The sequence below is a fragment of the Rhinopithecus roxellana genome, chromosome 19 (genome assembly GCF_007565055.1).
Source record: "Rhinopithecus roxellana isolate Shanxi Qingling chromosome 19, ASM756505v1, whole genome shotgun sequence".
In the NCBI taxonomy this organism is placed as follows: Eukaryota; Metazoa; Chordata; class Mammalia; order Primates; family Cercopithecidae; genus Rhinopithecus; species Rhinopithecus roxellana.
The window spans coordinates 70,343,933-70,462,506 of record NC_044567.1 but is presented as its reverse complement, the minus strand read 5'-3'; the positions used below and the strand labels follow the sequence as shown (position 1 = coordinate 70,462,506).

The following is a 118,574-nucleotide window of genomic DNA, read 5'->3' as shown; positions in this document are numbered from 1 at the left end:
GCAGGAGACTTGACTGGAAATCATCAATGTACAGTAAGCTCTTTTGTGGCACCGGGATAACAGAAGGAATCTCAGCCCCCAGACCCTCCTGACATGTCAGGAAGAGACGAGGCACGCCCTTGGGCAGGACGCTCCCTTTCTGCCTCCTGACTTCCTGCGTGGTGTCTCAACTCCGCCACTACAGCCTGATTTCGATTTGATTGACACCCATCAATCTATAGTTGTGGATGACAGGGTTCGGGAGAGCCCAGGAACTGTCAAAACTTGGTTCTCTGCAGCCCTGGAGGCACTCTGTCTCTTTCGGTCACTCCATCTGACGATCGGTGCCTGAAATACACCTACAGTTTCTGGTCGGCGTTTCTCGGTGGTTGGAAGAACAGAACCCTTAGGAACTCTGCTGTCAGCAAGCCGAGTGTAAAGTCCCAGATCAAGGATTCGGAGAGGAACCGTTACAGGTCACTCCTCGTTAGTATAGTGGTGAGTATCCCCGCCTGTCACGCGGGAGACCGGGGTTCGATTCCCCGACGGGGAGAGTCCTAATTATTTTTTTTTTTTGCTTTCATTAAATCCGTCCTGGACCTTGGGATGGAGCTAGAAAAAAGGGGAAAAGGAGGAGGGGAGGAAAGTTTGGCCTACCTCTCCAGCTCGCATTCTAAGTTTCCATTTTACTTCAAGCAACTTGGAGTTCAAACGTGTACCTAAAGTGGCCACTATCTCCTCCGCTCAATATGTTCATTAGTGCTCAGACTTGATCTAGCTTGCTCCCTTCTTGACGGCAGTGCGCGTTTCCAGTCTCTGCTTGAACCTGGCCAAGCAGCTTTGGCCCCTGGCCGTCCAGGGTGCAGAGCCCGGGCTTTTGTTTCCTTTCGCCTCCCTGCGTTTTGTGGATTCGTACTGCGATCCGGACACAGTAGGCAACCCCGGGCCGAGATTCCGGCAGGCTGCTCTCTCTCACCTGGAGGGGCTTGCAAGGCATATCTGCCAGGAGCGCGGTGCTCCGGCAGTGGTCGCAGGTGTAGCGGAAAGCGGGTTCTTTCGGAGAGGAAGGTTCCTCAGGAAAACCTCACGAAAACCCTCAACGATGGTGGGGCCCAGAAAACACGAGAAGGAAAAGAGGGGGGAAAAAAACAATAATTACTTGCGTTGGCCGGGAATCGAACCCGGGTCAACTGCTTGGAAGGCAGCTATGCTCACCACTATACCACCAACGCTCAGGTACTAGCTGTTGCCTTTCATATGTCATGTTGATTGGGGTGAGTCGGGTTGAACTCGTGCGGAGCCAGGGAAACAGCATCAGCGAGATCCAGGTAAAAGTAATGGCTGCTGTCGTCTGCCCGGCGCGCAATTGTGAGTGACCTTCACCGCTAGTGCGCGCCACCCCACATGAACCTGTAGGGTTATGCCCAGTCTACAGACGAGGAAAGCGAGGTCCAAAGAAGTTGAGTTACCGGCAGAGCTGGGATTACGTCTAAGATCTCTCCAGGGGGCGAGAGCTGCAGCGGCACCATGATGATTTATCATCTCCAGAAAAAAAAAAAAAAAAAGAGTCCTAGACGCATAAAAATCGCTTCTCTGTAGAGTGGGCTCAATGAGCTCAATGTGATTCAAGTTAAGGAACTGGGCCCTAAGCCAAATGCGCCTAAACACAATTTGCTTCTTTATTATTTATCCAGAGGATGAATTTAATTCCCACTTACGTGCGCCCACATCTCGTCAGCTGGTGCCTCGCAGAAATGCGCTGACAAATCTTAAAGATGCAGCTTCATGACAAAAGTCCGCCCCTTATTTCTGTTCAAGAGACCCCTCAAGTAACAGCTTCAGGTAGGCCTCGTGGCGCAACGGTAGCGCGTCTGACTCCAGATCAGAAGGTTGCGTGTTCAAATCACGTCGGGGTCAAACGAAACATTGTTTTCCCTAATCAAATAGATTTCCGGTGACATTTTTAGGGACAGGACAAAAAAACCTCCTCAGTAGACAGATAGGAGGGGAATGAGACAAATGTGAACGTTATTCAGAAGCTGGCTACAATTTCAGTTGGTTACAGACTTTCAGCACTATGTGATATATCCCTGAGACAAAACTGCACATGTACCCCTAAAGTCTATAAAAGTAAAAATAAATTTAAAAATAAAAAAAATTCCTGTTGTATGGAAATTTTTTAAGAATTTTTTTCAATTATTATTGTTTGTTTGTATCTTTTTTCCCTTGAGACGGAGTTTCTCTCTTGTTGCCTAGGCTGGAATGCAATGGCACTAGTTCAGCTCACCGCAACCTCCAACCATGGGTTCAAAAGAATTCTCCTGCCTCAGCGTCCTGCGTAGCTGGGATTACAGGCATGCACCACCATGCCTGGCTAATTTTGTATTTTTAGTAGAGACAGGGTGTCTCCATCTTGGTCAGGCTGGTCTCGAACTCCCAACCTCTGGTAATCCGCCCGCCTGGGCCTCCCAAAGTGCTGGGATTACAGGTGTGAGCCACCGTGCCCGCCCTTTTTAAATGTTTTTAATAATCTCTGCTGTTCTATGTATGTTTACTTAACACTGAACACAAGGATATTAGATACAAATAATACCTTTCTCCAGACTTCCCAGCAGTCACTAGAAGCCCAGGACCACGTGCCTTTTGGCTGCTTCCAGTAAATTGAAAAACAAAACCAGTGGGGCGGGGTGACTCTTGCCTATAATCCCAGCATTTTGGGAGACCGAGGCAGATGGATCACGAGGTCAAGGTATCTTGGACATGGTGATACAGAAGCAGACAGTTGACCAGTCCTTGCAGAAACGGTGCTTGAAGAACTGCTGATGACCTAAGCAAGGTAACAGCATAGAAACTCTGGCGACCTAAGGCGGAGCTGGCTGTGAGGCTGGCTACCCAGCAGTCCCACCACCATTCTCACTGCCAGGGCAGCCAGAAAACCTTGCCTGCTTTAGTTATTTCATAAGGAGATGCAAAATGATAATTTCCTAATTCTATCATTTTGTGTACATTTATTAGCTGAAACACACACACAAATATATTCGTAACAAAATAAACAGGAAATACAGCCAGGTGTGGTGGCTCATGCCTATAATCCCAGCACTTTGGGATGCCAAGGAGGGCAGATCACCTGAGGTCAGGAGTTTGAGACCAGCCTGGCCAACATGGTGAAACCCCGTCTCTACCAAAAATACAAAACAATTAGCCAGGCATGGTGGCACATGCCTGTAATCCCAGCTACTCAGGAGGCTGAGGCAGGAGAATCGCTTGAGCTTGGGAGACGGAGGTTGCAGTGAGCTGAGATCGTGCCATTACTCTCCAACCTGGGCGACAGAGTGAGGCTTCGTCTCAAAAAAAAAAAAAAAGGAAATACACTTACAGTCCTTGTAGTGGTCATGTAGTGGTAGCTGATAACTAGCTTCTTTTTTTTTTTTTTTTTTTTTTTTTTTTGAGATGGAGTCTCACTCTGTCACTCCGGTTGGAGTGCAGTAGAGTGCAGGTGATCCACCTATCTCGGCCTCCCAAAGTGCTGGGATTACAGGCATGAGCCACCATGCACAGCCATTTTTTAAATATTTTTAGTAGAGACGGGGTTTCATCATGTTGGCCAGGCTGGTCTCGAACTCCTGACATCAGGTGATCCTCCCACCTCAGCTTCCTAAAGTGTTGGGAATACAGGTATGAGCCACTGCACCTGGCCTAAGTAGCTTCCTCTACTACCCATTTTGTCTTTCCATTGTCTTCAGCAAGTCCCTCAACTGGTCCTGGTTCTTTCCCTGGTAAGGAGACCCAAACCTTGTTCCTGATGGGTCTAAGTCACTAGTAATCCTACCTGAATTGAGTGCTTGTAGTTTTCCACTGACCTTAAAATCTGTATTGGTCTGCTCAGACTACCATAACGAAATGCCACAGACTGGGTAGCTTAAACAACAGACATCTATTTTCTCACTCTTCTGGAGGCTCAAAGTCCAAGATCAAGATGTTTACAGGGTTTGTGTCTGCTGAGGCCTCTCTTCCCGGCTTTTATATGCTGCCGTCTTGCAGTGTCCTCACACGGCCTTTCCTCTGTGCCGCCAGGGAAAGAGAGAGCTCTGGAGTCTCTCCCTCTTCTCCTAAGGATGCCAGCCTTGTAGGATTAGGACTTCACTCAAAAGACCTCATTTAACCTTAACTACTTCCCTAAAGGCTCTGTCTGGAAATACATTTACCTTGGGTGTTAAGGCTTTGTCATATGGATTTTGGAGGGACACAATTTCATCCATAACAACTACAGAAGAAAATGGTAGTGAAACAATATACATAGACCCAATTCTTGAATTTTTTTTTTTTTTTTTTTTTTTTTTTTTTTTTTTTTTTTGAGACGGACTCTTGCTCTGTCACCCAGGCTGGAGTTCAGTGATGCGATCTCTGCTTACTGAAAGCTCTGCCTCCCAGGTTCACGCCATTCTCCTGCCTCAGCCTCCTGAGTAGCTGGGACTACAGGCGCCCGCCACCACACCCGGCTAATTTTTTGTGTGTTTTTAGTAGAGACAGGGTTTCACCATCTTAGCCAGGATGGTCTTGATCTCCTGACCTCGTGATCCACCCACCTCGGTCTCCCAAAGTGCTGGGATTACAGGCATGAGCCACAGCGCCTGGCCTAATTCTTGAAATTTTACACTGGAACTCCACCTGTATGCCTTTTACTTCATTTTCTAAAAACGTCAGAAACAAATAAAGCAAAATGTGTTAAGATTTGACTAATTTAACAGTACTCACATAAGTGCCTTTCAAGTGTATGCCTGGACGGGTGTGGCGGTTCATGCCTGTAATCCCAGCACTTTGGGAGGCCAAGGTGGGTGGATCACCTGAGGTAAGGAGTTCGAGACCAGCCTGGTCAAAATGACGAAACCCCGTCTGTATTAAAAATACAAAAATTAGCCAGGCATGGTGGCGCACGCCTGTAATCCCGGGAGGCAGAGGTTGCAGTGAACCGAGATCACCCCATTGCACTCCAGCCTGGGCAACAAGAGCGACACTCTGTCTCAAAAAAAAAAAAAAAAAAAAAAAAAAAAGTTTAGCCGGAATGGTGGCAGGCGCCTGTAATCCCAGCTACTCGGGAAGCTGAGGCGGGAGAATTGCTTGAACCTGGGAGGCAGAGGTTGCAGTGAACAGAGACTGCGCTACTGCACTCCAGACTGGGCAACAAGAGAGAAACTCCATTTGAAAATAATAATAATAATAAATAAAAAAGAGCTGGGCGTGGTGGCTCACGCCTGTAATCCCAGTACTTTGGGAGGCTACAGCAGGCAGATCTCAAGGTCAGGAGTTCGAGAACAGCCTGACCGACATGGCGAAACCTTATCTCTACTAAAAACATAAAAATTAGCTGGGCATGGTGGCACATACCTGTAGTCCCAGCTACTTGGGAAGCTGAGGCAGGAGAATCACTTGAACCTGGGAGGCAGAGGTTGTGGTGAGCTGAAATCATGCCACTGCACTCCAGTCTGGGCAACACAGCAAGACTGCATCTCAAAAAAAAAAAAAAAAGATATTTTATAATTTTTTTGTGGTTTATACTTAACATAAATTTTACCATTTTAACCATTTTAAAGTAATTAAGGGTTTCTGGTATATTCTCACAGTGGTGCATCAATCATCACTATTTAATTCCAGAACATTTTAATCATGCCCCCAAAGGAACCCTCTATCCATTGGCACTCTGGATTCCCCCTTCTCCCTCCCTCTAGTCTCTGGAAACCACTAATCTGTTTCTGTCCCAATGGATTTGCTTATGCTGGATATTATGCTGGATATCGCTTGTAAATGCAATCATATAATATGTGAACTTTCTATCTAGCTTTCTTTTCTTTTCTTTTCTTTTTTTTTTTTTTAGACAGAGTCTTGCTCTGTTGCCCAGGTTGGAGAGCAATGGCACGATCTCAGCTCACTGCAACCTGTGCCTCTTGGGTTTAACGGTTTTCCTGCCTCAGCCTCCTGAGTAGCTGGGACTACAGGCGCCCACCACCACACCCAGCTAATTTTTGTATTTTCAGTAGAGTCCGGGTTTTGCCATGTTGGCCAAGCTGGTCTCGAACTCCTGACCTCAAGTGATCCTCCTGCCTCAGCATCCCAAAGTGCTGAGATGGCAGGCATAAGCCAGCACACACGGACTTTTTTCTTTTTCTTTCTTTTCTTTTCTTTTTTTTTTTTCTTTTTTTAAGAGCGAGGGTCTTGCTCTGTTGCCAAGGCTGGAGTGCAGTAGCATGATCACTGCTTACTACAGCCTTGACCTCCTGGACTTAAGCAATCCTCCTGCCTCAGCCTCCTGAGCAGCTGAGACTACAAGTGTGCACCACCACATCCAGCTAATTTTTGTATTTTTTGTAGAGACCGGATTTCGTCATGTTGCCCAGGCAAGTCTGCAACTTCTGGGCTCAAGGGGTCTGCCCACTTTAGCCTTCCAAAGTGCTGGGACTACAGCCATGAGCCACAGTGCTCAGCTTAGCCTCTTTTGCTCATAGAGTTTTCATGGTCACCCAGGCTCTGTCACCCAGGCTGGAATGCAGTGGCGTGATCTTGGTTCACACTGCAACCTCCGCCTTCCAGGTTAAAGCGATTCTCCTCCCTCAGCCTCTCGAGTAGCTGGGACTACAGGCGGCTGCCACCACGCCTGGCTAATTTTTGTATTTTTAGTAGAGACGGGATTTCACTATGTTGGCCAGACTGGTCTTGATCTCCTGACCTTGTGAGCCGCCCGCCTCGGCCTCCCAAAGTGCTGGGATTACAGGTGTGAGCCACTGTGCCTGGCCCAATTCTTTTATATAGATACTTAGGAGTAGAATTGCTGGGCTTTCTGATTCCTTGCCCCATAGAGTTCTTCCTCTTGGGCCCCAAAGTCCTAGTTTAGGGGAGGAAGATTTACTTTCTGAATCTCATCATAAGCTTCAAAGGGATCAAAAACTACCTGCTAGCACAAGCCTGCGCCCTCTGCTACCACACCTTCTTTTTAGAGATTATTTGTCATTAATATTTAATCCTGCAAACAGTTCCATGACTCCATACACCTTCTAAAACATTAGAACATTAAAGGCAAAGCTTAAGTCCCCGTCGATGAACACCCATCTCTGCCTCCTCCTTCCTCTCCACAGAAGAGACAATGGCAATGCAAATACAGGAGACATATTTCACTATGTTGATGTGCGGGCAGTGAGATAGAAAGCCCCTAAGGGCCGGGCGCAGTGGCTCAAGCCTGTAATCCCAGCACTTTGGGAGGCCGAGACGGGCGGATCACGAGGTCAGGAGATCGAGACCATCCTGGCTAATACGGTGAAACCCCGTCTCTACTAAAAAAATACAAAAAATTAGCCGGGCGAGGTGGCAGGCGCCTGTAGTCCCAGATACTCGGGAGGCTGAGGCAGGAGAATGGCGTGAACCCAGGAGGCGGAGCTTGCAGTGAGCTGAGATCCGGCCACTGCACTCCAGCCTGGGCGACAGAGCGAGACTCCGTCTCAAAAAAAAAAAAAAGAAAAAAAAAAGAAAGCCTCTAAGGAAAAATTCTAAACATACATGCATGTGACCACCCCCCGGGCTTACACAAACAACTTATCTGGAAAAACCCCAGCCATTTTAGTTGCGAAAAAGGCGGGAACCAGCCAGAAACTGCCGAATGTTCAACTTTAAATGTTAACCAATAATAAGCTTGTAACTACTGTTTCTCTGTGACTTGTTTGTACCTCGCTATAAAAGAAACCCTAAAACAGCAGCCGGGTCCTCTCTCTTTACCTGCCATTGTATAAAGCGGAGAGGTCCGGGTTCGAACTCGTAATAAAGCGACCCCGGCTATTTGGCTTTGACTCTGGACTCTGGTGGTCACTTACTGGGGTCTCGCGACTTCGGGCACAACAGGCAGTTAAAGGTAAATTGATAGATTAAAGAAGCGAATTGGTGTAACCAAGTCCAAACTTGTTCTGAGGCTGCAATGAGCTATGATTGTGCAGTAAGGACAAAAGAGACCTTGCCTTGAAAAAAAAAAAAAAACGGGCCAGGCACAGTGACTCACGCTTGTAATCCCAGCACTTTGGGGGACCGAAGCGGATGGATCACAAGGACAGGAGTTCAAGACAAGCCTGGACAACGTGGTGAAACCTCATGTCTACTAAAAACACAAAAATTAGCCAGGCGTGGTGGGAGGCTCCTGTAGTCACAGCTACTGGCGAGGCTGAGGCAGGAAAATCACTTGAATCCGGGAGGCGGAGCTTGCAGTGAGTCGAGATTGCGCCATTGCATTCCAGCCTGGGTGGCAGAGAGACTCCATCTCAAAAAAAAAAAAAAAAAAAAAAAATCCTTTATAATAAACCAGTGAACATTTTTCCCTGAGTTCTGTGAGCCACTCTAGCAAATTCATTGAACATAAAGAGGGAATTGTAGAAACCCCAACTTATACCCAGTTAGTCATGAGCACAGGTAAAACAACCTGAGGCTTGCGGTTGGCATCCAAAATGAGGGGCAGTCTTGTGGGACTGAGCCCTCAACCTGTGGGATCTGATGCTCTCTCCAGGTAGATAGTGTCAGAATCGAACTGGAAGACTCCCAGCTGATGGCTGCTGCAGAACGATTGCTTGCTTGGTGGTGGAGTAAAATCCCCACACATGTGGTCGCAGAAGTCTCCTGTGTTGATTGCTGCAGTGTGAGAGCAGAGGAAAAATTGGGTCTTTTTTTGTTTTTTTTTTTTTAGACAGATTCTTGCTGTGTTGCCCAGGCTGGAGTGCAGTGGCGTGATCTCAGCTCCCTGCAACACTCCCAGGTTTAAGCAATTCTTGTGCCTCACTCAGCCTCCTGAGTAGCTGGGACTACAGGTATCTGCCACCACAACTGGCTATTTTTTTTTTTTTTTTTCCGAGATGGAGTCTAGCTCTGTCACCCAGGCTGGAGTGCAGTGGTGCGATCTCGACTCCCTGTAACTTCCACCTCCCGGGTTCAAGCGATTCTCCTGCCTCAGTCTCCCAAGTAGCTGGGATTACAGGCTCTTGCCACCACACCCAGCTAATTTTTGTATTTTTAGTAGAGATGGGTTTCACTGTGTTGGCAAGGCTGGTCTTGAACTCCTGACCTCATAATCCACCTGCTTCAGCCTTCCAAAGTGCTGGGATCACAAGCATGAGCCACCATGCCTGGCCAGAACTGGCTAATTTTTTGTATTTTAGTAGTGATGGGTTTCACCATGTTGCCCAGGGTGGTCTTGAACTCCTGAGCTCAGGCAATCCACCCTCCTGGGGCTCCTGAAGTGCTAGGATTACAGGCGTGAACCACTGTACCCGGCCTGTTTTTTGTTTTTATTGAGACAGGGTGTCACTCTAATGTCAGAGCTAGAATGCAGTGGCGCAATCATGGCTCACCACAGCCTTGACCTCCGGGCTCTGCTGATCCTCTTGCCTCAGTCTACCAAGTAGCTTGGACTAGAGGCACACAGTACCATACCCGGCTAATTTTTTTTGTATTTTTTGTAGAGACGGGCTTTCACCATGTTGCCCAGGCTGATCTTAAACTCCTGGGATCAAGTGATACAGCCGCCTTGGCCTCCCAAAGTGCTGGGATTACAGGCGTGAGACGCCAAGCCCAGCCATGGTTTGTTTTTTCTACACAGTATGCTTTAAACAGCAAATAGCATTTAGAATGCATTCAGGAAGAATATCTATTGTTCATGTAAGAAAAGTGCTAATGGAGGCATGCAGAGGCTCAACAATGTCATCAAGTCCTGGAGTGCTTTCCAGGCCTCTCTTCTGCCTTCTGCAGTGTTAGGCTTCAATGTCAAGCTGCTTCCTTCAGTAGCACTAGAAGCAGCAACGAGGGCTGCATGCTTCCCTGCTCACTTCCAGAAATCCCTTCCTCCATACCTTGCCCTATACATCTTTTCATCTATATCCTTTGAAATACACTTTATGATAAACCAGTAAACGTTAAGTGCTTCCTTGAGCTGCCCAGCATTCTGAGCAAGAAAACTGATTCCCATGGCCAGGCGCGGTGGCTCAAGCCTGTAATCCCAGCACTTTGGGAGGCCGAGACGGGCGGATCACGAGGTCAGGAGATCGAGACCATCCTGGCTAACACGGTGAAACCCCGTCTCTACTAAAAATACAAAAAAAAAAAAAAAAAAAAAAAGATAGCCGGGCAAGGTGGCGGGCGCCTGTAGTCCCAGCTACTCGGGAGGCTGAGGCAGGAGAATGGCGTGAACCCAGGAGGCGGAGCTTGCAGTGAGCTGAGATCTGGCCACTGTACTCCAGCCTGGGCGACAGAGTGAGACTCTGTCTCAGAAAAAAAAAAAAAAAAAAAAGAAAACTGATTCCCACTAGTTGGCCCACTTAAGTCACATGCTTATATCCCTGATCCAATAACCATAATCTGGAATAAAACCTGATTAGTATAAGTCAATTGGGACTCATTTCTGGACCCGGAATGGAGTCAGTTTCCTTCTCAAACCCTCAAAACTCTAAGTGCTTTCAGAACTGGGAATAAGGCCGGGCGCAGTGGCTCACGCCTGTAATCCAAGCACTTTGGGAGGCTAAGGTGGGCGGATCACCTGAGGTCAGGAGTTTGAGACCAGCCTGACCAATGTGATGAAACCCCGTCTCTACTAAAAATACAAAAAACAGCTGGCGTGGTCACATGCGCCTGTCATCCCAGCTACTCCCAAGGCTGAGACAGGAGAATCGCTTGAACCCGGGAGGAAGAGGTTGCAGTGAGCCGAGATGGCGCCATTGCCCTCCAGCCTGGGCAACAGAGCGAAATTTCGTCTCAAAAAAAAAAAAAAAAAAAAAAAAAAAGTGGTATTTAATTAGGTCTTCATCAACCTAGGGATTTGGGGCTGTCAGCAAACAGAAACTACTACAGAAACCGACTGCATAGACTGGAGAGACAGGTGGTCCCCTAAAGGAAAAATAAGAGTGTTAGAAGAAAGGAGAAGAGTGCTGGACAGTACATACTTAACAAGTATCCACTGGTTATTTCATAGAAGGCCCAGAAATGTATTTATTTAACTTAGTAATGAAATCTGAGGGTTAGGAAGAGCAGAAAAGAAGGGAGTGTGGCAGGAAGGAGGAAAAATCAAAGTGGGCCCAAACAATATGGCGGCTAACAGAGATGTTGCAAGGAAAGGTCTACTTGTGGAAAACTCCTCCCAGGAATGTCAGAACTTTTAGTAACAACATAGTAATGACACAAGAATAAACACACAGGCAAATGAGCAAACAACAGAATACAAAGTCTAGAAATAGACACAAGTAAATATGCTAACATTATATATCAAGGGCAGCATTTAAATTCTGTTGGGGCAGTTTAACAAATGGTGTTGACATAACTGGCTCTCCATCGCGCAGAAGTTAGACCCCAGCTCATACATGTATAAGGATAAACTCCAGTTATATTAAAGATTTAATTTTTTTAAAAAAAGAAGAAGGCCGGGCGCGGTGGCTAACGCCTGTAATACCAGCATTTTGGGAAGCCGAGGTGGGTAGATCACCTGAGGACAGGAGTTCGAGACCAGATTGGCCAACACAGAGAAAACCCGTCTCTACTAAAAATACAAAAATTCCAGGCGCCTATAATCCCAGCCACTCGGATGGCTGAGGCACGAGAACTGCTTGAAACGGGGAGGCAGAGGTTGCAGCAAGCCGAGATAGCACCACTATACTCCAGCCTGGGCGACAGAGAGAGACTCTGTCTCAAAAAAGGGGAGGGGAGGGGAGGAGAGGGGAAGAGAGGAGAGGAAAAGAAAAGAAAAAAAGAAAAGAGAAGAGAAGAAAAGAAAGGAAAAGAAAAGAAAAGAAAAAGAAAAAGAAAAAGAAAAAAAAAAAAGAAAAAGCAAGATAATTCACTGGGGGAATGTGTGGAAACCTTCCTAAGCTGGAAGCCAAGCGTGCGCCCTTCTCATTCCGCCTCTTCCGTTGGGTTCCCATTACTTACGTCACAGGACATCGAGCCAATGGGAACTAGGCCTGGGCGACGAGCTCACCCAATGGGGCCGGGGCGGGAGATTTGAAAGGTCCTCGGCCAGGGCGTGGCGTGGCTGATTCAGTTGTTTGCGGGCGGCCGAGAGAGTAGCAGTACCTTGGACCTCAGGTGAGCTGGCCTCCTGTCGCAGGCCTTGCGCCAGGAGTGGGCAGATGATCAGGCAGATCAGAGGGTCCGCTGGGCTGGCCTGCGCGCACACCGCAGGGCTGGAAGGAGGTAGGGATGATAGCAGGGTGGGGGCGGTGAGACCAGCGCCCGGATTGGAGCTAGTGTGCTGACCTGCTCCCTTTTACCAGCTCGGGCTAGCGCTTCCGGCTCGATCGGTCCAACCCCTCCCTCTCTCTCTCTCTCTCTCTTTTTCTCTGCTTCTCACGGCTGTTTCCCTTCTCCGACCAGCTCTCCTCCCCCTTTCCCTCTAAGGATGGCCCAGAAGGAGAACGCCTACCCCTGGCCCTACGGCCGGCAGACGGTAAGGCCCTTCCCTCCGTCCCCGCGCCCCCATGACCCTGCATGGCGAGTTCCTGCTGGGAAACTTGAGATCGTGCAAAGAGCAGTCCCTTATGCACTTTCTCTCCCATTATGCTCCAAAGTACGCGCCCCAAGTTTGATGACAGAACCTGGCCTGGTCATTTGTAGCCACATCCTGTCAGGTGCTACCAACTTGAATCTGACCAGCCAGTGACTACCAGCCGGTGAGGACCTCTGCAGGGTTCCTCACACACAAGTGATATCTGGGACTGAGCAGACAGGGCCTGGCCTTCAGGCCATGATTCCCAACCCATGTCCTGAAAAAAATTAACTAGACAGCAAATATAAATAGACTCTAAAAGGATATAAAGTTACTGTTTAAAAGGTCCAGGGCAAGTCTAAATTATAATTTGGAATTAATGAGTAAGTTGAGGTAAGGATCTCAATGAATCTAAATGGACTTATTTCCCAATTGTCCAGACAGATTTCATTGAGGGGCCTCCTCTCTGATTTGAAATGCCACCTTTATTATATATATAAATTCCCACATATATGTGGGTCTATTTCTGGACTGTATTTTGTTCAACTTGCTTATTTGTAGATCTGTACCAATATCACTATTTGGGAAGAGGTTTTTAGGGGCATAGGGGCTTTCTTCTCTTGGCTGAAGAAGAAGGAAGGGGCCCTGCACAGGCTTTGCTCCCTGTTTGTGGAGCTCTGGCTTCCTGGAGAATCTGCCTATTCGCTTGTTCATCAGCTCCCTCCCTCATGGAGCACTGCGGGAGGCTGTCAGGAATGGAGTCTGAATGAGAAACCACTGTCACTTTTATCTTGGTCACTCCTAAAAGAAAGTGTATCTATTATTTTGAGAAGCTGAAAGTGAGGCCAGGTGCCGTGGCTCATGCCTGTAATCATGGGAAGCTGAGGCAGGTGGATCACCTGAGGTCAGGAGTTCGAGACCAGCCTGGCCAACATGGTGAAACCCTGTCTCTACTAAAAATACAAAAATTAGCCAGGCGTGGTGGCGGGCGCCTGTAATCCCACCTACTCAGGAGGCTAAGGCAGAAGAATCGCTTGAACCTGGAAGGTGGAAGTTGCAGTGAGCTGAGATGGCACCATTGCACTCCAGCCTGGATAATAGAGCAAGACTCCATCTCAAAAAAAAAAAAAGGTGAAAGTGAGAAGTGGTCCAGGGCCATCAGAGTAGCTCTTAGTGTCCTTAAAGCCTGTTCTTGCAAAGGTGTAACCCCTGGTTATTGCTATAACATTCAAGGCCTCAAGCTTCTTATCTAAGCCTTAATAAACTAAGCTTTGTGGCTCAAGCCTGTAATCCCAGCACTTTGGGAGGCCGAGACGGGCGGATCACGAGGTCAGGAGATCAAGACCATCCTGGCTAACACGGTGAAACCCCGTCTCTACTAAAAATACAAAAAACTAGCCGGGCGACCTGGCGGGCGCCTGTAGTCCCAGCTACTCGGGAGGCTGAGGCAGGAGAATGGCGTGAACCCGGGAGGCGGAGCTTGCAGTGAGCTGAGATCCGGCCACTGCACTCCAGCCTGGGCGACAGAGCGAGACTCCGTCTCAAAAAAAAAAAAAAAAAAAAAAAAAAAAAAAAAAAAAATAAACTAAGCTTTTTAGGAGACTTTGAGAATACCTCTGTCTAAACCCCTTGAATTGTGGGTGTTCACAGTAGAGACCCAGCTCTCTACTGTGGTCTAGGTGAGAGGCTGGATGAATGGCTGTGGTGTTATGGACAGGACTTATACAAGTTGAACAGCTACATGCCTGAAAAGTGTGGGCCAGAGCCAAAGAGGTGAAATGTTAGGTGTTGGTGTGAGTCTTTTGCCCCTTATCTTAGGCCTACTTAGGTTATTTATTTTTTTATTTTTATTTTTTTGAGACGGAGTCTCACTCTGTCGCCGAGGCTGGAGTGCAGTGGCGCAATCTCAACTCACTGCAACCTCTACTGCCCGGGCTCAAGCAATTCTCCTGCCTCAGCCTCCCAAGTAGCTGGGATTACAGGACCCGCACCCGGCTAATTTTTTTTTTTTTGAGACGAAGTCTAGCTCTGTCGCCCAGGCTAGAGTGCAATGGCACAATCTCGGCTCACTGCAACCTGCCTCCTAGGTTCAAGCGATTCTCCTGCCTCAGCCTCCTGAGTAGCTGGGATTACAGGCATTCGCCACCATGCCCAGCTAATTTTTGTATTTTTAGTAGAGTGGGGTTTCACTGTGTTGGCCATGTTGGTCTCGAACTCCTGACCTCGTGATCCGCCTGCCTCAGCCTTCCAAAGTGCTGGGATTACAAGCTGACCCACCACACCCAGTCGCACTGGGCTAATTTTTTATATTTTTAGTAGTGATGGGGTTTCACCATGTTGGCCAGGCCGGTCTTGAACTCCTGACTGCGTGAGCCACTGTGCGCGGCCCTAGGTTGTCTATTAATAACCCATTTTAATATGGGACTGTGAGCAGAGGCTGGGAGGCAAAACTGTCACATCAGTGTTTCTCTTTGAATTGGGGGTGGGCGGCTGGGTGGCTCTGTAGCAAGGGGCTGAAATACTGCTTGCAGCACATTCCACCCGGGTCATCAGACAAAGGCACCCTCAGAGCTACCCCCTGCTCCTTCTCAGGCTCCGTCTGGCCTGAGCACCCTGCCCCAGCGAGTCCTCCGGAAAGAGCCTGTTACCCCATCTGCACTTGTCCTCATGAGCCGCTCCAATGTCCAGCCCACAGGTACCTGGGGCAAGGGGGAGAGGAACTGACCCGGGGACATGAGCATCTATGGGAGGGTTTAGGGATGAGAAGGTCATCCCTGTTCTCATTCAACTTACCTGTTGTCTCCTTAGCTGCCCCTGGCCAGAAGGTGGTCGAGAATAGCAGTGGGACACCCAACATCTTAATGTAAGTGCCCCAAACCTTGGGGTGGAGGGGGCTGAGGGGACAGTGAACGGGCAGGAAGTCGGGAAGATAAAACCTAAGGGCAGGAGTAGAGATGAAGAGAAGTGGGGCGGGGGACAGGATAAGATGAGGAAGCGGAGAGAAAGCAAACCTCTTATAACCAAAACCAGTTCTGAGTTGCCTCCCCCCACTTTCTAAGCAGGCGGCACTTCACAATTGATGACTTTGAGATTGGGCGTCCTCTGGGCAAAGGCAAGTTTGGAAACGTGTACTTGGCTCGGGAGAAGAAAAGCCATTTCATCGTGGCGCTCAAGGTCCTCTTCAAGTCCCAGATAGAGAAGGAGGGCGTGGAGCATCAGCTGCGCAGAGAGATCGAAATCCAGGCCCACCTGCAGTATGGGTTGATGCCCCCTGAGCCGAAGCCCCTCTGCTCCCTCACCCCAGCTCCTCACTCAGCCCTACCTCATCCAGATTGCTTTCTCTGTAGCTACGGCTAGTGAGCCCCATTTAGCCCTTAGTCCTGGCCAGAGCCTTGAATCCAGAAATCTGCCTCCAGTTTCCTCTTCCCACTCCCATTCCTGGTGTCCCCGGCCTGGACCACGTCTGACCCCAGTTTGCTCCTATTATCTTTCCCAGCTCTATGCCTTTGGCCTGAGGCCTCCTCTGTCTCTTCCCCCAGCCATCCCAACATCCTGCGTCTTTACAACTATTTTTATGACCGGAGGAGGATCTACTTGATTCTAGAGTATGCGCCCCGCGGGGAGCTCTACAAGGAGCTGCAGAAGAGCCGCACATTTGACGAGCAGCGAACAGCCACGGTCCGGGCGGGTGGGCACCTGGGCCGCCAGTAGGGGGCTGGAGGCTGAGGGTGTGCTGCTTGTAGCTGGAGGTCCATCCTTGTCTGATTGCCTCTCGTTGCCCCTCCCAGATCATGGAGGAGCTGGCAGATGCTCTAATGTACTGCCACGGGAAGAAGGTGATTCACAGAGACATAAAGCCAGAGAATCTGCTCTTAGGGCTCAAGGGAGAGCTGAAGATTGCTGACTTTGGCTGGTCTGTGCATGCGCCCTCCCTGAGGTATGGTGGCCTGGGAGGCCAGCCCTGGGTGTGAGGCTGGGCCATTAAAACCTCTCCAGGGGCGGGGCGCGCTGGCTCACGCCTGTAATCCCCGCACTTTGAAAGGCTGAGGCGGGCGGATCACCTGAGGTCAAGAGTTCGAGACTAGCTTTGCCAACATGCTGAAACCTTGTCTCTATTAAACATACAAAAATTAGCCGGGCGTGGTGGCGGACGGCAGAAATCCCAGCTACTCGGGAGGCTGAGGCGGGAGAATTGTTTGAACCTGGGAGGCGGAGGTTGCAGTGAGCCGAGATTGCGCCATTGCACTCCAGCCTGGGGGGCAGAGTGAGACTCCTCTTAAACAAACAAACAAACAAAATGGTTAGAGTGTGGTGCTAATAATCCTAAGGTCACGGGTTTGATCCCCGTATGGGCCAATGGTAAAACTAGCCAGGTGCGGTGGCTCACGCCTGCCAATCCCAGCACTTTGGGAGGCCAAGGCAGGTGGATCACTTGAGGCCAGGAGTTCAAGGCCAGTGGACCAGCCTGGCCAACATGGCGAAACCCCATCTTTACTAAAAATTTGAACTCCCAGCTGTGCGGGAGGCTGAGACGTGAGAATCACTTGAATCCGCGAGGCAGAGGTTGCAGTGAGCCAAGATCGCCCCACTGCACTCCAGCCTGGACTCTGTCTCAAAAGAGCCCGGAGCAGTGGCCTTTTTCCCTCCCACATCATTTTTTAACGGTTTCATAGTATCACATAGTAGCTGATTTATTTAAGCAGAACATGCCTGATGGGCATTAGAGATGTCCCCAATGAACTCCAAAATGAACTCCAAATGAACACTGCCCTCATATCGCAGTTATCTTATTAAGACATATCCTTCAGTGTGGAGTTGCTGGGGCTGTGTGCAGGCTTACCTCTGGGGCTTTCAGATGTATCATCACCCCAACCTCACCGCCACTCCAGTAGCCCTGCCTGGCTGGACCTCTCCCCTGGTACCTCCCGTGGTCTTTTGGCTCCCTGCCATCAGGTAGCAGGGAAAGGAGAGTTCCTATGTCACTGGGACCCCTGCCCACGCCCCTTATCCCTCCCAGGAGGAAGACAATGTGTGGCACCCTGGACTACCTGCCCCCAGAGATGATTGAGGGGCGCACGCACAACGAGAAGGTGGATCTGTGGTGCATTGGAGTGCTTTGCTATGAGTTGCTGGTGGGAAACCCACCCTTTGAGAGCGCATCACACAACGAGACCTATCGGCGCATCGTCAAGGTGGAAGGGCGGCCTGGGCTTTGTGCCAGCTGCAGAGGCCAGGGGCTGGGGGACTGGGGGTGGGCAGAGTGTATTTGCGTGGCCCTAAGTAACTCCAGACAGAATGGGTAGTCAAGGAAGATGTAGCCAGGGTGAAAGTAATGCAGCCCTTCCATCTCTTCACACCTGCAGGTGGACCTAAAGTTCCCCGCTTCTGTGCCCACGGGAGCCCAGGACCTCATCTCTAAACTGCTCAGGCATAACCCCTCGGAACGGCTGCCCCTGGCCCAGGTCTCAGCCCACCCTTGGGTCCGGGCCAACTCTCGGAGGGTGCTGCCTCCCTCTGCCCTTCAATCTGTTGCCTGATGGTCCCTGTCACTCACTGGGGTGTGCCTGTGTTTTGTATGTTTGTGTATGTATAGGGGAAAGAAGGGATCCTGAACTGTTCCCTTATCTGTCTTCTACCTCCTCCTTTGTTTAATAAAGGCTGAAGCTTTTTGTACTGATCAGTATAGATGTTTCTAGGTGGAGGCTTTGCTGTGGAGGAAGCTGTTCCCTAGAAGGAGAGGTGGCTCACCCTGAGGAGCTGGGATGAGCATTCCTTTGCTATCCCTGGTAACACCCTACCCTCTCAGCTCTGACACCCACCTGGTCAGCTCCCAGCCACCCCCACCCCTACCCCCACTTTCACCAATACCCTGTCTATTCTTTCCATTGCTTTGACTCCCAGAGCCCAGGGGCACTGGGGGCCCTGACTCCCCATTGCTACATTGGAACACCAGCCATCTCTGGCCACCTTCTTTCACCTCTCTCGGTTGTCCAACTTCTAGTTTTTCCTTTTCTGTTTCATTCTCTGCCCCTTTGCCAGCGTAGGAGCAACTGAGCAATTCTGTACCCTAGAAACTGTCTTTGATTCTTTTTCTTTTTTTTTTTTTTTTTTCTTGCTCTGTTGCCCAGGCTGGAGTGCAGTGGCCGGATCTCAGCTCACTGCAAGCTCCGCCTCCTGGGTTCCCGCCATTCTCCCGCCTCAGCCTCCCGAGTAGCTGGGACTACAGATGCCCGCCACCTCGCCCGGCTAGTTTTTTGTAGTTTTTATTAGAGACGGGGTTTCACCGTGTTAGCCAGGATGTTCTCGATCTCCTGACCTCGTGATCCGCCCGTCTCGGCCTCCCAAAGTGCTGGGATTACAGGGTTGAGCCACCGCGCCCGGCCTATCTTTGATTCTTTTACTGCTCTGGTCAGGATCTAGTACAGGAGCCAACAGAAGCAGTAGTGATTCTGTCTTGTTCCTGACACGAGGTTTCACTGTCATGTATGATGCTTGCTATAGGTTTTTGATAGATACCTTTTATCAGGTTAAACAGGGCCTATTTACTCCTAGTGTACTCAGTCTTTAAAAGTTAAGTCCAGGCACAGTGGCTCACGCCTGCAATCCCAGCACTTTCAGAGGCCGAGGTGGACGGATCACGAGGTCAAGAGATCGAGACCATCCTGGCCAACATGGTGAAACCCCATCTCTACTAAAAATACAAAAATTAGCTGAGCGTGGTGGTGCGTGCCTATAATTCCAGCTACTCAGGAAGCTGAGGCAGGAGAATCGCTTGAACCCGGGAGGTGGAGGTTTTAGTGAGCCCAAATCGCACCAATGCACTCCAGCCTGGCGACAGAGCAGGACGGAGCCTTACCCTGTGGTGCAGGTTGGAGTGTAGTGGTCTGATCTCGGCTCACTGCAACCTCCAACCTCCTCTCAGATTCAAGCTATTCTCCTGCCTCAGCCTGCCGAGTAGCTGGAATTACAGGCGCATGCCACCAAGCCCGGCTAATTTTTTTGCAGTTTTAGTAGAGATGGAGTTTCACCATGTTGGCCAGGCTGCTCTCGAACTCCTCACATCAAGTGATCTACCCTCCTTGGCCTCCCAAAGTGCTGGGATTACAGGCGTGAGCCACCACGCCTGGCCAAGTTTTTGTGTTTTTTGTTGTTGTTTTTTGAGACAGAGTTTCGCTCTGTCGCCCAGGCGGGAGTGCAGTGGTGTGATCTCAGCTCACTGCAGCCTCTGCCTCCCAGGCTCAAGTGATTCTCCTGCCTCAGCATCCTGACTGGTTGGGATTATAGACATGTGCCACCACTCCCGGCTAATTTTTGTATTTTTAGTGGAGACTGGGTCAGGGTTTCACCATGTTGGCCAGGCTGGTCTCGAACTCCCGACCTCAAGCTATCTGCCCACCTCCGCCTCCCAAAGTGCTGGGATTATAGGCGTGAGCCACTGCGCCCGGCCGGATTTATTTTTTTACTTTTTTTTTTTTTTTTAATTCATTGCTTTACACCAAGCCTCTAGAACAGTATCTGGAATGTAGAGGATACTCAGTAACTACTGTCAAATGAATAAATCTAACCAAAATTATGGTGGCAGTAGGGTGGAAGAGTGAATTCCTTGAATTTTATAGCAGAAAAAAAACAGGTCATGCCTAAAACTGAAAACTGAAAACTTAGGAAGCAGCAACAGAAGTATGTGATTTAAAAATGTATGGTAGGCCGGGCGCGGTGGCTCAAGCCTTTAATCCCAGCACTTTGGGAGGCCGACACAGGTGGATCACTAGGTCAGGAGATCGAGACCATCCTGGCTAACACGGTGAAACCCCGTCTCTATTAAAAAATACCAAAAACTAGCCGGGCGAGGTGGCGGGCACCTGTACCTGTAGTCCCAGCTACTGGGGAGGCTGAGGCAGGAGAATGGCGGGAACCCGGGAGGCGGAGCTTGCAGTGAGCTGAGATCCAGCCACTGCACTCCAGCCTGGGCGACAGAGTGAGACTCCGTCTCAAAAAAAAAGAAAAGAAAAAAAAGGAAAAAAAAAAAATGTATGGTAGACCAGGCATGGTAGGCCACGCCTGCAATCCCAGCACTTTAGGAGGCTAAGGTAGGCGGATCACGAGGTCAAGAGATCGAGACCATCCTGGCCAACATGGTCACATCCTGTCTCTACTAAAAATACAAAGATTAGCTGGGCGTGGTGGTGGGTGCCTGTAGTCCTAGCTACTAGGGAGGCTGAGGCAGGAGAATCTCTTGAACCTGGGAGGCAGAGGTTGTAGTGAGCTGAGATCACACCACTGCACTCCAGCCTGGCAACAGAGTGAGACTCCGCCTCAAGAAAAAAAAAAAGTAAATACCCAAAGCAAACCAAAATAAAACAGTGAAAAGACTTGGAACTGGCTATCTCTAGGGAGAAAGAAATGGGCAGAGTGCTTATTTATTTTTTATTTTTTGAGACGGAGTTTTGCTCTGTCACGGTGGAGTGCAGTGGCCCAATCTCAGCTCATTGCAACTTCCACCTCCCGAGTTCAAGCGATTCTCGTGCCTCAGCCTCCCAAGTAGCTGGGATTATAGGCATGTGCCACCATGCCCAGCTAATTTTGTATTTTTAGTAGAGATGGGTTTCACCATGTTAGCCAGGATGGTCTTGATCTCCTGACCTCGTGATTCGCCTGTCTCCATTTCCCAAAGTGCTGGGATTACAGGCGTGAGCCACTGTGCCCAGCCTATAATTTTTAATATGGATATCCCTAGGTTTTTTTTTTAAAGCCCTTCTACTGGATGGACATGCAGATTATTTCCAATGGTTTGCACTGTGGCCAGTGTCTTCTGAGTGCCTCCTGTGCACCTTTGTGATGGTCTCTTGTCGTCCTCTAGGGGACATCTAAAGAAAGACATGGCAATGGTGAGTACAAGTATCTAGAGAAAGACATGGTAATGCTGGGTACACGCAGGTAAACGGTCTATAGATATCACCAAAAATGCCCTTCTAAGTGGTGGACAGTTTACACTCCCGCAGGCCATAATGAAGGACACCCATTTTTCCACAACCATAACGCTGACTCCTACTCCTACTGTTACCTGTGAGTAAGTCTGCAGCTATCCGGGAAACTCCGGAGTGGCAACTCTGCAGCAACCTCACTCCTCTGTCTTCTCGATGGCAATAATTCAAACGAGATAAAAGCAAGGATTTTGTTTTTTCTCAAGACGGAGTCTTGCTCCGTTGCCCAGGCTGGAGTGCAATAGCGCGATCTCGGCTCACTGCAACCTCCGCCTCCTGAGTTCAAGCGATCCTCCTGCTTCAGCCTCCCGAGTAGCTGGGATTACAGGCACGCGCCACCACGCCCGGCTGATTTTTGTATCTTTAGTAGAGACGGGGTTTCACCATGTTGGTCACGCTGGTCTCGAAATCCTGACCTCGTGATCCGCCCCTCCTCGGCCTCCCAAAGTGTTGGGATTACAGCCGTGAGCCACCACATCCGGCCAAAGGCAAGGTTTAAGGAAGAAGTGAGAACTGATTTTGAGCAAAGTGATAGTTTATTACAAAAGACAGTACACTTAGAAGAGGACCAGACTGGCGACTTGAAAAAATCAAGTGCCCCTTCCTTTTCTTTAGAGTTTTTATACCCTCTACCTTTCCCGGCACGCTCTGTCTCCTTTTGTTCTTCCTCTGAGCAGGCTGTGGCTTAATTGTCGCAGGCGCAGTGGCCTGCCGGCATTTGGGAGGGAACGCATGCGCAGTGTGTTTACCGAAGTCCAGCGCATACTCTTTACGGTCAATTCTCCCTTTCTGGTCCAGCGCCCCCTACAGGAAGGTTAGATGCTGATCAAATCCAACCATTTTGCCTTTTCACTGCACATGCTTAAAACCTTACTGCACATGCTTAAAACATAGGGGTGATGGCTTGCTAACTCCAGGTGTTTTCTCTATTGCAAGACTCCTCTCATTCCTGGCGCCAGCGATGGCCATTTATTATCTCAGACGGATAGTTAGTTGTATGCCCGCCTGTCCTTCACTCGATGAGAACCAAACAGCTCTGGGGTTCTTCTCTTGTCCTGCTCGTTATGTAAGAGGGACAGATTTCTAATCGCTCGACCATGACTTGACAAATGCCCAACATACCTGGAGGCCCTCTTTCCTGCCCTCATGTCTAACTACCTACTCTAACACTACAAAGCATCCCCAATAGATTGGCTTTTCTACTCCCCAAAACACCAAAGCTCCCCACAGCTCCTACACTCATGATCCCCCCTCTTCTCTGAGAAACAGCAGAACCAAACGGGGGTCTTGCACAGTCCAATCACCAATTCCCCCAAGTTACCTCTGTTCACCTATTATCAGTCTTTCCCCTTCCTCCTCAAGTGGTCCTGTCAGGGATATACTCTGAACCCAGGCCTCTTGCTATTCAACTTCATTCCAGTAATGGTCCCCTTTCGCTTTTCTACCATATATATATATATATATATATATACACACACACACACATACACATACACACACACACACATATATATATACACACACACATATATCCATATATATATATAATCCTTTTTTTTTTTTTTTTTTTTTGCTGGATAATTCTCATCACCATACAAACATATAGCATAAAAAAAAAAAAAATAGGCCAGGCAGTTTGGCTCAGGCCAACTTTATATCTGTAAGCTCTGCCTCAATATCTGTGTGGAGAAGAGTGAAGACAGACTGACACGGGCAGCCAAGGCGTTGGAGCAACTCACAAGCCAGACCCCTGTGTTTTCCTAAACTAGATGCACTGTCAGGTCTTTTGTCTTCAGGAGAAATGAAGAGATTGCTGTTGACTGCACAGTTCCAGGGGCCAAAGCAGAAGAAATCCTGGGGAAAGGTCAAAATATATGGGAGTATTAATTATTTTTTCTTAACTTCTCAGATACTGGAAACTTTGCTTTTGGTATCCAGGAACACATGAATCTGGGTATCAAATATTAAATCTTTGGCCTGAACTTTTTTTTTTTTTTTTTGAGACAGGGTCTCACTCTGTCACCCAGGCTGGAGTACAGTGGTGTGATCACAGCTCACTGCAGCCTTGAATTTCTGGGCTCCAGCAATCCTTCTGCCTCAGCCTCTGCAGCAGCTGGAATCACAGGTGCACACCACCACACTCACGTAATTTTTTTTTTCTCTTATAGAGATGGGATCTTGTTATGTTGCCAAGGCTGGTCTTGAACTCCTGGGCTCAAATGATCCTTCCACTTTGGCCTCCCAAAGTGCTGTGATTATAGGCCTGAGCCACTGTACCAAACCCATGGTTTTATTTTTATTTTATTTTATTTTATTTTATTTTTTATTTTTGAGACAGAGTCTTGCTCTGTCACCCAAGCTGGAGTGCACTGGCACAATCTCAGCTCACTGCAACCTCCGCCTCCTGGGTTCAAGCAATTCTCCTGCCTCAGCCTCCCAAGTAGCTGGGATTACAGGAGCGTGCCACTGTACCCAGCTAATTTTCATATTTTCAGTAGAGACAGGGTTTCACCATGTTGGCCAGGGTGATCTTGAACTCCTAATCTCAGGTGATCCACCTGCCTCAGCCTCTCAAAGTGCTGGAATTACAGGCATGAACCACTGTGCCCGGCCCAGCCCATGGTTTTAAATATGATGCCCACATTTATATTTCTCACCTTGACGTCCCTATCAGGCTTGAGACTGACACATTCTTGGCAATCTAATAGGCTTCTCAAAGTGAACATGCCTAAAATAGAATTTTTTTTTTTTTTTTTTTTTTTTAGACAGAGTTCTGCTCGGTTGCCCAGGCTAGAGTGCTGTGGCACGATCTTGGCTCACTGCAACCTCTGCCTCCCGGGTTAAAATGATTCTCTTCCCTCAACACACGCCACCATGCCCAGGTGATCCACCCACCTTGGCCTCCCAAAGTACAGGGATTACAGGCGGAAGCCACCACGCCTGGCCTAAAATAGTATTCTTAACTCACTGCCCACCCAATCAAAAAAGTTGTAACTTCCCCATCTCAGTCAATAGCCCTATCATTTAGCACCCAGTTACTTGGGTCAAAAACCTAGAGATCATTTCTGGTTTCTCTCTTTTTACTTCCTTACCTCCCCAGGTCTTCCAGCTCTTCCTATTGCCAACCAAATCCCTGGAGAGGCCCACTTTTATTACACACAAACCCAATCACTCTCATGCTGGTTCAGGCACCATCCTTTCTTTTTTTTTTTTTTTTTTTTTGAGACGGAGTCTCGCTCTGTCACCCGGACTGGAGTGCAGTGGCCGGATCTCAGCTCACTGCAAGCTCCGCCTCCCGGGTTTACGCCATTCTCCTGCCTCAGCCTCCCGAGTAGCTGGGACTACAGGCGCCAGCCACCTCGCCCGGCTAGTTTTTTTTTTTGTATTTTTTAGTAGAGACGGGGTTTCACCGTGTTAACCAGGATGGTCTCGAACTCCTGACCTCGTGATCCGCCAGTCTCGGCCTCCCAAAGTGCTGGGATTACAGGCTTGAGCCACCGCGCCCGGCCAAGTTATTTAATTTTCGTATTTTTGTGAGTCTTTTTTTTTTTGAGACAGAGTCTCACTCTGTCACCCAGGCTGGGGCGCGGTGGTGCTGTCTTGGCTCTCTACAACCTCCGCCTCCTGGGTTGAAGCGATTCTAGTAGAGACGGGGTTTCACCATGTTAGCCAGACCGGCCTCGAACTCCTGACCTCAAGTGATCCACCTGCTTCGACCTCCCACAGTGCTGGGATTACTGGCATGAGCCACCATACCTGGCCAGCCACCGCTCCTGGCCTTTTGTGAGTCTTTAAGATGGAAATAATAGTCATTTCTTACCTATAACATGGGCTGTTCCCAATTGCATTAATATACATAGATATTTGTTTTATTTAGTTTTGTTTGTTTGCTTTGAGATGGAGTCTCACTCTTGTCGCCCAAGCTGGAGTGCAATGGCATTATCACTGTTCACTGCAACCTCCGCCTCCCGGGTTCAAGCGATTCTCCTGCCTTAGCCTCCCAAATAGCTAGGTTTACAGACATGCGCCACCACACCCAGCTAATTTTTACATTTTTTGTAGAGGCGGGGTTTCACCATGTTGGCCAGAATGGTCTCTAACTCCTGACCTTAGGTGATCCGCGGCCTTGGCCTCCCAAAGTGTTGGGATTACAGGTGTGAGCCACCATGCCTGACCCGTACATATAAATTTTTACTTTCTAAAAACTCTATTTTAAAATGCTGTTGGGGGCCGGGTGCAGTGGCTCAGGCCTGTAATCCCAGAACTTTGGGAGGCTGAGGCGGGCCAGGCGGGGCGAGGCGGATCACGAGGAGATCGAGACCATCCTGGCTAACACGGTGAAACCCTGTCTCTACTAAAAATACAAATAATTAGCCCGGCGCAGTGGCGTGTGCCTGTAGTCCCAGCTACTGGGGAGGCTGAGGCAGGAGAAGGGTGTGAACCCCGGAGGCAGAGGTTTCAGTGAGCCCAGATGGTGCCACTTTACTCCAGCCTGGGTAATAGAGTGAGACTCTATCTCAAAAAATAATAATAATAATAAATAATAAAATAAAATGCTGTTGGAGGCCAGGCACTGTGGCTGACGCCTGTAATGCTAGCACTTTGGGAGGCTGAAGCGGGCAGATCACCTGAAGTCAGGAGTTTGAGAGCAGCCTGGCCAACCAGGTGAAATCCCTTCTGTACTAAAGATACAAAAATTAGCCGGGTGTGGTGGCACATGCCTGTAGTCCCAGCTACTTGGGAGGCTAAGGCAGAGAATTGCTTGAACTCGGGAGGCGGAGGTTGCAGTGAGCTGAGATGGCGCCACCGCACTCCAGCCAGGGCGACAGAGCAAGACTGCATCTCAAAAACAACAGCAACCAAAAAAACCACACACAAAAAAAGACAATACATAAGTGAACGAACATGACTGTGTTCCAATAAAAATGTATAGACCTTGACATTTTTTTTTTCTTTTTTGAGACAGCGTCTCATTCTGTCACCCAGGCTGGAGTGTAGTGGTGCGATCTCAGCTCACTTCAACCTCTGCCTCCTGGGTTCAAGAAAGTCTCATGCTTCAGCTTCCTGAGTAGCTGGGATTACGGGCACACATCACCACGCCCGCCTGATTTTTTTTTTTTTTTTTGAGATGAAGTCTCACTCTATCGCCCAGGCTGGAGTACAATGGAGCGACCTTGGCTCACTGCAACCGCGGCTCACTGCAACCTCCGCCTCCCTGGTTCAAGCGATTCTCCTGCCTCAGCCTCCCAAGTAGCTGGGATTACAGGCGCCCGCCAATATGCCCGTCTAATTTTTGTATTTTTAGTAGAGACAGGGTTTCACCACGTTGGTCAGGCTGGTCTGGCACTCTTAACCTCAGGTGATCCGCCCGCCTCGTCCTCCCAAAGTGCTGGGATTCCAAAGTGTGAGCCACCACGCCCGGATTCCTGGCTAATTTTTGTACTTTTTGTAGAGTCAGGGTTTTTGCCATGTTGACCAGGCTGATCTCAAACTATTGGCCTCAAGTGATCCGACCGCCTAGGTTTCCCAAAGTGCTGGGATTATAGGCGTGAGCCACCGTGCACAGCCAACTTTCATATTCTTTAGATTACTTTCAACCATTTAAAAATACAAAAACAGCCGGGCAGGGTAGCTCATACCTGTAATCCCAGCACTTTGGGAGTCTGAGGCGGACGGATCACCTGATATCAGGAGTTCAAGATCAGCCTGACCAATATGGTGAAACTCCCATCTCTACTAAAAATACAAAATTAGTCAGGCATAGTGGCACATGCCTGTAATTCCAGCTACTTGGGAGGCTGAGGCAGGAGCATTGTTTGAACCCAGGAGGCAGAGGTTGTAGTAAGCTGAGATTGTGCCACTGCATTCCAGCCTGGGCAACAAGAGCGAAACTTGAAACTCGGTCTCAAACAACCAAATAAAAACATAAAAACTTTCTTAGCTCACGGCCATATAACAACAGGTGTTGAGCTGGATTTGGCCCTTGGGCCATACTTCACTGAACCCTACTGTAGTGGACACTGTGGTAGCCTCCTGACAGCCCCTCCTGCCTTCCCCATTATGTTGCAACTGTTTGAATTTGGAAGGAACTGACCCATCCCTAGCTCCAGGAGGAGCATAACTCTTTTAACCTAATCAGTTAATTCCTTTTTTGAAATAGGGTCTCACCCTGTTGCCCAGATTGGAGTGCAATAGTCCAATGATAGCTCACTACATATTCAACCTTCTGGGTTCAAGCAATCCTCCCACCTCAGCCTCCATAGCAGCTGGGACTCCAGGTGTGCAACACCATGTCTGGCTAATTTTTTTCTTTTTTGAGATGGAGTCTCCTTCTGTTGCCAGGTTGGAGTGCAGTGGCACAATCTTGGCTCACTGCAGCCTCTGCCTCCCAGGTTCAAGTGATTCTCCTGCCTCGGCCTTCAGAGTAGTTGGGATTACAGGCGCCCGCCACCACACCCGGCTAATGTTTTTGTATTTTTAGTAGAGACGGGGTTTCACCATATTGGCCAGGATGGTCTCGATCTCCCGACCTCGTGATCCACCCACCTCGGCCTCCCAAAGTGTCGGGATTACAGGCGTGAGCCACCGCGCCTGGCCACTAATTTACTTTTTTTTTTTTTTTTGAGACGGAGTCTGGCTCTGTTTCTCAGGCTGGAGTGCAGTGGCGCGATCTCCGCTCACTGCAAGCTCCGCCGCCTCCCGGGTTAACGCCATTCTCCTGCCTCAGCCTCCCGAGAAGCTGGGACTACAGGCGTCCGCCACCACGCCCGGTAATTTTTTTTGTATTTTTAGTAGAGACGGGGTTTCACCGTGGTCGCCAGGATGGCCTCAATCTCCTGACCTCGTGATCTGCCCGCCTCGGCCTCCCAATGTACTGGGATTACAGGCCTGAGCCACCGCGCCTGGCCGCTAATTTACATTTTTAAAGGATCATTCTGGTTCTCTATTGAGAATAGACTGTAGAGAGGTGAGGGTAGAAGAAGTGAGGCCATTTGGGAAGCAACTTCATTTATCCAGGCCAAAAATGATGGTGGTTTGGACCAGGGCAGAAACAATGGTAAGGATGAGAAGTGGTCAGATTCTGGATATATTTTCGAGCAGAACCAACAAGATTTCCTAAAGGATTGGCCATAGATTATGACAAAAAGAGGAGTCAAGTACAACTCCAGGGTTTTTGGTCTTAGTCACTGGGAAGATGGAGTTGTCATTTACTGAGACAGAAGTCACCGTAGGAAGAAACAAGGTTTTGCCGGGGAGGTGGTGCGATAGGGGTGGGGCAAGGAACCAAATCACAGGAAGGATAAAGGTGGGGCTATCTTCAGGCTGGTACAGGATTTCAAACGCTCTCAGAATTCATACCTCTTCATCTTTCGTCTCTGGTTCTCTTCCTTATCAGCCTCATTCTTTCCTTCTACAGACAGTTATCTCCTGGACATGAAAGATGGAAAAGCTGATACTCAGCTTGAGTTCTCAAGAGAACAGAAAGGCGTCTCACACTGTCCACAAAGCTAGAAACAAACAAACAACACTGTGGAGGATTTTTACTGGTCATACCTTGGGTCATGTGCTCTTCCCTGAGCCAATCTGCAGTCAGAAGGATGAAGTACTCTAATTGGCCATGTTTGGGTCACGTGCCTGTCCCTGGCTGTCATTGCACCAACAAGTCAGGGAATGGAGAGTTGGAGAGTGAGGAGCTTCCCCTACACAGACAGAGGGTGGGTAGCCCATTTGTCCTCTAAAAACTGCAAGATACAGGCTCACACCTGTAATCCTAGCACTTTGGGAGGCCAAGGCAGGCGGATCATGAGGTCAGGAGTTCGAGAACAGCCTGGCCAACATGGTGAAACCGGGTCTCTACTAAAAATACAAAATTAGCTGGGCATGGTGGCACGCGCCTGTAATCCCAGCTACTCAGGAGGCTGAGGCAGGAGAATGCTTGAACCTGGGAGGCGGAGGTTGCAGTGAGCCAAGATTGTGCCACTGCACTCCAGCCTGGACAAGAGAGCAAGACTCCGTCTCAAAAATAAAAAACAAAAAACAAAAAACAACTTCAAGATACATCTAGAATGCATCCATCCACATCCTGCTAGACTGAGCTACTATCACCTGGTACTTGGAACCACCTCCTCACTGGTCTACCGTCTCCCTTGCAAACATTTTCTACAACAGCCTATAATCCCTAAACATGAATCCCATCACATCACTCTCTTCCTGTGCTCAGCTTCCCATTCTCAAGGGAAGGCCTCCCATCTTCTAAAGAATATCTACCTACCCAGCCCAATGTATGAGCTTTTCAGGTTTTTTTTTTTTTTTTAGAGCAAAGGAATGACGGGTTTTGTCAAGCTGCAGGTGACTATAAGATACAGACAGCTGACAATTGTGGACTCCTCAGGCGTAGTGAAACTTTGAGCTACTATCATTAGGGTTGACTGGCTAGGACCCTGGCAGGCACCTGGGGATAGTAGTGCTGGGAAGTTCTGGGGAGTTGCACTTCTGAATGTTGGCATGACACTGCCTCAAGACATCTCTCTATCCAAATGGAAAAAACAACCACATCCTTTGTCAGCTAAGGAGAGTTAGCAAACTGTTTTTATTAAATACGGATGTCTGGTCGGGTACGGTGGCTTACGCCTGTCATCCTAGCGCTTTGGGAGGCCGAGGCGGGTGGATCACTTGAGGTCAGGAGTTTAAGACCAGCCTGGCCAACATGGTGAAACTCCGTCTCTACTAAAAATACAAAAATTAGTTGGGCATGGTGGCGGGCGCTTGCAATCCCAGCTACCTGGTAGGCTGAGGTAGGAGAATCGCTTGAACCCAGGAGGCGGAGGTTGCAGTGAGCCGAGATCGCGCCACTGCACTGCAGCCTGGGTGACAGAGTGAGACTCCGTCTCTAAACAAACAAATAAATAAATAAATAAGTAAAAATACTGATGTCTCTGGGCTTTGGCTATGTGTTGCAATTTACAACCTTTCCAATGTCTGCTGCACCATTGCATTTAGAGGAAATCTCCATTCCCCAACAGGAACTACAAGGCCCCCTGCATGACGTGGCCCCTGCTGCCTGTTCAGCTCCTCAGCTCAAAATCCTTCCCCTTACCTTGCGGATTTTGTTTTAGTCCCAATGTCTCCTGCCCTCTCACCTCACTTTCTTGAATACGTCAAGACTTCTTTGTCTCTGAGCGGTAGCTCAAGTTTTCTTCCCTCTGCCTGGAGGGTGGCTGGGTCTTTTTGGTTCTTTTTAGTTAAAAGTCCCACCGAAGAGGTCTTTTCCTGACCCCTTATCTAAACTAGTGCCTACTCAGTTATATTTTCAATCTCAACACTTTATTTCCTGTATAGCACATATCAAAATTTGTGATCATTTCATTTGTTGAATATTTTACCTCGTGGCAAAATCACACGCCATCCTCTAAGGGGCGGGACCCTTCAATGTGAAAGGGGCAAGAGACACAGAACAAGAGTGGCAAAAGCATAGGAAAGCCCAGAGGCCGCTGCCTTGACCACAATGGGTCGCTCTGAGCAGTTCAATGGTTAGGTCTGTTAACCAAGAAAGATAGAGCAAACCATTCATGCTCATGCTGGACTTCTGGTTTCCTCCTTCCTTAGTCAAGTAGGTTCAACCCCAATGGTCCAAGCAGGATATGTCATTTCCATCCTAAGAACCTCTCTAGGAACCCCAAGTGGGCTCCCCACTTGGTGTTTTTGCTAAGCAATCACTGTGGGGGTGTTCAATTGCAGGCAGAAAAAATCTAAGCCCCACCCTGCGGGACTCAGAAATTTGAGGACCTTGGTCTTTAAGATCTGCCCCATCAGCTTTCAGAAAGGGCGGGGCGACGGGAGCAGCTGTCACCTCCTTCTCTCCACCCAGCCGGCGTTCACGTGTGTTCCGCTGTGCAGTAACAGCTCTTCTTCCGGGACTTCCTGGTCACCGCGACCAATCAAAATGCTTTTCCTGTCCTTACCATTGTCAACCGCTGCCAATCGGCGCGCCTCTACCAACGCCCCTTAAAGGCGCAGCCACCGCCTCCGGAGCCGGGGCGAACCAATTCCTCGGTTGCGGCCCCCACCTGCAGTATGGAGTCGTCTCGGGGGCGGCCCGGGCCCGAGACGGACCTTCTGGCTGTAGCGGAACAGCAGGCCGCAATCTTCGGCGGCGGACCGGGCCGAACGTCCTCTGAGCCGCCCTCAGGCCTCCGGGTGTCCGGGGAGGAAGAGGCCGAGAACGCTGGGGGCGCGAACCGCCACCCCAGGACGTCCCCGAAGACGTCAGGCTGCGGCGTCGTCCACCGACCGGAACGGGAGGCTCTCGAGAAAGAGCCCGGCCCTCAAGGGACGCCGTCTGGGGCCGGGAGCCTCAGTGGGGCGCCGGGTGCAGAGCACGAACCGTCCCTGTCCTTCCGGCACAAGGACCCGGCGCCGCCCGAGGGCAAGCCCGCCTCCGGGAGGGACTGCCGTCGAGGGGGACCAGGCGGCGGGATGGATGTTGAGCAGCAGGAGGAGGAAGACAACGACGAGGAGGCGGCCGCGGGCGGCAGAGCCGGCCGCTCGTTCTCCAGCCGCCTTCAGGACAGCCGCAGCTTGGACGGGCTGAGCGAGGCGTGCGGTGGCGCCGGGTCCTCAGGCAGTGCCGAGTCCGGCGCGGGCGGTGGACGCCGCGCCACCATCTCCAGTCCCCTGGAGCTCGAGGGCACAGTGAGCCGCCACGGCGACCTCACCCACTTTGTCGCCAACAACCTGCAACTCAAGATCCGTCTGAGCGGCGCCCCTCCACCCCCTCCTTCTGCCCCTGCGCGGCCCTGCCCAGCGCCTGCACCCACACCCACACCAGCCATTCCCCCCATCGACCCTGAGGTGCTGCGGGATCTGGAGCGGTTGAGTCGGGAGCTGGGAGGCCGGGTGGACCGTCTGCTTCGCGGTCTAGGTGGCGCGGTGCAGGAGCTGACGGCGCTGAGCGTGGGCTGCATCCAGACCTACCGCGACGCTGTGGACTCCTTAGGTGAAGCCGTGGACATGAGCATCAAGGGCATGTACACCCTGCTGGCGCGCTGCGAGGAGCTGGAGCGGGCTCTGCAGCCGGTTCAGGGGCTGGCTCGCCAAGTCCGGGATATCCGACGTACTCTGGAGGTGTTGGAGGCCCTGTGCAAGTGACCAGGAGGACAGGAGAGGCCGGGCCTGGCCAGGGCAGGGCCCAGCAGGACCCTAAGGACTCTTCAGGGAGTCCTCGTGGGAAGTGCCCACTGAGGGGAGGCCTGTGGGTTGGAGGCTCTTCCAGATACGTTCAGCTGGCCCGCGCCCACTCGCTGGGCCTTAGGCTGGTGTATATGGGGAAGTTGTAACGGCTTTCCTGGTGGGAAGGGATGTTACTCTGCTTTTATACAGTTGGCCATCTGTAGCTACCCTGTTCTTCCCAACTCTCCTCCCTAGCTAGAGCACCAGCCCTGGGAACACAGGGCTTTAGGTCTGCTTCAAGGTGAGGACGTGACTCCCACATGTAATCAGGAGAAAGGGACAGAGGAAGCCCCAGCCCCCACTGTGGCTATCCTGACTTCAGTGGCCACATCTCAGGTGCCAGGGGCTGTGGGAGCTTGAGCCGTCCTTGGCCAAACACACCGCAGGCAAGGATGCACCCCTGCGGATGGATAGCCTTCTGCTTCTGCCCTCTGGCCCTCTACCATATCACTTCCCCAGCCAGAACCGGGGTGCAGCTAGGAGGAATGGGTTGCACGGCGGAGGTGGGTGAGGTGGGAGACGTCTCACTGCTCTCAGGGTTCAGGTAGAATGTTGCTGGTTTTGAAGCCCACCTGTTGTGGAGTGTTCTCATCAGTTTTGGCTTTCTGAGATTTTGTGGAATTAAAGTGCTGCTGCTGCTGCTGCGAAGGCTGAGGCTGAGTCTGTGTGGGGTTACAGTGATTAATAAGCCAAAGCAATGGGAATGAGGGTCGGTGTTGTTCACGCAGCTCCCTTGGGGCTGGTGCTGGAAGTGGGGTGGGGGTGGGGGTGTCTCAGGCTCTATGGGGAAGGATATGGTTCCTGCCCTCAAGCATCTGGTCTGAAGGGAAATGTGAGGACATAGATCATCACTCACAGGGGCCCAGAGATCCAGTAACCACAGAAACGTAAAATAAAAAAAGGTGCTCTAGAAGAGAAGGGGAAGAAATTGTCTTCTCAGGTCCTGATGAATAGGCAGGGGCTGGGTGGATTGGACGGACATCTTACCTCTGAAGGAAGACTGGGAACACTTGTCAGCTCCATTCCTGACCATTTCCCACACTCTGCAGATCTGTGTCACATGGTTTGAGACAAATTAGTCCCAAAGCCTTTTGTTTACAATTCACACAGTAAGTTCAGGAGCCATATATTATGGCCATTAAGATGTAGAAGCAAAGATCGTGGAACAACCCTGGTTTCTCTCAATCCTTTCCTCTCAAGACACGCCCAGTTTAGAATGCGCTCCAAAACGCTTCCTCTTCTGGGATTGGAAATGTTTCGCTGGTTTTCCAGCGGTGATGTTGTTTGGCTCTAAAACAGCGCAATCCTGCTTTTGAAAAGTTTCACGCTGTGGCCCGTACGGGGATCGAACCCGTGACCTTGGCGTTATTAGCACCACGCTCTAACCAACTGAGCTAACCGGCCAGCTACTAACAGGGGCTTGAAATAAAGTTATTTAGTTACAATATTGTTCAGTCCTCTCGTAATAAACCTATATTTGTAGGACTTCTTTATCAGAAATGAAAACAGAATACAAAAACTGACTAAGCACCTAGACGAGGAACAGACAAGTCACAGTACTGGCAAGTACAGATGATGCGACTGGGGTAGTTGCAAGTCGAGGCTCAAGTGCAATGTGCACGAAGAGCAAAAATCCCAACAGCGTGTCGCAGATGTACCGAGAGAAGACAGATGGTCATGTGAGTAAGCCATATAGGCTGGAAGTTATGAGGCTCTGCAACTCTCCTCGCAATGTTTAATGTTCGCAAAAGCGTGGGGAAACACTGAGGCACCGCTGGGATTCGAACCCAGGATCTCCTGTTTACTAGACAGGCGCTTTAACCAACTAAGCCACGGCGCCGCCGGAAGGGCGTTTGGGATCTTGTTTCCTTGGCCAGGTCAGCTCAATTGCAGAGCATGAATACAAAAATGTCACAAAAAGTCGGCCGCATTGGAAAATGCGGAAAGGATGGATGCAGCTGGGAAAGACACGAAAACTGAACGGAGTGACTCGGAGTAACAAGAGAAATCCTAGTTTTGATGTTACAAAACTTGAGCTCGGACCACAGGGATTCCGTAGCCGACGAGGATGGGATTCGAACCCACGCGTGCAGAGCACAATGGATTAGCAGTCCATCGCCTTAACCACTCGGCCACCTCGTCTTCGGCCTGATTTCGGTTTACGGACAGCCCTCCGCATCTCACATCTCTGGGACCTGAACTTCCCGCAAGTGGGGTTCGCCTCTGTCGTGAAGGCTGCACATTTTGAAGGAACCAGCTCAGCACTGGAAAGAGGACTCACAGACCAAAGACCGACTTCTCCCATGCGTGATCGTCCGAACCTCCTCCCTCTGCTGAGAAGTCTAGAACTGCTCCTGTCCTGAGGAGCCGCGTTATCCGCCCAGAATTACGGTATCCGGATCCATCGCAAAAACGCCCGCGAGAAGGTTGGGCTGCCCAAACGGGGCGGCCTCGGAACTTCGTGCCAGAAACCCCTTCCGTTCAGGACCCAAGAGGATATTGATTCTTCAATGGCCTGAACGCTGAAGCTCGACCGTAGTTTAAATTAAGGGGAGTTAATAAAAGTAGAAGAAAAGTATTCGCTGACCCCGACGTGATTTGAACACGCAACCTTCTGATCTGGAGTCAGACGCGCTACCGTTGCGCCACGAGGTCGGCCGGCCATTCGGCACCTCAGTTCTCCCCATGACCACTGTGCCCCCAGGAGGCCGGGGTCATGGATCGAGGCATGGATGGGCACCTAGGGCATTCCTGTCCCTCAGAACAGTTGCGGGATCGTATCTGCGCTCGCCGAGCGGCCCTGTAGGGCAAGCCGGGGGGGTGGCACCCCAGGGCAGTGACTATGGAATCCAGGCTCAGCGGTCTGTCCCTCCTGGCCCCCGGCGTCCTGCCAACGCCCAGATAGAGAGTCCCGAGCTACTTACAGCCCAGCCCGGACCGACCTGCCTAGAAACGGATGGAAGGATTTGAACCGGAAGGAAAGTGATGGAGCAGTGCCAGAGCCTAGGGCACCTGAAGGGGTGAGAGAGTTGCTCCCCCAGCAGCGCGTCTCCTCCCCGGCTGCACTTTTACAATCGCCTGCGGAGCCTTTGAATGTACCCACGCACAACCCCCGGTTTCGGAGGTTCTGATTTAAATGGTCCAGGGAAGAGCTCTGGCATCGATATGTAAAACTTTTGAAAAATATCGGTATTTCAGCTGTTTGAGGGCACATAAATATTGTCTATAATTTTATGAGTTTTGACAAATACATACACATGCACAAATCACAACTCTTTAAAAACATATAGGACATTTCCTTCGCTCAAGGTTCTTACATGTCCCTTCTCTACGGATCCCCACTCCTCCCTTCCCAGAGGGAATCTCTATTCTAATTTTGACCACCACAAACATCAGTATTTCTTTTCTTTTCTTTTTTGAGAGGGAATTTAGCTCTTGTTTCCCAGGCTGGAGTACAATGGCGCAATCTCGGCTCACCGCAACCTCCCCCTCCCGGGTTCAAGGGATTCTCCTGCCTCAGTCTCGCGAGTAGCTGGGATTACAGGCATGCATCACCACGCCCGGCTAATTTTTAGTAGAGATGGGGGTTTCTCCATGTTGGTCAGGCTGAGTCTCGAACTCCCGATGTCAGGTGATCCCCCAGCTCGACCTCCCATAGTGCTGGGATTACAGGCGTGAGCCACCGCGCCTGGCCAACAACTTCTTTAATCTGTGAACACTTATATTTGATGAACCCCTCACTAAGGGAGCTCACCTCTGAAGGTCTAGGTCAAAAATGCATGTAAGTTACAGACAGGGAAGAAAAGCATGAAGAGTTCTTCAGTCTTTTTTTTCTTTTGAGACAGGTCTCACTTCTGTTGCTCAGGCTGTAGTGCAGTGGTGTGATCACGGCTCACTGCAGCCTCCACTTCATGGGTTCAGGTGATCCTCCCACCTCAGCCTCCCAAGCAGCTGAAACTACAGCTGTGCACCACTATGGTTGGCTAATTTTTTGTACTTTTTTGTAGAGATGGGGTTTCACCATGTTGCCTAGGCTGAAACTTCAGTCTTTTTATCCTGTCTCCTAAGAACGTTTGAATGCTTGCTATGCTGTAATTTCTGCATTGGAGAATACAGAAAGCTCATCTCTCATTGTAAATTAGGTGTCATTACTATTACTCATTTTAGGAATCAAATGCAATGGGGGTCATTTCAAAGGAGAAAACTTGATAGGTTTCCTTGTCCATCCTGAGAGCAGGAAGGTTTGAAACTATCTTCAGAACTTTGACCGAGTCCAACAGTTAAGAAAAGAACCGGCCGGGCATGGTGGCTCACGCCTGTAATCCCAGCACTTTGGGAGGCCATGGAGGTTGGATCACCTGAAGTCAGAAGTCAGAAGTTTGAGAACAGCCTGGCCAATATGATGAAACCCCGTCTCTACTAAAAATACAAAAATTAGCTGGGCATGGTTGTGGGCACCTGTAATCCCAGCTACTAGGGAGGCTGAGGCAGAAGCATCACCCAACCCGCAAGGCGGAAACTGCAGTGAGCCGAGATCATGCCATTGCATTCCAGCCTGGGCGACAAAGGTAAAAACTCCGTTTCAAAAAAAAAAAAAAAAAAAAGGCCGGGCACGGTGGCTCACGCCTGTAATCCCAGCACTTTGGGTGCTGGGAGACTGAGGCGGGCAGATCATGAGGCCAAGAGATGGAGACCATCCTGGCCAACATGGTGAAACCCAGTCTCTACTAAAAATACAAAACTTAGGTGGGCATGGAGGCACGCGTCTGTAGTCCCAGCTACTCCGGAGGCTGAGACAGGAGGATCACCTGAGCCCGGGAGGTCGAGGATCACTGTAGTCATGATCATACCACTGCACTCCAGCCTGAATGACAGAGTGAGACCCTGTCTAAAAAAATAGAGACAGAGAGACACTTTGTTGAACCTCTTTTCAAAAAAAAAAAACACAATAATAATAACTCCTCAGTAAAGTCTAGAAAAATCACAATCTTTTATTTCATGGGGATAAAAGCAAGTTTTGGTGATTACATTGTCTCCAATATGAAGAAAAGGCTGTGCTGTCTTTTAAAGAGATGGTTTATATGAAAATGTCATCACATAGTTTCAATATATAAGAGTTCAACACTTTAGGGACTCTCAATCCTATAAATCATTCCTTTTTTTCCTCAATTTCATGTCTTAATGATAATACTATATAAGACTCAGAAAATATTAATGTTTATTGTTTAAAACTCCTTTTTTAAAAGACAGAATCTCACTCTGTCACCCAGGGTGGAGTACAGTGGTGCGATCTCAGCTCACTGCAACCTCCACCTTGTGGGTTCAAGAGATTCTCTTGCCTCAGCCTCCCAAGTAGCTGGGACTACAGGTGCGTGCCACCACGCCCGGCTAAGTTTTGTATTTTTAGTAGAGACGGGGTTTCTCCATGTTGGCCAGGTTGGTCTTGAACTCCTGACCTCAGGTGATCCACCCGCCTCGGCTTCGCAAAGTGCTGGGATTACAGGCGTGAGTCACTGCTCCCGGCCTAAAACTTCGTTAAAAAGGTATATCTGAATGTATGTGTGTGTGTATTTAAATATATAAATATATAATATATATTATATATAATTAAATATATATTATATATAAATACATATATATATATTTTTTTTTGAGATGTAGTCTTGCTCTGTCGTCCAGGTTGGAGTGCAGTGGCAAGATCTCGGCTCATTGCAACATCCGCCTCCTGGGTTCAGATGATTCTCCTGCCTCAGCCTCCCGAGTAGCTGGGAATACAGACACATGCCACCACGCCTGGTTAATTTTTTTTTGTATTTTTAATAGAGACGGGGTTTCACCATGTTGGTCACGCTGGTCTCAAACTCCTGACCTCAGGTGATCTGCCCGCCTCTGCCTCCCAAAGTGCTGGGATTACAGGCGTGAGCCACCACTCCAGGCCTTTATTATTGTTTTATTAGAGAGAGGTGTCTCACTATGTTGCTCAGACTGGCTTCAAACTCTTGGGTTCAAGGAATACTTCTGCCTTGGCCTCCCAAAGTGCTGGAATTACAGGCATGAGCTTTCGCTTCTGGTCCCAGAGTGCATTTTCTTTTTCTTCCTTTTTTTTTTTTTTTTTGAGACGAAGTCTTGCTCTGTTTCCCAGGCGAGAGTGCAGTGGCACGATCTTGGCTCAATGCAACCTCTGCCTCCCGGGTTCAAGCAATTCTCCTCCCTCAGCCTCCTGAATAGCTGGGATTACAGGCGGGCGCCACCACAACTGGCTTTTTTTTTTTTTTTTTTTTTTTTTTCCAGTAGAGATGGGGTTTCACCATGTTGGCCAGGGTGGTCTGAAACTCCTGACCTCAGGTGATCTCCCTGCCTCAGTCTCCCAAAGTGCGGGGATTACATGTGCGAATCACCGCTCCCGGTCAATTTTTGGCCAAAGTTTCTAAAATAAAGTTTAAGAATAAATGCCCTATTTTTATAGAATTATAAATGTCCTATTTTTATAGAATTATAATTCTAGCGTTTCCTTTTTCTTTTTTTTTTTTGAGACAGTTGCACTCTTGTTGCAGAGGCTGGAGTGCCATGACACGATCTCGGCTCACTGCAACCTCCACCTCCCGGGTTCAAGCGATTCCACTGCCTTAGCCTCTCGAGTAGCTGGGATTACAGGCACGCGCCACCACATCCGGCTAATTTTGTATTTTTAGTGGAGATGGAGTTTCAGCATGTTGGTCAGGCTTGTCTCGAACTCCTGACCTCAGATGATCCGCCTTCCTGGGCCTCCCAAAGCGCTGGGATTACAGGCGTGAGCCACTGTGCCCGGCCCGCGTATCCCTGTTTGTAGCACCTATTATCTTACGGATTTATTTGTTTGTATGTCTGTTGTTGATCTCCCTGACTAGAATACCCTTACTAGGTAATAAATAAATATATAAAAATATTTGTTGAAGGAATGAGAAATGCCTCTTGGGCTTGTACTTTAGTCTGGCTAAAGGCACTGAGATGGGGAGTGGGAAGGAGGAAGAGATTGTTCTCCTGGGAAATGGGCCGGGAGTTTCCTTGTGGATGGGACTTGACTGAGTAATTAGAGAAGAACTTTCAGATCTGCAGGGACCTGCGCTGAGGCCCAAAAGTCATGACGTCGCCGGTGATAAGAGCTTCTTGGACTGTAGCTGGGCAATATCGGAGGCCCAGCACCTCCAAGAGATAAAGAAATCTAAGTTGAGTTTCCCTTCCCGTAGGCTCCAAGCCTTCCAGAGACGCAGGGACCGTATCATTCCCTTCGTCCACTCCCACCTTTCCAACCACCTTGCTTTGCTCTTATTCCCACGCTAGTTTAAGGACGCTGACCACTTTTCGCACTCTGCAAATCCCTCACCAAACTGAGCAAAGTAGTCTGAGAGAAATCAGTCTTCCTCAAGGAAGGTTCAGGCCTAGGGTCCTCAGACAACCAGGGGCTCTGTGACAATCTGTAACTGCAGAGCAGTCCAGGAACACCGGCCTCTCCACGTTCGGGTCCCTTGTTTCTCAGGCCCCGCTTGGTGGGAAGTTAAAGGCATGAGGAGAAGGGGAAGGGGAGCGGGTGTGAGTCTTCGGCATGGCGGGGACCTCAGCCCGGCGTGGCGGTGGGAGTGATCTCAAGTGATCCACAACTGGGCAGCGTAGCTGGGGCTGCGGGCCGCTCCCGGCGTGGGCAACCGCGGAAGCAGAGGTGTCCCCAGGCTAGGCCAGGGTGGGTTTCCGTTCGTCGGCCCTGCGTGGGCAGATCGGGCGCTGCGGGGCTGTGCCACCCCGCACCCTCTGAGAAACAAAGGGCCTGGCTGCGCACGGGTACCCAGCCGTTGGGTTAGAAGCTCCTTCGGGTACCCCTGACCTGAGTCAGCCCTGAAAGACCCACAGCAGATGGAGAATGTACTGCCCTCGCGAGGTTTTCCGAGAACGCGGCGCCACGCCCACGTACGCGGTTACCAAGGCAACTGGGCGGTGCCTGAGCTGGCGGAAAGGAGGATTTCGTCTAGATTTGTCCGCTTGCTGATGGACTTCAGGAGTCGCAGTCTCTGAACTCCTAGCCTCAGAGACCGCCGCTCTTGTTCCCAAGGGCCATGGGCCGGATCTCAGGGCTTGTGCCCTCTCGCTTCCTGACGCTCCTGGCGCATCTGGTGGTCGTCATCACCTTATTCTGGTCCCGGGTAAGACCCACGGCTGCCCTCGGTCCGCCCCTATTCCCATCTCGGAGTCGTCCCCGCCTCACCCTGCCCCTCTCCCAGTGTCTTACCCACTTGTGTTTTCTCGTGTCCCGCCGCCCCCAGGCCTGCCCAGCAGCCTGCCCCTTTTTCACGTCTCTTCCTCTCTGCCCTGCTCCCAGGACAGCAACATTCAGGCCTGCCTGCCTCTCAGGTTCACCCCCGAGGAGTATGACAAGCAGGACATTCAGTGAGCTCTTGGGACGGGGTGGCCAGAACGAAGAGGTGGTGGGAGTGGAGGGGTCTTAGAAGAAGTCCAAAGGCCTGGGGCAGTCCATTTCCTCTCTGCAGGCTGGTGGCCGCGCTTTCTGTCACCCTGGGCCTCTTTGCAGTGGAGCTGGCCGGTTTCCTCTCAGGAGTCTCCATGTTCAACAGCACCCAGAGCCTCATCTGTATCCTTTCTGCCTGCCCACCTTTCCCACACGACCCGTTTCTATCAGGACTCCCTTCAGCCACCTGACACAATAGTGTCTGCTGTACCCAGTCTCTCCAGTTCAAAGATCTTCAACCATGTGCTAAATCCTGCTGTTTACTAGGCACTTAAAATTCCGAAATGAGAGTAAAATACAGTTTTTGACCAGGCACGTTGGCTGACGTCTGTAATCCCAGCACTGTGGGAGGCCCGCGCAGGAGGCAACATAGTTAGACCCCATGTCTACAAAAATAATAGTAATAATAAAAACCCCACTTTTTTTTTTAACCATGAGGAGGAGGTAGATACACATCTGTAATTCAGTGTGATAAGCACTGTGCTATGGGAGTGTGTAAAGATAGAAAGCACAGGCAGGGTGCGATGGCTCACGCCTGTAATGCCAGCACTTTGGGAGACCGAGGCAGGTGGATCACCTGAGGTCAAGAGTTCGAGACCAGCCTGACCAACATAGGGAAACCCCGTCTCTACTAAAAATACAAAAATTAGTCGGGTGTGGCAGCGCACTCCTGTAATCGCAGCTACTCAGGAGGCTGAGGAAGGAGAATTGCTTGAACCCGGGAGGCAGAGGTTGCAGTGAGCTGAGATCGTGCCACTGCACTCCAGCCTGGGCGACAGAGCAAGACTCCGGCAAAAAACGAAAGATATAAAGCACATTGGGAACTCAGAAGAGACAACGGAAGCGAGCACTGGGAACTCAGAAGAGGCAAAGAAAGCGAGGCACATGGGTCAGAGAATTGTGGACCAGGAGGACCAGGACACTGGAGACTGATTCCAGCGCATATCAAGTCACTCTCAGCACTCCTGTGTGGCATAGCAGGAGAGCCTACTCTGACCTCTTATCTGAAGGATCCAGGCTGGCCCCTAGATATGGGGTAGGGTAGCCTGAGATCCCTTCTGCTGCAGTCACTTCTGGTCTCTCCTCACATGACTGTCCTAAAATTCAGAAGTCAGGGATGCTGACTCTAGCCCTGGCAATATGGTGAGGGAGCAAGAAATGAACCTGAATGCAGATGCCAACCCCACCACTGGCCTTTTCTGACCCCTCACTATCTGTCGATCCAAAGACTTTCCTTAACTCTGGTGCCTTCCCAAGCCATTGGGGCTCACTGCAGTGCATCCGTGGCCCTGTCCTTCTTCGTATTCGAGCGTTGGGAGTGCACTACGTATTGGTACATTTTTGTCTTCTGCAGGTGTGGTAGCATCCAATATTCGGGAATGAGGGAGGGAGGCTGACCCTAAACCTGAAGGTTTTTCCCCACCCAGCCCTTTCCTCCATGTGTGAGATACCAGATCCACTTAAAGCTTGTAGTCTTTTGAAGTTTCATCCCCCACCCCATGCCACCTGCCCTACACTTTCAGGGGTGGGGTCTCTGGTTTGGAGATTTGGGTATTTATATTGAAAGGGTTTCTGAATCTACCACTTGCCTCGGTAGTGCCCTTCCAGCTGTCACTGAAATGACTTTATTCGTCACCGTCTTTGGGCTGAAAAAGAAACCTTTCTGAGCACCTTCATGACGGGAACCTAAGGACGAAGGCTACAGGGGCAAGGGCCGCTTCGTATTCCTGGAAGAAGGAAGGCATAGGCCTCGGTCCTCCCCTCGGAAACTGCTTCTGCTGGAGGATATGTGTTGGAATAATTACGTCTTGAGTCTGGGATTATCCGCATTGTATTTAGTGCTTGGTAATAAAATATGTTTTGTAGTAAGATTAAGACATATACAGTTTTCAGGGCACAATTGAGATGGCGAAACTACTGAAGAAAAAAAAGAAGCAACATTGTTTTCTAGTCCTGCAGACCGTAAGATACTTGGTATCGCTTCTATTTTGGTTATTACGGTAGGACTCTGGCGGAAGGGAGTGGGCGGAGATATGTAAATAGAAAGTGCGTACAGTTAGAACGTCCAGCACGTAAATGATCGGAGCATTCTGGGAAAAAATAATTTATTCCTTTTCGGCAGCCGAATAAAAAAAAGTTATTTTAAAAATGTGCAAGCAAATATGGCAATACAACTGGAAGGACGCTAAGTAGTGGGGTTACTGATACCAACACGTCATGAACTCACCCTAGCTGTGACCGGAATCTTTTTGACTGAGTGCGGAATGTCGGTTATTTAGGAGTATCGTCAGGTGGGATAATCCTTACCTGTTCCTCCCTTGGAGGACAGATTTCAGAACATGATGATTGGAGAATGCATGAAACGTGATTAACGTCTCTGCGTAATCGGGACCTGCAACACCCTGATTACTCCTATCTGATTCGTCCTGACGATCGCTTTCGTTTGTGTTGTGTTTATTGTTAGAATTTTGGGTGATGTAATTATGCGGTGAATGCATTATTTTCCGCATTTCGCTATTTTGTGATCTCGCGAAATATATCTGGCCTTGAAAACTGTGAGTTAGTATTTGTTGTTTTCTGGAATTTAGGAGGTAGGATTGTGCAAATTCACTCCCATTATTCTTTGTCGGTTGATACTTTGACGCTTACCTCTTGTTAGGAGACACTGCACATCAGTAAAAATCTGTGTGTAATCTTGTGTACAGAATGGTTCCCGTTAGGATGATACTCTTTCAATAGGAACAGGTTTTTTTGCTTTTTGTTTTTGTTTTTGAGGCAGGGTCTTGGTCTGTCGCCAGGGCTGGAGTGTACTGCGCTGATCTCGGCTCACTGTAACCTCCGTCTCCCAAGTTCAAGAGATTCTCCTGCCTCAGCCTCCCAAGTAGCTGGGATTATAGGCAGGTGCCACGATGCCTGGCTGCTATTTTTTGTATTTTTAGTAGAGACTGGATTTCACCATGTGGGCCAGCCCGGTCTTGAACTCCTGACCTCAGGTGATCCGCCCCTCTCGGCCTCCCAAAGTGCTGGAATTACAGGCGTGAGCCACCGCGTCTGGCCTTTTTATTTGTAAATTTTGTACTATCTGTACTTTATACCAGTACAATTTGTCATACACTTATGTATATACATGGATACATTTGTTTTTGGAGTTGGTTGTTAAAAAACTACTAGTACACCCCCAAGAAACTGATTATCACCAATGACTTCTCCTTCCCAAATCCAGAGTCACTTTTCAGACTTGAGTTTGAGTTTGACCTCTCTTCAGCATATGGTATGTTGACCACCCCCTCTTTTTGACCACCCCCTCTTTTTTTTTTTTTTTTTTTTTTTTGAGACAGTCTCACTCTGCTGCCCGGGCTAGAGTGTAGTGTGCAGTGGTGGTGGGATCATGGCTCACTGCAGCGTCGAACTCCCAGGCTCAGATGATCCTCCTGCCTCAGCCTCCCAAGTAGCTGGGACTATAGGTGAGCCCCACCACACCTGGTTAAGTTTTAACATTTTCTATAGAGACAGGGTCTCACTCTGTTGCCCAGGCTGGTTCCAAACTCCTGGGCTCAAGCCTTCCTCCCCACTAGGCCTCTCAAAGTGCTAGGATTACAGGCACGAGCCACCGAATTTGGCCCACTCCCCTCTTTTGCACTTTTTTCTCCCTTAGTTTTGAAACAGTGGTTCCCCTGGTTTGCCTACTACTGTACTGTTCTGGTTGTTCCTTGTTACATTGGTTCCCCTGGTTTGCCTACTACTGTACTGTTCTGGTTGTTCCTTGTTACATTGGTTCCCCTGGTTTGCCTACTACTGTACTGTTCTGGTTGTTCCTTGTTACATTCATTCAATGAATACTTAGAGTACCTGCAGTGTGTCAGTTACTGGTGACATAATACCGGGTTGTCTCCTCTGCTTGCCCCAAAAGTGCCGGTGATCACTACTCCTTGGGTCACTTCATCCATCTTTTCAAACATCAACTAGATGCTGCTGGTTTCCAGATCTCAGTTCGCTTATGTGAGCCCTAGCCCAGGGCCAGGACTATAGGAATAACCTCTGCAGCCAGACTGCCTGCCGCGGTCCCAGTGCTTTTTTTTCTCTTATCAGGAGGTCACTTGCCCTCTCTCTGCCTCAGTTCCCTCATCCACACTCACAATTTGTTTGTTTGTTTGTTTGTTTGAGATGGAGTCTTGTTCTGTCGCCCAGGCTGGGGTGCAGTGGTGTGATCTGCAACCTCCGCCTTCCTGGTTCAAGCGATTCTCCTGCCTCAGCCTCCCGAGTAGCTGGGATTACAGGTGCCGGCCCCTGCACCCTCCTAAATTTTGTATTTTTAGTAGAGATGGGGTTTCACCATGTTGGTCAGGCTGGTCTCGAACTCCTGACCTCATGATCCACCTGCCTCGGCCTTCCAAAGTGCTGGGATTACACCGCACCGGGCCACACTCATACTTTTTATGTGAGTGGCAAGTTTGTGTCTGGGGGATTGCTGCATCTGCCTCAGGTGACCTTTCCCTTTAGGGTTCAGGGACTTCATTAAGGCTGCATGAACCGTTTTGAACCTGCTTGCTAATTTTCTGTAGTAGATATTTGTATGTGCAGCAGAATTATCCTGCATCTCCAACTTCTACCAGGCGGTGGGGAAATGCTATTGATACCCACCAAAGGGACAGATTGGCTCAGATCAGTTCACAACAATATCTCATGGGATCGCTGAGAGAATTAACTGAGACGATCCAGCTATCTGTCAGGGGAGAAGGGTAGCAGAGTGTCAGGCCTGTGGTAACTGCTCAGTGCCTTTTCCCTGAGTTGATTTGGATCTTGAGATTCTCCCATCATAGTGGACATCTGCTGTTTTTGCCAGTTCAGTATCCATCCTTTATTTCTGGTAATAGCACCACCATTTTTTCTTTCTTTTTTCTTTTCTTTTCTTTCTTTTCTTTCTTTCTCTTTTTTGACAGAGTCTCGCTCTGTCACCCAGTCTGGAGTGCGATGGTGCAATCTCGGCTCACTGCAACCTCGGCCTCCCTGGTTCAAGCGATTCTCCTGCCTCAGCCTTCTGAGTAGCCGCGATTACAGGCGCCTGCCACCAAGCCCGGCTATTTTTTGAATTTTTAGTAGAGACGAGGTTTCACCATGTTGGTCAGGCTGGTCTCGATCTCCTGACCTCGTGATCCGCCAGCCTCGGCCTTCTGAAGTGCTGGGTCTACAGGCATGAGCCACCGCACCCAGCAGCACTACCATTTTCTTTCGGGAGACCCTCCCTTATTCTTAGTCCGCGTGGTTAGGAAGAGGCTGACAGTCACTCCTTCCCTACCATTCCTCTCTAGACTCATTCTGTTTTCCTGGGCGCGGTGATTGGTTCAAGCATAAACCTTGACAACATAGGACTATTGCTGGAACTTTTGGGAAAACAGAAGCCTGGACTCTTCCTGGAAATAAAAGCATGCTATAAAATAAAATAATTAGGCTGGGTGCAGTGGCTCACGCCTTTAATCTCAGCACTGTAAAAATTAGTCGACCGTGGTGGCATGTGCCTATAATCCCAGCTACTCTAGAGGCTGAGGCAGGAGAATCGCTTGAACCCGGGAGACGGAGGTTGCAGTGAGCCAAGATCGCCCACTGCACTTCAGCCTGGGTGACAGAGGGAGACTCTGTCTAAAAAACAAAAACAAAAACAAAACCATAAAAGTACTCAAATAAATCTTGGAACTTTTAACCTTTATATTTTGAATAACTTAACTTTTTTTTTCTTTTTTCTTTTTGAGATGGAGTCTCACTCTTTCGCCAGCTGGAGTGCAGTGGTGCAATCTCGACTCACTGCAGCCTCCGCCTCCCGTGTTCAAGTGATTCGCCTGCCTTAGCCTGCCAAGTAGCTGGGACTACAGACACATGCTGCCACGTCCGGCTGATTTTTGTATTTTTCTTCTTAACTTTCCCTCCCCTGCCCTCCCCTCCCCTCCCCTTCCCTTCTCTCCCCTCCCTTCTTTCCTTCTTTTCTTTTTCTTTTTCTCTTTTTTTTGAGACGGAGTCTCCCTCTGTTGCCCAGGCTGTAGTGCAATGGCGCAGTCTCGGCTCACTGCAGCCTCAACTGCCCCAGGCTCAAGCGATTCTCCCACCTCAGCCTCCCTAGTAGCTGGGATTACAGGCACCCACTGCCACTACTGGCTAATTTTGATGGCTTTTTTATTTTGTTTTGAGGCAGAGTCTTACTCTGTCACCCAGGTTGGAGTGCAGTGTTGCCATCACAGCTCACTGCAGCCTTGACCTTCTGGGCTCAAGCAATCCTCCCACCTCTGCCTCCGGAGTAGCTGGGACCACAGGCAGGTAAAAACACACCCAGCTAATTTTTTAACTTTTTTGTAGTGATAGGGTCTCGCTTTGTTGCCCAGGCTGGTCTCGAAGTCTCAAAGTATGGTAATAAAACACTGAAGGCATAAATGAAAACACTCACACACTTAAATATATATTAGAATGTTGGCCAGGTGCGGTGGCTCACGCCTGTAATCCCAGCACTTTGGGAGGCCAGGGCGGGCGGATCACGAGGTCAGGAGATCGAGACCATCCTGGCTAAAATGGTGAAAACCCCGTCTTTACTAAAAATACAAAAAATTAGCCAGGCGTGGTGGTGGGCGCCTGTAGTCCCAGCTACTCGAGAGGCTGAGGCAGGAGAATGGCATGAACCCAGGAGGCGGAGCTAGAAGTGAGCCGAGATCACGCCACTGCACTCCAGCCTGGGCAACAGAGCGAGACTCCGTCTCAAAAAAAAAAAAAAAAAAAAAAAAAAAAAAAAATATATATATATATATATATATATATATAGGCCGGGAGCGGTGGCTCCAGTCTGTAATCCCAGCACTTTGGGAGGCCGAGATGGGCGGATCACCAGGTGAGGAGATCGAGACCATCCTGGCTAACACGGTGAAACCCCGTCTCTACTAAAAAATACAAAAAAACTAGCCGAGCGAGGTGGCGGGTGCCTGTAGTCCCAGCTACTTGGGAGGCTGAGGCGGGAGAATGGCGTAAACCTGGGAGGCGGAGCCTGCAGTGAGCTGAGATCCGGCCACTGCACTCCAGCCCGGGCGACAGAGCGAGACGCCATCTCAAAAAAAACAAAAAAGAAAAAAAAAATATATATATATATATTAGAATGTTAAACATTCTAACACTAGAATGTTAAAACTATGCATAGTAAAAAAAATAAGCAAAAGTTAAAGAATAGATGATAATCCAGGGGAAATATTTTTAATTCATATTGCAGAGAAAGGACTAATTTTGACATATATAAATTGACAAATTTACAAGAAAAATACCAACAACCCAATAAAACTGTACAAAATGTTTCTACAGAAATTTCACTGGTAAGGAAATACAAAAAACTCTCAACTATATGAAAAGATGCCTAACTTCATTCATCAATGAGAAATGCAGACCATGTTTCAACTTAGCATATTTGTAATCACCAAAAAGTTTCATAGAGTGTTGGAGGGGGTATGGGCAAACAGGCCTTGCCTATTCATTGGTGGGAGTAAAAGCTGGTAACATGTTTATGGAGAGCAATTTAGCAATTCCTATGAAAATCAAAATCACAAACACCTATTCCTTTAACCTAGGATTTATTTTTGTTATTTTATTGTTTTTGAGACAGGGTCTCACTCTGTTGCCCAGGTTGGAGTGCAGTGATATATGATCATGGCTCACTGAAGCCTTGGAAATCCTAGGTTAAAGTGACCATACCACTGCAGCCTCCCAAGTAGCTGGGAATACAGGTGTGAGCCACAACACCTGACCAGTATTTTCATGTCTAAGAATTAGCCCTACATATTTGCACACAGGTGAAAGGGGAACGTGTAGGTTATTTTTTGCAGCTTTGCTTATATTGGCAAAAGGCTAGAAACAACCTAAATGTCTGCCAGTAGGGGATTGGTTACATTCTGATACATCCATACTGTGGAATACTATGCCACCAGAAGAAAGTACATTCTATGCAGTATAATGGAACAATGTATAAGATACATTAAGTGACAAAAGCAAGGTGCAGAAAAGTGCATGTAGTTTTTTACACGTTGGTGTAAAAAAGGGGAAAACTACAAGCATGATTGCTTACATATGCATGGATCATCTCTGAAAGGAGGCGCAGGCAACCGGGAGTATTGGCTGTTGTGAGAAAGCAGATTGAGTGGCAGGGATACAGGGTGGGGAAGAAACTTTCTCCATGTGCTCTTATGAACTTTTGATATTTTGAACATAAATTTTTTTTGTGTGTGTATGTGTGTGCGTGCGCGCACATGTGTGTGTTTAATATACAAGGTTGGGTGCAGTGGCTCACACTTGTAATCCCAGAACTTTGGGAGCCCAGGAGTGTGAGACCAGCCAAGGCAACATTATGAGACAAACATAATCTCTACAAAAAATTTTAAAAATTAGCTGGGGGAGGGGGGAGGGATTGCATTGGGAGTTATACCTGATATAAATGATGAATTGATGGGTGCTGATGAGTTGATGGGTGCAGCACACCAACATGGCACAAGTATACGTATGTAACAAACCTGCACGTTATGCACATGTACCCTAGAACTTAAAGTATAATAAAAATAAATAAATAAAAATAAAATAAAAAAATAAAAATAAAAATTAGCTGGATGTGGATGTGGGGGTCTTTGCCTGTGGTCCCAGCTACTTGGGAGGCTAAGGTGGGAAGATCACTTGAGCCCAGGAGTTCGAGGCTGCAGTGAGCTTTGATTGTGCCACTCCACTCCCTCTTAGGTGACAGAGTGAGACCATGTCTCTGAAAAAACAAATAAAAATTTAAAAACTATAACATTTTTGGGGCAGGGCATGGTAGCTCACACCTGTAATCCCAGCACTTTGGGAGGCCAAGGCTGGAAGATTACTTGAGGCCAGGAGTTTGAGACCAGCCCGGAAAACACGGTGAGACCCCCATCTCTATAAAATAGATATAAATATATATATAACTGTAACATTTTAAACAAATGTGAGCCTGCAGCTGCTTATGTTGCCTGTGTGGAAATGAAGCTATGCCAGAGGCAAGCATAGCTGAAGAACAGAGAAGCAGATTCCTGATGGCATCTTTTGAGGACCTGGATCCTGCTGTTTCTAGCTGTGTTATAGTTACAAGATTCTTCTTTTTGGTTTAATCTGTTTGAGGAGGGTTGGCAAGTGTCTTGGTCATTAAGTTCATCACAGCAAAGATCATGCTGTTTTAACAGTCTCTTTTTGTGTTTATTATTGTAACTTCTGATACCAGCACAATGCCTGCCATTGTAGAATGAAAGAGCCCTCACTTAACAAATGAGAAAAATGAGGCCCCAGGAGAAAGGCATTTGCTCCAGGACACCATGCAGAGTGGGAGAGCTGGGAGTAGAACCCAAGTCTCCTGTCTGTTAGGCCAAATCAGTTGACTCGATTCAACAAATGTTTATTGAACACCGCTACCTGCCAGACTCTAGGCTTGGCATATAATATGGAAGGTAATAAAATGTCAGCCAGGAGCAGCGGCTCATGCCTGTAATCCCAGCACTTTGGGAGTCTGAGGCAGGCGGATCACCTGAGGTCAGGAGTTCAAGACCAGCCTGCCCAACATGGTGAAACCCCATCTCCACTAAAAATACAAAAATCAGCCAGGCTTAATGGCAGGCGCCTGTAATCCCAGCTACTCAGGAGGTTGAGGCAGGAGAGTTGTTTGAACCCAGGAGGCGGAAGATGGCACCACAGCACTCTGGCCTGGGGGACAGAATAAGACTCTGTCTCAAAATAAATAAATAAATAAATAAAAAGGAAGATGTGGGTTCTTGACAACCTCTTTATCTGGAGGGGAATTCCTCCCCCTTTCAGAACAAGAGGGGCTTGTTAAACCCGGTGAATCTCTAATGAATGGAGGGTTGGAGAGTGAGGGACTGGAACCAGGAGTCCTTTCAGGCACCCAATCCAGGAGACTCTGATCTGCCTATGTCTTCTCCCACCCATATAGGGCTCTGGCATATGGCACCCCCACCACCCACACTGCCCTGCTTCCCAGTGGCCAGGGGCCTGGGCCTGCTCTGCTGCAATGACAGGAGCTGGTTCCCTGGTCAAACCAGTAACAAGTGATCAGTGCTTCGCCAGCCCAACTAGGACCGTCCTTACAGGATACTGGGCACGTAGGTCCCGCCCAAACCCAGCCTTCCCATTAGCGGTCTATCTGCCTGCTATGCGCTCACCATCGTTTATTATTCATTTGCCTGCCTCGTTCCTGGCACTGCTTCATACTTGTTCAGAGAGAACTTTGCATATTAAAAAGATACCAATTTATGTGTTTACATTATCCTTTAATACAAAAAGAGACACATTCTTTTTTTTTTTTTTTTTTGAGAAGGAGTCTCGCTCTGTCACCCAGGCTGGAGTGCAGTGGCCGGATCTCAGCTCACTGCAAGCTCCGCCTCCTGGGTTTACGCCCTTCTTCTGCCTCAGCCTCCCGAGTAGCTGGGACTACAGGCGCCTGCCACCTCGCCAGGCTAGTTTTTTGTATTTTTTAGTAGAGACGGGGTTTCACCGTGTTAGCCAGGATGGTCTCGATCTTCTGACCTCGTGATCCGCCCGTCTCGGCCTCCCAAAGTGCTGGGATTACAGGCTTGAGCCACCGCGCCCGGCCAAGACACATTCTTGACCAGGTGCATTGGCTCACGCCTGTAATCCCAGCACTTCGGGAGGCCAAGGTGGGCAGATCACCTGAAGTCAGGAGTTTGAGACCAGCCTGGCCAACATGGTGCAACCCTGTCTCTACTAAAAATAGAAACATCAGCAGAGATTGCAGTGAGCCAAGCTTGTGCCACTGCACTGCAACTTGGGTGACAGAGGGAGACTGTCTCAAAAAAAGTAATTTAAAAGACTGGGCGTGGTGGCTCACACCTGTAATCCCAGCACTTTGGGAGGCCAAGGTGGGTGGATCACCTGAAGTCAGGAGTTTGAGACCATCCTGGCCAACATGGCACAATCCTGTCTCTACTAAAAATAGAAAAATTAGCCAGGCATGGTGGTGGACGCCTGTAATCCCAGGGACTCAGGAGACTGAAGCAGGAGAATCTCTCGAACCCAGGAGGCAGAGGTTGCAGTGAGCCGAGATTGCGCCACTGCACTCCAGTCTGGTAAAAGAGTGAGACTTTGTCTCAAAAATAAATAAAAATAAAAAATTGAGCACACATGGCAATCCATGCCAACTGTCTGGTACACAGTGGGTCCCTGGAGTGTCCCCTCCTTCCAGGAGCCCAGAGCTGGACACGCAGCTCTGAGAACCTTCTGGCTTGGAGGGTTCACCAGATGTCACAGCTGATTGCAATGGTGGGGTCTGGCCTTTCCATTACTCATTAGAAAGCCTTTACTTTACAAGCTGCTTTGAGGGACACACAGGCCTCTGAAATTAATTATAAGTTCAGTCAGTTTGACTCATGTGGATGGAGCAAGTTCATGAGTCAGTGTGGGAATGACCCAGCCTCCTTTCATCCCAACTTCTAAACCAGTAATTGTCTGAAGATAAAAAAAATTACAAAATAAGGCCGGGCGTGGTGGCTCATGCCTGTAATCCCAACATTTTGGGAGGCCAAGGTGGGTGGATCACCTGAGGTCAGGAGTTCGAGACCAGCCTGGCCAACATGGTGAAATCCCATCTCTACTAAAAGTACAAAACAATTAGAAAGGCGTGGTGGTGCACTCCTGTAATCCCAGCTACTTGGGAGTCTGAGGCAGGAGAATCACTTGAACCCAGGAGGTGGAGGTTGCAGTGAGCCAAGATCACGCCATTGCACTCCAGCCTGGGCAGCAAGGGCGAAACTTTGTCTCAAATATAAATAAATAAATAATAATAAATAAAAATTAAAACTAAAAGAAAGCCTTTATGAAAGTGTGGTCTCTGTTGCCTACATCACAATCACCTTGAGCCCCTACATCCTTTGAATGAGTCTTGGGGGTGTGCCCTAGAAATTCATTGGTCAGTTACCGCAGCAATTGAAGCCAATGAAGAAGCCAAATCTGGCTGGGCGCGGTGGCTCAAGCCTGTAATCCCAGCACTTTGGGAGGCTGAGGCGGGCGGATCACGAGGTCAGGAGATCGAGACCATCCTGGCTAACACGGTGAAACCCCGTCTCTACTAAAAAAATACAAAAAACTAGCCGGGCGAGGTGGCGGGCGCCTGTAGTCCCAGCTACTCGGGAGGCTGAGGCAGGAGAATGGCGTAAACCCTGGAGGCGGAGTTTGCAGTGAGCTGAGATCTGGCCACTGCACTCCAGCCTGGGTGACAGAGCGAGACTCCTTCTCAAAAAAAAAAAAAAAAAAAAAAAAAAAAAGAAGCCAAATCTGAGTTACGCAAATACATTATTTTTCTATCGTTTGACTTCCCTCTATTTGGGTCTCCATTCTACCTGCCTGCAGAAAACATTCTCTCAGTCACTTCCAGGTGAACACTGTCATCCCACTCCTTCCCCCACCTCCACCATTGATCTAAATTTGGGGAGTTCCTCTGAGCCACAGCCCAGGTAGGGTGGGGTGAGAAGGGGCTGCTGGGTGAGAGTTCCCTCTCTGAGATGAATCCTCCTGGGCCCCTCATCTCCGTGGGTCACACATGCCCTCATTTCTACTCTGCTGCTGCCGCCCCCACAATCCAATAGCAATAGCAGGACCCCCGGTCTTGACAGTGTATCTGGGGCTCTGTCCCTTCCACATCACCCCCAAACCAGCATCAAAATGTCTTGCCTGGCCCTGCACCAGGCTCCCCCCAGTTAGTGCAGGGTGTCCAACTGGGGGCGGAAGGGCTTCCTGTGCCTGCCTCTTCCAATCCTCCCTGTCTTATTTATACCCAGACAGACACTGAAGCTTTTGAACTTAAAAGGCTGGAATTTGGCATCTTTGTTCTCTGACTAGAAAGCAGAATCATCTCAAGACCAAAAAGCAGGAGCCAGCATCCCACAGCATGATCTGAGACCCCCATGGAAGCTGCTCTTTTCTTTCTCATCACATAGGCTGAGCCACCCGGGACTGTCAGTGCACAAGGATCAGGGACGCGGCTGCTCCTCTGAGTGGGAGGAAGCCAAGAGTATCTTCTCTTAGATTGGGCTGAGTTCCCACACCCAGCACACACATTCCCTGCTCACTCACCTCCCCCAGACAGCTGGGAAATGACACCTCTGGTGACAGAGCCAGTCCCCGGGCTTCTGTGGGGAGGGAGTGGGGCACTGCAGTGGGGGTGGATCTCACACCCGGAGGCCCTGGGAAGCCAGGGTGGGGGAGGGACGAAGCTGGTTCCTGTTTGTCTCAGAGATCAAGGCCATCAGCCTCCCTGCACCTTCCAGGGATGTAGTAAGCAACCCTACCCCAGGTTCAAAGGGCCTCGCCTAAAATGCCTCCTGTACCCTTGAGGCTTGCTTTGACCCCCTGCACTCCACCAGAGCGACAGCTCCCCTGGTCCCATCTTCTCTGACAAGCTGGGTGGGAGTGTACACAGCCTCTGAGTGTGCTTAGAGGGCCTAATGGAGACCAGCCGGGGACAATATTCCATGTTATCCACATCAAGCCATTTAACGAATATGGATTTAGTATCTACATATGCAATGTATTTGGGGTCCAGAGAGAGGAGGGCAACTGTCCAAGGTCACAACTGCGAGGCGAATACGCATGTAAAGCAGCACCTTGTAAACTGTACCCACTGTGACTACTACTAAAGAAAAAAAAAATGAGAGGAAAAAAAAGCCTTTTGGTCCCTGTGCCTGGGACCAAAGCCTGAGCCCTCTCCTGCAGTCGGGGTCGCTGACCCAAGCCTGGGGCAAAGCTAGGTCTTGGCCAGTCAGCAGCCACCACGTGAAGCAGCCCTGCCCCCATCACCGCCGGCTGCCTTGTGCCCTCCTCCTCGGGGTCTTCAGCTCACCTCACCTCAGTCGAGCCTGCTCCAGCTGTTAAGTACCCCTAGTCTGAACCTCAATCGTGAGGCGGGGCACACCCTCCTCACACCCTGTAGACACTCCCTCGTCCTCCACCCCCTGGACTTGTTTCGGCGGGAAGAGCCTGCCTCATCTTTTCTTCCTACCCTCCTACCCAGTGGCCAGGGATCGCAGGCTTCCTCTGAGACATCCACCAGCGGGGTGATGGGTTGGGACCAACCTCCTCCACTCCCCTCCACCCTAGCAGCAGGGTCCCCGCTGTCGATATTGCCCCAGCGCCTGTACTGGCCCTCTCTGATTTCCCAACCCCAGCCCATTCCAAGTGCTGAAGGCGGGTCGCTAGGTGCTGGGACCTGGGCGCGGGGCGAGACCTTGGGCTGTGTGGGGTGCAGGCTGGCTTACTGGGTTCACGATTCAGGGAGTGGTCTGGGGGTTAGGTGTGGGGCCAGGCTGCTGTGTGCCCTAAGGGGCAGGTGGCAAGAGGTTTGGGGGCGGCTGTGGAAGGCTGTGCTCAGACAGGGCGGGATGACGGTGGGTTTAGGGAAGCCGCAGCAACCCGCCTGGGGGTCCCGCGAGTGCCCAGAGAGCTGCCAGGGCACGGTGGCGCCAAACCCGCAGTCCCTCCCGGCACGACCCCAGTCCCGCAGCGCCCCGCCCCCGCGGCCCAGCTCCCCACGCGTCGCCCGCGGCGCCCCGCCCCCGCCCGCAGTGCCCGGATGCGGGTGACGCGCGGCCGCCATCTTGCCGTCCCGGGCAGCCAGCGCCAGTCGGAGCCAGCGCGAGCCGCCGCCATCACTGCTGCTGCCAAGTCCTCCGCCCGCTGCCCCCGCCATGTGAGTCGGCCGCCCGCCACCCTCACCGCGCTTCCCTGCACCGGCCGCCACCTTTGGCAGCCGGCCGTGGGGAGTGCCCGGGGTCTCTCCCGCGTTCCCCGCGCCCCGGGGCCAGGCCCAAGCCGGTGACTGCGCGCGGGCGGCCGAGAAGCCCAGCGTCCCGGGCTGGCCGGCTAGAGCGATGGCCGCGGGAAGGAGCGGACCCTGTGTCCTCCTGCCCCGCCCTGCCCCTGTCACCGCGGCCGCCTGTCTTTTCGGGTCGACCCCGATCACATCTGTGAGGTCGCCCTCATTTGACAGGCGGGGAAACTGAGGCCGGGGGGAGGGGGGCCTCGCTCAAGGTCACGCAGCTCATCGGCGGCGAGGCTGGACCTGGACCAGGGCTTCCATCGGGTGGCCTTCCTCCCGAAAAGGAGGACTGGAGGGACGAGGATGGACAGGTGGATGGGCGGAGCCCTGGCTGCGGGGCCAAGAGGCTGCAGGCCCTGGGTCTTAATCCGTCCCTGCTCCTCAGGTCTGCTACCGCTGCCACGGCCCCCCCTGCCGCCCCGGCTGGGGAGGGTGGCCCCCCTGCACCCCCTCCAAATCTCACCAGTAACAGGAGACTGCAGCAGACCCAGGCCCAGGTGGATGAGGTGAGAGTAGGGGGAGTCAAAAACAGTAGAAAGGACCCTGGGGGTTGGCGTTTAGGTGTAGTGGCCCGTGTTGGTTTGGGAGTGATGACACTTCACGCCTGTGGGTTTGCGGACAAAGATACCTTGCCCCATCCCTGTCTCCCTGTCAGCACGCACTTGGAAGGGTGCTGGGGGTGTTAATCAGCTTTGCTAGCCTGGGGTGTGCCAGCCTAGGCAGGTGTGCTCTGGTGATGGACAGAGCGCCTGAGGCGCCATAGAGGGAGGGTGTTGCTATGATATCTGAGATGTCACCAGCATGCCCCTGATGTGTGGTCCTTGCATGTCCCCAGGTGTGCTAGGCATGTACTGTGTGTGTCCTTGGCATGTTAACCTGGCAGCATCAGGGTGCATGTTCCATGTGTGGCACGGTGGGCACATGTTTGAGGATTGCCCTCACTGAGGTGGGCCTTGGCACACCTCCCTGCCTCGTGGGCCCTTCTCCCAGGTGGTGGACATCATGAGGGTGAACGTGGACAAGGTCCTGGAGCGGGACCAGAAGCTGTCGGAGCTGGACGACCGTGCAGATGCACTCCAGGCAGGGGCCTCCCAGTTTGAAACAAGTGCAGCCAAGCTCAAGCGCAAATACTGGTGGAAAAACCTCAAGGTAAGGATGGGGACAGGAAGGAGGACTGGCGGGTGAATGGGGTATCATAGTTAGTCTCGCTGATCCTCTCCTCTTACCCCCAGATGATGATCATCTTGGGAGTGATTTGCGCCATCATCCTCATCATCATCATAGGTGAGTAGGCTGGGAACGGCTGGGGCCCTTTCCCTGGAGAGGTTTCCCTAGTGGATTCTGGGTTTTGAAGGTCATTAATCTAGTTTTTACTCTTCAGCCAAAAACACATATAGCTGCTAATGGCAATTCTGATTCATCTAGAGCCAAAAACTTTGATGTTATTTAGCCTGCATTTTGCCTGGTTCTTGGCAGTTTTGTTAACATTTAGAAATAGGAAAGTTGGTGTATCCATTGAGGACCCTTTGGGCCTAAGAGCCCAGTCTGAGAGCCCTGGAATTGAGGAGTGGGAGGAAGGAAAGGCCCAGGGGCTTGAGACGTGACCAGGAAGCCAACCATCCCATTATTTGAGAGCTTGTGGTCTCAGAGCCTCAGGATTAGGGTATGTGGCCTCAAGGCCATACCATGGAACTGAAGGGACCTCAGAACCCACCTGTCTAACCCCTTGCTTTGTAGATAGAGAAACTGAGTCCAAGAGAGGGGTAGGGGTGCCAGCCAGCTGGGGAGTGGGGAGGATTGGAGCAGGGCCAGGCCTGACACACTGCTTTCTTTCTTTCTCTGTCTCTCCCTCCCCTCTCCCTCTTCCTCATCTTCTTCCCCTCTCTCCACAGTTTACTTCAGCACTTAAATCCCTGAGGAGTCTGCCCTGCCTAGAGAAGGGCCTTTCCCCCCACCCTCAGCCGTTCCTCCACCTCTCAGCCATATCTTTCAGCCCCCCCTTCCCTGGATCCGTGCGTGTGTGTATCCGTGTGTGTGTCCCCCTGTAAATAGCCAGCTGTTATTTATACATATATAATATTATATATATTTGGTCTGTTTGTAGTTTTATTACTAGAAGATTTTTCCGGTTGTCCTTAACACCCCTTCCTGAGGTTCCCTTCACCTCCTCTCTCTTGCCTTCCTTCCCTTTCCCTTTCTTCCTGCCTAGCCCCAAGTCCCTTCATTTGCATCTGCTATGCAATAGTCCCTCTCCTCTCCTTCTTCTTCCCTCAGATTTAGCTGATCCTTCTTCCCACCCTGGCCTTCCTTTCCTCTTCCCTCTCCTGGTCATGCTCCCTCTGCCCCGCCCTCAAAAAAGGCCACAAAAAACAAAAAGCACCTGTCCAGGCTTCCCTAGGTGCATCTTGTTTGCATCCATTGGGAGGCTCTGAGACTGGCCCCACTTGGTCCTAAGAATCCCAAGGTATTTGGGAGTGTCCAGCATGTTAATTAGCGTATCATTACATACTGCCATCCCTTTCCATTTCTTTTTGTTCCATCACTCTTCTCTCAACCGGTGTTTCTTTTTTTTACTGAGGAGTTAGTCCCCATTTGTCCTTGTATCACATTTTCATTTGCACGACATTACTTGCAGATGGTGGGGAGCCTGGGCTTTTGGGGGACCAGGCTGCTCTGTCCCCCAGCATTGCCTCCTCCTAGCTCTTCTAGTCCAGTTTGCCTCCCTTACCCTCATTTTCCAAACCTCTTGTACCCTCTCCCTCCCCCAGCTGGTATGTAAGTGTCTTGGAGTTCAGTATGTTATGATGGACCAATAATTCTGCCACTTGGGGATTCTCCCCACATTCCTGCTCCCCAGTTTTCATGTGGGGCACTCAACTGACATTCCCATGGAGTTTCCCTCCCATCTGCCTGATCCACCTCCTCCTCCCACCAGGAGAGTTGGGGGTTGGCCACAATTGATCTCTTTTGGGAGGGATGGCTACCAGTGTGTGGGGGGTCATCACTGCCTTGGGGAGGAGTGGGGCAGGGCAGAGAATCCCCCCAATTCTTGCCTGAAATCTCTGGCCTCACCCCTGCTGGGGACAGGACTGAAAACCCTCCTTCCCAATTTGGGGGGTGTTGCCCCCATCACTTCCCAGCTCCTCTGACTTCCCCCACCCCCAAATTTAGGGTGGGGTACTAGTCACTGCCAATGTGTGCATGGGACTTACTGGAGTATGGGGATGCTTGCCCCCCCTCTCCAGGGCTGTTGAGCCCAGAGAGAGCTGTCCTTTCATTGGGTGAAGTGATTGAGGAAGGGTCTGTTGTCTTTTTAAATGGCACAATTTTAAGGGTCTGAGGGTACAGTCCCTTAACCTGCCACGGGAGGGGGCCCCCAAACTTTCTTCCTCCCACACTCGAGGTTTTCTGTGTGGAGGGGGAGCAGGGATATCTAAGCTGTGGTGTGAAAGGGTAGGAGAGATGCTGGGGGTGGGGGTGCTGTGTTCTAGACCCCCCATAATATCCCAGTGTCCCCTGCCCCCCTCTTCCCCCACCCCATGCCCCCAATTCTGTGGCGCATCCAGATTGTGAAAATGTACAATAAATGTGTAATGAGTAACCAGGTGTTGTCTGTTCTAAGATCTTTTTTATTTTTATTTTTTTTATTTTTATTTTTTTGGTGCGAGGAGAATAAGATCTTTTCTTAACCAATGGGAAGAATATTGGATCGGAAGGTTTACCAGGAAGGTTGAGAAGATACATTGGTCAAGGACTGGATTTGGCAAGAGGCCCTGACCTTGGGCAGGGCAAAATGTGATTCTCAAAGTGGCCACACGGGGGCAGTAGGAGTTGGTAATGGGAAGTGTCATAGCCAGCCCGCGTGTCTCTAAGCCCCTTGAGCCCTACGGTCTAGAGTTCCCAGGTTTCGTTTCCCTTTCCTGGGGCATGTTCCTGCTGTTGGACTCCTTTCTACTCGATTTAACTTCTAGATGCTCTGCAGTGGCTCCCGTGCAGCAGTAGATTAAGTCATTGGCCACTTCTGTGAAGCATCTCTTCCCCTCTGTGCCTAACCCAGTGCCAGCGCTCAGATGGGGTTAGTAAATACTGGTTTAAATAGGCTCAGAGAGAGACAGCTGAGTATGTCGTGGAGCTGCCGGTAGACGGCCTACTACCTCTGTATTCTGTTGTATGACTCGTGACTTTAGACCCCACACTGAACTGCCACAGCCTGTAGGTCCAGGAGGCCTCAGATGTGGCATCTTAGTATCCCTTTCCCCAGGTGCTTCAACAATGAGTTGCTGGCCACAGTGGCTCACGCCAGTAATCCCAGCCATTTGGGAGGCTGAGGTCAGGAGTTCAAGACCAGGCTAGCCAACATAGTGAAACCGTGTCTCTACTAAAAATACACACAAAAAATTAGTCGGGTGTGGTGGCGGGCACCTGTAATCCCAGCTACTGGGGAGGCTGAGGCAGAGAACTGCTTGAACCTGGGAGGTGGAGGTTGCAGTGAGCCGAGATCACCCCACTGCACTCCAGCCTGGGTGACAGAAGGAGACTCTGTCTCAAAACACAAACAAAAAAATCCACTTAACACGATGCTGAACAAATGGGAGTATATTTTAGGTAGGGCGCGGTGGCTCACGCCTGTAATCCTAGCACTTTGGGAGGCTGAGGCAGGCAGATCACTTGAGGTCAGGAGTTCGAGACCAGCCTTGCCAACATGGTGAAATCTCATCTCTACTAAAAATACAAAAAATTAGGCGTGGTGGCACGTGCCTGTAATCCCAGCTACTTGGGAGGCCGAGGCAGGAGAATCGCCACCGCGTCCAGCCTTTTTTCATTTGTTTGTTTTGAGACAGTCTCGCTCTGTCACCCAGGCTGGAGTGCAGTGGTGCAATCTCGGCTCACTGCAACCTCTGCCTTCTGGGTTTAAGCAATTCTCTTGCCTCAGCCTCCTGAGTAGCTGGGATTAGAGCTACCTACCACCATGCCTGGCTAATTTTTGTGGGTTTTTTTTCTTTTTTTTTTTAGTAGAGACAGAGTTTTACCATATTGGCCAGGCTGGTCTCGAACTCCTGACCTCAAGTGATCCACCCACCTCAGCCTGCCAAAGTGCTGGGGTTACAGGCGTGAGCCACTGTGATTCTTATATTAGGTACACAATCATTACCCGAATGTCCAACTTGAAGTCTTACTATATGCCAGGCAGTGCTCAGGATTTCGCACTTCAACTCAAATCCCTTCCAGGTTTAAGAGTTCCCATCGGCCCTGTAAGTTAAAACTTGAATTTGGGTTCAAGTTTTAGCCTTGTTACTGACTAGCGTGTTACAGGCAAACAGATTATGTAACCTCTCTGGATCTCAGTCTCATTTGTGAGGCGCGGGGAGTACGTGAGCTCGCCTCAGAGTTTGTGAGAAGCGCCTGGCCTGGCCCGCAGAAAACAATCAGGAAGAGGCGCTCTCATCTTCATCGTCACCAACACACCATGCTGAGATCTGAAGACCGCTTCACCCTAATGCTCTGACCTTCCAGCTTCGGGGAGCCTCGGGGACCCAGGGCCGGAACCCCAGCGCCGGATCCCCCCTTGTCATGCCCGGGTCTCTGTACAAAGTGCGCCTTATACTGTGCCACCGCTCACGTCTGCCCCTGCGTGCAGGTCACGCTCGCTGCGCCTGCGCAGATTTAGCAGCCGTGGTTAAGCGTGTCGTCAAGGAAAATCCCCAGCTTCTGGGTAAACAAGCTGCCGCGTGAGACCGCCGGCACGTGTACCCTACAGCTCCGAGACCTCTCAGCCTATGAGAAAGCTTGGAGAGCAGGCCTGGCACTGACGTCACCAATCTTGGCAGGTCGGGGGTTATTTCCTCAGCCAATAAAAGCCTCAGAAGTGTGGAGGGCGTGGCTTCCGGTCAGGCTTCCAATCGCCGCGTTGGGGCGGCCCCTCTCGCACGCGTATCTCTCCCGCCCCCGTTGGCCTGCTGACCAATGAGAAGACGATGGCGGCCGGAGGCGCCAATGGCGGCTGTGCGGGGGCCGACGGCTGCACGCGGCACGGGGCATGGGTCGGCGCCCCTAAGCCAATAAGCGTGGGGGGCGTGGCAGCCCGGCCCGTGGGCGGGTTTGGAGGAGCCAACGTAATGCTAAGTCCTAGAAGAAATTTGGAGTGTGCGTGCGCGCCGAGCGGTGAGTGCCCGGGGATGGGGGAGAGATGCTGGGCGGTCGATGTGGACTTTTGCGGGGTGGTGTGGTCGGTTGGGAAGGTGTTAAATAGAGTGTGTGTGTGGGATCATGCAAATACGTGATAGCTGCAGTGGGAGCTCTGATGGTTGTGGAGAGTAGGGACCACGAACTCAGGTCTAGAGGGACGGGGTGGGAGTTAGTGACATCAGATCCCTCGCCCCCTAGAGTCCCTGGACACTTGACTGCCCGGGGGGAAGGGCTCGGAAGCCTTCTGCGACCTGAGGGAGCTCCCTTTCAGATCGGGACTGAAGGAGCCCCTGCTCCCAGGGAGGTACCGGAACGGGACCCTTGAGAGCTGATGGAGAATGTTTCAGTGGCTGCTGTTTGGGTGGTCGTCTTAAACACTTGAAAGAGGCAGAGGTTCGGAGACTGGAGGGATGCCCTGGTAGGGCAAATCGGAGGGTACCAAAGGGTTGGCATGCTGATATGAGAAAGGATGGTGTGATAATTTGTGAGACCCAGAGCCAGTCACATTACGGCTCCGCGTGTCTTTCTCATGTTAAACGGAAGGGTTTAGGCCTCAGAGTCGTCCTTGAGAATAGACGTGGGTTAGCAACTATTGAGTTCTGAGAGGAGTGATAAGGTTGGGGTTTGTGCAGATTGGCTGTGCACGTCTTCCTGAGCCACTGGAGGTGGGGAGGCACCAACAGAGTGTTTTGATATCTGTCTGTACAAACAACCAGACCAGGCGTCTGGTAAAGTTGGCCTGACATAAGGTAGAAAAGTGAGGAAGTGGGCTTCGTAGGAAATCATTGGGGCTGGTGGCTGCTAGGGTGATCTCAAGCACTTTGGGAGCCTGGGAAAATGGGCTATGATGTTAAGTGTGTGGGGAGTGCAAACAGTGTCTTGGGACCAGGCCTAAGGCAGAGAAAGGGGTTGGATGGAGTCTGTGTTCCTGGCACCAAACTTAGAATTGGCTGGATATTTGAGAGGCCAGGTTTGCCAGTGCTGGAATGCAGCTTACAGGTTGGTTAACACCTCACAGGTTCCTGAAGGGTAAGAAACCAGAATGACAAGCCATTATTAGAGTTCAGATTTTTGAATCCTGGGCTCCATTTGTTAAGAGCTTGAGACCATGTTATGAGGCACTGGACAAGTTTAGTAACTTCTGTGCCTTAGTTATCGCCCCGGGAATAGGGGTCATGAAACCTATCTCACGGGGTTGTTCTGGGGATGAAATAATGTAAAGTGCTTAGCATAATGCCTGGGTCATGGTGAGAGATTTATGTGCCTGCTGTGGCTGGGAACTAGTCTCACATTCTCAAGTTTTTCTGCAAGTTTTGATGGTGTCCCATTTCTCTCTTCCTGGCTCTTCTGGTCTTCAGGCAGCAGTCCAAATTCCCTCATTCCTCCCTTCTAGCCCTCTCCCAGGATCCAGGCCCCAGACTGGGCCACTTGCTCTGTCCCAGTTTGATTTTCTCATCCTAGGCCCCTTCTCCTCCCTGTCCCCCCCGCATCCGCCGCCCGCCCCGCTGCCATAATAACAGATTCAGGCTCTGAAGGAGGGCTTCTGGAAGGGAGAAAAAGGTGCGTATTCTCTCCCAGAGTCTGGGCCTCCAGCTTCTCCGCCCTGGGTCTTTGGTACCAGGCCAGCAGATGTGTACAGTTTGGGAGAGAGGAAAAGCCAGAGCTGCAGGAACAAGCTGAGGAGCGGGCAGATGGGAGTCCTGAAAAGAGAGCCAGGCGTGGTGGCGGGGAGGTGTGGGGAGGGGGCCCCTTTCCTCCTAATCCTCTCTCCAGGAATCCCTGGCTTTGGGACAGGACGGCTGTCGTTTGGTTGGGGGAGGCGCCCAGGCCGGGTGCATGTCCTGGGCCACCAGCCAAGAGAACATGATGTTCCCAAGTGCGCTGGCCGCCGCCCTCTCGGGCTGGCCGCCTCCCAAACCGCTGCCTCTCCAGTCTCTCCAGCCTCCCTGCCCCACATTCCCCGGCAGCCTCGCCCCGCCCCCTTCTTCCGCTTTGACGTCACCGCTGTCTCCCGCCCCCTCGCCTCCATTGACGGCAGCAGGGCCTGGTTACTGTGGGGACGGTGAAGCAGGACAACAAGAGCCTTGGGAGCAAGCGGGGGCTGCTGGAGGGCTGGAGCCTTTTGTGTATGCAAAAGACAGATAGGGAGATGGAGGCGGGAGAGCAAGGACTGCCTAGGTCGGGGGGATCACACCTAAATCCCCGAGGGGGGAGAAAAACTGTGTTTTCAGGGAAGAGGTGTCTGCAAATGAGACAAGGCCAAGGCCACAGTATGAGTTGGGGTGGGGAGGATCATTTTCAGGGAGAGGAGACTGAGAATCCAGCCTCCTGAATCTTTTTTTTTTTTTTTTTTTTTAGTAGAGAGAGGGTTTCTCCATGTTGGTCAGGCTGGTCTCGAACTCCCGAACTCACGTGATCTGCCTGTCTCAGCCTCCCAAAGTGCTGGGATTACAGGCGTGAGCCACCACGCCCGGCCTCCAGGCTCGTGAATCTTTGTTTTCCTGTTTCGATTTTTCTGGGTTAATTTATAACACACTCTTGTCCCAGCTTTTCCACAGAGCCCTCCCCTTCACCCTCCCCTCATTGTTCAGGAAAGTTTAGGCCACGTGACAGTGAGGGGAGTGCCCCCACAATGATTATGTCAGCAGCTGCTTGGAGTCCTGTTCATCTACTACCCACGTTTCCAGGGAGCCCTGCGAGGAACTACTCATCACGGTCCTGGATGGAGGGGGCTGTGTAATTGCAGTTCTCCTGGGCCCAGACTAACATTTTATTGCTTGCAAATCGTTCCCCTGTTCTCTTTCTAGGACTGCTCCCCTCTTTAAAAGAATTAGAATTCCCAGCCCCCTTTCTCCTGTTTACACTCTTTCTCCACCTCCCCAACCTATCCTTGTTTAAAAAAAAAAAAAAAAAAATCATGTTATCGTGTTTATCGATCACTTGCCATGTGTCAGGTCCTGGCCTGGGCTCTGGGGAATACGGTGAATGAGACAGATGACGTTCCGGCTGGGCCCCTGGAGTTTGGCTTTCTCTTTTCCAAGCAGTGGAAATACGAAGCCCTTGCCACCCCACCTTTCTCTGTCTAGGGCCTCTTCTCTCTGCCATCCCCTTGGTCCCTCTGTAGTTCTGGCTTCCTGGCCCCCACTTTTGGGGCAGCCCTAACTGTGGGTGGCTGCGTTCTCTGGAGGAAAGTACTAGACACCACGTAGGCTGCCCGGAGACCTTTTCTCTGAGTGGCCATAGAAGCACCTGCCATTGTTTCTCTTCACAGCCACTATTGGCTCTGGTCGCTCCTTCCATTGTCCGCATCTTTCCTCCACCCACTCACCCACCAATCACACGTGGGTCCTTAACTGTCCTCTCCCACGATTTGAAGTGTCAGAGGAAGTGCTTCGGTTAAAGGGCTTCATTATGTAGAACGAAGGTTGGGAAGGAACAAGGTTGGGACAGGAACCCAGGAGAGGCCCAGCCAGGTTTCTGTCTGTCCCCTCCTCTCAAGGACCACCCATCTCATCCAGCTTGGCCTAACTCCCAGCGCCATTCCTTTTCCCCACCACTGGAAGGGCGAAGATGCCAAGATGTTGTGTTCTGCAAGGCTAGTGCGTTCAGAAAGTAGGCAAGTCTTGAGCACCTACTCTGGCCCGGGTTTTTTCCCTAAAGAGGCGCAGCGTACCTCCCTCTCTCCTCCCTTCCATTATTCACTGTGCAAGCGTCCTGCGCCCATTGGCTGGGCGGTGTCTGAGGCTCTTCAGCCCAGCACCAGCACCCAGGTCCACGTGCGCCCGTGTGTGTGACACAGCCCTGACCTTAGTGGAGGCCACTAGCCAATCAGGCGCCGGGAAGAGATCCCCAGCCAATCGGGGGCGGGGCCTGCGGCTCCGTCGGCAAGAGGCCAATGAGGGGGCAGTGCCCGGCATTATGCAACCCGCCTCCCCGCCCGGTGGAGCTGCCACTCGGCTGCGGGCTGGAGCGGCTGGAGCGGCGGCGGGCAGGCGGGCCGAGGACACTCCCGCGACCAGGTAGGCATCTCTGCGGCCATCCTGGGGCCATCCTGGGGCCGATCTCCGTCACTGAGTCGGACCGCTGCCACTTCCAATCTGATGGGCTACTTTTGGCCCAGCCAGTCAGAGGGCACACTGTTGTCCTTACCGCTACCCACCCTCTCCCCGCCCCCAGGGACCGAAGTGCTCCTGGAAATCTTGCACCGGGAGTCTGCACTCCTGACCCACTCACCTTACCTCCAGCTTGGTCCCCACCTCCCTGTCCCATCTTGCCCAGCCCCACAGCCGACTCAGCGGGCATGCCCCGGTGTTCTTGCTTGTTACTCGAGGGGCCCCAGGTTTGCCCCGGTACCAGGACCCCATTAGGCTTTCGGCGCTCCCTGTGTGTCTGCTCTCCAGTCCCTGGCCCTGCGCCGCCTGTGATGTCAGCCCACTTCGGACTGGAACATCCCGTTCCCAGCGCTAGTTCCTGCTGTTGGCCACAACCTTCCCTTTTCGCCTGGCGCTGAGAAAATGCTCGGTCGTGGGGGTGTGGTTAGACGGGGAGTAGGGGAAGAACGATCTGTTGGCTGTTGTGCCTCTTCTGCCCAAGACTTGGGGTGGGGGTCTGGCCAGAAAAGTAGGGGACTGAGGAGAGAGGATCCTCGGGTCCTTGACGATGGCAGTTTGCCGGCTTCGGTCCTCGCGGTGGGGAAGCAGCGCAGGGACTAAAGAAGGAAAGGCTGTGTTGTCTTGAGCAGAATGACTGGGATCCAGGCGACAGTCAGGTTAAGGGGCTTTTGCGCCGAGGGCGGTGGCCGTCGTGTTTCGTCCTAGAGAAGCCAGGACAACCCTGGAATCCTAATAGGCCGTCCCACTTCCTGCGGCCACTGAGCCATCCTGGGACTGGGGATATGTAAGGGATGCGTGACCCCCGGCCGCACCCACCAGTGTGAGAGAGGGCCGTTCCCCCACTTCCGCCGGGAAATGGGGGAGGGGTCGCTCCTCCTGCCCTCCTGTGGTCCCTCCAGCAACCGCTGAGCTCAGCAGCTGACGTCTGTTTCCCTGGCGACCGTGGCGGCGGCGGAAGCGCGTGGTGGGGCCGCGCACGTCGGCGCGCATGTGCAGCGGGGGTGGCACCGCCCCCGGATAAAATTAGCCTGGAGGCCTAAATATAGGAGGCGACCAGCTCACCCCCTGCTCCGAGGCCTTAGAGGCCCAGGCAGAGTGGAGACCTAATGGGAACTTGGGAATGGGAAGTGTCCAGGTTTTTGCCGACAGCCGTAGTTATCGACTGCTCAAGCCAGGGTGGCAGGGGATGTGAAGGAAGGCTCCAGAGAACTTTCTCCCACTTGCAGCCCCCCAAGGGGGTTTCCCCTAAGGGGAAACATCCTGACTCCCCATTGGAAGCCCCAGGCCTGGGTCCCACTCCCATCAGTCCTGCATGAGGCCAGGCAGGGGAAAGTCTGAGTGAAGCCAACAGGTGCTCTGGAGTTAACAAACCAGCTTTCTGCAAGCTCTACTTCCTGGTTTCCCTCTCCAGGTACTGGCTGTGATCGAACTTGTCAACCCGCAGAGACTTCAATCTTCCACCTTACTCCCTCAGCCAGGCCTCCAGGCCCCCCCGTGCATCCGTGGTGGCCTCATCACCTTCTCTGTTCTGTTCTTCCCATGGCCCAGACATGAGTGGCCCCCTAGAAGGGGCTGATGGGGGAGGGGACCCCAGGCCTGGGGAATCATTTTGTCCTGGGGGGGTCCCATCCCCTGGGCCCCCACAGCACCGGCCTTGCCCAGGCCCCAGCCTGGCCGATGACACCGATGCCAACAGCAATGGTTCAAGTGGCAATGAGTCCAATGGGCATGAATCCAGGGGTGCATCTCAGCGGAGCTCACACAGCTCCTCCTCAGGCAATGGCAAGGACTCAGCCCTGCTGGAGACCACTGAGAGCAGCAAGAGGTACGTATGGATGTGTATGTTGGGTCTAGGAGTGGTCTTGTGAGCAGGCAGAGCTGGGTGACAGGCCTCACACTGCTGGCCCTACCTGTAACTGGGCCTGTTGCTGTCTCCTAGCACAAACTCTCAGAGCCCATCCCCACCTAGCAGTTCCATTGCCTACAGCCTCCTGAGTGCCAGCTCAGAGCAGGACAACCCGTCCACCAGTGGCTGCAGGTATGTCGAGTGAGGCTGGAGGAGAGGTCTGGGGGCCCAGGCCACATTCTGGGACTAATGTCTTTATCTCCTTCCCTGTGGGCCCCGCAGCAGTGAACAGTCAGCCCGGGCGAGGACCCAGAAGGAACTCATGACAGCACTTCGAGAGCTCAAGCTTCGACTGCCACCAGAGCGCCGGGGCAAGGGCCGCTCTGGGACCCTGGCCACGCTGCAGTACGCACTGGCCTGTGTCAAGCAGGTGCAGGGTAAGTGGTATGTCCCAAGAGGGAATGGCCAGGACCTGGGTTCCTGTGTTGAGGCAGCCTCCTTACTGAATGCTCACTGCCTCCACCCTGCAGCCAACCAGGAATACTACCAACAGTGGAGCCTGGAGGAGGGCGAGCCTTGCTCCATGGACATGTCCACCTATACCCTGGAGGAGCTGGAGCACATCACGTCTGAGTACACGCTTCGTAACCAGGTCAGCGGCCGCCTGGCCTCTCCATCCCGATGCACCCCTACCCCTTCTCCCGCGGCTCTTGAATCTGCTCTTGCTCTCCCCTTCCTGCCAGGATACCTTCTCAGTGGCTGTCTCCTTCCTGACGGGCCGAATCGTCTACATTTCGGAGCAGGCAGCTGTCCTGCTGCGTTGCAAGCGGGACGTGTTCCGGGGTACCCGCTTCTCCGAGCTCCTGGCTCCCCAGGATGTGGGAGTCTTCTATGGTTCCACTGCTCCATCTCGCCTGCCCACCTGGGGTACAGGGGCCTCAGCAGGTAAGGTGCCCAAGCACTGTGAGGAGGCATGAGCAGTCCCAGGAAGTTCCTGCTGTGAGGGGCCAGGGGACCCAGATTTTCCCTTAGTGGGTTCTTTGCAGCCTAGGGAAGGGGCGGGAGGCTGTGCTCACTCCTCTCCTGTCTGTCTCAGGTTCAGGCCTCAGGGACTTTACCCAGGAGAAGTCTGTCTTCTGTCGTATCAGGTAGGTGAGGGGAGGTGGAGAAGATCTCTGCTTCCTTTTTTGTTTGTTTGTTGTTTTTTGAAAGGGAGTCTCACTCTGTCGCCCAGGCTGGAGTGCAGTGGCATGATCTCGGCTCACTGCAACCTCCGCCTCCCAGGTTCAAGCGATTCTCCTGCCTCAGCCTCCCAAGTAGCTAGGATTACAGGCGCCGCCACACCTAGCTAATTTTTGTATTTTTAGTAGAGACGGGGTTTCTTTTTTTTTTTTTTTTTTTTTTTTTGAGACGGAGTCTTGCTCTGTCGCCCAGGTTGGAGTGCAGTGGCCGGATCTCAGCTCACTGCAAGCTCCGCCTCCCGGGTTCACGCCATTCTCCTGCCTCAGCCTCCCAAGTAGCTGGGACTACAGGCGCCGCCACCTCGCCCGGCTAGTTTTTGTATTTTTTAGTAGAGACGGGGTTTCACCGTGTTCACCAGGATGGTCTCGAACTCCTGACCTCGTGATCCGCCCGTCTCGGCCTCCCAAAGTGCTGGGATTACAGGCTTGAGCCACCGCGCCCGGCCAAGAGACGGGGTTTCACCATGTTGGCCAGGCTGGTCTTGAACTCCTGACCTCAGGTGATCCGCCTGCCTTGGCCTCTCAAAGTGCTGGGATTAAAGGCGCGAGCCACTGTGCCCGGCCTACCTCTGCCTCTTTCTGCTCCCTTCTCAGGGTCTTTGCTGTTGTGTGCTGTGATCTTGTGGTTGGAAGAATGGGTGGCTCTCTGTTGAAAGTCCCTAATGCTCCTCTCTCCTTTGCTAGAGGAGGTCCTGACCGGGATCCAGGGCCTCGGTACCAGCCATTCCGCCTAACCCCGTATGTGACCAAGATCCGGGTCTCAGATGGGGCCCCTGTGCAGCCGTGCTGCCTGCTGATTGCAGAGCGCATCCACTCGGGTTACGAAGGTGAGCAGGTCTGGGCCCTGGCCTGGTGGGGGCTGGGAGGAAGGACATTTCCTCATGGTCAGGCATGAATTTGGGAGGCTTAGCCAGACCCTTTGAATTTTGGAACAAGAAAAGCTTTTGTAAAGATGAGGATTTGAGCTCCTTGTAGAGGTAGAGTTGAAGAAGATCGCTGAGTTAGAGGAGGGCAGAGAAGAATGCCTTGCTTGCTCTCAGTCGTGTTACTGGTACAGGGCATAGGATTGGCCCAGACCATCTTTGGGCCCATAGTGCCCAGGGCAGAGCTGTGTGGCAGACCGTCAGCCAGCCTGGGCCCAGGCAGAGTGGAGGGCTGAGGAGTTGGGCATTCTGGACGAAACCCAGTGACCACACTTTCTGTGCCTCAGCTCCCCGGATACCCCCTGACAAGAGGATTTTCACTACACGGCACACACCCAGCTGCCTCTTCCAGGATGTGGATGAAAGGTGAGGATAGGACCTAGAGGAGAGGAGGGCAGCCAGGGCTGAGGCCACAGCCACTCTGATGCCTCCTTCCCATTCAGGGCTGCCCCCCTGCTGGGCTACCTGCCCCAGGACCTCCTGGGGGCTCCAGTGCTCCTGTTCCTGCACCCTGAGGACCGACCCCTCATGCTGGCTATCCACAAGAAGAGTGAGTTCCTCTTGCCCTGCTCACCCTTCCCACTGCCCCGGGCTTTTGAATGGCTGCCCTTCTGGTTGGGTCTCTTGGTGCCTTGGTCTCCTGGATCTCCAGTGCCATGGCCTCCCCCTTACTCAGCTCTCCCTCCCTTTGACCCCTCCTCCTCTCCCACTTCCATCAGTCCTGCAGTTAGCGGGCCAGCCCTTTGACCACTCCCCTATCCGCTTCTGTGCCCGCAACGGGGAGTATGTCACCATGGACACCAGTTGGGCTGGCTTTGTGCATCCCTGGAGCCGCAAGGTAGCCTTCGTGTTGGGCCGCCACAAAGTACGCACGTAAGTGGGCCATGTCCCCGAGCTGGCGTTGGGGATAGGGCAGTGTGGTGGGGGACAGGACTGGGCCAGGGCTGGACTCACTCTTCCCCACCCTACAGGGCCCCGCTGAATGAGGATGTGTTCACTCCCCCGGCCCCCAGCCCAGCTCCAACCCTGGACACTGATATCCAGGAGCTGTCAGAGCAGATCCACCGCCTCCTGCTACAGGTGAGAGTAGTGGAGAGGAAGCGTGGGCGGTGAGGAAGGGGGTGGGAAGTGGGATCAAGCCATCTAACTTGCCCTCTCCCTGCTGCAGCCCGTGCACAGCCCCAGCCCCACAGGACTCTGTGGAGTCGGCCCCGTGACATCCCCAGGCCCTCTCCACAGCCCTGGCTCCTCCAGTGATAGCAACGGGGGTGATGCAGAGGGGCCTGGGCCTCCTGCACCAGTGAGTGACCTGCTCCCACCTCACTCTCTAATCGCCCTTTCCCCTCTCCTCCTCGGAACCAGCACTCCCAGTCCCAGAGTCTTGCCCGATCCCCCTTTGCCCTCTCCTTCCTGCCATTTCCTTCTTACCCTGCTCTCATCAAGGCGTCTGTGCCTCCCCACTGGTACCTTCTTGTTTTATTGTGCCCTTGGCCCCTGACACTGGCCACACTCCCTGCTTCTGCTCACTGTGGTGCTGTCCTGCAGGTGACTTTCCAGCAGATCTGTAAGGATGTGCATCTGGTGAAGCACCAGGGCCAGCAGCTTTTTATTGAGTCTCGGGCCCGGCCTCAGCCCCGGCCTCGCCTCCCTGGTGAGTTGGTGACAACGTATGGGTGAGGAGACAGACCTGGGGGGTCCCCTGACCTTCACCCCCAACCCATTTGCTGTTTCTTTCCATGTGAGCTTGAGAAGACTGTTTTCCTCTTTCTCTCTTTGCCCCAGCTACAGGCACATTCAAGGCCAGGGCCCTTCCCTGCCAATCCCCAGACCCAGAGCTAGAGACGGGTTCTGCTCCCATCCCGGCCCCACTAGCCTTGGCCCCTGAGGAGGCCGAGAGGAAAGAAGCCTCCAGCTGCTCCTACCAACAGATCAATTGCCTGGACAGCATCCTCAGGTAAGGTCTGCCAGGCATCTTCTCCACCTCGGGCTCCACCCCTGCCCACCCCAAGCCCTGCTTTGATGCCCTCTGCTGTGTCCATCACCAGGTACCTGGAGAGCTGCAACCTGCCCAGCACCACTAAGCGTAAATGTGCCTCCTCCTCCTCTTACACCACCTCCTCAGCCTCTGACGATGGCAAGCAGAGGACAGGTCCAGTCCCTGTGGGGACCAAGAAAGGTACAGACCCAGTGCACCCTGCTCCCACTGCCCCGTCCTGGCCTGGTGGCCCTGTGTCTTTTCCCTTCTGCTTCTGGGCCCTCTTGCTGTGCCCTGCCCTCCTCCTCAGCCTCCTGGTCTCCAGACTGTTCCCTACCACCATCCCCTTCCCCTTTTCCCTGGGATCCTCTCTCCTGACTTCCCAGTGGGGGTGGGGATGGTAACGGGCACCATCTTTCTGCACAGATCCGCCGTCAGCAGTGCTGTCTGGGGAGGGGGCCACCCCACGGAAGGAGCCAGTGGTGGGAGGCACCCTGAGCCCGCTCGCCCTGGCCAATAAGGCGGAGAGCGTGGTGTCCGTCACCAGTCAGTGTAGCTTCAGCTCCACCATCGTCCATGTGGGAGACAAGAAGCCCCCGGAGTCGGGTATGGGCGTGGAGCTGGGGGGCAGTGCTTGGGCTCCACCAGTCTCCCAGCTAGAGCTCCCTCCTGCCTTTCCCCTCCCTTCCAGCCCCTGATGGAGAGAAGGAGGACTCCCTTGACGTGGGGCTTGGGGCTGCTGCTTCTTGCTCTCCCCTCCCTGCCAGGCTTCTCGGCTTTGCCCTTCCCCTGTTCTGCTTCTTGTATTGTTACTGTCAGTTGAAACACAAAGTCTGGGGTAGGGGGTTTGCCCTGAGGTGCTGACCACAGAGGGTCTGAAGGTGAGGAAAATTAAAGCTCCCTGAAGGGTCTTTGGATATGGACCTTGAAAATGTGTGAGGGGCTGGGCATGGTGGCTCAGGCCTGTAATCCCAGCACTTTGGGAGGCTGAGGTAGGAGGATCACCTGAGATCAGGAGCTTGAAATCAGCCTGGGCATCATGGTGAAACTCTGTCTCTACTAAAAATGCAAAAATTAGCCAGGTGTGGTGGCACGCGCCTATAGTTCCAGCTACTTGGGAGGCTGAGGCAGGAGAATCGCTTGAACCCAGGAGCTGGTGGTTGCAGTGAGCCGCGATTGCATCCCTGCACTCCAGCCTGCGAGAAAGAGCGAGACTCTGTCTCAAAAAAAAAAAAAAGAAAGAAACAATGTGTGAGGGAAAGCCAAGGGGTGGGCTGCTCTTCCAACGAGAGTGGTGAGGGGTCATCCCAGTAGAGTTCCTGGAGGGGAGTGGCCACTGGAGGGACCTGAGTATCTATCGTCTCTTCTTCTGGGCCAGCTTTGCATGGAGAGGAGGACCCAGGGCCAGCCCTTGGCAGAGAGGTGACCAAGAAATGTACATGGGGACCAGGCTCGGCTGTGGGGCAGAGCCACCAGGGGTTGGCTAGGCTATCGGACAGGGAGGGTGTGGTATGGATTTGTTGACCCCTGAGGTGATTCTGATGACCTTTCTGTATCTCACCTTCCTCAGACATCATCATGATGGAGGACCTGCCTGGCCTAGCCCCCGGCCCAGCCCCCAGCCCAGCCCCCAGCCCCACAGTAGCCCCTGACCCAGCCCCAGATGCCTACCGTCCAGTGGGGCTGACCAAGGCCGTGCTGTCCCTGCACACACAGAAGGAAGAGCAAGCCTTCCTCAGCCGCTTCCGAGACCTGGGCAGGCTGCGTGGACTCGACAGCTCTTCCACGGCGCCCTCAGCCCTTGGCGAGCGAGGTAGCCACCTGGGGCCTGCCGGAGCCTGCCCTTTGCCCAGTCTAGGACTGGACTGTCAGGGGGTGGATCTTAAGGGAGGTGTTTCTGCTCCAGGGACCCAGGAGCTGGTGGTTTCCACCACCAGGCCCTGCCTAGGGACAGGCCCCTCGCTAGCTTCTCCCCACTAGGCCGGGGTTCCGGGCTGCAGCCAGAGGAGGGCAGCCTGGGGGGATGGCACTGGGACGGGCAGGCGGAAGTGCTGTGCTCCAGGTAGGCGACTTCAGGCCTAGCCTGGGGGCAGGGGCAGGAAGTATGCCCACTTGGGAGTCAGTTGTCACTGATGAAGAGACATGCATAGACTCTGGGCCAACTCTGGGTGGGGTCTGGGCTTCAAGGGCAGGTGGAAGGCAGCCCCTCCAGGTGCCTGAGGGAGACCCCCTGCAGGCAGACGCAGGACTCAGGACTGGGCTTTCCAGCCCCCCTCTTCACTCCATCGCAAGCCAGGCAGAACACGGCCTGGATGGGCAGGAGGAACGCCTATGCTGGCAGCGCCCGCAGGAGTTTGGCGGATGGACCAGAGCCACCTGTCCATGTGTCCATGGACGCACCCTGCCTCCTCCATCTGCCAGCGTGCCTCCATCTTCCGCACACCCCCAGCTCGACCCCTCTTGTAACCTCTCCCTGGCCTTGTTCTTTTCTCAATAAATCCCCTTGTCCCTGGCTCCTGTGATTCTTCCCTGAAGGTGCCCCACTTCCTGAGCCTCCCATTCTGTGTGGGTTGAGAAGCTGTCTCTGGAGCCTTGGCCTGCCCTCTCCCTGGTCAGAGTTGTCACGGGAGTGTGCATAGCAGGGGCACTAACCCCAGGTTCAGGCCCTCGCTAACCCTAGTCTTTTCCCACAGGCTACCACCACGGCCCCACACCTCCAAGCCGCCGACACCACTGCCGATCCAAAGCCAAGCGCTCACGCCACCACCAGAACCCTCGGGCTGAAGCGCCCTGCTATGTCTCCCACCCCTCACCTGTGCCACCCTCCACCCCCTGGCCTGCCCCACCAGCCACTACCCCCTTCCCAGCAGTTGTCCAGCCCTACCCTCTCCCAGTGTTCTCCCCTCGAGGAGGCCCCCAGCCTCTTCCCCCTGCTCCCACATCTGTGCCCCCGGCTGCTTTCCCCACCCCTCTGGTGACCCCAATGGTGGCCTTGGTGCTCCCTAACTATCTGTTCCCAACCCCATCCAGCTATCCTTACGGGGCACCCCAGACCCCTGCTGAAGGGCCTCCCACTCCTGCCTCGCACTCCCCTTCTCCATCCTTGCCCGCCCTCCCCTCAAGCCCTCCTTGCTGCCCGGACTCTCCACTATTCAACTCAAGATGCAGCTCTCCACTCCAGCTCAATCTGCTGCAGCTCGAGGAGCTCCCCCGTGCTGAGGGGGCCGCTGGTGCAGGGGGCCCTGGGAGCAGTGCTGGGCCCCCACCTCCCAGTAAGGAGGCTGCTGAGCCAGAAGCCAGACTGGTGAGCACTGATCCCTGCATCCGCCCGCCAGCCCCCACCCCAGCCCCGCCCCTCTGCTACCCTATGCTGCCTGCTGCCTCTGCCAGGCCAGTGTGTCAGCCTCCAGGAGGTGGAGGGAGACCCCAGCTGAATTTCTGAATGAGGCAGAAATTGGCTAACTCCTCATTGAAGGGACAGTCCTGTCTGTCTGACAGGTGGTGAGGACATCTCAGGAACTTCTGAGGGAGTATCTGCCACTTGGAAAGGGTCTGGCCTCACATCCCCACTCTTAGCCAGCTTGCTTCTCTCTCATCCTGGCCCTCCTGTCACGAAGTGGGGAGCAGAGACCACTGGGGTTGGATGTGCCTCTCCCCACAACCAGTGAGAGCAGTTGAAGGGAGGCGTAGGTGCTGACCCCTTCATCCCTCTTTGCCCCCCTCCCCTCCTCCAGGTGGAGGTCACTGAGTCCTCCAATCAGGACGCACTTTCCGGCTCCAGCGACCTGCTGGAACTGCTGCTGCAAGAGGACTCGCGCTCCGGCACAGGCTCTGCAGCCTCGGGCTCCTTGGGCTCTGGCTTGGGCTCTGGGTCTGGTTCAGGCTCCCATGAGGGGGGCAGCACCTCAGCCAGCATCACTCGTGAGTGCCCCGCCTCCAACACCTCCCAGGGTAGGGCAGTGACTGGGGAGCCGGGAGCCCAGGCCCCATCTTGGTGGAGCTTCCTAAGGCCACTGGGATGGACATGTGGCCTTTGAGGGAGGCCTTGTGAGGCCCCCAGAGTGGGCATGCAGCCAGCCTGACTCCATTGGTCTGTCCCCCACTTCTCAGGCAGCAGCCAGAGCAGCCACACAAGCAAATACTTTGGCAGCATTGACTCTTCCGAGGCTGAGGCTGGGGCTGCTCGGGGCGGGGCTGAGCCGGGGGACCAGGTGATCAAGTACGTGCTCCAGGATCCCATTTGGCTGCTCATGGCCAATGCTGACCAGCGCGTCATGATGACTTACCAGGTACCCTCCAGGTGAGGCATTTCAGAGGCATTCTTGGCCTTCCTTTCAGAGGTAGTAGGGGGGGCAGTTTTCTTTTCTGGGACTAGCTCTGTCCTGGATAGGATAGATGGTTCCTGTCCTTCTCCCTGCCCCTTGGATCTCTGTTACTAGTTCCTCCCAGGAGGAGAGCAGGTTTCCTGGTCTTGGGAGCCTTGACCTCCCCTAGCCCTGATTTAGGGGAGGAGCATGAGGTGGGAGTTGTGGTAGAGGAAGGATGCCAGCTTCACAGGTCCTGGTCCGGGTCCTGAATCGCAGCCTCTGCCTTCTGAACCCCTTCTCGGGCAGGGACATGACCTCTGTGCTGAAGGAGGATCGGGAGCGGCTCCGAGCCATGCAGAAGCAGCAGCCTCGGTTTTCTGAGGACCAGCGGCGGGAACTGGGCGCTGTGCACTCCTGGGTCCGGAAGGGCCAACTGCCTCGGGCTCTTGATGTGATGGTAAGAGAAGCCTGGGACAGGGGTAGAAAAAAAGAATTGAGCTTGTCAAGTTCAAGGGATCGAGGCCCAGAGCTGATCTCAATATCCTTGGATCACTAATTCTGAAGACTGTTGATTCCACTGAATTTGCTGTGGATTATTATTAAGCCGCATGAGTCTTTGCAGAACTTTTCTCAGCCTATCCTATGCTAACGTGCATTATGACTCTCCTGTAACGGCATCTGGGTAGAGGGCACAAGGCACCTTCCAACCTTGTTGGACCGCAGGTGCATGTATGTGGACTGGTGCTTCTCGGGAGTACATTTCGGGAAGCACAGTGGGCTGGGGGTGGGAAGCTGGGCTGACAGGTTAGCAGTGAGGACCCTCTCTGACTCCCTCATGTCCATTTCTCTTACCAAGGCCTGTGTGGACTGTGGGAGCAGCACCCAAGATCCTGGTCACCCTGATGACCCACTCTTCTCAGAGCTGGGTGGACTGGGGCTGGAGCCCATGGAAGAGGGTGGAGGCGAGCAGGGCAGCAGCGGTGGCGGCAGTGGTGAGGGTGAGGGCTGCGAGGAGGCCCGGGCCCAAGGTGGGGCCAAGGCCTCAAGCTCTCAGGACTTGGCCATGGAGGAGGAGAAAGAAGGCAGGAGCTCAGCCAGTCCAGCCTTACCCACAGCAGGAAACGGCATGAGCTAGACTCCATTCTGGGACCATCTCCAGGAGTCCACAAGATGCTTTCTTCTCCTATGTCCCAATTCTCAGAACTCAGATGTGGCTGGACCAACCAGTGGGAAACTGCCCCAGCTTCTCCCACCATAGGGGGCCGGACCCCCATCACCAGCCCAGGATCCAGGGGCTGCCTCTGGCCTCGTAGGGAGCAGAGAGCAGAACTCCGCAGCCTAGCCCAGCCTAGCCCAGAGGAGTGTCACCTCCCACCTTTGGAGAGGAATCTTTGCCTCCCCTGGACAGAGTTGCTGACAGGCTGTTGAAGTGGCCTCTCCATATCCCAGCTGAGCCTGAATCCGACTCCTGAGGGTTGGGGCTGCACTTAATTTATCGGGGAGACAGCTGTCTCTCTCACCTCCTCCCCAGATGGGAGGAGAGCCTGAGGCCCAAGCAGGACCTGGGGGATCCAGCCCCTAGCTGCTCGGGGGTGGGGGAGGTTGGTGGACCATGGGGTCCCTGGTGCTGCCCCTCAGGTGGGACCCAGGTGTTCTCAGCTGTACCCTCTGCCGATGGCATTTGTGTTTTTGATATTTGTGTCTGTTACTACTTTTTTAATACAAAAAGATAAAAACGGCCAGGACTTCGTGGAATGAAGTTTGGGGTTGGGGTGAGGGGAGCGCGTCGAGGAGAGGCTCAGCCCTGCTTCCGGGAAGGTTGTAGTGAGGGTGCACAGGGCCATCCCCTGAAGACCCCCATCCTCTCCCCCCATCCTGTCCAGGTGAGGGCCCTGCTGAGCCTACTACATCCACGCCCAGCTCTGACTCTGCTGTCCCCTCTAGCATGGCCTCAGCTGGGTTTACCCTGGGAAGGAGAGATGAGAGGCACGTGTGGTCAAGGGCTTGGGTGAGCTCCAGCCCAGGTCACAAGTGGCCGAGGCAGAGGAAGCCCGCTTAACCCCGTCGTGCCTTGAGGTATTCGAGGGTGTTTGTCTTCCTTGGCTTCCTTTTTTAAATAAAAAAAGACGGAATTTCACTCTGTCACCCAGCTGGAGTGCAATGACGCCATTTCGGCTCACTGCAACCTGCGTCTCCTGGGTTCAAGCGATTCTCCTGCCTCAGCCTCCCGAGTAGCTGGGATTATAGTGTCCACCACCACGCCTGGCTTATTTTGTATTTTTAGTAGAGAGGGGGTTTCACCATTGTTCAGTCTGGACGCAAACTCCTGACCTCAGGGGATCTGCCCGCCTCGGCCTCGCAAAGTGCTGGGGTTACAGGCGTGAGCCACCGTGCCCAGCCTTCCTTGGCTGCTTGGTCACCGCACAGAGAGGGCCCTTCAGCAGGTCAGTCTAGGTAGCTAAGGGACACATGGAGTCATGTGCTCACTCATGGCCCCAAAGGTTTGGAAGAATGGAGGAGCAAAGCATGAACTCTCTGGCTCAGAACCTGAAAAGGAAGAGGTAGCTTAGGAAGGGATGAGTTGCTGAAGAACCGCTGCAGACACTTACTTACTGATTATCACTTACTGTCACCCGCTAACAGTTGATTTATCTTAAGGCGCACTTACTCTGCCCCGGCGCTGTGGCTTAGCTGGTTAAAGCGCCTGTCTAGTAAACAGGAGATCCTGGGTTCGAATCCCAGCGGTGCCTGAGGTGGTGGGAAGTGATATATTATTGCTGCAAGTGCACTTCTCCACTTTCAAAGTGCCTTTCTGTGTGGTTATTCTTACAAGTCAATCCGTCTTTGGGCCTCCGTTCCCCTGCACTTTTAGTGTGTATTGGAAGCTACAGATTCTCACTTCGCTTTCATGAAGTAGCACGAAGTAGGCACCTCAGGGACTGTCCTCAAGGGTATGGAAGACAGGGCTCGGATTTGGGCCCGTTTTGTTTCCATCCTATGCTCGGGTAGGAGAGGGAGAATGGGAAAGCTGCCACTCCAACGGGGCAGCTGACGGCTGCTGGAGAGAAGGCATGGTCTGCGCCACCGAGCCGAGGCACACGAACGCTGGCGTCTCGAGGCGCAGGGGTGGAGCCGGCTGGAGGCGGGCGTGTTGATAGGCAGCTATAGTTGCGCAGGGCCGAGCCCGCACGCGGCTGTGATGGCCGAGTGGTTAAGGCGTTGGACTCGAAATCCAATGGGGTCTCCCCGCGCAGGTTCGAATCCTGCTCACAGCGTTAGTACTTTTGGTAATAGGTATCTCGGTCCCTGGAGAAGGAAAAAGCAGTTTGTTTTCTAGTTCTTTCCTTGGAGACTCTCCCGCGTTATTCTGAGAATCTCAGGGACTCGGCCGTCAGGGTCCAGCCCGCGAGCGCCCTCTTGCGAATCTCATACTCCTGTCGACCTGCAAAAGCCTTTTTACTGCCAATTTCACTTCCTAACGCCACCACGCTCAGGTGGCTCCTTAGGGCTACTCAGCAATCGTTACTTCCCCCCAATTCATTCACTCTCCTACTCTCCTATGCCACTGCTTAATTCCTACCCTTACCTCAAACTGCGAATCCCTTCTTCATCCTCCCTCAGCTTCTATTTCCTGATTCACTGAGAAAATAAAGCATTCCGGAGTTTCCCATCAACATTCACATCGCACCTACCTACCTACCTACCTACCTACCTACCTACCTACCTACCTACCTAGTTGAGTCTGTGACCACATACTCTTCTTTTCCCTCATTATTGTAGATGAATGCTTCCACCTAAAGCCAACCCCTACTTTTACTAGATTTCCCATCCCCCCGGCCCACTCAAGCAAGGACACTGCTCTTTTTCCTATACCATCAAATTTTCCCTCTCAGCCGGGCGCAGTGGCTCACGCATGTAATCTCAGCACTTTGGGAGGCTTGGCGAGTGGATCACTTGAGGTCAGGAGTCCGAGACCAGTGAAACCCCATCTCTACTAAAAATACAAAATTAGCAGGGCGTGGTGGCTGGCGCACGCCTGTATTCCCACCTACTCGGGAGACTGAGGCAGGAGAAGCACTTGAATCCGGGAGGCGAAGGTTGCAGTGAGCTGAGATCACGCCATTGCACTCCAGCCTGGGTAACAATAGCAAAACTCCATCTCAAAAAAAAAAAAAAAAAAAAAAAAAAAAAAAAAAAAAAAAAAAAAAATCCCTCTGTCCTTGATTTTTCTCATTAGCCTACAAACACTAATTTATCCCAGTTTAGAAGCAAGCCAACAAAAGCTATCTTGACCCCACACGCCCGTCCAGCTACCACTCAATTTCTCTACTCCCTTCTACAGCAAACAGAACAAGTTATCCAATTCCATCTTCCCACTCTCCTTTGGACGCTTTCTAATCATGTGTCCCCCGCCCCCATCAAAGTTGCCGTTGTTAAGGTTGCCGAATGACCATCACATTGCTAAATCTAGTGACCATTACTTAGCTGCAGTTGATGCCGATGCTTACTCTTCCATTAGAAACACTCTTCGTAGGCCGGGCGCGGTGGCTCAAGCCTGTAATCCCAGCACTTTGGGAGGCCTAAGACGGGCGGATCACGAGGTCAGGAGATTCAAGACCATCCTGGCTAACACGGTGAAACCCCGTCTCTACTAAAAAATACAAAAAACTAGCCGGGCGAGGTGGCGGGCGCCTGTAGTCCCAGCTACTTGGGAGGCTGAGGCAGGAGAATGGAGTGAACCCGGGAGGCGGAGCTTGCAGTGAGCTGAGATCCGGCCACTGCACTCCAGCCCGGGCGACAGAGCGAGACTCCGTCTCAAAAAAGAAAAAAAGAAAAACAAAAAACACTCTTCGCTTGCCTTCTAGGACGCTGCGCCCTTCTGATATTCCTTCTACTTCATCAGTAGTAGAAGCTTATTCTCAGACTTCTTTGCTGGTTCCTCACTTTCTGGATCTCTAAATGTTGAACTGTTCCCAACGCTCAATTTTCCAACCTCTTCTCTATCTGTACCCACTACCTTGGTCATTTCCAGTTTCGTGGCTTTACATATCAGGTAATAGATTCATACATCCTAGATTTTCATCTCCAGCTCCAGAACTCTTCCCTGAATTACAGATGCTTATATATTATTGCCCACATACCACCTACACTTGGAAACCTAATACAGATCACAAACTTAAAATGTGCAAACCAAGGCCTGGCGCGGTGGCTCGTACCTGTAATCCCAGCACTTTGGGAGGCCGAGGCGGGCAGATCACCTGAGGTCGGAAGTTCCAGACTAGCCTGACCAACAGGGAGAAACCCGTCTCTACTAAAAATAGAAACGTAGCCGGGCGTCGTGGCAAATGCCTATAATCCCAGATACTGGGTAGGCTGAGGCAGGAGAATCACTTGAACCTGGCAGAGGTTGCGGTGAGCCGAGATCGGGCCATTGCGCTCCAGCCTGGGCAAAAAGGGTGAAACTCCGTCTCAAAACAAAAAACAAAAAACAACCCCCCCCCCCCCCGCAAAAAAACAAAAGTGCAAATCAAACTGCTAGGCTTCTTCCCCAAACCTTCTTCACCCGTGGCGCTTTCATCTCAGTAAATGGAAATTCCATTCTTTCAGTTGTTTAGACTAAAAACCTTAGCATTATCCCTGATTGTTCTCTTTCTCTCCCACTGTACATCGAATGAGCAATTTCTATTTAAAATATGTTAGGGCCAGGTGTGATGACTCACGCCTGTAATCCCAGCATTTTGGATGACCAAGGCAGGAGGATCCCTTGAGTCCAGGAGTTCAGGACTAGCCTGAGCAACATAACAAGACCCCAGTCTGGGGGGGGGGGTGGGGAATTAGCTGAGCATGCTTGTTGTCCTAGCTACTTGGGAGGCTGAGGAGGGAGGATCACTTGAGCCCAGGAGGCTGAGGTTGCAGTGAGCAGTGATTACACCACTGAACTCTAGCCTGGGTGATAGAATGAGAGTCTGTCTCAAACAAAAAAGAAAAAAAGTCTAACATTTGACTATTTGCCATGACCTTCACCATTACACCATGGTCCAGGCCACCCTCATCTCTCACCTAGATTATTGCAATACTCCTCTAAATTATTTCCTGGATAGTTCCATGAGAGTCTACTTTTTTTTGAGGCAGGGTCTTGCTCTGCCTCCCAGACTGGAGTGCAGTGGCATGATCTGGGCTCACTGCAGCCTCCTGAGTTCAAGCGATTCTCGTGCCTCAGCCTCCCAAGTAGCTGGGACTATAGACGTGCACCACCATGCCCAGCTAAATTTTGTATTTTTAGTAGAGATGGGGGTTTCACCATGTTGCCCACGCTGGTCTCGAACTCCTGACCTCAAGTGATGTGCCCCCCCCCCCACACCCCCCAGCCTCCCAAAGTGCTGTGATTATAGGTGTGAGCCACCATTCCTGGTCTCTACTTTTTTTTTTTTTTTTTTTTTTGAGAGACAGAGTCTTGCTCTGTGGCCCAGGCTGGAGTGCGGTGGCCGCCATCTTGGCTCACTGCAACTTCCGCCTCCTGGGTTCAAGCAATTCTCCTGCCTTAGCCTCCCAAGTAGCTGGGACTACAGGCATGCACCACCACACCTGGCTAATTTTTGTGTTTTTAGTAGAGACGGGGTTTCACCATGTTGGCCAGGATGGTCTCAATCTCTTGGCCTCGTGATCCTCCCACCTCGGTCTCCCAAAGTGCTGGGATTACAGGCGTGAGCCACCGTGCTCGGCCGGAATCAGGCTCTTCTCTAAGGAGTCCTGGTTCATTTTAGCAAAGAATGGCATTTAGTAACCAAGATCTGGGCATTTAGTGTGGGATATCATTGTTTCTAGGCTCACTCAGTGGACAGAGTTAGGAAATATGTACGTGTATGCGTTGGGTATGTGTATATATATTTATTTCTATATCTGTACACATAAAAACCATGAATTCGTATTGATACCTCCATTAGAAGACTTCAAAGAGAAATCATATACACATATATGTATGATTATAATGGGGATTGCCAGACGCAATGGCTCACGCCTGTAATCCCTGCACTTTGGGAGGCCGAGGTGGTCAGATCACCTGAGGTCCAGAGTTCCATACCAGCCCGGCCAACATGGTGAAACTCTGTCTCTACTAAAAACACAAAAATTAGCCGGGAGTGGTGGCTAACGCCTGTAATCCCAGCTACTCAAGAGGCTGAGGCAGGAGAATCGCTTGAACCCGGGAGGTAGAGGTTGTAGTGAGCCGAGATCCCAGCATTGCACTCCATCCTGGGCAACAAGAGTGAGATTATAAAGGGGCTAAAAAAGTTCCTTATCGCCAGGCGTGGTGGCTCACGCCTGTAATTCCAGCACTTTGGAGGCCGAGGCTGGTGGATCACGAGATCAGGAGATTGAGACCAGCCTGACCAACATGGTGAAACCCCATCTCTACTAAAAATACAAAAATTAGCCGGTTGTGGTGGCACGGGCCTGTAATCCCAGCTACTCGGGAGCCTGAGGCAAGATAATCGCTTGAACCCGGGAGGCAGAGGTAGCAGTGAGCCGGGACCGCCCCACTGCACTCCAGCCTGGACAATGGAGTGACACCCCGACTCAAAAAGAAAAAAAAAAAAAAAAGAAAGAAAAATTCGTATCACCTAAAGATCGCATAGTTATCATAACATTGTAGTGCCATGCGTTACCTTTGAGGTACACAAATACTTACCCTTGTGTACAGTTGCCTGCAGTATTCAGTACAGTACCATGCTGTAGCTGTACAGGTAGCTTAGGAGCACAATAAGCTGTACAGTGTAGCCTAGGTGTGTAGAAGGCTCTACCATGTAGGTTTGCATCACTACACTCTGTGATATTTGAATAATGAAATTGCTTAGCAACGCATTTCTTTGAATATATCCACACGTTAAGCAATGCATGACTGTACCTAAGACAAAGATCTAGGAGTTAACCCCTTCATGTTTTCTCTCCTCACCACCACCTCAAGGCATTGCCTAGAAGACTGCTCCAGCCCCCAAATGAGCCCTCTGCCTTCATTCTCCAAATAGCAACAAAAGCGATCTTTTAATTTAATCTATCTATCTATCTATCTATCTATCTATCTATCTATCTATCTATCTATCTCTATCTAGAGTCTCGCCCAGGCTGGAGAGCAGTGGTGCAATCTTGGCTCACTGCAACCTCCCCTCTCAGATGCGCACCATCACCCCTGGCTAATTTTTTTTTCTTTTTTCTTTATTATTATTTTTTTCATCAAGACAGAGTCTGGGTTTGTCGCTCAGGCTGGAGTGCAGTGGTGCGATTACGGCTCACTGCAACCTCCGCCTCCGGGGTTCAAGCGATTCTCCTGCCTCAGCCTCCGGAGTAGCTGGGATTACAGGCACACATCATCACTCCCGGCTAATTTTTGTATTTTTAGTAGAGACGGAGTTTTGCCATGTTGGCCAGGCTGGTCTCGAACTCCTGGGCTCAAGCGATCCTCCCACCTCAGCCTCCCAAAGTGCTGGGATTACAGGCGTGAGCCACAGCGTCCGGTCCAAAGTGATCTTTTTATTATTATTATTATTTTGAGATGGAGTCTCGCTCTGTTACCCAGGCTGGAGTGCAGTGGCGCGATCTCGGCTTATTGCAAACTCCGCCTCCCAGGTTCAAGCGATTCTCCTGCCTCAGTCTCCCCAGTAGCTGGGATTACAGGCGTGTGCCACCACGCCCGGCTAATTTTTGTATTTTTAGTGGACACAGGGTTTCGCCATGATGGCAGCCTGGTCTCGAACTCCTGAAATCAGGTGATCCACCTGCCTCGGCGTACCAAAGTGCGCGGATTACAGGCATCAGCCACCGCGCCCGGTCCCAAAGTGATCTTTTAAAACATAAGTCAGAGAATATAACTTTCCTAATGAAAATCCTCCACTAGCTTCCAATTGCCCTTTGACTAAAATCCAAACCCCTTCAACACTCTCCAAGATCCTGTGGGATGGACTACGCCTGACACTCCAGTCTGATCTCTGCCACTCTGCAAATTCTCCATCCCGGGTTCGCTGGACCTCTTTCTCCAGCTCCCACCAGCAAATAGCTCTCCTGCCTCAGAGCCTGTACTTGCAGTTCATTTTGCCTGGACTCAAGGCTGCTGACTACGCTGGCATCAAATGTCACCTCTTCATAGAGGCTGTCTCTGACCACCCAGAGTTAAGTAGTCCTTCACTTTCAAGTCATCGCCATGACCCTTTTGTTTTGTTTTTGTTTGTTTTGTTGTTGTTGTTTTCTTCCCACAGCCTCATAACCATCTGAAGCTATCTTATGTTATTTTTTGCTTTCGCAGTTATTGTCTGTCTTTCCCACTGTAACGTAAGCTTCAGGAAGGCCCAGACCCAATGTACTCCTTCCAGTACTCGGCACACGGGAGGCAACCCCTAAATATGGGCTGACCCAATAAATCCAGCAGCTGCGCACACAGGCATATAGATAGATGCACATATTTTTGTTGTTGTTGTTGTTTTTAAACAACAGTCTCCTTCTGGAGGCCACGGTTACTACTTAGAGCTAAGAAGAGAGCACTGGCAGTCACAGATACAATCCGAGGACGAGACACAGACCCAGACCCTGGCGCAAATAAAACAGGGTGAAGGAAACCGGAGAGACAGCTCCAGGGTGAGTTCCAGAGAGAGAGACCCAGATAGACTAAGACCGAGACAAAGATTCATTCAGCGAACCTAAGCCCCGAGCCCACAGACCTCGGCAGCTACCGCGGACAGAGCCAGGAGGAGGAGAGCGGAGGGAGGCGTAGCGCGCCGGAAGGGAGCGGACCGTGGGGAGCCCCGCCGCCCCGCCCCGCCGCCCCGCCCCGCCCCGCTCACAAGTGGTCGCCGCAGGTGGCGGTGCGCCTGCCCGCCCGCCCTCGGGCCCGACGCGTGCGGGATCAAAGCGGCCGGGAAGGGGCGGGGAGGGGAGGTGGCAGGAACCCGGAGGTGTTAGCGAGCTTCCCAGGGGATGGCAGGAGCGTGGGAGCGCAGAGTCCCGGGAGGCGACAGAGACTCGGAGAGACGACGAGATACCAGAGACCCGAGAGAGCCAGAGGCGGAGATGCAGACGCCAAGAGACCGGAGAGACGCGGAATCAGAGATGCGGAGGAACGAGACCACCGACACCCAGAGAGACCCAGGGTAGAAGTCGCTGAAGATCTGGAAAGAACGTGAGAGACACAGAGATGGAGAAGCTAAGGGGCACTCAGAGACTCAGAAAGGAGGTTAGACAAAAAAGGCACAGACCCATAGACTTAAGACAAGGAAGCGTGCTTCAGAGAGAACGGAAAATAACAGAGGAAGAGAGGTGGAAAGAACAAGGGATTTAGAGTGGGGGGCGGGAAGACCTGGCCCCTCCTCCGTGGGGGGACGAGAGGACCCCTGGGGCAGGGATCCGAGCACTGTGTCCTTTCTCAGGGTCACGCCTGTGGAGGTGCGGGCCGGGGGCGGAGGGAGGGGTGTGGAGGATGCAGGACCCCCAGGCTGGGAGGAGGGGAGAGTGAGGGCGTGCGGAATCAGGGTGTAGGCCTGGAGCTGCAAAATCTGCTATAGTCAAAAGGCTAAGATTTATATTTGGCAGAAATATTTAAGTGAAGATGCTTTTTAGATGCTACCAAATGTATTATCCTCTCTTTGGGGAGGAGAAAACAATTCTTTTGCATTGGCCGGGAATCGAACCCGGGCCTCCCGCGTGGCAGGCGAGAATTCTACCACTGAACCACCAATGCGCGGCTACCGATGTGTGCCAGGAGCCTATCTGAGGTCCTAAGAGGTTGAGGAGGACCCGGACAGGCAACTGTGTAGGTCAGGGAACTGGTCCTGAATAGTTGACGTGGGTGGAGCGCCAGGTCATCCTTCCTCTCGTCCGGATCCGGCCACCGGGCCATAAAGCCGCCCCATATGGCCAGGGGCGGCCCCACACCCGGGTGCGAACAGCCTGGGGCCCCCAGCCTCGAGTGCAGGTGAGAAAAATTCAGCCCGAGCCCAGGTTCCCAAGGAGGGGGGCAGCGGGGGCTGTTGGGGCCACACATTTGCGTTCCCATTTGGCTGAGGGACGGAGAGGGGGAATGTGCTGGGGGCCCTGATCCCAAATGGGAGCTCCCTCCTCAAGGTCTGTGCCTCTCTAGGCTCTGGCTACAGCAAGAAAGGCTCCGTGACAAAACCAAGGTGCGGAGGGCCGTTGGGAGGGCTTGGAGAAATCCCCACTGGTCTCTGACTTCACAGCTATCTTCCGTCTCGGTCTGCAACCCTGTCTTTCCGTGTCTTTATCCCTGGCAACCTGGCTGTCCCGTTCAGTTTCTGATTTATCTTCTCAGGCACTTTGTCCTGAAGCCCCCAAGTGGTCAGGCATCGTTCTGCGGAGGGTCATGTCCTTGGTTTGAGGTGGGTGTTGATCCCTTTTCTGTATCCCTTGCTTTCCCCGTAGTAAAACTGCCTGCTCCCTGCTACCCTACAGTCACCAGGGGCCTCCAGAAGCAAGCAATGCGGGCACACTTGCGTGAGGTGTCCCATCAGTCACACTCCTGAATCTCCTATGACTGGTTTTGAATCAAATACTTGTGCTGTAAGTGAAAAGACCTCTCCACTCCTATGTTTCAAAGACTTGCTCCCTCTGCCTTGAGGTTCCTCCTCAGTCCAGCCATCCTCAAGGAGACCTTTTCCCGAAGCACCTATTTCACTGGGCTTCTGTAACAGCTACTTGGTGTCACGTGGTCTTTTCCATTAGCTACTGCAGGGATAAGCTGGGTCTCTCCTGAGTATCTCACTATGACTCGCCCGAGCCTAGACCAGTGGCCTGTCCGCACAGTGGGCGCGCAGATGTTCGGGGACTTGAATGTAACTGGCTTAGAACAGAGCGCCTCTCCAACCTCCTGGCAGAGCTTCGGTTGAGTCGGACGGATTCACCCAGCACACTCGGGTTGCTCCCTGTCTCGACTAGGAAGCGAACTTCGGGGATGATGTATAAAATTCAGCCTGGGGGCTGAGAGGTGCTAACTTCTATTTCAGGGTTAGTGAGGGTACAGTAAGTCTCCGAGAAAGCTGCAATTCTGGAGGAACTCTGAATTTCATCCACAAGCGAGCTCTGCCCCTAATAACCTCCTCCCTTCAGCTGGGTTCCGCCTCCTTATACAGCCTTATGGTCCGTAAACCAGCCAGTGCCCCCATTCACCCCTCACTTCCCACACTCCCAGGCCAGTTTCTCTACTTCCCCTCCCCCCTTCACTCCTCCTCTTTCCGGGAGCCTCGTGCCGGGTCCTAGAGGGGCAGAATCCGGGTGCCGAAGGGGGCGGGGGCGGGTCCTATCCCTCCTACCCTGGGGCCGAGGAATATAAGGCTCCAGGCGAGCAGGGACCCGGTCCACACCAGGGTCCGGAGGAGCAATGGTCACCCGGGATCGAGCTGAGAATAGGGACGGCCCCAAGGTGAGAGGCGGGAGGGGAGGGAGCAGAGGTCCCTGGTTTGGCCAGGGGACTGGGCCCCTGACGCCGTCGGTCTGGAGAGAGACTGGGGACGCAGGGGTGGAAGGGGAGCCGTGCTCCAGGACTCCAGGAGCCAGGAGCTGGAGAGGAAGCTGCAAAATATGAAGAAGGGGACAGGGGTCAGAGCCAGACCTGAGTGGGCGGCGGAAACATAGGACTAGGGGCCTCGGTAATGGGGGTCGGCACCTTGTGGCCTGGGGAGGGGGCCGGTGTTGGAGTAAAATAAGAAAGTAGAGGGCAAAGCCAAGGGAGGAGGGTGGGAACGAAAAGAGAAGAGGATAGTCACTTGCTCTACGCTGGCTGTGAGGCGGGCGGGGCTGGCCCAAGGCGGTCTTGTAGAGAAGGCCCCGGGGCGTTGGTTCCAGAGGCCTCACACTGGTGGAAGATTTTAGGAGAACCAGTGGAGAAGGTGACGCCTGGAGGGTTTTGAGGGAGAAGAGGCGGCGCGGTCGCGCTAGGTATCTCCCTTTCTATACTCAGGGCCGCCAGCTCTGAGCCCGGCACCGTGCGGCGCACGTGCCTGCGCGCAGAGGGTTCCCCAAGTTCTCCACTGAGACAGAGAGAAACTGCACGAGACGGAGACGTAGAGAGAAAAGAGGAGGAGAGACACAGAGAGGGGAGGAGGGAGGACGAGACTGAGAGAGGAGAATGCGAAGATCCGGGGAGGCGAGCTACAGAAACTGATCTAGGGGCATTGGGAGGGGGAGCGGAGAGGGATCGAATGGGGCCGACCCTAGGCAATCTGGGGTCTTGGGGCCGGGGTGGAAGCCGGGCTCTCCCAGCGGCGGGATCCGACGCCGGCGCGGCCGCGCTGAGTCTCGGTCCGGTCGGCCCGCTCTCCTTTTCCCGCTGGTCGCAGATGCTGAAGCCGCTTGTGGAGAAGCGGCGCCGGGACCGCATCAACCGCAGCCTGGAAGAGCTGAGGCTGCTTCTGCTGGAGCGGACCCGGGACCAGGTCAGTCCCTCCGCTAGCCCCGGGTGCCCAAGCTTCCCGTTTCCGCGTCCCAGGGCTTCCCACTGGGGTGGGGACACATGCTTGGTTGGCAACCCTGGCTCCAAGGCATCCTCACTCGAGTCCCGCCTTTGGAATTCCATCCCAGACCCCCACTCGCTCTCAGAACGCGATCTTCTTCGCCACCCCTCGGGTCTGTAAGTTTCACGCCTGGTTCTGTAAATTTCGCTCCTGGGTTCGGTCCATTTCACCCTTTGGGTCTCTTAACTGTCCGCTTCCCCCTCCCCCATAGCCAGCTTCTGATCAGCCAGCTTCTGTTCTGTCGGGTGGTTAATTTCATTCCCTGGGTTGCGGTTTCAAATCTCCTCCTCAAGCGTTGGGCATTGGTTCCATCCCCTCGGATTGGACAGTTTCGTCTCAGGGTGGGCCAGACCTCCCTTGGTCATCTCCACTCCGCATTTGGTCGCGCGTTCTGTGGGCAGTGCGCAAATGCGATCGGGGGTACCCCCAGCTCCCGCATCCGCCCCTCCCTTCTTCCCCCTGCCACTTTCCCCCTTTCTCCCCACCCCTTTCTGTCTCTGCGCCCTCCCCTCCCGTCTGTAGAACCTCCGGAACCCGAAGCTGGAGAAAGCGGAGATACTGGAGTTCGCCGTGGGCTACTTGAGGGAGCGAAGCCGGGTGGAGCCCCCGGGTACAGCGCGGGGGTGGGGCAGCGGAGGGAGGGAGAGGGGACGCCAGGAGGCTCCGGCCGGGGCAGAGCGGGCGGGCCCTGCGGTGGTTGGTGGGCTTGGGGAGTGGCCGGTTCTGCTCCGAGGCGAGGTTAATAACACCCGCGCGTGTCTGTCTCTGTGTCTCCCTCATTTTCTCCCTCTCTCCGTCCATCTGGCTTCCTGTCTCTGTGCGCCTGTCCGGCCTTGGTATCTCTGCGCCCCACCCCTTCCCTCACCCCTGCTGGGCCCCTGCCCTGCCCACCTGTGCTCCCGCCGGCCGCACCCGCCGCCGCGGCTCCAGGGGTTCCCCGGTCCCCAGTCCAGGACGCCGAGGCGCTCGCCAGCTGCTACTTGTCCGGTTTCCGCGAGTGCCTGCTTCGCTTGGCGGCCTTCGCGCACGACGCCAGCCCGGCCGCCCGCGCCCAGCTCTTCTCCGCGCTGCACGGCTACCTGCGCCCCAAACCGCCCCGGCCCAAGCCGGTAGAGCCGAGGCCTCCAGCGCCGCGCCCATCCCTGGACCCCGCCGCACCGGCCCTTGGCCCCGCGCTGCACCAGCGCCCCCCAGTGCACCAGGGCCCCCCTAGCCCGCGCTGCGCATGGTCCCCATCCCTCTGCTCCCCGCGCGCCGGGGATTCTGGCGCGCCGGCGCCGCTCACCGGACTGCTGCCGCCGCCACCGCCGCCTCACAGACAAGACGGGGCGCCCAAGGCCCCGCCGCCCCCGCCGCCCGCTTTCTGGAGACCTTGGCCCTGAGCCTTGGGGGTTGGTGGGGGCGGGGTCTAGGGGTGGGGTAGAGACTCCAGCCCGAGGGCAGCAGAGGGACCCGGGCGTCCGGGCGAGCAGGTGTTGGGGAGGGCGGCGGGGCGCGCTTGCTCAGTGCGCGGGTGAGATGTGGTCTATATTAGAGTATCTATATAAATATATATTTCCCTGGTTCCTGTCCCTTTTCCCTGCCCCAACTTCTTCCTTGCGTCTAGGATTGTACTCTCTCTGCCCCCGAGCCCAGTCCCAGTCCCTTCCCGAGTCCCTAGTGCATGGAATAAAGTGGTTATTAAATCCCCGTGTGTCCCCGAGCCAGGGGCCTGCCTTTATCTCGACGTCCACGCCCACTTTCCCTTCCCTTCTGTCTCCCACCCTCAGTCCTGCTCTCCATGGCCCAAGCCCCGGGGCAGACAGGTAAGTAAAGAAGAGAGCAGAGCGGGAACTGAGATCGAAATAGAAACCAGGTGGAAAAAGAGAGAGATAGGGTAGGGGGAGAAAAAAACGGATGAAAGGAAAATTTGAAATAAAATCGACTCTGGTGGGATTCGAACCCACAACCTTTGAATTACTCTAATTCGTCACTAGAAGTCCAATGCGCTATCCATTGCGCCACAGAGCCACCTGGCGGGCGGCGGCATCATCTAGCTTACCGGTACTAGAGTGGGAAAGGGGCAGGGTTGGGGGAGTGGGGGGGGCGGACATGCCAGGAACGCGCGGTTTGGATCGCAGAGGCCAAGCCAGGTAGAGGGAGCGGGCGCAAAGCATGTTAGCCAGGTGAGAGCGAGGGTGAACATAGGTCGAAAAAACAGGGAGGGAGAACAACGGAAAATGGGTGAGCGAGCGAGTGCAGAGCTCCGGCTGCCCGCTTGGGGGCTGTTTCCGGCTCAGGCGCTCCCCACTCCCAGATGTAGTCCCACCCAAATAAACTAGTTTTGTTGTAAATTTCTGTGTGTTTCTGTCTCTTCTCGTTTATCTGTTCTGCCATCTGCTGCTATGCGGTCCAGAGTCTCGATAATTCCCCATTTCCAGTCTGAAAGATGTGGAAAAGGAGATGGATCAGTTTGGCACTCTTTAGTTTTGCCCTATTCCTTGCTTCTAGTCTCTTAGGAGGACAACGGGGAGACTGAGTTTTCATTCAGGTAGCGTGGCCGAGCGGTCTAAGGCGCTGGATTTAGGCTCCAGTCTCTTCGGAGGCGTGGGTTCGAATCCCACCGCTGCCAGACCGGAGTTTTTCTGGTGGATCAAGCACTTGATATAATTCCGTTAGGTTCTACCTATTTACATGTAGAAAGTAATTTTATTAATTCCCCTGTTAATAGTTTCACCATTATCTTCCGTGTTTGGTCTTCCAGACAGATCATACTCCTGCATTCATCCCTCAAGCTAAGACCTGATAGTAGCTGCTGAAGCAACATTTCCTTTCTTCATAACATCTCTATTTTAACATATTTTCAAATGTTAGCTCAGCTTCCAAGATATTTAATTTATTGTATGTTCTCCTAACACTGTGTTATAGGACCCAATCACCTGCTAGGAAAAGCACAAATAATTGGTAGTGTCTTAGTTTCCTTTTTTTTTTTTTTTTTTTTTTTTTTTTTTGGTCGGATTCTCTTGGGTCATAGGAGTATCCCCTGGGGGAAAAACAATAGTATGCAACATGCTGGTATCAAAGAAAAAAAGTTAAGGTTCCACCGAGATTTGAACTCGGATCGCTGGATTCAGAGTCCAGAGTGCTAACCATTACACCATGGAACCACGCTCTTGCTGTCCTTCAATATTATGTACATTACTGGACATTCTATTTTGCGTGTCTTCCATACCCGTCACTGAAAGAAAACGAAAATAAAACAGAATCTACTGTTGGATATGGTAGACACCGTTATCGAGCACTTGAAATATATGAATTCAGATGCATTGCCAGCTTCTAAATATCTTCTTTTGAAGGCTTTGTACAAACAAAAAGACTTAAAATTTCATTAATAATTTTAAAATGTTGATTATGTGTTAAAATAAGATTTTGGTATATTAGGGTAAGTAAAATAGATCTGTCAAATTAATTTCGCTTGCTTCTTTTTATTCTTTGTAATGTGGCTACCAGAAAATTTAAATTCGATAATACAGCTCGCATATGTCGTTTTTAAAGTATGTTTATTAACCTCCACCGTCATTTGCTGTATTTTGTGGAAACCAAGTTCCTGTTCCACTTAGTTTTAAAAGCTAGTAACTATTTTTGTTACTATTTTAAGCTAAGAGCGGTACCTAAAAGGTAAAATAATCCGCCCGAACAGGGACTTGAACCCTGGACCCTCAGATTAAAAGTCTGATGCTCTACCGACTGAGCTATCCGGGCCCTTAACTCAGTGTTTACTCTTTCTGTATAAGAGAGTTCTTCATATGAAAATCCAGGTTTGTAGAACCACAAAAGGATTGTGTGCATCTGTGCAGAATATTTTGGCACAGATTCAGAGGCGGCGGGTGAAGCCCACCTGCTGCTGATTGAGCTTTCTCTGCCTCCCGTTCTTAGAGCCCCAGCCGAGGCTGGGACGCACGGACTGGAACATAGTGGAGGCTTGAACGGTGCGGCGCCGGAACTGGCCGCGCTGGGCCGCTGCGAGCTATGGGCTTCTTCCTCCGAGAGGTTCTTCCCCAGTCCCACGTGGCCCAGATCCCGGACACCCGGGCTCCCGGGTCCTGCAGGCGCAGGGCGGTCCTGGAGCGGAAAGAATGCCACGCGGGGCCTTCAGACGCTGTTTGCCGGCGCTGTATTTCGCTTTCCTGACCGGCCCTACTCCAGAGCAGAGAATGAGGTCGGGCGTGCCAAAGGCTGGGGACAAAGAGGGCCAGGCGTGTGGGGATCGGTGTATGGGGTGACAGGGGAGCTGTTCCTGACCATTTGACGTGTGCTGGAATGCGTGTGCGACTCACCTGCGTGTGGCTGCAGTCACATGCGATTTATGACCACGTGCAGCTCTCCACTGTTTAGTGATTCACACGGATGATTCACACGTAGGAATGCAGGTGCCCTGTGCTCATCTCCGCCTGGCAATGGGGAGGAACAGATCTTGGGGGACATTGGGGACTGGGCGGACAAGCACTCCAGGGCATCAGTCCGGGCCGCTGACCAGGCAGAGGGCAGTGTCCCAATTATACAGGCGTCACCTCCTCCTTGACTCCGTCTCAGCATCTGGTTCCTCCCTCCGCATTGGAACCCAGGCTCCTGATACCCATCTGGGTGAGTCAGCCAGAGGGACCGGCTGTGTCAGGGGCAAGCAAAGAAGTATTAGAGTGCAAGACTGTGGGCGGGGAGAGGGAGCCCGAGCCGCCAGCAGGGAACTTCGGAGAGAGAGAGCCCAGGAACATCCCAGACAGAGCTGGGCCCTTCCTCAGCCCTACCCTGCCCCGCAGCCCCTAGCCCAGAAACCCCGCCCTGTCCGGCCTGCCGCTCTCCTCCTCCAGGCCGGCTGCTGCTGCGGCCAGCGTTGCCGTGGGCATCCCTTCCTCCTTCCCATCATGGCAGTGTACCGCCTGTGTGTGACCACTGGTCCCTACCTGAGGGCCGGCACACTGGACAACATCTCTGTCACACTGGTGGGCACGTGTGGTGAAAGCCCCAAGCAGCGGCTAGATCGAATGGGCAGGGACTTCGCCCCTGGATCGGTGAGTACAAAGGAGACAGGGAAGCGCCACCTCTGAGGGGCAGGGGCCGCAGGCGGGAGGAGCATTCCTCCTGGACTCTTGAGATCCTGCTGAAGTCAGGATACCGGCCCTGACCTCCTCACCTTCCCTACTGAGGTCTCTGTCTTTTCTGGAGATGACGAACTCCATCCAGGCAGGACTGTGGAGAGGAAGGAGCGTTGGACAGGGAGTCGAGGGACTTCCCCTGGCTCCTAAACTCCTCCCATAATTGACAGTGGGCTTTAGGCAAGTCGTTTCCCCTCTCTGAGCCTGGGTTTCCTCTTATCCGGAGGGGATCTGCCTGCCTCTGCCAGCCCCAGGTGTCCTCCACAAGGGTTCCCAGCCGGCCTAGGAAGCTAGTGAAATGCAGTGCCCACTGTGCTCGGGCACTTTTTTCTTTTCTTTTCTTTTCGAGGTGGAGTTTTGCTTTTGCTGCCCAGGCTGGAGTGCAGTGGCGGGATCTCAGCTCACTGCAACCTCCGCCTTCCGGGTTTAAACGATTCTTCTGCCTCAGCCTCCCGAGTAGCTGGGATTACAGGCGCCTGCTACCAAGCCCTACTAATTTTTTGTATTTTTAGTAGAGATGGGGTTTCATCCGGCAGGCTGGTCTCGAACTCCTGACCTCAGGTGATCCACCTGCCTCGGCCTCCCAAAGTGCTGGGATTACAGGCATGAGCCACAGCGCCCGGCCCGGGTACCCTTTTTCTAATTCATACAAAAGCCCGGTGTGGGCTAGCAGCAGCTCAGGTTTGTATGCCCGAACAGGCTTAGGTGTAGATGCATCTTGCAAGGTGCAAGGACCACCTTGGCAGTTCCCTGCCTCTCACCTGCTTGCTGTCTTGGTCCCCTCAGGTGCAGAAGTACAAGGTGCGCTGCTCAGCGGAGCTGGGTGAACTCTTGCTGCTGCGTGTACACAAGGAGCGCTACGCTTTCTTCCGCAAGGACTCTTGGTACTGCAGCCGCATCTGTGTCACCCAACCGGATGGTACTGTGTCCCACTTCCCCTGCTATCAGTGGATTGAAGGCTACTGCACCGTGGAGCTGAGGCCAGGAACAGGTGGGCCAGGGACGAGGACTACACTGTACTGCAGGTGTCTTTTGGGATTAGGAGTGGGGTCTCACAGAGCTCCAGAGTGTAGGGAACAAGATTGAGGTCAGAAACTCTGGGCTCCCAAGTAGATGTCTTCTGAAAAAAGGGAAACTCTCAAGCCCCGAAATGCGACGGTTTTCCAGACGGTATTGACTCTTCTGGAGACTCACATAGACACACCCACTCATATAGGCGTGCACCCTTCTCTCATACACATAGGAAGCACTTTGCTTTCCACAGCCTCGCTCTTCACTTCTCCAGAGTGAGTTCCTCCGGACCCCAGAGAGGAACTAATCCGCATATTGAGTCATTAGATTTTAACAGGTGGAGAAGCCCTGGCTGCTTAAAGATTTTAGCTGGAGAGGCCCTGTTCCCTCCCCTACTACTAGCTTTTCCAGTGTGGATGAAGACCCTGAGAGGTGCTGCTAAGATTCCTTGTTGAATTTCTGGATTCCATGGATGCTGGGCTTGAGCATCTTCAACTTCCAGAGCTGTCTGATCTGGAGAGGCAACAGTAGGGCTGCTCTTGGTGTTGGGAGGAGGCTCAGGATGAAGGAGGGATATTCTAGGTCAAAGTGAGGCAAGTGAATATTACCCCATGGTCCATAATAAGTTTCCCACATACCTCACTATAAACTCTCATCCATCACCACAGCACATCCATCCACAGCTACACAAAATATATTTGTTCATCAGTCATTTACCAAGTGCATCTTATACACATGGGCCAGGCACCATGCTAGAAGCTGGGAATACAGAAAAAAAAAAAAAAAATACGACTTCTGCCCTCAAGGAGTTTATAGTCTGGAGGGGAGATACACATGCCAACAATTAGGAAGGTTGTTATAATTTGGGGGTGAGGCTGTCTTGAATCCCTTCTACTGATGAATACACAAAGAACGTAGGGGCACTGCTACGTGATTCACAGGGATGTGGCTGTCGGATTGGGTTCAAGGGTCGGGGGTTCAGGCAAGGTTTGCAGAAGATGTTGTTTGAAAAGAGACTTATGCCAAGAGTAATTTTCATTCCCCACAGCAAGAACTATTTGTCAGGACTCCCTTCCCCTCCTCCTGGATCACAGGACACGGGAGCTCCGGGCCCGACAAGAATGCTACCGGTGAGGGTGGCCTAATTTGACTTCTTTCCCCATCTGTATTCTGACCTCAGCCTTAATCAGATTGTTCCTAACTCTAACCTCATTCTCAACCTTGGGTGCCTAACTTGGATCAGGACTCTTACATAGTGACCCTGAGTCTGAACTGAGAACGCCAATAGTAACAGTTGTCCCAACACCACCAATGAGTCCATACTCAGCCCTCAACTGTCCTTGATGTAACCCAGATCCCAATATCAGAAGTGACCTGAAGTATCCTCCAATCTCAGTCCTTTCTCAGCTTCCCCCCATAAATCGGCCATGATTTTAATCTCAACACAAACCCATCGCTAACCCAGTGTGGGCATTAATGCCATCCTCAAATGCTACCTTTATTTCATGGAGAAATGTCCAATTCCTTGTCACCCATCCAGAAAATAGGTGGTTTCTGAAGTTTTAATCTGAAGTCGTGTCTTTAAAGCTAAGACTTGTGTTTATCTGGAGCATGACTTGCCACCTCTGGCCTCTTTCTCTCGGAAGCTGGAAGATCTATGCCCCTGGCTTCCCCCGCATGGTAGACGTCAACAGCTTTCAGGAGATGGAGTTGGACAAGAAATTTGCCTTGACAAAGACGACAACTTGTGTAGACCAGGGTGACAGGTGAAGATTAAAGCTTGGGAAGGAGGGGAAAGAAAGTCAAGTGAGGGGCTGTTGGGAGGATGGGGTCCTGATAGCCAGGAAGGAGGGGTAAGTGTCTATGACAATGCAGTTTCATTCAAGTGTCAGGATGGGAGATGGCCCCAAAGGGTCTGGCAGAGAGGAGGAGAGTGAGGAGGTTATTTTAGGTCAGGAGCAGCGAGGGCAGGGGAGGAGCTGGGAGTAAGGGAGACCCGGGGACTCCGAAGGCAGGAAAGAGGGAAGGAATTAAGGGGCTGGGCTGCAGAGCCCAGTGACTGGTTTCTGTCTTTCTACACCCCCAACCCCCAGCAGTGGGAATCGGTACCTGCCTGGCTTCCCCATGAAAATTGACATCCCATCCCTGATGTACATGGAGCCCAATATTCGATACTCAGCCACCAAGACGATCTCGCTGCTCTTCAATGCCATCCCTGCGTGAGGCCATTGCCCCTCTGATGAACATCTCACATCTCTGCCCATCCATCCCCTCCCCTTGCTCTCAAACTGCCCCTTCTCCCTATCCCCAGTATCCCCTCTCCCTACCCCAGTCCCTCCTGTCTGGACTCATTCCCTCTCCCTGCCCCACAGTCTTCCCTCTCTACATGGCCCCTGCCCCCTTCCTGCCCCTGTCTCCCCCTTCTGCTCCCCATTTCCCCTCTCCCTGCCCCCAGACTCCTCAGCCTCTGCTTTCATGACTGAACTCCTTGCGGTTTTCCCACCCACCCCCACCGGGTGTTGATTGGGCAGACCCCCAGCAAATGTTTGTGCAGTGAGTGAGTGCTTAGGAGCCCAGGGGACATCATTCTTGGGCCTGTCAGATCATTCCTCCCCCCTTGCCACCCTGCCTTCCCCAGGTCCCCACACTTTTCAGGGCACATCACTTTTTTTTTTTTTTTTTTTTTAGACAGAGTTTCACTCTTGTTGCCCAGGCTGGAGTGCAGTGGTGCAACCTCCGCCTCTCGGGTTCAAGCGATTCTCCCTGCCCAAGCTTCTTTCAAGTAGCCTCTCAGGTAGCTGGGACTACTGGCTAATTTTTTATTTTTAGTAGAGATGGGGTTTCTTCATGTTGGTCAGGCTGGTCTCGAACTCCCGACCTCAGGTGATCCATCTGCCTTCACCTACCAAAGTTCTGGGATTACAGGCGTGAGCCACCGCGCCCAGCCCACATTACCTCTTTATGCATCCTATGTTATTGACCTATTGCCACAGGTGTGCTTGTTTCATGTTCCATTTCTTTTGTTGTTGTTGTTGTTTTTTTTTTTTTTTTTTTTTTTTGAGATGGAGTCTCACTCTGTTGCTCAGGCTGGAGTATAGTGGCGCGATCTTGGCTTACTGCGGTCTCCACTTCCTGGGTTCAAGCAATTCTCCCACCTCAGCCTCCCAAGTAGCTGGGATTACAGAGATGCGCCACCACACCTGGCTAATTTTTGCATTTTTAGTAGAGACAGGGTTTCACCATGTTGACCAGGCTGATCTTGAACTCCTGATCTCAGGTGACCCACCCGCCTTGGCCTCCTAAAGTGCTGGGATTACAGGCGTGAGCCACTGCGCCCTGCCTGCATTCCCTTTCCTTTGATTCAGCCCATTTAGTGAGTGCATATTATGAACTGGGTATGGTGGGGCAGACACAGCCAAGTCCTTGCCCTGAGGAGCTCATAGTATAATGGGGATGATATATGTCCACTGTGCTTACAGTACGATGCAGGGAATGATGAGTGTGAAAGATTCAAGGTATGTGTTTTGGAGGTGTTCAGGCAATGCTTCATAAAGGACTTTACCTCTGAGCCATGCCTAGAACAGATAGATTTTTATCATAGAGATGTAGCAGATGGCTTTCTACCACAGGCATAGCTTAAATGAAGACCTGGAATTGGGGGAAAGCTGATTTAATTTCAAGCATGTTTCTCCATATTATAAAATAACATTGCGGGGCATGGTAGGGCACACCTGTAGTCTCTGCTACTTGGGAGGTTGAGGCAGGAGGATTGCTTGAGTCCAGGAGTTTGAAGCTGCAGTGAGCTATGATTGTGTCTATGAACAGCCACTGTACTCCAGCCTTGGTAACACAGGGAGACCCCATCTTAAAAAGAAGAAAAAAATAATGCTCACTGTAAAAATTCAAACAGTACAGACATCCACAAAATGAAGACTATGCATCCCTCCACATGCCAGCCCCTCTTCTACTGTCCGGTGTAAAAAGCATGTCTCTGATCATGTTTGGAGAGTGGGTCTTGGTTGGCCCTGTTTAATGCCCAGGGTGGGTGAAAATGCTGGAAAGGTTGGTAAAAGCTGGCTGATGGGGATCTCCATGGGCTAGTCAGGCTTGGCAGCTGGGGCTCTGTCCTGTAAGCAGAGGGGAGCCAGTGGAGGTCTGTGACAAGAGGGCAGCTTGGAGAACACAGGCCAAAACACCAGTGAGGGTGGCTTGTCTGCACCATAGGGGCTGTGTGTGCCAACTTTATATGTAAGTGCAATGGCCTGTCTTAGGGATGGTTACATATGAACCAGGGTCTTCCGAGGCCACAGAGCCTCCACTGGGCGCTAGACTTTTTCTCCCATGTGGATTGTTAGGCATCTCTACTCTGCGGATGGACCCTGTTAGTTCCTCCAGGCAGAGGGGGACACAGTGGTTCCCAGCAGACTTTAGCCCCCAGATCTCATCCTCATCTTTTCCTCTCCCATCAGGTCCTTGGGAATGAAGCTTCGAGGGCTGTTGGATCGCAAGGGCTCCTGGAAGAAGCTGGATGACATGCAGAACATCTTCTGGTGCCACAAGACCTTCACGACAAGTAAGCAGAGCTAGGCAGGAGATGTCTACCCTCACCTTATCTCGTACTCAGACCCTTTCCTCTCCTTCCTGGGAAAAGACCCTCTCCCAGCCCTCCCAGGGAGACTGCTAGATTTGAGTGGGAGGGGCTCCTGGCTTCACTGGTGGCATCTCCCAGATTCCTCTGGAGAACAAAGCACCTTCTCTGAGGAGGGGACAAAAACAGGGGGAGTCAGGAGACAGAGACACTCTGCTTGCCTGGGAGAGGGTCACAGTCATTTAGGGAATCTTGATCCTGATCAGGGACACATGACTCTCTTCCCCAACTCCAACCACGAAGTGCTCCAGGCTTTGGGTCCAGAAAGACTTAGGTTCAAATCCCTGCTCTGCCACTCAGCTGTGCAAGTCACTCCATCTCTCTGACCCTTACTGTCTAGTATTAAATTGAAGATATAATGATTCCTACCTTATAGAGTTTTTGGGAAGAAAACCTAAACCACAATGACAAGCAAAGGACTTGACAGGACCAGGATCTAGGGAGGTAGTTTCTAGACCAACTGGTCCCCTCTCTTGCCCCCCAGAGTATGTCACAGAGCACTGGTGTGAAGATCACTTCTTCGGGTACCAGTACCTGAATGGCGTCAATCCCGTCATGCTCCACTGCATCTCTAGCCTACCCAGCAAGCTGCCTGTCACCAATGACATGGTAGCCCCCTTGCTGGGACAGGACACATGCCTGCAGACAGAGCTAGAGGTGGGTAAGGACCTGGGCAGTGGGCCTGCTAGGTGGGAGGTGGGTGTGTCACCATTATGGACAAGGGATGTGTGTTTAGGGTATGGAAATGGCCTGGGCTGCATTTCACCTGTGGGCCTCATCCTCTGGGCAGCCATGGTCCTGTACACTTCACATAGAGCAGATATGGATGAAGGTCAGATTGGGGTTGGGAGGCTTTGAGGCCTGAGATGGGACCTTGGTGAAATGGTGTGAACACGCAGGGTGGTTGCAGGGACATCTTGGAGGAGGCCTTGCCCGTGTTTTGAGGCCTCCTGAAGAGGTGCTGAGGCCTAGAGAAAGGCTATTTTAGGACAGGCCAATGGTAGGGCCACCAGATACATCAGGGAAAATCACGGAGAACGAGGAGCTCTGAGGTCGTCAGAGAAGAGGCTGATCCAGTCTTTTTGGGGCAGCCAAGCCCTCAGGCATTCTCCTCCAGAAAGCTAGAGACATGGTTGGTCAGTTCTCATGTGTTGATTTAGCTGTTGCTGGATACATAGTGCTCAGATCTCAGAAGAGGATTCCATCTGAGTTGAGAGTGGGAAGGACTAGGTATGAGGTGAGGAGGAGAGGACGCTGGCTTGTCCCAGTAGGCGAGCGGTTGCACAAGGAGGGACTCAGCTGGACCTCATTCCGGACATTCTGGGAAGGGCGGGGTACCCCACATTGGTCATTAATTCAGGCACCAAGAATTTCTGAGACCTCAGCTGGGGACCTCAGCTCCTCTCTGGAGTGGAAGTGGGCAAGGAAACAGGAGGGAAGTGGAGCGCGGGTAGGGAGGGACACTCAGCCTCTGTGTGCCTTCTGCAGAGGGGGAACATCTTCCTAGCGGACTACTGGATCCTGGCGGAGGCCCCCACCCACTGCCTAAACGGCCGCCCGCAGTACGTGGCCGCCCCACTGTGCCTGCTGTGGCTCAGCCCCCAGGGGGCGCTGGTGCCCTTGGCCATCCAGGTGAGCCCGGCGCCGCCGCCTCGGGGTGGGGGCTCAGGTGCAAATCGACAGCCCGGAGCCGCATCATCCCTCGTTCCTTTCGGACGCAGCTCAGCCAGACCCCCGGGCCCGACAGCCCCATCTTCCTGCCCACTGACTCCGAATGGGACTGGCTGCTGGCCAAGACATGGGTGCGCAACTCTGAGTTCCTGGTGCACGAGAACAACACGCACTTTCTGTGCACGCATTTGCTATGCGAGGCCTTCGCCATGGCCACACTGCGCCAGCTGCCGCTCTGCCACCCCATCTACAAGGTCTGCGACACCGGGCGGGGGCCCAGCGGGGCAGGGGCCGGGCGGCCTTGTCCCCGGCCTTCAGCTCACGTGATCCGCTCCGCTCGCAGCTCCTGCTCCCCCACACTCGATACACGCTGCAGGTGAACACCATCGCGAGGGCCACGCTGCTCAACCCCGAGGGCCTCGTGGACCAGGTGCGGCCTCCCCGCCGGGTCACTGATCTCCGCCCCCGAAGACGCCTTGCCCCGCTACCCGCCCCCAAGCCCTGTTCTGCACTCAAGCCCCGTGTGAGGACACCTGGGGTGTGAGAACACCTGTACAATTCCTGCCTCTTCCACCAGCCCCGCCCACTCCGCCGGTCTCCTACCGGCCCCCTTCACAGACCCTGTTCCCCCTTCCTCCCCGGCAGCCCCACCCACAGGTCCCGCCCCCCCGCCGACTGCCCCCTGCCCCGCTGGGCCACGGGTCCACAGGCAGGGCAGCCTCATCCTGAGCCCCGGCACCACCCTCAGCTGACCCTGAGCCCAGCCAGGCTCCCCGGCTTTCAGTTCATTCTTTTAGTAACCAAATACCTTTGGATCTTCTCCCACGCACGTAGTGGGGCGTCAAGCTGCGCAGCCTGCGTCAGGCAGGCCCTTGTGGGTATTTGATCCGGGGTCGTGGATTGCTTTATGAACCGAAGAAGGCCCTCCTTGGGCCGAGTCCCCAGTCCCATCTCGTGCCCAGACACTAGGGTGGGGATTGGGCTGGCCCGGAAGCCGAGCTGTGCTGTGTCCTCAGGTCACATCCATCGGGAGGCAAGGCCTCATCTACCTCATGAGCACGGGCCTGGCCCACTTCACCTACACCAATTTCTGCCTTCCGGACAGCCTGCGGGCCCGCGGCGTCCTGGCTATCCCCAACTACCACTACCGAGACGACGGCCTGAAGATCTGGGTGGCTATTGAGAGGTGCGAGGTTCGGGGCGGGACCAGCCGTCCCACCAGGGTCTCCTGGCCTGGGGCACTGTGGTCCCTGCGCTCATGGTGCCTTGGGAACTCCAGGTGTTTTCATACCCTAGCATAGGGAATTCTTGAGGATATGAATTGGGTTTGGGGTCGCCTCTGAAATGGCAGGTAGGTGCTGTCCAGAGAGGAGCTGGGGGTGTGTGGATGCAGGGGAAGGAGGGGGTCTCCAGTGGAGTCAGAGTATCAGGGCTGGTGCATCATTTAAGCATGGGCTGGGGCCTCGGGCAGGCAGGTCTTCCTTCCTCCTGGGTGCTGAGTGGGGAGTGGGGTGGCAGCATGAATCAGATTCTTCCTGCACTCCCCTGCCCAACCCCCAGGCCCCTGTGCAGGAAGGAGGTGTGGAGCACCCATGACTCAGGAGTGAGTGGGACTTAAGGGAAGCCCAGCCACTCAGATTCCAGCTGCACCTAGGGGTCCCCACTGAACCCCCATAGCTATCTGCCTCTCTGCCGCCTGAGCGGCAATGAGCCTCGGTTTTCTGGCCAGGCCTGAGCCTGTGGTTACTCCAGTGGTACCAGCATCTCTTTCCTGCAGCTTTGTCTCAGAAATCGTGGGCTACTATTATCCCAGTGACGCATCTGTGCAGCAGGATTCGGAGCTGCAGGCCTGGGTTGGCGAGATTTTTGCTCAGGCGTTCCTGGGCCGGGAAAGCTCAGGTATCCCCTCTCTATCCCACTTCCTGTGTAGGCTCTGATGAGCTAGCACTTGCTCGGCCACCCCCTACTCCCATCAGTTATTTATTGACCAGCCTTTGAAGTAGATACTACCAATATCCCCAATTAGCAGATATGGAAAGAGGCACAAAGAACGCTGCGCAAGGCGGGTTCTGAGCCAGCTCCGACTGTCTCCAAAGCCCTTGCTTGCATCCACTGCTCTGTGCCCCTCCAGTCCCTTGACCTTTTCAGAAGCCCACCAGTTCATTTCAGCTTCCTGAGCTCTGTCAATGTTCTGCAACGTGCAGTGGGAGCCATCTCTTGACTTCAGAGGATTCTGAAAAGTTTCTCTCAAACCCCCCTTGGTGTCCTGCCACGTGGCCCCTCCAGCCACCAACCTCTCTTCAGTCCTTTGGCTGCAAACTTCTTGGAGTGCGTTGGTCTTGTTGTGGACTGATCCCTCATTTACGCTTGTCACCTAACCCTAACTCTCCCTTATCTTCTGACACTGCCTGAGAAGCCTCAGACCCACAGACACCAGCGGCTCCCTCTTAGGCCTTAACCCAAGTGTCCAGCGGATGGCCCAGATCACGCCCTCCTTTCTTTAAAGTCCTCTCTTAGCTCCAGGAAAGGCGTGTCCTTCTGACCCCCTGCTTCTTCCCAGGTCCCGGCTTTTCCCCACCTCTTAGCTTATCCTGGATCTCTGACTCGTCTCTACCCCTCTCTAATGGAATGAATGTTTCTTTTGTTTCTGCTCTGTAGCTGATTTCCAGACTCAGAAATCTCCCAAGCCCACATTCCCCATTCTCTGAAGGACTTCTATTTAAAAAAAAAAATTTCTTTTTTTTTTAAATTACTGTGCCTTGTGTGGCAGTGCTAACTCATAGGCAGTATGCCAAGTTAGCCTTTTCTTCTTCTTTTTTTTTTCGTTTCTGGTACAGATGTGGGAGGGTGTCTTGCTTTTTTGCCCAGGCTGGTTTCAAACTCTTGGCTTCAAGCAATCCTCTGCCCTCAGCCTCCCAAAGTGCTAGGATTATAGGCATGAGCCACCACGCCCAGCCAGAGCTTTTCTTTTTGATGTCTCATTGTCACCCTTAAGCCCGGCATGTGAAAACTGCACGGTCACCCCTCCTTAGAGTGAGGTCTGGCTATGCTTGGGTTACATAGCCCATTGCTGCTCTTCATAGCCTACCTACCTAGCACCACTGTATGTTACAGTTTGTATTCTGGCACTCAAAAATGTAGAACCTGGACATGGTGGCTCATGCCTGTAATCTCAGCACTTTGGGAGGCCAAGGTGGGTGGATCACCTGAGGTCAGGAGTTGGAGACCAGCCTGACCAATGTGGTGAAACCCCGTCTCTACTAAAAATACGAAAATTAACCAGGCGTGGTGGCCTGTGACTCTTGTCCCAGCTACTCGGGAGGCTGAAACAGGAGAATCGCTTGAACCCAGGAGGTGGGGGTTGCAGTGAGCCGAGATTGCGCCACTGCACTCCAGCCTGGGCGACAAGAGCGAAACTGTCTCCAAAACAACAGCAACAACAACAACAACAACAACAAAGTAGAAGCCTCTCTATCTAGGGGTAGTGGAAGAAAAGGAAAAGTTCAGAGTGGTGCAATTGTTTATCCTCTAGCCCTGGCCTGGGACTTGTCTCAGCAGGAATGTGGCTTTATTTATTTTTTATTTTTATTTTTTTTGAGATGGAGTCTTGCTCTGTCGCCCAGGCTGAAGTGCAGTGGCGTGATCTCGGCTCACTGCAACCTCCGCCTCCCGGGTTCATGCCATTCTCCTGTCTCAGCCTCCAGAGTAGCTGGGATTACAGGCGCCTGCCACCACGCCTGGCTAATTTTTTTGTATTTTTAGTAGAGACGGGGTTTCACTGTGTTAGCCAGGATGGTCTTGATCTCCTGACCTCGTGATCCACCAGCCTCGGCTTCCCAAAGTGCTGGGATGACAGGCGTGAGCCACCGCGCCCGGCAGAAATTGACATTTTTCTATACAACCACAATGTTGTCATCACACAAAACAAAACTGACACTACTCTCCAATGTCACTTTCATATCTAGTCCATATTCAATTTTCCCCATTTGGCCAGGTTTACGCCTGTAATCCCAGCACTTTGGGAGGCCGAGGTGGGCGGATCATTTGAGGTTAGGAGTTTGAGACCAGCCTGAACAATGTGGTAAAACCCCATCTCTACTAAAATACAAAAATTAGCCAAATGTGATGGTGGGCACCTGTGATCTCAGCTACTCGGGAGGCTGAGGCAGGAGAATCACTTGAACCTGGGAGGCAGAGGCTGCAGTGAGCCAAGATTGTGCCACTGCACTCCAGCCTGGGTGACAGAGCAAGACTCCCTCTCTAAATAAATAAATAAATAAATAAATAAATAAATAAATAAATAAATAAATAAGTCCCCATTTCCTCCCAGCTGATCCCTATTGGTTGACGATCCAACAAACGACTGCAAGCTGTTTTGTTTCGATTTCAACTCCAGAGTCTCATAACTTAGAACAGCCCCCCTTCCCCCTCTACTTCTTAAAATCACATACATAGACTCATTGAAGCGCCCCCACTGGTGGTTCTGCAGAATGACTCACCTTCTGAATTTATCTAACTGCTTCCTCATGATGTCATTCACCTAACTCCTCTGTCTCTGTGGTTTTTTTCTTTATTTGTTTTTGGTTGTTTGCTGTGTTTTGTGGGTTTTTTTTGAGACTGAGTCTCACTCCATCACCCAGGCTGGAGTGCAGTGGTGCAATCTCAGCTCACTGCAACCTCCGCCTCCTGGGTTCAAGAGATTCTTGTGCCTCAGCCTCCTGAATAGCTGGAATTACAGGTGTGTGCCATCACACCCAGCTAATTTTTGTATTTTTAGTAGAGACAGGGTTTTGCCATGTTGGCCAGGCTGTATCCCATGTTTTTTGTAAACCAGAAGTCATGTCTGAAGGTTAAATATTTTTGGCAAGAATATTTCTGCATTGCGTCATATTGGGACACGCATAATGTCAGGTTGTCTGACTATTAGTGATGCTGAGAGTAATTTCTGGGTTAAGGTGGTGACAGCCAGAACTGGAGTTTTTTTTTTTTTTTTTTCTGTATTATTTTTTGAGACAGAGTTTTTTTTTTTTTTTTTTTTTTGAGATGGAGTCTCGCTCTGTTGCACAGGTTAGAGGGCAATGGCGCAATTTCTGCTCACTGCAACCTCTGCCTCCCGGATTCACACCATTCTCCTGTCGCAGCCTCCAGAGTAGCTGGGATCACAGGCACCTGCCACCACACCCGGCTAATTTTTTGCATTTTTAGTAGAGATGGGGTTTCACTGTGTTAGCCAGGATGGTCTCAATCTACTGACCTCGTGATCCGCCCGCCTCGGCCTCCCAAAGTGCCGGGATTACAGGTGTGAGCCACCACGCCTGGCCCGAGATGGAGACTTACTTTGTCGCCCAGGCTGGAGTGCGGATTCTGCTGCCTCAGTCTCCCAAGTAGCTGGGATTACAGGTGCCTGCTACCATGCCTGGCTAATTTTTGTATTTTTAGTAGAGACGCGGTTTCGCCATGTTGTACAGGCTGGTCTTGAACTCCTGACCTCAGGTGATCTGCCCACCTCGGCCTCCCAAAGTACTGGGATTACAGGCGTGACCGACCGCGCCCGGCCTTGGAGTTTTTAAGGGTGACCATTCCCTGTGTTTTGCAAACCTGCTATTAATCATGATCAGTGCTGATCCTGACACCACCTCCCTTCTTGGGCAGTTGTTTCGTATTTGGGGCTGTCTGTTTCCTACTTAAGACACAAAGGGGGATCTAATTACTGTTAATTCAACTCTTCTATCTTACCTTATTACATTTGTCTCTGATTTAACGCATCAGAACATTCTTCAGATTGAGAACAGCTCTTCTAATGACTACAAACCTATTCCAGATTCACATACGGTATTTAAAGGCAAAACATACTCATTAACCTCAGTCAGTCTGAGGTTAATTCAACTCTCCTATCTTACTTTATTACATTTTTCTCTGATTTAACGCATCAGAACATTCTTCAGATTGACAACAGCTCTTCCAATGAATACAAACCTATTCTAGATTCACATACAGTATTTAAAAAGGGAAAACACTTGTTAACCCCCACCTCTCAGTTCAAGCGATTCTCCTGTCTCAGCCTCCTGAGTAGCTGCGACTACAGTCACACACTACCACGCCCGGATAATTTTTGTGTTTTTAGTAGAGATGGGGTTTCTGTCACCATATTGGTCAGGTTCCATATTCCAGTGGGGGAAAAATAGGCAATATGAACTACAGAAAAATTCCTATAGATGGTCTGTCCCCTTTTTTGTTTTTATTTTTTTGTTTTTGCTCTTGTTTTCGTTTTTTTGAGACAGGGTCTTGCTCTGTTGCTCAGGCTGGTCTCAAACTCCTGGGCTCAATTGATTCAGCCTTCTAAGTAGCTGACACTACAGGTGTGTCCGCCTGCTGTAGTTTTTTGTTCTCAGCCTCCGAGTTTAGAGACTCAACCAGGAACAGAACATTCAGAAAACTCCCACACACTCCCAGGCAGATGTCTCGTCTTTCCTCCCAAACTCTCTGTTCTGTTGCATCAGTCTCCGTCCAGTCAGCCTGACTCCAAACCTTAGTTCTCTTTGACTCATGTTCCCCTCTCTGTCTTCCTAAATCCAGTTAGGTGGCTGATGCCTATTGTCACCACCCTAGTCGTATTCTTCCTCATAGTGCTCTGGAATTGTGGCAGCTGCTTCTCAACCAGTCCCACCTCTCCCAGCCTCTCGCTGCTTGCCCGCCAAGCCTGCAGGGCCACCACCCTGCTAATCCTCTGAAATACTGCCCAGGAAACACATGGCCCTGCATGCCGCTGCAGCCTCACCTCCAATTAGGTCCCCTCCCTGTTCCCTCACCCTGCTAATACCCCATGCCTTCCCACTCTGCCTTTTTTTTTCTCTTTTGAGACAGGGTCTCACTTTGTCGCTCAGACTGGAGTGCAGTGGCATGATCACAGCTCACTGCAGCCTTGACCTCCCAGGCTCAAGTGATCCCCTTGCCCCAGCCTCCCTGGTAGCTGGAACTACAGGCATGCACCACCACATCACTGCATCCAGTTACCTTTTTAAAAAATGTTTTTGTAGAGACAAGGTCTTGCTGTGTTGCCCAGGCTGGTCTCAAACTCCTGGGCTTGAGCGATCCTCCCACCTCTGCCTCCCACGCTCTGACTTCTTACCCTCTCATGCATTCCTTCATTCGACCAATAATTACCAGGCTCTTGGTAATTATTAAGTATTGTTCTAGGTGCTGAGGTTTAGTAGTGAAAGAGACAAAAATCCTGGCTTTAGTGGAGCTTAACATTCTTTTGGAGAGAGGAAGAGAGAATCAACAAACATGTCAGGTGGTTATGAATGCTAAGAGGAAAACTGAAACAGCATCAGGGTATATAGTGTGTCAAGGTAAAAAGATCATTTCAGGGAGGTGATCAGGGCAGGCCTGTCAGGAACTGATGCATTAGTAGAGGCCTGAAGGAAGTACAGGTGCTAGTTCTGAGGATAATTGGGGCAAGAGTACCAGGCAGAGGCATAGTAAGTGTGCAGGCCCTGAGTTCTGAATGTGCTGGTGCGTTTGAGAACTCTCAGAAAGGCCTGTGTGGCTGGAGTCAAATAAGTGAACAGCCAGGAAGGAAATGAAGTGGGAGAAGGGGCTGGGGCCAGATCAAGTAGGGCCGTGACAAGGTGAGTGGGATGGGAAGCCCTCCGAGGGTTTTAGCGAAGGGTGACGTAATCTGATGGGCATTTGTTCTTGCCAGTGTGCAGTGTGAGGTAGTGTAGATGCTTAGGTGGGGACGTCAGGTAAGCCACTGCAGAGTAATGCCCATGGCTGAATCTGGAGCTCAGGAGCCAGGCAAAGCCAGAGATGGGAATTTGGGAGTTGTTGGCGAGTGGGAGGTGGTTAGAGCCATGGACTTGGGTGAGATGAGTGAGGCACAGAGTGAATGGACCAAGGGCTGAGCCTTGAAATGCTCCCCTCTCTAGCCCTGAAATGCTTTTCTCTGTTGTCTTTTTTTCCATTCAAGGCTCATCCATCTTTCAACTCACAAGGCCCCTCTTGTCTTCCAGGAGGCCTCCACTAACCACTCTGCTCCTGGTGCCCCTTTCTGCCTTGCCTGCCCTCTCCTCAAAGAGCCAAGCTCTGGCCTTAGAAGCTTCCTTCTGCTTCTGTTACTACGAGCTTTTGAGTAACATGCCCTGTGCATCGGTCTCTGCTGCTAAGCTCAGCAAAGGATGGTTGGATACTGGGTGCTTGAACAAATCTTGGTGAACTGGGTAGGATTAAATCACTACGTCTTAATAGGGGCTGCAGATGGAAGTGCCTTGGAAGTCAGGGAGAGGCAGCTGGGCACTTGGGCTTGAAGCTGGCTCTGTTATTGGCCCTGCCTGCCGGGGATTTTCTGGCCAGATCCCAGTCTCCATCTTCTATCCTGACCCACTTCAGAGGCCACAAACCTTGGTGATGGCCATCCCTAACTTCAGCCCAATAAGCAGTCGTGTCTTGGTGTTCCTTATTTCCTCACTTTCCCCCTGTGGTGAGCCCCAGTCCTGAGCTGGCCCTAGGAATCCAGTACCTTCCGTCCACACCCTCTATCCTTCCTTCCCACACCCAGGCTTCCCAAGCCGGCTGTGCACCCCAGGAGAGATGGTGAAGTTCCTCACTGCAATCATCTTCAATTGCTCTGCCCAGCATGCTGCTGTCAACAGTGGGCAGGTGAGGCTACAAAGGGCAGGTCTGGGGACATCAGGTCTTAGCAAGGGACTTGAGGCCTGAATTCGGGTTGAGAGCTTGGGTGGGTCAGGGTTGGGGTGGGTTTATGATTAGGCTTGGGGTTGGAGTGGCAGCTGAGTGGGGTGAAGGCTGGCATTGGGTGATGACTGGGTGGAGCTGTGTCCAAGGTCGCAATGGTGACTCAAGTTGATGTTAATTTGGGAGTAGAACTTAGGGGCTCCTCTCATGGTTAGAACCCAGACAGGTGGAGTAGCAGGTTGCTCTGTATGGCATGCCAGCCCAAGGCCCTTTTCTAGGATTACCTCTATTCTGGGGCCACCTCCTACCCTAGTGACTCACCCCACCCAGTCCTGGAACACTGGGTAGGGAGTGACAAGGAGTAAGCTGGCTTCCTGCCCCACTTCTGGGACTTTCCACTCCCTACCCCTTCCTGTCTTGCCTTTTCATGATCCCCTCATTTCCCAACAATCACCTCTCAGATGGTAGAGGTGGGATCAGGGATGATGAAGAGGGAGGTGATACTCTCCTTCTGGCCACCTGACCCAACCGGGATGGGGGTCTCCACAGCATGACTTTGGGGCCTGGATGCCCAATGCTCCATCGTCCATGAGGCAGCCCCCACCCCAGACCAAGGGGACCACCACCCTGAAGACTTACCTAGACACCCTCCCTGAAGTGAACATCAGCTGTAACAACCTCCTCCTCTTTTGGTTGGTGAGCCAAGAGCCCAAGGACCAGGTGTGTATATGGGGTGTTGAGGGGAGTAGGGTTCTTGAGGGCCACCAGTGGGGGTGGTGGTGGCTTTGTCTGGGGGCTTGAGGACTGGCCAGTGGGATTTATGTTCACTGCAGAACTGCCTTGGGTTCTTCAGTCTCTTCAGAAAATGATAATCCCAAAAGACATAGACTGAAGCAAATACCAGTTTAGTTACCAATCCGCCCGTCCGCCCATTTATCCGACTGTTCATCCATCATCTACTCATGTGTTAATGCAAACATTCAACAAACATTTGTTGGATACTTCCTATGTGTCCACACAGCACTGGGCACCAGGTCTATAACGCTGGATGAGACCTTCCTGCCTTCAAGAAGCCTGTGGTCTAGCTGAGGAGACATACAGGTCAATGAAAAAGGGCACCACCGTGTCGTAGGAGTTACTTATATGTTAATTTCTCCATTCAACACACACTTCCTGAGTACCAGTGGTGACCCAGACCCTGTTATGGGCAGCTACGAACCTTGTCCTTGTGAGCTTACAGTCCAGTGATAGAAGTAAGGACAGGGCCCTGTGGAACCTAAATGGGTCTGGGGGAACCAAGAAAGGCCTCTTGGAGAAAGTGACATCTAAGCTGAAACCTGCAGGACAAGTAGGAGTTGGACAGAGAAGAGGAGCAGGGTTCCTTTTTAGGGAGGGGGAAGGACAGACCAAGGAGTGAAGGCGAGAAATAACTGGTGTGTTTGTAGGATTCCATCACAAATGGAAATAGCAGAGCAGAGAGGAAGGTAGGGCTTTGTCTGCACAGTATTCATTTAGAAGACAAAGCAGAGCCAATCAAGTCTTCCTCGCCGCCCCCACCAGACGGAGTCTTGCTCTGTCACCCAGGCTGGAGTGCAATGGTGCGATCTTGGCTGCAACCTCCGCCTCCCAGGTTCAAGCGATTCTTCTGCCTCAGCCTCCCGAGTAGCTGGGACTACAGGCGCCTGCCACTGTGCCTAGCTAATTTTTGTATTTTTAGTAGAGACAGGGTTTCACCATGTTGGCCAGGCTGTTCTCAAACTCCTGACCTCATGATCCACCACCCTGGCCTCCCAAAGTGCTGGGATTACAGGCGTGAGCCACTGCGCCCGGCCGCCAATCAAGACTTTTAAGCCTCAGGCCCAGTGGTTAAATCCGCTTTAGCAAGGGTGTTCCTGTGGCTGTGTGAATGGATGCAACGGGCAACTTTGGAGGCAAGGGGCTAGGGAGGAGCCAATATCTGAGTTTAGGCCAGGCAAGTAGCCCTTTATCACTGGTTCCCATCATCTTTGTTTCCACCCAGCCGTCTTGCACACAAGCTCTCTGACAACTGAATATCCTTATTTCTCACGCTTGACTCCCTTTGGTGCTAGAAAGATTCCAGATGTTGCTGGGCACAGTGGCTCGTGCCTGCAATCCCAGCACTTTGGGAAACTGAGGCCGGTGGATTGCTTGAGCCTAGGAATTCAAGAGCAGCCTAGGAAACATGGTGAAACCCTGTCTCTACCCAAAACACAAAAATTAACTGGGCATGTTAGCGTGTGCCTGTGGTCCCAGCTGCTTGGTGGGGTCTAAGGTGGGAGGATCACTTGAGCCCAGGAGGTCAAAAATGCGGTGAGTCATGTTCACACCACCGCACACCAGCCTGGGTGACCAAAAAAAAAAAAAAAAAAAAAAAAAAAAAAGCTTGGCACTGTGCTGGCATATAAATGTTCCATAAATGGTAGTTCCACCTCACAGGGGAGAAAACTGAGGTTCAGGGAGATTCAACAGTTTGTTAAACAGTGCAGAGCTAGTAAGTAGGCTTTGAATCCAGTGTCATATTTCTGTCTTCTGCTTTGTTTTCTCTTTCTTTCTTTGGTGTGTGTGTATTCTGTGTTTTTTTTTTTGTTGTTGTTTTTTGTTTTTTTTTTTTGATGGCTACACTACTGTTCTAGAAATCAAGTATTCAGCCAGGTGCATTGGCACAGGCCTGTAGTCCCAGCTACTCAGGAGGCTGCAGTGAGAGGATTCCTAGAGGCTAGGAGTTCAGGGCTGCAGTGTGCCGTGATCATGCCTGTGAACAGCCACTGCACTTCAGCCTGGGCCACATAGCAAGACCCCATCTTTAAGTAAGAAAGGAAAGAAAAAAAAAGAAATTAGATGTCAATCTGATTTTAAAAACATAAAACTTGTTATTTAAAAAAAATATAATAAAATAAAAAAACTATAGACATATTTATTTTTTCTTAAGATTCTCTGGATCAGAAATTTAGGCAGGGCTAGGCTGGGCAGTCCACAGGGTACCAGCTATGGTGAAACACTTGGATACAATCAGCTGGTGACTGGGCTGGGCTGGAAGCTCCCAGAAGGCTTTGCTCACATGTCTGGGGCCTCAGTGCTCCCATGTGTGGTCTTTCTCTCTCTCCATATGCTGTCTTATCCCCCAGGATAAGACTCTCCAAGGGGTCTCTCTCCAGCAGGATAGTTGGACCTCCTCATAGCACAGTGGCTGGCTTCCAAGATTGAAAACAAGCTTTCAGATTTCTTCACAATTGGATTAAATGTTTAAGGGCTGTGGGGCTGGAAGGGAGAAAATCAGACTCCCCAGATTACCAATCATGTGGTCAGAATCAACTAGACTATACCATGGTAACAACCCCCAAATTCCAGTGGCTTCACCCGACTCGGCCTCAAAAAAAAAAAAAAATATATATATATATATATATTTATATACTTTTTTAATACATATATATCAGCCAATGAAGGCCAATAGTGAATAATAAAACAATAATACACCATGATAAAGTCTAATTTATTCTAGGAATGAAAGGAATGGAAGGTTGGTTCAACCTTATGAAATCTAGCAATATAATTCATTACGTCAATAAAGATGCATATCGTATAATTATCTCAATATATGCTGAAAAAGCATTTGATAAATGTGAACAGTCATTACTAATAAAAACGCAGTGCAAAATGAAGCCCCCTTAAGGAGTTTTGATTAGAAGTGTATGTCAGGCTGAGTATAGTGGCTCACGCCTGTAATCTCAGCAGTTTGGGAGGCTGAGGCAGGTGGATCACCTGAGGTTGGGAGTTCAAGACCAGCCTGGCCAACATGGTGAAACCTCGTCTCTACTAAAAATACGAAAATTAGCCAGGCATGGTGGTGGCACGTGCCTGTAATCCCAGCTACTCAGGAGGCTGAGGCAGGAGAATCACTTGATCCCAGGAGACGGAGGTTGCGGCGGCACCAAGCCAAGATCGCACCACTGCACTCCAGCCTGGGTGAAAAAGCGAGACTCCATCTCAAAAAAAAAAAAAAAAAAGTATATTTCCGAAAACACTATATTTATGGTGAGACCATAGATGTCTTTTCATTAAAGTCAGAGGCAAGAAAATAATGCCCAATGTCTATTGTTACTACTGTTATTTAACATTGATCTGGAGGGCTTCGCCAGTGCAATACAATGAGAAAAAGAATTTGTTAAAGATCAGTAGTATTGGCCAGGCATGGTGACTCTCGCCTGTAATTCCAGCATTTTGGGAGGCCGAGGCGGGTGGATCACGAGGTCAGGAGATCGAGACCATCCTGGCTAAAGCGGTGAAACCCCGTCTCTACTAAAAATACAAAAAATTAGCCAGGTGTGGTGGTGGGCGCCTGTAGTCCCAGATATTCGGGAGGCTGAGGCAGGAGAATGGTGTGAACCTGCGAGGCAGAGCTTACAGTGAGCTGAGATGGCACCACTGCACTCCAGCCTGGGCGACAGAGCGAGACTCTGTCTCAAAAAAAAAAAGATCAGTAGTATTGGCAACAGTTATATGAAGGTTCTAGTAAATGGGAAGTGTGTGCTGGTTAGGAGGCTGGGCCTCTGCATTGTCGTGATGAGCTGGTTGTGTGATATGATCATGAGGGAGGGACAGTCCTGTGCACAGGATGGCAGTGACTGGAGCTCATTGTGCTATTTCTTGATTGTGCTTGGCTGTGCTGTAAAGTGTGGCAGTGGAGGATGATGGTGATCGCGTTGGCAAAAGTTCCATCATGATGGTTGATTGTGAAGATACCTTAGAACCAGGATGCTGGTGGTTTTCAGGAGTTGAATTTTGTGAAATTGTGAAGTAATAGTTATATTCTTGGGTATATATGCTGGACAGTGTTTATGTTGATCTCGGTTGTATGAGAAATGTGGTTGTGTTCCTTTAGTTCACAGAGCAGTTGGATCAGGTATGAAAGGGGCCTTTTAAGGTTTTCTAGGCCAGGCGCAGTGGCTCACACCTGGAATTCTAGTGCTTTGGGAGGCCAAGGTGGGAGGATCACTTGAGCCCAGGAGTTTGAGGCTGCAGTGGACTGTGATCACACCACTGTACTCCAGCCAGGGCAACAGAGTGAGACCCTGCCTCAGAACTTTTTTTTCTAGTTCAACCCATCCATTTTCAGATGCAGGAATTGAGTCTCAAAGAGTCAAAGTAACAGGCAGAGGCTTGCCAGCAGAGGCAGCACTGAATTTGGGTTGGCTGGTTCCTACATCACATTCTGTTCCCTACTCTGGGGTTTGGGTGCTGGAGGGCCTGGTGTCAGGATGCATGGGTTGGCAGTTTGGGGCAAGTGTTTACAATGGCTGCAACTGGGTTGTGCCACTAGAAGCCACCTTGACTGGATTTGCTGTTACATGTGGTCCTTTGTTATTCTCCATCCCATCCTGAATGTCATCCTGACCTCTTACCTGATTTTCTCCCAGAGGCCCCTGGGCACCTACCCAGATGAGCACTTCACAGAGGAGGCCCCGAGGCAGAGCATCGCTGCCTTCCAGAGCCGCCTGGCCCAGATCTCGAGGGACATCCAGGAGCGGAACCAGGGTCTGGCACTGCCCTACACCTACCTGGACCCTCCCCTCATCGAGAACAGTGTCTCCATCTAACCACCCCCAAATACCACCCAAGAAGAAAGAAAGGTCCAAGCATGAGGAGGACCAGCTCCTCAGGGTCCTCCAGACCCTTCCATCCTCCCTGTTCTCAGTTTGCCTGAATCTTCTCTTCTGCACGTGGGGACCTTTGCAGCCAAGATGGCTCTGACATCATACAAACTGGGCCCTGAGCTGTGAGAGACCAGTATAGCAGCATCCAGGGTTAAAAGCCGCTGACCAAAGTCCAATGCACAATAGCGCCTCCGAAAGGAAGGAACCGCTTCACTTCTTGCCCTACTTGGGGCAGCCTCTCATTCCAGCCTCTTGGAATGCCCAACTTGGGTTTCTGAGTTTTTCTCCCTTATCCTTCCCCATCCCCAAACTCCTTTTCCTACCATGCCTTTCTACTTTCTCTTTCCTCCAAGCCTAGAGCCAGCCAGCCCAGCTTCCTTCTCTGGAAAGGCCTGGAAACTAGGCACAGAAAGAACTGTGTGCCTAGGTCTGACATGTGGCCCCCTTTGTCCCTAGCACCTTTAAGGGGAGGGGAAGAATCAGAGCACAGTTGCCTGGACCCCTAACTGCTGTTCTCAGGGACACGTTCCCAGGCCTGGGGTGTTTGCGGGATCTCTGTTTCTCTCAAGCTTTCACCCTACTCCCCTTTCATCCCATTTTTTTCTTTTTGTCCTTGAGCCCAGTGAGTTCAATAAAAACCAAAATATTTGACTCTCATTTTGTTTTGCTGCTTTGGTGTGTGTGTGTAGGGGTGGCTGAGGGTGTGGGTACCAGGGGATTGCAGCGGGAGGGCAGCAGTGGATCCGTGGATCTTCTGTTCTGGAGACAGGAATCCATGGATCATCTAATATGGAGACAGAAGTGTCCCGGCTCAGCTCACCATCCAGCCAAGCCCTATATTCCTGCCCTCACTTCCCAGAGTGCGTCATCAGGAGGTGAAGGAATGTCTGGATTCAGGGGACCGAGAAGTGGAATAGTAAGTATTTTGTGAAGCCTCAGAGTCTGGTTAATTGTTAGCGTTGCCACCAAAATCCAGTTCTCCTCCTGGACACACGGAAGGCTCAGCCTCTGGCCCTCTTGTGGGTGTAGTCATAGGATGAGTTTTGGTTGAGTTGGGAGCAGAAGGGATGCAGGTCATCTCCAGGCCAGCATGGAGACCCCTGATTTCCTTCTCTTTGCCTCTCCCTTCCGGAAGCACATGTTGAGATGGCACTTGCTTGTGTGTCCAAGGGACTGTAGAAGAGGCCCCCACTGACTGAGCCAGACTTGGACTGAGCGAGAAATAAACTTGTCGGGTGAAGCCACTGGAATTTGGGGGTTGTTACCGTGGTATAGTCTAGTTGATTCTGGCCACATGACTGGTAATCTGGGGAGTCTGATTTTCTCCCTTCCAGCCCCACAGCCCTTAAACATAGAGATCTGTGCAGCCCTCAAGTCAGTCTTCCTGGTCTTCTCAATCCACAGCTGCCCAACACCCTGGTTTTCTGCTTCCCCAGACCTCAGATCCAGCCCACCTTCCTTCCTTCCTCTGCCACCTGAGTCAAATTCTGTGCCTGACCCAACCCTGGTCATGGCCTCTCTCTGGCGGGATCACAGTGTCTTTGGACAATGACAGGGTAACTGCTCCCCCATCCCTGTGGTGCCAGTGGTAGCGGGATCA

General features: G+C 52.0%; 7 protein-coding genes and 15 non-coding genes across 35 annotated transcripts in view; 13 read left to right on the top strand and 9 right to left on the bottom strand.

Moving 5' to 3' along the window:
- Nucleotides 1-18,150, top strand: part of AURKB (aurora kinase B) — an 18,465-nt gene extending 315 nt beyond the window's left edge. The window contains exons 1-9 of one of the 8 annotated variants that reach the window (XM_030923050.1): nucleotides 1-477; nucleotides 12,361-12,433; nucleotides 15,065-15,167; nucleotides 15,281-15,335; nucleotides 15,532-15,726; nucleotides 16,012-16,150; nucleotides 16,261-16,409; nucleotides 17,490-17,664; nucleotides 17,836-18,147. The exon at nucleotides 1-477 is cut by the window's left edge and continues 315 nt beyond it. In XM_030923050.1, the coding sequence (XP_030778910.1) occupies nucleotides 12,386-12,433; nucleotides 15,065-15,167; nucleotides 15,281-15,335; nucleotides 15,532-15,726; nucleotides 16,012-16,150; nucleotides 16,261-16,409; nucleotides 17,490-17,664; nucleotides 17,836-18,009 (1,038 nt within the window). In that variant the 5' untranslated portion in view covers nucleotides 1-477; nucleotides 12,361-12,385 and the 3' untranslated portion in view covers nucleotides 18,010-18,147. Of the gene's footprint in view, nucleotides 478-11,877; nucleotides 12,073-12,360; nucleotides 12,434-15,003; nucleotides 15,168-15,280; nucleotides 15,336-15,531; nucleotides 15,727-16,011; nucleotides 16,161-16,260; nucleotides 16,410-17,489; nucleotides 17,665-17,835 lie in introns of those variants that run through there. The other 7 variants (XM_030923051.1, XM_030923049.1, XM_010362425.2 and 4 more) reach the window with 7 other exon arrangements.
- Nucleotides 461-532, top strand: TRNAD-GUC. The gene has a single exon. It is a non-coding gene; the product is annotated as a tRNA-Asp (tRNA).
- TRNAG-UCC lies at nucleotides 1,140-1,211 on the bottom strand. Its single transcript has one exon. It is a non-coding gene; the product is annotated as a tRNA-Gly (tRNA).
- TRNAW-CCA lies at nucleotides 1,825-1,896 on the top strand. The gene has a single exon. It is a non-coding gene; the product is annotated as a tRNA-Trp (tRNA).
- Nucleotides 18,151-31,427: 13,277 nt separating the features above from the next.
- BORCS6 (BLOC-1 related complex subunit 6) lies at nucleotides 31,428-33,342 on the top strand. Its single transcript, XM_010362423.2, has one exon. The coding sequence runs from the start codon at nucleotides 31,528-31,530 to the stop codon at nucleotides 32,599-32,601; it is 1,074 nt and encodes a 357-aa protein (XP_010360725.1). The 5' UTR covers nucleotides 31,428-31,527; the 3' UTR covers nucleotides 32,602-33,342.
- A 670-nt stretch (nucleotides 33,343-34,012) lies between these two features.
- TRNAI-AAU lies at nucleotides 34,013-34,086 on the bottom strand. Its single transcript has one exon. It is a non-coding gene; the product is annotated as a tRNA-Ile (tRNA).
- A 362-nt stretch (nucleotides 34,087-34,448) lies between these two features.
- TRNAT-AGU lies at nucleotides 34,449-34,522 on the bottom strand. The gene has a single exon. It is a non-coding gene; the product is annotated as a tRNA-Thr (tRNA).
- Nucleotides 34,523-34,742: 220 nt separating this feature from the next.
- TRNAS-GCU lies at nucleotides 34,743-34,824 on the bottom strand. Its single transcript has one exon. It is a non-coding gene; the product is annotated as a tRNA-Ser (tRNA).
- Nucleotides 34,825-35,265: 441 nt separating this feature from the next.
- On the bottom strand, nucleotides 35,266-35,337 carry TRNAW-CCA. The gene has a single exon. It is a non-coding gene; the product is annotated as a tRNA-Trp (tRNA).
- A 5,322-nt stretch (nucleotides 35,338-40,659) lies between these two features.
- TMEM107 (transmembrane protein 107) lies at nucleotides 40,660-43,834 on the top strand. 5 transcript variants are annotated; one of them, XM_030924259.1, is made up of 5 exons: nucleotides 40,660-40,856; nucleotides 41,033-41,100; nucleotides 41,202-41,302; nucleotides 42,437-42,512; nucleotides 42,777-43,834. In XM_030924259.1, the coding sequence occupies exons 1-5, from the start codon at nucleotides 40,770-40,772 to the stop codon at nucleotides 42,844-42,846; spliced, it is 402 nt and encodes a 133-aa protein (XP_030780119.1). In that variant the 5' UTR covers nucleotides 40,660-40,769; the 3' UTR covers nucleotides 42,847-43,834. The 5 variants fall into 5 exon arrangements, with proteins under 5 accessions (XP_030780119.1, XP_030780118.1, XP_030780117.1 ...); XM_030924258.1 differs by having other exon boundaries at nucleotides 41,184-41,302; XM_030924257.1 differs by having other exon boundaries at nucleotides 42,437-42,533; nucleotides 42,777-43,735.
- LOC115895019 lies at nucleotides 43,464-43,600 on the top strand. Its single transcript, XR_004055227.1, has one exon. It is a non-coding gene; the product is annotated as a U8 small nucleolar RNA (small nucleolar RNA).
- An 11,956-nt stretch (nucleotides 43,835-55,790) lies between the features above and the next one.
- On the top strand, nucleotides 55,791-59,649 carry VAMP2 (vesicle associated membrane protein 2). The gene is made up of 5 exons (XM_010362420.2): nucleotides 55,791-55,916; nucleotides 56,431-56,551; nucleotides 57,036-57,194; nucleotides 57,278-57,329; nucleotides 57,938-59,649. Coding segments are annotated over exons 1-5 (351 nt in total). The 5' UTR covers nucleotides 55,791-55,914; the 3' UTR covers nucleotides 57,955-59,649.
- Nucleotides 59,650-62,009: 2,360 nt separating this feature from the next.
- On the top strand, nucleotides 62,010-78,377 carry PER1 (period circadian regulator 1). Of its 3 annotated transcripts, none has more exons than XM_010362419.1 (23): nucleotides 62,010-62,207; nucleotides 67,755-68,168; nucleotides 68,283-68,381; nucleotides 68,472-68,626; nucleotides 68,720-68,841; nucleotides 68,933-69,134; nucleotides 69,286-69,337; nucleotides 70,115-70,257; nucleotides 70,641-70,719; nucleotides 70,797-70,903; nucleotides 71,073-71,226; nucleotides 71,325-71,433; nucleotides 71,522-71,653; nucleotides 71,899-72,004; nucleotides 72,136-72,307; nucleotides 72,399-72,529; nucleotides 72,755-72,934; nucleotides 73,899-74,141; nucleotides 75,022-75,632; nucleotides 76,063-76,249; nucleotides 76,439-76,628; nucleotides 76,942-77,092; nucleotides 77,492-78,377. In XM_010362419.1, exons 2-23 carry the CDS (start codon nucleotides 67,894-67,896, stop codon nucleotides 77,768-77,770), a joined length of 3,879 nt encoding a protein of 1,292 aa, XP_010360721.1. In that variant the 5' UTR covers nucleotides 62,010-62,207; nucleotides 67,755-67,893; the 3' UTR covers nucleotides 77,771-78,377. The 3 variants fall into 3 exon arrangements, with proteins under 3 accessions (XP_010360721.1, XP_030778699.1, XP_010360719.1); XM_010362417.2 differs by lacking the exon at nucleotides 62,010-62,207 and adding an exon at nucleotides 66,003-66,250; XM_030922839.1 differs by lacking the exons at nucleotides 62,010-62,207; nucleotides 72,755-72,934 and adding an exon at nucleotides 66,001-66,250.
- A 934-nt stretch (nucleotides 78,378-79,311) lies between these two features.
- Nucleotides 79,312-79,385, top strand: TRNAT-AGU. Its single transcript has one exon. It is a non-coding gene; the product is annotated as a tRNA-Thr (tRNA).
- Nucleotides 79,386-79,828: 443 nt separating this feature from the next.
- TRNAS-CGA lies at nucleotides 79,829-79,910 on the top strand. The gene has a single exon. It is a non-coding gene; the product is annotated as a tRNA-Ser (tRNA).
- Nucleotides 79,911-87,287: 7,377 nt separating this feature from the next.
- TRNAG-GCC lies at nucleotides 87,288-87,358 on the bottom strand. The gene has a single exon. It is a non-coding gene; the product is annotated as a tRNA-Gly (tRNA).
- Nucleotides 87,359-88,994: 1,636 nt separating this feature from the next.
- HES7 (hes family bHLH transcription factor 7) lies at nucleotides 88,995-92,476 on the top strand. The gene is made up of 4 exons (XM_030923982.1): nucleotides 88,995-89,053; nucleotides 89,970-90,065; nucleotides 90,666-90,753; nucleotides 91,074-92,476. The coding sequence occupies exons 1-4, from the start codon at nucleotides 89,012-89,014 to the stop codon at nucleotides 91,523-91,525; spliced, it is 678 nt and encodes a 225-aa protein (XP_030779842.1). The 5' UTR covers nucleotides 88,995-89,011; the 3' UTR covers nucleotides 91,526-92,476.
- On the bottom strand, nucleotides 92,065-92,153 carry TRNAR-UCU. Its single transcript is given in 2 exon segments — nucleotides 92,065-92,100; nucleotides 92,117-92,153. It is a non-coding gene; the product is annotated as a tRNA-Arg (tRNA).
- A 196-nt stretch (nucleotides 92,477-92,672) lies between the features above and the next one.
- On the top strand, nucleotides 92,673-92,754 carry TRNAL-UAG. The gene has a single exon. It is a non-coding gene; the product is annotated as a tRNA-Leu (tRNA).
- A 463-nt stretch (nucleotides 92,755-93,217) lies between these two features.
- TRNAQ-CUG lies at nucleotides 93,218-93,289 on the bottom strand. Its single transcript has one exon. It is a non-coding gene; the product is annotated as a tRNA-Gln (tRNA).
- Nucleotides 93,290-93,811: 522 nt separating this feature from the next.
- On the bottom strand, nucleotides 93,812-93,884 carry TRNAK-UUU. Its single transcript has one exon. It is a non-coding gene; the product is annotated as a tRNA-Lys (tRNA).
- Nucleotides 93,885-94,554: 670 nt separating this feature from the next.
- ALOXE3 (arachidonate lipoxygenase 3) lies at nucleotides 94,555-117,631 on the top strand. The gene is made up of 15 exons (XM_010362416.2): nucleotides 94,555-95,191; nucleotides 96,062-96,266; nucleotides 97,335-97,416; nucleotides 97,933-98,052; nucleotides 98,380-98,505; nucleotides 100,756-100,859; nucleotides 101,419-101,591; nucleotides 102,423-102,566; nucleotides 102,656-102,859; nucleotides 102,949-103,035; nucleotides 103,622-103,791; nucleotides 104,383-104,504; nucleotides 111,166-111,266; nucleotides 111,852-112,022; nucleotides 116,738-117,631. Exons 1-15 carry the CDS (start codon nucleotides 94,580-94,582, stop codon nucleotides 116,915-116,917), a joined length of 2,601 nt encoding a protein of 866 aa, XP_010360718.2. The 5' UTR covers nucleotides 94,555-94,579; the 3' UTR covers nucleotides 116,918-117,631.
- Nucleotides 117,632-118,574: the final 943 nt, after the last annotated feature.

What these genes read in the sequence shown, in the direction of transcription:
- BORCS6 (XM_010362423.2), top strand. Translation starts at nt 31,528, where the DNA reads ATGGAGTCGTCTCGGGGGCGGCCCGGGCCCGAGACGGACCTTCTGGCT.
- ALOXE3 (XM_010362416.2), top strand. Translation starts at nt 94,580, where the DNA reads ATGGGGAGGAACAGATCTTGGGGGACATTGGGGACTGGGCGGACAAGC. An exon ending in GCCCGACAAGAATGCTACCG is followed by an intron (nt 97,417 to 97,932) that starts GTGAGGGTGGCC and finishes TTCTCTCGGAAG; the next exon opens with CTGGAAGATCTATGCCCCTG. An exon ending in TGTGTAGACCAGGGTGACAG is followed by an intron (nt 98,053 to 98,379) that starts GTGAAGATTAAA and finishes CCCAACCCCCAG; the next exon opens with CAGTGGGAATCGGTACCTGC.
- PER1 (XM_010362419.1), top strand. Translation starts at nt 67,894, where the DNA reads ATGAGTGGCCCCCTAGAAGGGGCTGATGGGGGAGGGGACCCCAGGCCT. An exon ending in TCTGTCTTCTGTCGTATCAG is followed by an intron (nt 69,338 to 70,114) that starts GTAGGTGAGGGG and finishes CTCCTTTGCTAG; the next exon opens with AGGAGGTCCTGACCGGGATC. An exon ending in TGCCTGGACAGCATCCTCAG is followed by an intron (nt 72,308 to 72,398) that starts GTAAGGTCTGCC and finishes GTCCATCACCAG; the next exon opens with GTACCTGGAGAGCTGCAACC.
- VAMP2 (XM_010362420.2), top strand. An exon ending in CCCAGGCCCAGGTGGATGAG is followed by an intron (nt 56,552 to 57,035) that starts GTGAGAGTAGGG and finishes CCCTTCTCCCAG; the next exon opens with GTGGTGGACATCATGAGGGT. An exon ending in ACTGGTGGAAAAACCTCAAG is followed by an intron (nt 57,195 to 57,277) that starts GTAAGGATGGGG and finishes TCTTACCCCCAG; the next exon opens with ATGATGATCATCTTGGGAGT.
- HES7 (XM_030923982.1), top strand. Translation starts at nt 89,012, where the DNA reads ATGGTCACCCGGGATCGAGCTGAGAATAGGGACGGCCCCAAG. An exon ending in AGAATAGGGACGGCCCCAAG is followed by an intron (nt 89,054 to 89,969) that starts GTGAGAGGCGGG and finishes CGCTGGTCGCAG; the next exon opens with ATGCTGAAGCCGCTTGTGGA. An exon ending in AAGCCGGGTGGAGCCCCCGG is followed by an intron (nt 90,754 to 91,073) that starts GTACAGCGCGGG and finishes CCGCGGCTCCAG; the next exon opens with GGGTTCCCCGGTCCCCAGTC.
- TMEM107 (XM_030924256.1), top strand. Translation starts at nt 40,770, where the DNA reads ATGGGCCGGATCTCAGGGCTTGTGCCCTCTCGCTTCCTGACGCTCCTG. An exon ending in TCACCTTATTCTGGTCCCGG is followed by an intron (nt 40,857 to 41,032) that starts GTAAGACCCACG and finishes CCCTGCTCCCAG; the next exon opens with GACAGCAACATTCAGGCCTG. An exon ending in TATGACAAGCAGGACATTCA is followed by an intron (nt 41,101 to 41,183) that starts GTGAGCTCTTGG and finishes GGCCTGGGGCAG; the next exon opens with TCCATTTCCTCTCTGCAGGC.